This window comes from Adelges cooleyi, unplaced genomic scaffold, assembly GCF_023614345.1.
Source record: "Adelges cooleyi isolate 19-005CV unplaced genomic scaffold, UGA_ACOO_1.1 ACOO_flye_CR_arks_rails_tigmint_CR_PRNA_376, whole genome shotgun sequence".
NCBI classification, from domain to species: Eukaryota; Metazoa; Arthropoda; class Insecta; order Hemiptera; family Adelgidae; genus Adelges; species Adelges cooleyi.
The window spans coordinates 1,496,816-1,640,994 of record NW_026096053.1 but is presented as its reverse complement, the minus strand read 5'-3'; the positions used below and the strand labels follow the sequence as shown (position 1 = coordinate 1,640,994).

At 32.3% G+C, this 144,179-nt stretch overlaps 8 protein-coding genes across 13 annotated transcripts; 4 read left to right on the top strand and 4 right to left on the bottom strand.

Moving 5' to 3' along the window:
* Nucleotides 1-22,973: 22,973 nt before the first annotated feature.
* LOC126840357 (transmembrane emp24 domain-containing protein 3) lies at nucleotides 22,974-24,163 on the bottom strand. The gene is made up of 3 exons (XM_050576030.1): nucleotides 23,856-24,163; nucleotides 23,535-23,780; nucleotides 22,974-23,455 (listed from the first exon to the last, which is right to left on the bottom strand). Exons 1-3 carry the CDS (start codon nucleotides 24,015-24,017, stop codon nucleotides 23,213-23,215), a joined length of 651 nt encoding a protein of 216 aa, XP_050431987.1. The 5' UTR covers nucleotides 24,018-24,163; the 3' UTR covers nucleotides 22,974-23,212.
* A 229-nt stretch (nucleotides 24,164-24,392) lies between these two features.
* Nucleotides 24,393-27,157, top strand: LOC126840356 (charged multivesicular body protein 5). The gene is made up of 4 exons (XM_050576029.1): nucleotides 24,393-24,628; nucleotides 24,707-24,858; nucleotides 25,881-26,046; nucleotides 26,131-27,157. The coding sequence occupies exons 1-4, from the start codon at nucleotides 24,560-24,562 to the stop codon at nucleotides 26,398-26,400; spliced, it is 657 nt and encodes a 218-aa protein (XP_050431986.1). The 5' UTR covers nucleotides 24,393-24,559; the 3' UTR covers nucleotides 26,401-27,157.
* Nucleotides 27,158-28,260: 1,103 nt separating this feature from the next.
* On the bottom strand, nucleotides 28,261-30,965 carry LOC126840355 (3'-5' exonuclease). The gene is made up of 7 exons (XM_050576028.1): nucleotides 30,658-30,965; nucleotides 30,062-30,165; nucleotides 29,857-29,986; nucleotides 29,687-29,772; nucleotides 29,059-29,203; nucleotides 28,888-28,989; nucleotides 28,261-28,427 (listed from the first exon to the last, which is right to left on the bottom strand). The coding sequence occupies exons 1-7, from the start codon at nucleotides 30,772-30,774 to the stop codon at nucleotides 28,386-28,388; spliced, it is 726 nt and encodes a 241-aa protein (XP_050431985.1). The 5' UTR covers nucleotides 30,775-30,965; the 3' UTR covers nucleotides 28,261-28,385.
* Nucleotides 30,966-31,311: 346 nt separating this feature from the next.
* Nucleotides 31,312-47,373, top strand: LOC126840305 (adenomatous polyposis coli protein-like). 4 transcript variants are annotated; one of them, XM_050575959.1, is made up of 26 exons: nucleotides 31,312-31,573; nucleotides 35,082-35,233; nucleotides 35,337-35,419; nucleotides 37,621-37,695; nucleotides 37,766-38,072; nucleotides 38,150-38,437; nucleotides 38,507-38,736; nucleotides 38,825-39,007; nucleotides 39,068-39,216; nucleotides 39,291-39,553; nucleotides 39,621-39,738; nucleotides 39,828-40,185; nucleotides 40,257-40,365; nucleotides 40,446-40,563; nucleotides 40,925-41,010; nucleotides 41,776-41,888; nucleotides 42,087-42,151; nucleotides 42,291-42,363; nucleotides 42,616-42,677; nucleotides 42,759-42,861; nucleotides 43,009-43,149; nucleotides 43,222-43,325; nucleotides 43,401-43,471; nucleotides 43,534-44,445; nucleotides 44,515-44,944; nucleotides 45,572-47,372. In XM_050575959.1, the coding sequence occupies exons 2-26, from the start codon at nucleotides 35,113-35,115 to the stop codon at nucleotides 46,542-46,544; spliced, it is 5,535 nt and encodes a 1,844-aa protein (XP_050431916.1). In that variant the 5' UTR covers nucleotides 31,312-31,573; nucleotides 35,082-35,112; the 3' UTR covers nucleotides 46,545-47,372. The 4 variants fall into 4 exon arrangements, with proteins under 4 accessions (XP_050431916.1, XP_050431917.1, XP_050431915.1 ...); XM_050575960.1 differs by lacking the exon at nucleotides 31,312-31,573 and adding an exon at nucleotides 37,372-37,534 and having other exon boundaries at nucleotides 35,216-35,233; XM_050575958.1 differs by lacking the exons at nucleotides 31,312-31,573; nucleotides 35,082-35,233; nucleotides 35,337-35,419 and adding exons at nucleotides 36,815-37,245; nucleotides 37,372-37,534 and having other exon boundaries at nucleotides 42,291-42,354; nucleotides 45,572-47,373.
* A 24,652-nt stretch (nucleotides 47,374-72,025) lies between these two features.
* Nucleotides 72,026-114,003, top strand: LOC126840369 (uncharacterized). The gene is made up of 9 exons (XM_050576048.1): nucleotides 72,026-72,451; nucleotides 102,245-102,426; nucleotides 110,152-110,256; nucleotides 110,349-110,454; nucleotides 111,217-111,350; nucleotides 112,532-112,687; nucleotides 112,799-112,936; nucleotides 113,014-113,162; nucleotides 113,320-114,003. The coding sequence occupies exons 1-9, from the start codon at nucleotides 72,237-72,239 to the stop codon at nucleotides 113,443-113,445; spliced, it is 1,311 nt and encodes a 436-aa protein (XP_050432005.1). The 5' UTR covers nucleotides 72,026-72,236; the 3' UTR covers nucleotides 113,446-114,003.
* A 4,223-nt stretch (nucleotides 114,004-118,226) lies between these two features.
* On the bottom strand, nucleotides 118,227-121,950 carry LOC126840849 (elongation factor 1-alpha). Its single transcript, XM_050576824.1, has 5 exons — nucleotides 121,787-121,950; nucleotides 120,266-120,419; nucleotides 119,769-120,116; nucleotides 118,866-119,690; nucleotides 118,227-118,798 (listed from the first exon to the last, which is right to left on the bottom strand). The coding sequence occupies exons 2-5, from the start codon at nucleotides 120,407-120,409 to the stop codon at nucleotides 118,727-118,729; spliced, it is 1,389 nt and encodes a 462-aa protein (XP_050432781.1). The 5' UTR covers nucleotides 120,410-120,419; nucleotides 121,787-121,950; the 3' UTR covers nucleotides 118,227-118,726.
* A 3,493-nt stretch (nucleotides 121,951-125,443) lies between these two features.
* LOC126840304 (GRIP and coiled-coil domain-containing protein 2-like) lies at nucleotides 125,444-132,542 on the bottom strand. Of its 2 annotated transcripts, none has more exons than XM_050575956.1 (17): nucleotides 132,332-132,542; nucleotides 132,152-132,230; nucleotides 131,121-131,197; nucleotides 129,613-131,056; nucleotides 129,354-129,442; nucleotides 129,147-129,290; nucleotides 128,761-128,951; nucleotides 128,109-128,334; nucleotides 127,869-128,036; nucleotides 127,454-127,660; nucleotides 127,136-127,368; nucleotides 126,647-126,827; nucleotides 126,378-126,560; nucleotides 126,212-126,305; nucleotides 125,937-126,139; nucleotides 125,762-125,870; nucleotides 125,444-125,662 (listed from the first exon to the last, which is right to left on the bottom strand). In XM_050575956.1, the coding sequence occupies exons 1-17, from the start codon at nucleotides 132,362-132,364 to the stop codon at nucleotides 125,601-125,603; spliced, it is 3,723 nt and encodes a 1,240-aa protein (XP_050431913.1). In that variant the 5' UTR covers nucleotides 132,365-132,542; the 3' UTR covers nucleotides 125,444-125,600. The 2 variants fall into 2 exon arrangements, with proteins under 2 accessions (XP_050431913.1, XP_050431912.1); XM_050575955.1 differs by having other exon boundaries at nucleotides 125,445-125,662; nucleotides 126,209-126,305.
* A 113-nt stretch (nucleotides 132,543-132,655) lies between these two features.
* LOC126840552 (28S ribosomal protein S14, mitochondrial) lies at nucleotides 132,656-134,220 on the top strand. 2 transcript variants are annotated; one of them, XM_050576382.1, is made up of 4 exons: nucleotides 132,657-132,889; nucleotides 133,034-133,192; nucleotides 133,670-133,848; nucleotides 133,911-134,220. In XM_050576382.1, exons 1-4 carry the CDS (start codon nucleotides 132,815-132,817, stop codon nucleotides 133,912-133,914), a joined length of 417 nt encoding a protein of 138 aa, XP_050432339.1. In that variant the 5' UTR covers nucleotides 132,657-132,814; the 3' UTR covers nucleotides 133,915-134,220. The 2 variants fall into 2 exon arrangements, with proteins under 2 accessions (XP_050432340.1, XP_050432339.1); XM_050576383.1 differs by lacking the exon at nucleotides 133,911-134,220 and having other exon boundaries at nucleotides 132,656-132,889; nucleotides 133,670-133,852.
* The last annotated feature ends 9,959 nt before the right edge of the window (nucleotides 134,221-144,179 follow it).

Here is a 144,179-nt window from a genome sequence, read left to right as displayed (position 1 = left end):
TTTTTACTGTTCTACGGGCCAATACGTTGATTTTTAAGTTTGCTTTAATCAGTGAAAAACTAAGAATTATACATATCCCAGAAAAATATGCCGTCTGCCGATTCAATGCAAAATTTGTTTTCCCAAACGGCCCTAAGGAAACGAGAACGTAAAGTTCAGTCATGGGGTATTTTTAGTTATCCTGTATAAGCCGTGAACTTTGCACACTCATATTGTAAATAGAGGGGGGAGTCATTGTAAATTTGGAAACTATGAGTTTTTAGGAGCCCCTTATGGGGACAGCTATATTTGAGTAATAACAACATCGTACTTACTTGAATTGTGATTTTTACCATTTTAGTTAATTATTTATTTAAACACTATATACTTAATGTACTGTGTAGTAGGCTGTTGTCCTTGTGGCAACCCGTTAACTGGGTAGCACGCCGGTATTAATAAAGCTTGTATCTCCCTCTTTAAGAAATATAATAATATATTTTTTGTTTCAGTTTAACAAAATATGAATATATTGAATACAAATTATAATGAAAACCTATTTTAGATTTATTTTCATGTTTGTTTTAGAACAATCACAATTCACAAGTGTGAGAATGATGGCGCCAGTATGGTGATAGCACAATGTGTCATGTTGTTTATGTTGTATTACTATTATTACAACACGTACACGCTGACCAAACATAACAAAAAAACAATTAATAACAATTAAGGAAACGTGATGAAATATGAAAATGTTAAAGTTCGGCCGTAAGAAGTATGTAAATTCGACAAAATTAAAAAAAAAAGTTTTTTAGTCTCGCAACTAATTTGCTTTTCCCCGGTTCATAAATCCTAAATCTCAACTTGTCAATATTTATTTACACTAAAATAATCTAATAACCGGAATCCAGAAAAGAGTAGGTACAATAGAAAACCTGGCAACTCGATTCCCTAGGTTTTAGATCCCTTCTGATAAAGTATTGTAACGATCAAGTAGTAATAATATCGTAATAATAAAGAAATTTTTGAGATGGTACCTTACATATTATATCTTGTTGTCTGGGGACCGTTTACCGAAAAATCCTGCATTTTATTATTTCCTTAAGACAAACATTTTGTTTAGGACGTTAGGTAATTAGTTTTCGGTTTTGGATGCACATCGGTACCGCCAACCGGTGTTTTTGGAGTAGTAGCAATTTTAGTGACACGAAATAAAATAAAATACTTAATTTGTCCGTCGCGACTAGTATTATAATAATCAATGCCGGTACAGATTACTTATGTGTGACATTCATTCGGATACACGCTGTACATACGACAATAATAATTTATATTACCCATTATACTGTTAAGGCACGGCTTATACCGGAGCAACGAACGGTCTCAAAAACGAAATAATATAATAACTATTCGTTATGTTATTGTCGAAGTCTGAATCGTCCGTGTCGTCGACGAATATTATTATTATTATTATTGTTTCGTTTGTACGTTGATAATAATATATAGGTAGCACGACCGCGACGGTCGCCCCCGGTGGATAATTAGCTTAGCCGTCGCCGCCGCCACGCCGTTTCACCTGTTCTAGTGGCGCCACAATCATCCGGGGCCCTCTTTTGTTTTTATATAATCACACAACGAACGCGGCCGGTATACGGTAACATACGCGGAATAAATAATAATAATAATAATGATAATGATAATGATAATACTGAATACATGTGTATCATTAACGAAAACACAACGGCGACGGATGGAGGAGACGGCGCCGATTGCCACCGTGACGAACCGTCGTCGCGCCTGCACAACTGCAATTTCACCGCGTGCCCTAGAAATTCAAAAAAAATATACATACATACATTCATGAATATGAACATATTATATATATATATGTATGACATTGGCCACCGTCGCTGAATTTCATGACATCTCCCGGTGTACGGTTTAAAATTTAAACACAATTTCTGTGAAATGATGGCAGAAGCTGGTATGTCCATTTTTCCAACTTACGGTAAGGTACGAACACCAGAAATTACGCTATTGATTTAAGTACATACAAGTTTCAAATACATTTTCAGCAAAATCAATAAATTTAACAAAAATTTTTTAAATCATTAATTTAACTAATTGACTCGAACGGATTTGAAAAAAATAATTGTTACCTCTTCGTGTCACGCTTCAATGCAAAGTCTATTTTAAAATTATTTATTATATTATATTTCAGTATTGTAATTTATATTGTATTATATTGTAGTGTTATATTTTTTCTAGCAAGACTTGTAAATAAAGTGATGCCTATATAATATGGTTATCAAGTATTATAGTTAAAACAACATTGTATTTCGCAATTTGTTTTAATTGGTAGTTGCGCGATAAGAATAATATTCAGATGTATAACTCTCGCCATTATACGCATTGTTCTGCCGTAGACAAAATAACAGAATACAATTTGTATTATACAAACAAACCTACGTGAGTACCATAAAATTAATTATTACTAAACGGAAAAATGACGTCTAGGTCCTGGGAAAATCAAGTCCTTATGATATAAAAAGAAAATGTCCAGACATCCGTTGGTATATAAAGGAAATGCGTACAATAATTGATTTGTGTGTATGGTACAAGTGCCGAGGAGGTAAGCGAGAATTAATATTATTCTTACTGACTGACGACTCGAAAACGTCTCGAAAGTGTCAACGACCCCGTGCAATCTGATGTCTCCATTATTATAATTGACATTTAGTATAGAAAGTTACTCGAATTTATATTTATGTATATATATATATATATATACTTTTTTTTTTAAATCTCATTTTGGTGCAAAACTATTAAATCGCAATAGATAATCTGGAATTTGCTAACTACCATTTGACAGTTGTTTGATGTTATTCGACAAAAACCCTTTGTCAAGGGAAAGCTAGGAGATGCAATAAAATATAACATTACCAAAAACCGCTTCTCTAGATCTCTTTTCAGTAAACACATATCTAATCTTCTCCCTCCCCTCTCCCAAAAAAAACAAATAATTATAATAATAACATGTATACTTCTATATATTGCTGTCTGAGAATCTCAGACAGCATAGGCGACCGTATCTCAGATTTAGATATGGTCGCCCATGCTCTGTCCCCCTCGTAGCTAGTGGTTGTTATGTTCTTTTTTTCAAATTTCAAATGTATATAAATAAATTATAAAGATATTAAGCGGAAAACGGTTAATTGTACATATTTTAATAACGAACGTTCGTCTTCTGTGGACTGTGGCGGTATAGTAGGCGCACCGAAAGTAGAAAACTCAAGAGTTCTCTTCACAATTGCTTCTCAACCGCTCAGACGTTGACGACGTTGTACTGGATTTTCCGCTATAATCCAATTGATCTCGCCTCAAGTGAGACCTATTCTTGCGCTGTGCGGGCGCCCTTGGCCTGCGCTCATATAATTATTATTCAAGACGATTTTTTTTATTTAACGTTTATTATGTACGTTTTTTTAACGCCTCGTTATATCATAGTTATAACACACTGACGTGTCGACACCGAGCGTGATGTACAATTAATATGATTTTTATCGAATTCTGCAGATTGGACGAGTAGGCCGTCCGAGCCAGGTCTCATCGCATTTCTACAATTCTAGGACTTAACCCCCCCCCCCGCCATAATATACCGATTTTGGAAAATAGACGCTTTAACGATATAAGTATACGTTTAATGAATGAACATACGATTTCTAAACCGTCGACCGTGTCTATAATTACCCATCGTTTTAGACATTTTTTGAGTAGTTTATCAAAATATAGTCTTAGACTATTGCACCTGCGTCGATGGAACGTCACGGTCTCGTCGACTTAGTGATATTCGTCTAATACAATTTTAATAAATAAATTTTACATATTATATACAAATAACGGACATTAAATAGTTAATTATTTACTTTGCTAATGATATGCCCAATTTATGTAAACATAGTTAAGATTATAATTGGTTGTATAAAATATGTTTTCACCAAGTATGGTCAAACTTGTCTGTCCAATTTCTAATAGCGGTTTACAATTCAATTTGTTTACAGTTATTTCAGTAGCAAATCGACAAAAAACGACTTGAATGCACTTAATACATTACACAAACCGCTAATGTACGGTCGGTGACAGAAATTTATCTAAAGACCACCAAGGAAAATAGTGTGTGCTTATGTAATACTACTAATTTTCTATTTTCTATTTGTAGACGTTAACATTCGATTTTCGACCGCCATTGCAGGCATTGGACACAAAATATAGCCGCGAAACAGATTAAATCTGTATTCTAAAAAACATTATCTATTTTATCTATGGGGCCATAGTTGATAGTACACGCTTACGAGTGGCCAATCTGTACATGGGTCATGTTATTATTTAGTTGTATATAAACAGACGTGAGACGAGGGTCAACACGGTTCACGAATGCATTGTGTCGTCGTGTCACGGTTTTTAGATAAAACCTTTTTTTATTGCCCATAAAATGGTCTCGACAATAACCAAACACACTTACACAAATAACAGTATTAGTATAGTAACGCCGAAAAGTGATGCCGGTCGAATCGGATTCGGTAATTTTCGAATCTGAATGACAAGTGTCGTTCAGTTTTTGAGATGTTAATTAGAGTTTATGTTGAACACATACATTACTTCAAACATCCTATACTCTGTGTCTCCAACAATTACAACCTAGGTTGGCCCGGGAAGATTCACTTGTGTAGACCTTGAGCAGTTTTAGCGGAAAGTACATAGCTTTTCAATAGAAAAACTAACGTTAAAGTAAAGTTATTAGGCAATGTATTTTATACCTCAGTTTCCCACTATTTAACTATACAACCATGACAATCGAATGGTAAATAAATAAACAAACTGCTAGCGAGTGCGTTGGACACTGACCTTTCTTTTATCGGTCACTCGCTATAAAACTATATTTTTTTTTAGATGACTCGACAGCTCTTTTTAATGGTAATTATTAATTAAAATGTTCAAAATTTAACTTGTAGACCTATTGCCTCTTACCGGTTATTTGGATTGGGTGCCGACGCTTTCTGTTCAATTGATAAAATATATTAGAGCGTCTGTTTTGTTTTTTTCTATTCGGTTCTACTAGTCGTGGGTTAGAGAATAGAAACACCACACCGATTACCATAAAACATAATAACAAACAAAACGATCACTTCTGCAGCTGGTGCATTCTGTGCAGGCGCCAGGCGCCAGTCGCCTATAATATGAGAATTTTACTAGTATAGTGCCAACTATGAGCATTTTTATTTTTATATACGTTTGCAATAAACACGTGCAGACCTATTTTTCGCAATTTTATGAAAACTATCACGATGGTCGCTTGTAAACGTGATTAAAATCTCAATACCGCACAACCGTTTGCATGGTGCAGTATGCGCCGGTTGAATAATACATATTACATTTAAATAAGCTGTACCGACTACCGTTCAAAATTCCAATATAGTATAAACTCACGGTAGACACAACAACAGAGCCGTCAAATAATTTTAGTCTCTTCAAGCTGATCGGCCAAATTCAGTGACATTAATACAGTCAAAATTAAACAGATGTGGCAGTTTACATTTTTAGCGTTTACCACTCACCAATGCAATCTATTTTCGTGCCAGCGCTGCGTGCTAAAACTTAGGTACAAACTTAACTAGTTCTTTTGTTCTGAAGGTGAAATTAGGTAAACGGTATACCCACCGAGAGTACCCCCGCCGAAGTAAATAGAAGGCAACATAATATTATACTTTCCCCACCGCAAGTAGTCTGAAGAAAATGAATTATCAATTTTTTTCGGCCCGATAAAACAAAAACGTCTACTGTCGCCTACGACAGTGGCTTAAAGGCTACTCTTAAGAGAGTTGAATTTTTCTAACCGAATACATTTTTAAAAAATCGTACGATTTACAACATTGTATATATTACACGGACGTTACTAGAAGAAATACATTATTTTTTTCTTTCAACATTGGCAACTGTTTAAGGTAACCAGATACCGACAGAGAGAGACAGTAACAGTGGAGGAAAGCCGCGAAACGTGTTCGGCATTGCGGCCGGTGTGGCCACGGTCGTGGAATACTGAACGGGCCGACATATTATAATATTATACATAATATGTATAGTGATAATATTATTATTGTTGTACACAACGCATTATCATACTGGATTGTAAATTAGGGATTAATTCCTAGCACGGCGCCCGCCTTTAAAATTATATATATACATACATACACACTTGTGTTCATCCATACTCGTAAACACAACGGTTTTATTCATTATGTCATTACGGCTTTCCTCTGCTCGGTCGTCCGCGCCTGTATGTATATATGTATATATATATATATATATATATATAATAATATAATATAATATTAAATTATACACCCCGTCGTGTGTACGCGTTCGAGCTATCGCAATTTGTATTCTTATTAAAATATCATTGAGAGAGCGAGCGAGCGATAGAGATGGAGAGAGAATCCGCGATTATTATTCGTGCCTGTGTGTGTGTGTACTTGGGCGTTCGGCGTTGGCGCCAGGAATAATATTTTGTCGGCCGATTAGTAACTTTTTTATTTTATTTTATTTTAATCGCGCAACACAACAATAAAAAAAAAACGCTGCCAACAGGTAGGTACCTCACACACACACACACACACAAACCGTCCCCGGCTGCTCCCATGCAATATTTTATTTAAAAAAAAAACGCGTGTCGGTGTATAATATGTGCGTAACTCATTGATTCAATCGTATATCATTATAATAATATACTATATATATGTATTTAGTACCCGATAATCGCCAATCGACGCGACACTGTTTTAAATATTCGTTAACTGTTATTGGCAAAACGAACGTTTATAAATTAAATAACCGATAAACGAACCGTCGACAAAACGGTACAGCCCCAACAGGCTTTAATTCAGATTTCGAAGAATGACTAAAATTTCTTTTCCGTTTTCGGCTTTATATCAATTTACCATAATACAATACATAATATTTACAATTTCTTCAGAATTTCATGGCCCACCTAATTTTTTTGATGATATACTAAATTATGAAAAAAATAATCTATGTAAATCGTTTTGAGTTTTATCAAACAATCATCATTTTTTTTTTTTTTTTAGGAAGAGACCAGATTTTAGGTGAGGAGGTAACTTTTGAACTTATAATAACTTATATAAACTAATAACTTAAGTTATTAAAGTTTAAAATTTAGGACGGGAGGAAGCGTGGAGTGTAGTATTATTTTTATCTGCGTGCACTCCACCTCCCGTCCTAAATTTTAAGCTACTATAACTTAAAAGTAAAGACTCAAAACTGGTTATCGACCGATAAATATTTCCTGCAAATTATTCTTAACTAAAATAATTAAGAAATGTATACGTTACCATTTAAGTTTTAAAAGTTACCTTACCCCTAAATCTGGCTTCTGACTTAAAAATAAAATACAAAAACTTTGAATTATTAACGGTTGATAAAAATTATTTTTTTTAAATTTCAGTATACCATAAAACTATTATTTAATTTATCTTGACTCTATTACATGAAAATAGTTTACGAGAAAAGTTATTAATAGTATTAGAAAAATAATGTTACGGATCTATGACTAAAATAACAATAAAAAAGTTAGTTTATAGAAATCCTTTAATGCGTTAAAATATTACATGTTCATACTCTGGAAATGTTTTGATAAAATTGTTCATTTTTCTACGATGCGAAATTATTGTTTTATTTTTTTTTTTGTACACGATATGTACAATCGCCAAGAAATACGATATTATGTTTTGTTGCAATTAGCATTGAACGATTCTAGGAATCGCAAGTCATAATAATAAATAATATTATACAATTTTAACATATTAATAGCAGGAACAGACTAAGTAAAAAATTGACGGCGTAGACTATTTACTATTTAGTGCCAAATTAATCTTATGAATTGTCGATTTTATTTCACTTTCGACTAACGTTAAACGCAAGTCGTTTGTAAATAAAAATTATTCCTCGAAATTAAAAAAAAAAACAAAACGTCTAGAGGGCAAATAAGATAAAATCAAATATAACAATATAATCTAGCGACAATAATGCATATTATTTTGTTATTCCGATGGCGACAGTTGGTGTGTTAACAGTTTTACACAATATGATATCATTTATAATAATATATGTAATATTGTACGTTAATTATTGGGTAATGACTAAAATAAAAACTAACAACGCGCGATTAAAATCGATTTAGATGGCTTTAATTACCTGAAATGGAACGCAAACACCGGCATTGTTGGAACGACAAGTGTTGGTTTTTAAAAATATATTTTTTTACAATTCTATAACGATAGGTAAATATGTCGCTGAAACTCGCGGGCACCACGTTGTCGGTGTGCCGGTGCGGCCGACTTCAATGCCCCTTGGTTCCGGTCGGATCGGCAGCATCAAGCGCACTGGCGTGTGTTCGGGCAAAGCGTTCGCCCTCGGGGGGCGGTTTAAAGCGCGGCCGCCTTGGCGGACCCGCCCACGTGGGCCGTGGCCACTCTTCCGGTATCGTCACGAATTTCACGTCTATACTTAACGTCCAGTTTTGTTTTAATGTCAAATAGATAAAGTTTTGTGTACAGGTGTTTTGAACTGTGTTTGAGATGAAAATTAACAATTAATTTGTTATCGCAACCGATGATTGGCAATACTTGACCAAAATAGGGGGCGTTTTTTTTATGGCATGACTTATTTTACAGAATGACACGACAGTCGTTCAGCGTAAAAAAGTTCTATATACCTTCACAATAACATAATCGCAAACATTAGATAGAACTTTAAATAATCTATTTACTTTTAGGACAAAAACATTTTTATCTAAGTCAAAAAATATTTTATTATGAACAAAAAGTGTAGTTATCAATACCGCTTGTACAATAATTTCTCCTTATACTAGGAATCAGAAAATCCGGATTTTTTAAAAATACGCTATTTCAGTCACTTCATAATCGTATAAATATCATTACAATATAAATCTGTTTACCTTAGCTTAGGTACCTAAGTAAAATGTTTTGACGAAAATTAAAAAAATGAAACGCTTAACTTTGACAATAAAGTGCTTTCGTCGTTTTGCTTTACTTTTACACATTCAACACAAAATATTTTATTTAAGTTTTATAGTGTAATAATATTTAATACTTTTAGGATTTTTAAGTAGAGTTTTTTTATTAAATCTAGATTTTCGTATTCCTATCAGTAATAGAGAAAAAGCTCAGTAAAATGCTTAGCTTAAAAGATGAAAAGAACAATTCTTACAAAAACTTACATAGAACCTTTTGGATCCAAACCCACGTATTATTTATTAAAAGGTTCGACATGGGTGGTTTTTCGCTAAAACTTAATTTAAAATATATCTAAAACACAAGTCTATGCAATGTGTTTCTTTAGTTAAATAGATCATATAGGCACAGTGTAAATGTGTCAGTACCGTAACGAGGAGTCTCTTTATTGGCAACTAATTAGATGTTTCAACATATATTGTCTATCTTCGAATTTTGGTGACAATTAGAAAAAACTATTGTGCTACATATATCTTATTTTTTTTTATTCAAGTAATTAGCAAAAAAAAAAAATATGAAATTTATTAAGCGATAACTCCTGATGTACGGTTTACAACAATATGGTCTATGTATTTTTGAAATGTTACTACTTAACGAGTACAAACAAAATAAGAAGTCTTGAAAGTTGTGTCATACTTAATGACCAAGTATTAATCGGGTAAAGTTTTTTTTTATTTCTAATGACACACTATATGACGGAGGAGGGGGGAGGATTTTAAATTTATACATGTTGTATTGTTTTTACTATTTAATTAATTGTTTTATGCAAAATAATGAATATTTTAATGAATGGGCATTTAGATTGTAGTATAACGTAGAGGTTTTGTAATAAAAAAAACTATGATTTTGACCGTTATAGTTTTTTATACGATAACATTATTTGGAAAATACAAAATTCTGTTGCTTTCTCTCCGTAGGGTCATAAATTATGACACATAATGTTATCAATTTTAGCGCCTTTCAGTAGGCGCCACAGAACCAATTACTCGAGCCAACCCTGTTTATGTCGATGATTTAATGGAAGTTTCAACGTAGGACGGATACAATAAAAGTCAGTTGTGCTCCGTTACATTTGTTTGCCTTGGAGCACGGGAGAGGAAAACATGTGACTTTGTTGACTTTAGTGACTTAATGTACATGTATAATTTTTTGTTGAACCTCGTTTTTGCTGTTAAATCCTACCCGCAGTAAACCCGTCGGAAAGACTGTAATATATACAAACGAGATTATGGATCTCTCGTGACCCGTATGGTTGCCTAAGTACGCCTATCGTCGCATCTGTTTTCTTGTAAGACCAAAGCGACTAAAAATACATCCGATACGCGCACAGGTCGCGACGAGCACTAAACAATCTTAATTATTTTGTTTTATTACTTGATTCTGTAGTTTTTAAAAACTGTACAATACGGTGTATGGTACACAACCAAACGACTAGTAGGAATTTTGACTTTTTCAAATCCCATATAGCCTATACTGTCGTGACACGTGATTATATTTTATCCAGAGAACAACACCGGCGTCCTATTCAAGGACAGTAAGTGAAGACCGAAGACGCCTCGACGACCCTTCGGTCTGCCGACCGTCTCGGCTCGTCGTCCCCCTTTACACACATCAAACATTTGAACAACTCGGATAACCCTAACGTCTCGTAGTCAATTTCATTGTGTACACACACTATCTTATTTCATCCACCCCTACATGCACTCTTGGATCAACAATAACATTATATTATATCATATCGGTTTGCCAATACAAGTGTCGGGTTTTCCCGAAACGTTTTAAATTTTATTTGTAAAACGACCAATATTCCTGTATCTACTGAGACTTACATTCGACAGCATTAAAATCCTCAAAGACTAATAAATATAGGTACATAGTACATACATTGTACAGTCAAGGGTGAGCTGCTCTGGAACTGTCCATAATAAAAACACTGTGTTTTGGATGTTAAATCGAGCTAATTGATTTCTGTTACGCTTCCTATGGCAATAATCAATTGATCATTATTGGATGTATTTAACAAGGAAGGGGACAAGTTGATAATTGTAAAGGGATTGTATTTAAAAAAAACTGTAAAACCATTAAGCGATACCTCATCTGACTTACATAAAACAATACAATTACATCCAAAACCGGCCAAATATCAATAAAATACAATTTTAGTTTACATCATCCATATATGAGTATCAATTTATTTCAGGTATATTTTATTTTTTATATTAATATATTATAAAACGTAGATAGTAATTATTATTAGCGTTAAGTATTGCAAACTTTGAAAAGAAACACAATTTAAAGTATATTTTGATTAATTTTAAAATCAAAGGTATTCAATTTTGATGGTTTGATTGGTTTTGGTTGATTCCTATGTGCAATATAATTTAAAAATTAAATTGAATATAATTATAGCGCAAAAGTTATTGTTGATGAGCTAGCTAATTTGTATAAAAACATTTCCAGGGAAATTCTACGCGTCTGCCACGCTGGTCAATAGTTTTATCGAATATCAAGTACATGCTATACCTACTGATACTATTTACTAAATATATGAGTGGCGCCAAGTGTTTCAGTTGTTATATCTAATTACAGCTAGAGCTACCGGGGATAATTGTCAATGATTTGTTGTATTGCCTCAGCAAACATAGTATGTTTTTACAGTCGGTGCAGTTTGATAGTATCAATGAAATAATTTTAGCCAGAGCTCTCAGACTGAAAATTTGTAAAATTGAATGCTCTACAACTGAGTTTCTAATAATTTTATCAAAAATCACCCAAATCAAAATCTAGGTAAAGTCTATAATTTTGTTTGATTTGTTATGAATACTTTTTACGCTAAAACAATTATTATAAACTTAAATATATAAATGTTTCAAAGTTGATTTTACCACGGCAACAGCTGCTGGACACGTCGAGTTCCTCAACCGGCCACGGGCTTAATCTTTGAAAAATATCGTTACTTACAAGTAAATTATATTAAATGGACTCCGATACTAATTTATGTGACAAAACATTTTAGATTATAAAAGATAGTGTAAAAAACCAGTTGTCTTTGGCCTCTTGTCCGCGCATTATGTCGTTACACAGATGAAATTTACCGTCGGCCATGTTATTATTACCAATCACCATCATCATCCCTAGTTTGAAAAATCACAGGTACATCCGCGTGTGAGAGATGAAATCTAACCCATGGCTTATTTTATAATATACCTGAGTTCTTGAAATCTCTGCACACGTCTTGGTAATTGCCAGTCGGTTAGGTAAGTTGTGTAAATGATCACCGGGCAATTATAGGCAGACTGTCTAAATGTCCCGGTGCTGACAATACCGCATAGGTTCGGCGCCAATTTTTAGTGTGTTAAAAAATTACACAATAACGTTAAGTATTAGAACATGTATTATGGTGGAAAACTCCACATTCACATTTTATGTATTTCTACCAGAGAAATAATTTCTGACAAAACTAAAAACATATTTTTTTCGTTCGAATTATATTATTTTCATAGTAAGTGTTAATATCTATTCAAACGAACAAAATATGTTTTTATTAAAAAATGAGTTACATTTGTTAAATGTAAATTTACTTCCGGATGGTCGTGTTATAATTAATTTAACCGTTTGATATTTACATTTTGATATTTGCGTTTTAATAATAAAAGTAACAATCATCATTACCTAGACGTGCTTAGCAACACAGTATTTTTTTGTTTTTTAATGAAATTTCATGTCATAGATTTTCGTTTTAACGAAAAAACTGGACTTGTGGGTATTATTAATATTTACATTGGTACCATTTATGTTATTATAATTTTTTAAATGTTATATATTATATATTAAGTTGTTCATTGGACTTTCCGACTGTAAAACATTGTGACATGTTTTCGTTACAGGTTAAGTGCGCTGAGCACTTAATGCCGATGTTTAAATGTCGTTGACATCCATAGCACTATCTCAACGTAATCGTTGTTAGTAATATAACATGAATGCAGAACGGAAATAATATGAACATGTCTCATTTCCTTTTGTTGTACGACCCGGCACCACGACATTCCTGCGGAGTTCATTACCGTTCCGGTATAGCTAATTGGATTTGTTACCCATATTGGTGTGACATTAACACGAATAATGTGTTTTTAAGTATGCACCAAATATCATATTATACAGAGTTAACGTGAAACATTACAAAAACTATTATGCACGTACATTTTTTAATTTACTCTGCAGAATATTTTATTAAAAAACTAATATACGCTATGCGTATTTCCTTATTGTTAATTATACGATTTGGGTTTTAATTAAAAATAAACTAACGGTGTATCAGTCTGTAAATGGATAAACATAAAAATAATAATAACTTGAAACATTTGTATATGGTCGAAATAAACCCATTGAAATTAAACTGATATTAAATTCGTGTCACCCTTGGCCTTAAAATGTCACCGTGAAGTAAAATATGCCCAACGAAAATCTTTTTTTTGTTTTAAGCAATCCGTGTAAAATGTTTCCATTGTGTTTGGGACACTTTTGACATAATTAACTCAATCCGGATTTACTGTTGTTGCATAAAATTTAATCGCCGTGGATTAATTCGTAAAAAGACAATCACTATTGTCTTGCAAATGATTATATTATTAATGAAGGCGTTTTTCCATTGTTTTATTTTCACGTTAATTCCATGAAAAGTTGAACCGAATGTTTACAATGGACAGTTTAGGAATTCGCAATATACTTCGTATTGTCGTACTTGGAATTTGACCATTGTATACTACCGTTATCTAAAAATACTAATTTTATAATGACTTATATCGAGACACGCTTAGTCAGGGTTTAAAAAAAAAAAAAATGCAATAACCGACTCATTTGTCCGATTATGTCGTCACTAATTGCTTTAGGTAATGTACACCCAGACACAAGGTCGGTGTGTTTATATTTCCTCTGCCTTGACCAATCAAGCCCTTTGTACGATGTACAAGTTTGTACATCGTTTTCATATAGGTACAGCCGACAAGTTTGTTTTTATTTTAGACTAGACATTTAGTTTTGTGAAGGTTTATCGACAACAGCTACAACGAAGGCTTTAAATGTCTACTAAAATAATTAACTATCAGTATAGATATTCCTTGGTTGTACAATATAATAACGAATAATTATAAATAAGTTTATGCTAAAATAATGGTATGACGTTCCATCGAGAATCCTAATCGAAAAATTGTTCAGGTAATGTGCCGAGTCAACGCTTAATTTATGATTGCTAAGACCAAAAAAGCTTGTACAAATTAGAACTCTACTCTGGTAGCTGGTCAGTAAAAAGTGTGATGGGTTCCACTTCAAACCCAATACAAGTTAGATGTCTACTACCTAAAGTGCTACAAGTCGATAGGTTCCAAGTATTTCAGCGGTATACGGTTGAGCGGGGGGGTTAAGGCAGTGTTCAGGAAGTTTGAGACGTGTTTTAGATAGGTGGTCAATGACAAAACATCCCTATGGCAGGAACATATTTTATGCGTCTCACGGCTCACCTATGAACATAATCTTAAGTATTAGAATTGGCTAGGACGTTGCTTATAATTCACCTCATTTGTTTTTGTTGATTTTCCGTTTACGGTTGCCTTTGTTTTCATACAATTTTCTGCGGTTTTCAAGATCCGTTTTCAAATTCAATCGTGTTTACGGAAACGCCGTTCCGTTAGGTCTGTGTAAATCGGTATCGGGTGATAACATAAAAAAAAATTACACTTGTAGTTAGGACGAACGAGGTGGCGATAGAACTTTGATAATGGCCAATAACCCCAGTGGTGCTCGTTTACACTAGTACTATTGTTACACATAGTTTATATTTACATATAACCCGTTGTCGCCGCCGGTGTTTTTATGTGGGTTAAGATAAGGCGCCTCAGACGGTAGACGGTATAATATGTATGTATAACATACGAACGTACACTTTGATTATCCTGTTGTTTACCAAAACAACCGACTCGCTGGCGTCCTGTTTTTATTTTTTCGCCACTATTTTTAGTATGCTACAAACGGCAAACAGGCACCCGCATTATCCTTATTAACCAAATTTATCCGGGAAAAGGTTCCCATAATCGTTTAAAACAAATAAATATATAATATTATCCACAATCTTTACATTCTAAAGAACCACCTGGCCACAAACGCACGAGCTGAAGCAAAGAACCAGGACGGTTCCTGGAGGTAAGATGGTGTAAGACGGCTGTTCCCTCGACATCTGAATCATTATAGTGTACAATAATAGGAAGGTGCGCTGTCCGGTCCGAGGTGCTAAATTTTGGCTCTGTTTTTGGTACAAGGCGACCAAATTCGTTATGGACATTTAAGAAGTCAATGGGGGAAAAACGGGTTTTACATTGATGGCGCGTGGAAAAAAATGGGACGTCGTCCCAGCACAAACCGTGTCACAAACGATTCCGGTCGACGAGCGGCTGATTGTAAATATCTCTCATCCGGCGATAATATTAGTTTTTATTATCCGACCTAACCGTCGTCGGTGTCTACATTATACATAATATTATTATTTATTATTATTACTACATATTGTACCTCGTCCGAACGCCACAGCTACCGTCATTTGCCTTCCCCTCTTCGCTCTGATGTGTATATACATATAATAATAATAATAATAATATACACACACACATATAATGGAAATATTGGCGACAGAATGATGTTGGCGTCGCCCGCCGGTTGCCGCCGGTGCGGCTAGCCTGGACGTCTTCTCGTGCGGCCGGCGTACTGGCGCGCGCGGACTCCCGACGCCGTTGCCGCCAACAGTCGTCGCCGTCGGTCTCGGCGTGCGCGCCTGTGTGTTGTTCTATATGTATACATGTGTACGTGTATGTGTATAAACACGGGTGTGGAGCCTTTTTCAGCCTTGGCGTCCGACATCTTTTAAGTCTCTGCCGCTGCACATGGCACCGACCGACCGACCAACCGACGACACCGTCATCGTCATCATCATCATCAACAACATCCCCCGTGTAAACACACACACACACACGGACTGTCGGGGAGGAGGCCGTGGCGGCGGGTGTGTGTATAGAAAGACTCCGAGACAGCCACCGTCATTGCCGCCACCGACGCAGCCGTCGCCCCGTCGTGGCGGTGCGCCCGACGTCCACCGCCGGAGAGAACATTACATTACGAGTGTGTAGGATATAATAATATGTGTGAGTAAAAAAAAAAAAAAAGCAAAGAAACCAACAAGGGTGACGGCAGAAATCAGTCGACGCCACTTCGATTAAATTACACCGTCGTTGTTTTGCATGTGTGTGTGTGTGTGTGTGTGTGTGTGTGTGTGTGAGTAGAATTGCGCAATAATGTATCATTATCGTTATTGTTATTGTTGCCGAGCAGACGGCGGCCGTTATTGTAATTTTTTTCTTTCTGCTCTTTATTTTTGCGACCGGTGACAAACGAACCGGATATTAACGGAACGTCGGAGGGCGCCTGGTGTAATTATTATTATTATGTTGTTACACGATCCATCCGCCGGGCGCCTTCGGCACGACGACCGCAAACGACGTGTTTACAACGTCCACCGCGACGCCTCCATCACCGCCGGGTACGCGGACGTCCGGTGTCCAACACAACACCTTTTATGACCGTCCGCCCGCAATGGACACTACCGGCGGCGGCTTTACCATTGTTGTCTAACGTGTGTGTGTGTATGTGTGATGAACGCGCCAATGTGATAATTAATGTGTGGTTGGACACTGCCGACCGGAAACCGTACAAACGATTAACTTTGTATTTTCCGTTTGTCGACATTAGCGGGTAAACGTCAAAACCGTGTACTGTGTGTGTTCTTATAGTAATAATTGATTAATTACTACAAAAGGGCATTTAATACAACTTGTTTTTACTCTGGAGTTTTATCGTTGGCTCGATGAAATCTTTTTTTTGGTTTATTTAGAAGTCTGTCGGTCGCCGTCCAAATGTTATATCATATAACATATATGTAATAAATCATACAACAGTTAATAATATACCCGTCCGCCTGCAACGGACCACGTCCCTTGAGAAATGCAATCGTCGCGCCACCGGTTAGCTACTTGTTTGTCTATCTGTTCGGTGTTGGTACATTACCCCACTTAGTGCGCTCATCCTATGACAGTCAGTAACCTCTGCCACTTAAAATACACAGAAATCCGGGGATTTTTTATCGTGAAACCACCAGCTTACATGAACACTGGATTCACCATAAGTAGAACACAAAACCTAGTAGGAAATTAGTTCACCAACTTTGCCAAGAGAATTTGCTCGATGCCCGTATTCTTGTTGTACACAATCAGAACGGCTACGCGTACATATCTTTTGTGAAGGACTGTTCCAGTTGTCATCTCCCGTATTGTATTATTGTAATGTGATTATTGGTCCAATAAACGATCCCTACTGTGAGTGGGTAGGATAATACAATAGTGGTATTTCTCAGGATCCGAATTAGTGAATAAAGAGACAGAACAAGATAAACCGTCGATCGCTTGGCACGATTGGCCATCCAATAAAAATAATCGTCCGGTTCAGCTACTTTTGATATCAGCCGTTTCGGATGTTGAAAATTGAGATGTCAATCGTCTTGGCACTAGACAGTTCGACAGCTGGAGATTTACATATAATTAGAACCTTTGTAGCCCCAAATAGACACAATTCACAATGGAACCGTACTTATATTACCTATAATAACCAGTTTAAGGTAAACTGTAAACAACCGTCTTGGATAAAGTTCAAAAGTATATTGCACGTTTATAAGAATTTATCTAAGGAATAAGATGTACCAAAAAAAAAAACACTAATATAATTATAGCTTGACATTGTCTAAACACTAGTAATAGACCGAGCAGACAAAAGTCAAAAACGCGTTTGACATGGCTTTACAATTAATGATGTCGTTGTAACTGCGAGAGGAAACGGGCATTTGTGACCGACACACAACCGCGAAACACAGGAAATCCGGTAGGTCGTACAAGTGTCCGACCTTGATGCCCGTTACCGGACCCTGTCAACGTTGTACCATACCTATTTGTAAACAAAAGCGCTGACTCTACGTATTGTACCGCGGGTATGGCGGAGATGGTGGTTCCACTGTACTGTAGACGCCGGTATATTATAGCTTTTGTGATGGTAACATCCGGGTGTTACCGACAACGGCCTGCGAGAATCAACAAGTATACCTACGTCGCAGGTTTGTTATGACCCACGTGAGTTTTTTTCCCTGGTCGTTAATAGGGAGGGGGGGTTGGGAAGCCGAGGAAGGCTCTGTGCCGGAACGGGTAAAAAAAGATAAAGGCCGATCGTCAATAGACCATTAACCGTGTACTCGGTGCCGTCGCCGCCGTTGGCGTTGAACGCAATCAATTTTCTTCCGACGGCGGCCGTGGCGTTTAAACGCAGACGGCCGACGCCTCTGCGGACGCTCCGGCCAGGGCGCCCCCCAGAAGTCGCGACGGAAAAGCTTCTTGTTGCCGCGTTCCGGCGCGTCCAAAGTCCGACGACGCCGCAATATCTGACGCCACGTCGGCCGGCCGCCACCGCCGCCGCCGGGTCCCGCGTCCTCGAACGCACGCCCCCGACTCTTTTATCATAACACCGTTGACGTCCCAAGGATGTTTTTTACTCCCCTGCGGACCGCCGTCCCCACTCGCAGAGGACTGATCGTGTCGCAGTGCCGCCGGCGAACGGGTATACGGGACAGGGACAGGCAGACGCCGGCTGCGGCGTCGAGTTTTCGCTTTGATTGTTTCTCAGTTAGTCACTCATTGTTTGTCACGACGTCATCGTATCAAATTCAGATTTCCTTTTTATTGTCGGTGTCGTTGTTGTTTGGCTCGTCGGATAAATTACTTGCGTACCAGCGACCAGCGTACACGTCGTTAGCGCCGAGGCCGTGTCTAAACTCTTAAAAAATTGCATAAATTACCAATGACTTTGGCGATTTTAAATTGACCATTATTTTGATAGTAATACTATTAACATAAGCTTAACTAGATGAACTTGACGGAGACTTAGCCCTTTAAATTTATTGGTCTTTTCGTGGTAAATTACCTACATATTATTATTATTGTACAATTATCTACTTGATAAAAAATAGTTCATGTTATATTGTTATTACCAAACAGTTTTGGCTTTAGTTTTGTTTGTCTAGAAACAAAATTATCACGAGCTTCAAAAAATGCGCTTTAATTATGTGAATAAACTTATGAGAGAACGCCACATATATTACTTTATAGGCACTCGGTATAGGCAATTTATTGTAAAAACCTAATTTAGAGTTAAAATTGTTTATTTTATTTTCCTTTATTCAATATTATTATGGCTCAAAAAATAACATCAACAGTTTATAGAATTACGATAGTTTATGGAGTTTGAGTATGTATTTATTGGGATAGTATTGACTATAGAGGATACCTTATTGGTATAGTTAATTTAATTATCAGACGATGACAGCATGTCCTATGACTTCACTAATAATGTTTTTCCTAAATAAACAGCTTCTAGCTTTTCCAAAAACGGCATGTATAACATCCTCTTGAACACATTTTGATCAAAATTTAGACTTTATTCTGTTACAACTTTTCGAGTTAGCAAAAAACAAGACAGGAATTTGTTTGTACAAAAAGTAATAATCCTAAATGCTAAATTGACCTCAGATCTGAACTGTTCTAACTTCTATTAGCAATCTTACTAAATATGTGCTGTAAAGGGGACCTGATGTAACAGCTGTAAATTAGTTATATTTTTAGGTATATCTTCTGAATCTTACTGGCATTTTTATTGTATATTTATTGGTACTTCATGAAAAATAAAACTTTTTTTTTATGTATGAGCTAATGAATTTATATATGCATATACTAATATATGAACAAAAGTAATATATGCCGCCAAAATGTGTCTGCCGGCATGCAGCTTACAACCTACATGCCATACTTTCGATGGAAACTAAAAAACAACTTTTTCAAGTATCATAGCATATTTGAAGGGCACAAGGAAAAAACGAGCAGTCACTATTTTCTAATCTAAGAAAACCATGTTTAAGTAATGTTAAAAATTGTTAAATTTTTGTTTATAATCGTGCTAAAAAATAAAAAACAAATTAATTTTGTATCAAAACGAATTTTATAACAACAAAATTACCATTTTCAGAAAGTGACTTTCCTTGTTTTTTCCCTGTATCCTTCATTTATGGATGCACCTTAAAAAGAAAAAAAAAGAAATTAATGTGGTGAGGATATACACTTGAAAGGTTTCTCTTTGAAAGGTTCAAATGATAATAAAAGAACATTTAATTTTTCTTATACACTAAGCTCTACCGGTATATATTAGTATACTATTTATCAAGTGTCAACTACTTGGCAATTGTGAATATGGTACTCATTTTATGCTTTGTCCTGAGAAACCTCTGTATTCAAGTCGTGAATGACTTAGGTTATTGCATGGCCAATGTGACAGTGTTCTTAGATGACCTGTATTCAAATAATAAAAGGAGGACCGCCTGTAGGTATAAACTTGAGCTCTCCAATTTTGACCGACAATGTAATGTCTAGTACAAAGAATTTTAAGATGTTAAAATAGTTTTAAGTATAAATGTGCATTAAATAATTATTTCCTTTAGCAAGAAATGAGTTGTTTAGAAAATTGGGAATAGTATTATTACTTATCTAAATCTAGCTATCTCATATAAATTTATAATTTTTGCTTATCAGTTACCTACTTGATTTATCCCACTACATTATGAAAATAATGCATCATATACATAAAATGAAATTCAAATTGTGTGATCGATGCCTTGGGCAAGCGAACAATATAATATATATTATGTATTAAAATAATGAATGTTTATTCTAAAAACATTTTTTAAGATTTTTATCGGAGCAGACTCATGTTTGATTGTTGGAATTAAAACTACTTAAAAAAAAACCAAACGTAATTCGAGAGATTTCTTAATTACAAGACGTGCACCATTGAATGTTAAAAATAATTGCTGTTTACTAATTATATGCATATTGATAAAACCAAACTATATTTTAATCGAAACGTATATACCTAATTAAAATTAAATAACGCACCAACGGCCAACTGTTGATTTCTCTATTTTGACATTTGTGTACACACCGTACACATGTAATAAAATGTTTTATTGTTTTCTAAGTCATAGCCCATAGGTCTTACTCGGTTAGTCAACCAAGCTTTTACGATCGTACTTAACTGATGGGCTATAGTTTAAGCAGACGATGAAACAGCGAATATATATATATATTTATTTATGAATAATATCAAATATGTTATAATAGTACAATGATCAACTGCCATCCGACAGACTAGTAGCTTATACGTAGTGACAGTTTTATTATCTGCAGAACAATATTTGACGTTGAACCTAACCAAACCGATTAAGCAATTATCGGTAATTGGCGTTTTGATCGATTCCGTGTAATTTGATCATAGAAGACCAATTTTCTTCAAGTTGTTTTTGTCTTTTGATCGCGAAGATCCATCTCAACCATAAGGGTGAGGGTTCGTAGGCTACTCTTGGCGTTATTAAACAGTGTTAACAGAAATAGCAGCATTTGAACTATCAATTGATGCTCAGTTAGCTTGGAAATTTAATTTTTATAAAAATAGCAGTAAAAAAAACATCTCTACGCCTACCGCTGTAGTTTTGCACTTTATAGCCCCCGAAACCGCTTGTAGAGAGCAATTAGGTTTATTAAATTTAGAAGTTCAAATGGTACCTTATATCGCGACCAAAAATGGTATCAGTTAGTATCTACCTAACAACGAGCAATATCATTAAATACTTACAAATCAAATAAATAATCCAATATACAAATATTTTGCTCACATAGTATGTATTATAAGAAAAAAACCAAACTAAATACATTGTAATATTGAATATGTATATTTAATATTGTATAGTAAAAAAAACTATGTTTTTATACCATAAAAGTGACACGAGTTGATTGTTTTTTTTTTCAGTTTTCAACGGTACAAATAACAAACATGTTCTTTGCATTATTTTGAACTAAAACAATGTACCTGAAAACGGTATTCGGATAAATAATACAAACATAGTTATTTGTATTTGTCAATTTACAACTCAACTGAAAAGGTAAAAAATTGTAATGTTTATTCAGAATACACTTAGGTATAACGTAAATATGAAAATTAAATGTCTTTCGAATCTGCAACACAAATACTTTCTAATAGTATATTTAATATTACTACATTACTGCCTTCCTAAGCAAAAATGCCGTAAATCGAAAAAAAATGTTTTTGTAAAAACCCGATTAAACAAAGTAAAATGGTTTCTTACTTGATTTAATCGGTTAAAAAAAAAAAAAATTTTCGAGTTAATGCATTTTTGCTTAGGAGGGCAGATTACTAGTAATGAGATAAACAGTTTGCAATTTCCAAAACTGTGTAGTATTACTATTAGAAAAAATATAAAAATTATGCTTATCAAAAATCAAACTTGATACCATTAATTAATAAATATAATTACAAAACAACTAATTATACTTAAGAACATACATAGGTGTTACATACAATGTTCTTAATGTTACCTAAAAAACGCTTGTTAGAAATAAAATTTTGGGAAATTGCAACTATAAAAGTAATTGAAAATAAAATATTTATACTATTCAAAAGTATAAACAAGCGAGTTATATGCCATAATAATTTGTAAATATCCATTACAAAACTAATAAAATAAATAATTAGGAATATACATAGTATAAATAATGTATCTGTTATAAAATATATTTTGCAACCAATACATAACAAATATTTACAATAGAAACAATACATTTTTGAATGAAAAATTGAAAATTAATATATTTTTTTGTAAACGATGAATACTAGTTTGCACAAACAAAATCTTTTAATTTAATTGAACTGATAATTTATTAATCTAATATATACATTACAGATTAAATAGTCGAGATTAAAATTTTAAATTGAAAACAAAAAAAAAATTACATATAATTTAGTTTTTTTACTACACTTATTTGAACAGTGTACTTGAAAAACTCAGAAAATAAATATAATATTTTATTATTAAAAATGGTAAATAATGTACAATACAAATGAATGGTTCAACTTTTAATAATATACTAATACATTGATTTATACTGCATTTGCGATGGGGTTTTTTCTGTAAAGAACCGTTTAAGCATAAATACTTGCATGATAGCTACGAATAATATAGCAGCAGTTTCAGTAGCTGACCACAGTGTAACATGATGATTTAAATCTTCGGCCCGCTTACGACTCTGGGCTTCTTTTAGCCTGTGGTGGGTCTGGTAGTCGATTATTTTGTTTAGGGACTCATGAATCTCTTGAGACGTCGACTCCATCTATTTAAAATGGGATATCGTCATATTACATAATATATGTATTGGTAGTATAGGAATGAAAGCATTTTTAAATAAATACCTGAGTCATGACGGTAATGTGTTCGCTGATGCCCGGCAGTTGTTCTTCATCACCCACTTGCAAGTCCATGTAAACAAGTTTATGGGAAAATGTAGAAAATTCATTACTGAAGCATATGGCGTATGCACCACTGACAGACGCCACAAACGTGTGGCTGTCAAACTGAGACTTCACTTGCCGATATATGATTTCTTTCGTCGGCGATTCAATTATAACATCCACGTCGTACTGGCCACCAGTGACCACCTAGGAACGCAAACGTCATAACATACATACTTCCTAACCGGCTGGATTTGAAAACGTAACAAGTTTGGTATTTACCTGATATTCCAACGTGGATGACGTGTTCTTTTCGATGTTTTCATAATAACAGTCTTTTGCTTTGTCCTCTAGTTCGAACGTCAGCTCAATGGAGTTGACCAGAGAAATGTGATAAATACAGAACAAGAGGATGGTCAGGGATCTGGTTCGCGACGAGATCATTTTCAAATCGATGTTACGTGGTCGTGGTTGAAGACATTTATACTACCAGGGAACCTAAAGCTCGATTTGAAGAGCAACGCAAGCCGCAAATTTCTTGATCAAATTTCGAAACGCCGATGTGTATTGATAATAAATATTGGAACAGTCGCTGACGTCACTGCCCATTGGTGGTAGCTTACGTGTTTGTATATTGGTTACTGGTCAAAGATAAGAACGATACGGCTGTTACTTCCCATAGAAAATAAAATAATTCTTTCACTATCTATGTTACCTCCACACCACCAGACGTGTACTACTGTAACCGTGGTTTTTGACAACATGATAACTGCTAAAAACGCTGTTATCACCTTTTTTTATTATTAGAGTCACGAATAGTGATAACAATGAGAAATTGGTTAACTATTGTTATTTGTTATATACTTATCTATGATTATTAGCAAAACATATTATTAGTCATCCGGGCCATTAAAAAACCAACCTCAACATAAGAATTAATAAGTACCAATTTTAGTTTTGGAAGTGAATTTACATTTGCCAACAAAATGAACCGTTTGTTTGGAAAACCGAAAGACAAAGCTCTGCCGCCAGACATGACGGAAGTCATCAAAGGTGTAAGTAAACCGATATCAGTTTTGATCGTTTAAGTTTGTTGTAATGACTAATGTGAGCATTTTGTAATGTTATGAAAGGTGGACGGGCGAGCAGAATCGATAGAGCAAAAAATCAACAGGCTCGATGTGGAACTGAAAAAACTGAAAGATCAAATGTCTAAAATGAGAGAAGGTCCTGCAAAAAATTCGCTTAAACAAAAAGCTTTAAGAGTTTTAAAACAAAGAAAACAGTAAGTTACCTTGTGTACAACTGGGATCACACATTTCAACTCATGGGTATCATCTTTGATTTAATATTATACTACTAAACAGTAAACCATACTATTTATATGATTGAGCTCAAGTTTGCAAAAGTATGCGATTACTTTTATAGTTAACTCCACTCCATTCTACTCTCTAGATGTAAATTCTTATAATAAGTCCTTATTTATTTACATATTATACCTTTTAAATAGTTAGCAATTTTTTTTGTTAAGAGGATGTCACACCCGTTATTTTCTTCAAAAAACCCTGCCTTGCACGAATTAATTTTACAAAGGCTGTAATCAAAACTAAGAAGCCAAATTTTTACATAATTAGACAACAATTTTGTCTGTGCTCTACCATGACCCTTTTTTAATATTTCAACCAGTTAAAGAATAATTAATTAATTAAGAACGGCCTTTTTTTACTTTTTTAAAAATGATATAGCGTTGGTTGTATTAGTTATATCGAAAAAATACGGATGCTGGAGCATAGATAATTTTGTCATTATTAATATGTATGAATTTCTTTCCTTAACTATTTATGAAGCCTAAGAAAAATTAATCCGCGTAAAACTCAATTCAACAGAATTTTTTTTTTATATCGCTGTCAAGGATGCTGTGATAGTCCGAAAAATAATTTTACTACCAAAAAAGAGTCCTAACTACTGAACTAATAATTACACATCTCAGTTTAAACTTTAAGTTAAGATTTTGTAAAAAATTGCCTATACTTTATTGGACGTCTGTACTGACTGTTGATTGATAGATTATTTTTTTTTGTAAATTCTAATTACACAATTAAAGTCAAAATATGGATTATAATATATAACTGGTTTTTTTCTAGTGCCGTGAATAGAATATTCTTAACCACTGATAAAATGTTTTTAATATCCAAGATGGTGGTTTAACGGTTAATTGTCAATAATAAGCTTAAGTTTTTTATTCTATTGTTTTGCACTAAAATAAACTAACAAATTCAATTGAACATAATGATATTATGATATTAGGTATGAAAGTCAGGCTGAAAATTTAAGAAACCAGTCTTTCAATATGGAACAAGCAACTTATGCCGTTCAGACGTTGAAAGATACTCAGTCTACAGTAGTAGCAATGAAAACGGGCATGAAACAAATGAAAAAAGAATTTAAAAATATTAATATTGATGATATTGAAGTATGTTGGCTAATATTACAAATGTATATACGAGTATAATTAAATTGCATTGATAATTATAATTTTTGGTTTTGTTTAATTAAGGACCTACAAGACGAAATGACTGATATGTTAGATCAATCTAACGAAGTTCAGGAAGCATTAGGTAGAACTTATGGTGTACCAGACATAGATGAAGATGAATTAAATGCTGAACTTGAAGCACTTGGGGACGAATTAACCTTGGATGATGATACATCGTATTTGGATCATGTTAATATCCCGGATAAGGAACCCGAACATAAGGAGCCAAAAAAGCCCGGAGAAATTGATGTTGATGAATTTGGTCTTCCTAAAATACCAGCCCAAATTTAATGTCACTAATAAAATAATGATTCAATGTAATGTCGTGGAATCAAATAATAAAATAAAAAATTATTGTATATTTATTATGTATCTTTAAATTTGTAAACATTTTATAGCTTGTAAACGGCCTAATACCATAGTTTTTAAACCAAGTATACTATCACTTAAAATAATATAACTTGTACTTGTATATATTAAAATAAAATCTTAATTGTATTTAACATAATATATGAATATTTTAAAGCTTTCAAATTGTCTAGAAAAAACTGTTAAGCAAATTTATGGTTAAATGTATAGTAAAGATATAAAATCTACTTGAACCCTAAACCATAAAAATTATACACTTCTTGCGTACACGTGTACGCACGTGTAGCGCTAACAACAATAGTCTGTTGTTAGCGCTGAAGATGACAACATCGTTGTCGTAACACGTGTACGCAAGAAGTGTATAATTTTTATGGTTTAGGGTTCAAGTAGATTTTATATCTTTACTTTCAAATTATGTTTTTTAGAATGTGACGAAACAATGTTATTTCATTCATATTTATACTGTATATTTGTTATGGTTAGTTACATTTTTATACATAACAAATGAAGGGCTGAAAAAAATTATCATAGTCAATGTGCCCAAAGTTTTCAGTATTGCAGTTTTAAGTTTTATAACTCAAAAAAGACTTGGAGATTTAGTATAAGATAACGCACATAAAATAATATTGTTCTTTTATTATCTTTATTGATAAGTTTAAATACAAAATAATCAAATTTATTAGTCTAAATTTTTGAAGAAAAAAAATCGATTGAAAACAAATTGGCGAGTGATAATGATTGTTTTTCCCCACAGCCCTTCAAATAGTAATGATATTTATAGTGTTGATGTGGATAGTTACATTTTAGTTTTATTTTTTAAGTAAAATTGAATTTCATAATTTTTTTTATTCAACGGCTTTTAAATATTTGATGGTAATAATTTTGTACAAAATTATAATCTTTCTATGTGATAAAGTAAACAAAATGTTTTAATGTCAAGTGAAGTAGATGTAGAAATGTGCTATAAAATATAAATATTAAGATGATAACAAAGGTTTCAAGTTTCAATAACACTTTATACTCAATAGTCAACTAATGAAACATAATTTATAACAAATAAAAAATGTATACCCAACCTTAGTCCTTAACTACTATGAATTTAATAATGAATACAGTAATTTGTATTAAATAATAATTTATTAGCACTAACATTAACAAAACTACCTTATCAATACTATCTAAATTAATTAATTTTAACTACCCAATTATCATAATATACAACATTATATAACTTGATTTAAATTTGTATTTACAATATGACAATTAAATGATCGACTAAAGTGGTTTACAAAATGAGGCAAAACATCATGTACACTAACATTTTTTTCTAAAAGTAAACTAAGTGATGTAACTCCTTTTTCGGTCAATCCACACGGTACAATGTGCTTAAACCACGACATGTCAGTATTGCAATTCAAAGCCAGGCCATGTGTAGTGATATATCGACTACATCTAACTCCCATGGCACAAATTTTATTATTGCCTATCCAAACACCAGTATCAGGTGTAGTTGTTGCCTTGAGATGATATTCTTCATTGCAAAGGTTTATAATTGTCGATTCCAGTTGTTCGACATACCATCGAATACTGGGTTTAAAATGTTTAAGGTTTAATATTGGATATGCAATTAATTGTCCCGGACCATGAAAAGTTATTAGACCGCCACGGTTAGTACGTTTGAATTGGGCGCCCAGTTTAATCAAATTGTGTTCCAAATCAGAGTTGTAATCACGTTTTCGAATGCCAATCGTATACACTGGTTCGTGTTCAGTTATAACAAGAAAACCACTGTCATTTGTCGCAGTAGTTTTTAAATATTCTGAGAGTTGATTTTGTAGTTTAAGACATGGGTCATAGTGCATTCGACCCAACTTCAACAGTTTTATTTTTGAAATCATAATATTTTTTTATTCCAAGTTCTTGAGATGTTCGAAAAGTATTAATGAAATCTAAAATAAATATAATAATAACTATAAAAGCACTCAAAGCTATATTGGAAACAATAAATTCCATGTACTTTAACTACTAATTTTTCAAGCATAGTAGTAGATTTTATAATACTCATGGAAAATTCATAAATTGTATTCAAAATATTTCGCAATCTACGTAGCTATGTTTTGGAAAAATAAATATAAAAATGTTGATTATCTATGGTGCAATGGTTTAATAAAAAAATTAACTAGTAGAAAAGAATCTTATTTACAATATTAATAAATTTAAAATTGTTTCAAAAAATTGCCTATATAGCAAGTTGCCTATATCGGATTGTATGACGTCCTCTTTACAACCAAAATTATTATCTTTATAGAAAAACTAAATCGTTTTTTTTTATTTTCAAAATTTTCATAACTCGCAAATTTTGCTGTAAAAACATAAAAATTAAACACTGAAGTTGTCACAAATACTCACATATGCATCGGTTGCAGCATACATAAGTTGTTTTTCATTAAGATTTGTGTTATTCCAGTTTCCCATTCGGATTTGAACATCTTTATTGACATGTTTTTTCAGCTAAATCAAAATTTTAAAGTTTTTTAAATTTTATGATAATTATGCACAATTTATCACATAGTAGCTTACTAAATATTGAACTAAATCTGCCATGCTCCATCTCAAATTTGATTCAAAATTCAAAACTTGGTTAGTGTAAGTTGCCAAATCAATAATGTTACTTATTGCAACACTCAGATCAATATTGAAATCTCTCGATAGTTTTAAAAAGTCACTATAAAAAAATTATTATATTAGTTTATTTGAAGTACACATGTTTCGTAACTAATACATTTTATAGAAACAATTTTTTTTTTATGATTTTATTAATAAACACAACTTAGAAATTTTCCTTGTAGCACATGCAAAACATAGTATAAGCCAGTGATTTAGGAAATTGTAAACTAGCATAGAAACACACCACTAATTAAAAGGTTTATAATAATATATATTGTAACTTCGCAAAGTGTGTAAAAAAAGTAATTTTAATTGTTTTTTAACTTCCAAATTTAATTTAGATGTTCTACCTAAATCAAATTTTTTTTATAGTTACTTTTTCAAACCCAACTATGTTAACTGTATTGATTTTAATTGTTTTAACTATACGTTCTATATAAGCAATAGCATTTAAAAATTATTTTATTTAAATATTTATGATGAAAATTAATTTATTCTCTCTCGAGTAATAATGAATAAATTATTATAAATATAAATTTACTTTTTAATACAAACGCCTGACCAGCGTACATTTGGAGTATTTAATAAATTTTGAAAAACATTTGGCAGTTTTTGAAGTAAATAGACCTATATAAAAAAAATTAACTTATGTATAAATATACTTAACAAATTGTTATTTATAAAAAGAAAGTATTAAGTGAGAATACATACATGAAAAATATAACAAAGTGTATGATTGACACAAATTTGAATCAAGGCTGTTTTTAAACTTTTCCCATTCAGAACTGGCCATTCCATATCAAAACCAAAATAATGAATTTTCTTGTCATCAATTAAATCCCTACAGAAAATAATGTAATACATAATACCTGTATCCATTGTGAAGAGATAAAAAGTCAAATTTCAGATGACTTACATGATATCAACTGTGTATGCTGCTAAATAAGTTGCCTGGGTACAATAAACAACTTTACCGTGAAACTCGATATAACGGATAGAATGGTTATTTTGAGTTTTATTCTAAATATAAAAGAAATTATTTAAAACATAATTGTTAGCAGAGTTAATATTTTTCACGGAGTATGAAAATATGTTTCTTAGTTTTCTGGTTTAAGTGGTTATTTTTTAACTACATTAAACTATGATGGAGAGGTATCTTTAATGCTGCTTAATGTAGAGCACTTTAACAAAAATAAAATAATCAGCACACTGAAAATAACTGAATAGTGATATCAGAAAAAACCATCAAATATAATAACTTGAGTAAGTACACGAAAATTAGCGGCACAATAATTTTGTTTTGCATTTTGTAATGCACTGTTAGGATTTGTTAACTCAATTCAAATGATTAAAACCTCGAATCTACCATAATATTTTTTTGACTAATGAGTTGTGTAAATGATTATCAAGTTTTACAAGTATTCAATCCTTGTCTGTTGATCACAATATGATGACATTAAACACGAATCAGTTACTATACTTCATTAACGACCAAAAGGGTCTTTAACTCACAGATTCCATGTTTTGCATCCACGAAGGGACGAATCTAGTTTTGTTTTGAGTGTTTGAAGGTAAGTCTTGCATCCATGTAGGAACGAACCTAGAATCATCATTGGAGTTTGAAGCCATTTTGAAATTTACTACTGTGATAGAGTTATTTAAAGTGTTTGAAATAAAAACTCGTATAACAATGGTTACAATAATAATATAATAGGCAATAATAGCCAATAGGTGACTACAGCAAAACGAACCCAAAAAACATTCACAAATGAAAAAAGGAAAGATTTTTAAAAATCACATTAAGCTGATAACAACGACATTGAACATGTGATAGTGGTGAACCATGATACCCGACCGACAAAAATTGACTGATAAAAAAGAATGATACAGGCAGCACCAAGGACAAGCGTAAATATTATTAAAATTACAATTTAGTTTGCTGTAACATAATTCATTATTGAATAACTGACTCACGAAATGGAAATAAACCAAATAAGTAAATTTTAGAAAAGCATTTTTACGGTTTCATGTACTCCCATTTACTCTTAAAATAAGATTTGTATTATTTTCCTTAAAGATTTTGGTCTTAAAAAAAGTATATTGCAAGTAATTTTACTGCCAACTTAAACACTGTCAACACTACAGCACTTTGAAATTAGTTATTACTATTTACTATGTAGTTGTTAGTGCCTTGTCCGTCAAGCGTGTAGTGTTTTTCAGTACCTAATATCAGTCTGATGTCTAGTGTGTACATCATTACTCGTTGGGATTATGTTTTATGTTTACTAAGGTAATCGGACTTCAGTAATCACTATTCGTCTGACGATAATAATAATTATCAGTTCAACATTATCAAAATCGCTGGCTTTCACTGTTTATTGGCTGTCAGCCTTGACAGGTTAAGATTTTTACTACTTTTCTCGCACAGGTAAGATTCTACTAGTTACTACTATTTTAATGTTTTTTCCCCAAGAATTTGCTTATATTTTGGGTAACTACCAAACAGCGTTTAAACCGAGAGCTATGATTTATAGCATTTGTGTCTTAAATGAATTTGTATAAACATTTCGCTTAAATACAAGTTAATATTAATTTGGAAATTAAAATTTAATTGTTGATGGTTTTCTGTTAAAATTAAACATTTTTTTAGTTTATTCAGCTGTAACAGTTTCAGCTGTCTCTACATTTTAGTATTTTAATAAAGAATAGGTACCTCATAACATTCCTGGATATCACCAAAAACTCTTAAATATTACTGTATTTGATACTATGATTTTAAGTATATTGGCAATGTCAGTATTGTTGTTTTATAATAATGTAGATTAAAAAAAAAGGTGTATAATTGTACAGCAATATCTTTCTATGACGTATAACATATCTAAGATTGTATATTAGACTGGTAAATTGTCTACTAGTATTCTATTATATTGACTAATCACTTTTAACTTAGCCTAAGGTTTTGAAAATATGAGGTATACCTAACTATGCACTAAAAAAATTACATTTACGTCGGGTCCATTTTTACTACAGATTCTAGGAATACCAGGATCTGAGCCTTGACATTTTAGATGGGCTCTCATTTACGTTTTGAGTTTACCAGGTTTAGGCCTTACGGCCACAATTACTTTAATTAAGATCTATACCTAATAAGAATAGTATTGATATACACTATCAAAATTAAAATTTTACTTTTAGTTTATGATTAGTTGAGTTGTACATTATATTATGTTATTAATATTTATGTTGTTGTAATCAATTATGATTTTATTAAATTATAAATTTGAATGTATCTTTAGTTTTATTTTTTTCTAGCTTTTATATTTTCCTTTTGATTTTATTGTGCTTTAAATATTAGTTAAATCTAATATTCCTTAATAGAACTGTAAAATATGTTATATGGTACATAGGATTCACGGTTTAGTAACCAAGTTAAAAAGCCTCACAATGTAATTATACTTCACAAACACTGTTAATTGGCTCCAAGAAGTAAAAGCACTTGCCATAAAATATAAAACAAATATTTTAGCAAAATTAAATTAAATCTAATTTTAAATTTACTTTACAGATGGCCATAACTTGGAAAAATTAATTTTAAATCAATTAAGGAACTATTAGTAATACTTCATAGTAACCAAGTCATAAAGTGTCTATATGTTAAAATTTAAACTTAACAACTGAATAAAATTATTTATAATAAAAGAAAAACAATTTCCTAACTACAAAAAAACTCTTACTAAAATACAATTTTAGGTTTATTTAATTAATCAGTTAATTTTTTTAATGACCATTTAAATTAACACAATTGTAATAGTGTCATATTTTTAATGATTTTAATGACTGTCGTCAATTATTATGAGGTTAAACCCCATTTGTTTTGTTGTGTGAACGTGACATTGAAATAATGTTGTATTTGAAAACAAACTCGATGTTGGCATTTTAAAAGTGATCACTCGCCATATATACAATATAATAAAATACCATCGGCTACCCTCGTGTTGATGCGATGTGCACGTGGCCTAGAACATTAGTATTTAGTGATAACACCCAACATAAACACCCATGTCTTATTTACTATACCTATTCTGAATTTATTTGTACTGACTCACGCCCACCTTAGGTACATTGCTTGGCAGGTTATTTTGGCGCCACTGGAGGGTATAGTAGAAGAATAATATAGGTAATGATTTTCTTATTTTTCACATGTTCCTTGACAATGAACGTAGTTTAACCACAATAAGTCATTGCCCTTTTGTCCTGTACGACATATTATATTATGTTCTATAGATATTAAATATTAAAATGGCCTTCTGTATCTTTGAAATTTGATATATCCATTGTTACATACGCGCGAACAATTCACGGCGAACATAAACAAAATTAATTAAAATTATATTGTACATTGAATTATTTTGTTAATGTTGAATCATTCAAATGTATGTAGATGTATTTAGTTGTTTTATGTTATTTGGCTTAATAGCATGTTTTTAGCGGTTTAAAGTAAATCAAAGAAACTAAAAAAATAATATGTTGACATTTTAGTAATGTCTGTTTTATCTATTAAAAATTGTTTCCAAATAGGTGGGGATCGTTAAAAACGACTTTTAATTTGTTTTCTTGTTTAAAGATTAACTTGGCGAATGCGTCATAATTTTTTTACCGACTTTTTTATGGATAAGGTATTCTATGCTAAAACAGGTGCGTGTCAAACATTTGGTTAAAATTTCTGTGTTAAACGAGATATGACTGTAAACTGTAAAAAAAGGAAACGATTCGGGATTCCTGTTCGTTATAAAAGTAAAATGCATTACAATTTACTATATCTAAATATGATTCAATAACAGAAATCTACACCTTTGTAGTTCAATGTAGTTGTGCTAAAAATAATTACTGTTAACGAATAACTAGAATAAGTTGTTGCAGTAATTGAGTAGTTGAACTCAATTTTAATATTGGAAACACTCCAAGTATTTTTATGGCAAAGTAATAAGTTTGAACTTTGATCACACACAGTTGGTAGGTAATACGATACTGTATAGCAGATAAATGTATTAAGAATATTAATCTTAGAATACTTTTGCGAAAGGAAATTCTTGTCAAACTCGGATTCGTATTGTATGCGATCAAAAATTATTTTCATAGCAAATTTTTATCGAAAATGTTAAACAAGTGTTTTAGATGTTTGTTTTTAATTAGCTAATTGATATTACTAATGACATATTTAGAGGAGAATGAGATAAATGAGAGAGAATGTTGAGCATAATACGAGAGAGTAAAGAAATGTATTAGGTATTAATAATTAATGTAATGTAAAATTTTGATGTAAAAACATATTTAATTATAACTAATAATTTAAACCAGATAATAAAAATAGTAATATTTTTAAAATATCGTGAAAATATATTTTAAAAGTATTTTAAACTATATATTATAAATTTTAGTATTGTTTTTTCTGACCTGGACATTTTTCTATTATTTTACTAGGTATTATTAGTGTGTAATGAATTTGTTATTCCATATTGTGGGATGATTCAAGTATTGTTTCTATCAGGATACCTATATGGGTATTCGGCCGTTTGAATTATTACTAAATCGTGACATATTAAACCTTGCATGCCCTTTTTGAGAACATTTTTTTTAGGCACTAGCGAAGGCCAGTCATACTGGTATATTTTACATTACATAGATACAACATTATATAGGGACTTGTTAATGACATGTCTATGGCGAGTTTAAAACTGAATTAGGTCAAAAAATGATCACTTTTTATTTTTAATGTGTCTCAGACCGTGAAATCGTCTCGTCCTTGAAATCTTTCGAATTATCCTCTCTCTTTTTGTAATTATTATGATAATAATGACCGATTAACGACGAGGAACTGTATTGCTTATTATTCGATTTGATTATGTAAATAGTAAATTCGTTTTTGTTACTTCCAGCTTGGACTCTATCATTGTTTAGTTATGAGACATGACACTTCCAGTTTCCAGCTATGAAGAGCTGTTGGAAACGGTCCGTAGTCTCAACCAAGAAACCCGTCAACTCCAAAGGCAGTTGAACACACCCTTGCTAGCACAAGGTTCGTCTTCAGGTACGTGTAAATTCCATACAGCACAGACCATAACCGTATTTTTTTTGTTGTTCGTTTTATATACTTTTTTTTTTTTTTTTGAAAAATTTTTTTCGTATTTTAGTTGAATCAAACCGTGAAATGCCATCGAGAAACATGTCCAAAAAAATGACCTTACCTGTTGACAGGGAGACGAGTGCCGAACAAGTAAGTCATACGCATTAAGGTTATTGCTATCGCTATTGTTTTTGAGTAGTTTTAAAGTAATAATGCATTATGGGTACTAACCCATAATGCACACGGTATAGGAGAAACCGTGGTGGTATACGGAGGCCGGTGAATAGTGGAAGGTTGAAGTGTATGATTCACCGGCCGGACCAGTCTGTTGTAAGAATGTTTAGCGATTAGCCGTCGCCGTCGCCCTGCCTTTTTGATATTGTTTTATAATACTCCCTACCAATTCCGGTTTGTGCGGTTATCATGAGGGTTCGCCAGCAAAATTATTGTCGGCTCGAACTAACACATCATAATTTTATCTGCTATGTAAAAAAGCGACAAATAAAACCAACGGAGCGTTAAAACAAAACAAAAATACGTTTGTCTCGTGCAACGTCAACAACTCAATTAATTGTACTAATAATTACTTATTTTTCATTTAAAACATCGGTGTTCCAGTAACTTTTGGGCAGGTACTAGTGGTACTACAACTTGGCTCATTTCAGAAAAATATGTACCTAACTATTAATTAATATTTTTATTGCAAAAAAACTGGAGATCAGTAAAATTGTGTTGTAATTTTGGTTCTGTCCAATTAACAATCATTATTGTCCATTGGTACAGACCTTAATTTAAGTGTTTGGTTCCACGAACGCTCGTTTAAAGTTTATGTACTAATCCCTTGAACATCTAACTATAACGGTGATCCCAACTCGTGATTGGTCAATAAAAAATTTTACGAACCGATAAATAATTGTTCGTAGAAACTGGCATTAGTGTTTATAATTTGAGTCTGTCGATGACGCTTAAGGACAATCGTCTGCATTGCCTTACCACGTCTATGTAAACTATAAATGCGAGTTTACGTGACAGAAAAATATGTACATAAAAAATAAGAAATTTCTGTTGAAAATAATAATAATAATACGTTAGAACCAGAGAAGCACTTATTAGCTATTAAAATTATTAAACAACAAAAAAAAAATCGCTGACGTCGGCTTTGTTAAAGTTTCTCTCGGTTAAAAAAACCGTTAAGCCGGTGTTTATATTTTCGTTTTCGTCAAAGCGTTCTAAAAATAAAAATTAACCATTTGAAATTCCCTGGAAAACGTGCATAAAACAGTTTTCATTCGGGCCTTCTGGTCCCGCGCTTCGTGACGATGTGGCTCTTGGGCTAGCTGAAACTTTATTATAGTGGCTAGTTATGATGATTAGTGTATGTCTTGTTAACGAAACGCTGGAGTGTTAGCGATTTTCGCGTTTTGCCATGTAATATACTTTAAAAATAAACCGTAGTACGCTCGGGCGGCAAAGTTCGCCGGTCGACTGGCTTCTCCTCAGCTGTTAACCACCCCCCTTCGCGGTTCACCCCCGTTTCGATATTGATTAAACTACTCGAGTAACCTTTGTACAACATGAATTTTTTGGCCGTAAAATGTTAGTACACCAACAACTCTCGTCAGTTAGTTTTTGCACACAATCCTGCGCTGTTTGATCCGGGGCTTTTCTCTCGTTATTGTTGTTTTGTGCATTATAATGTACGCTAATAACAACAGACAGTCCAGACTGCCCGTGCGTTCCTCTTCGTCGTCGCGATCCCATCACGTCTCTCCATCCCCGATAGGCCATGGTCGTTCTCAATCCAACCCCGGCAGGCCCCGATGGAGCGTGGCCGTCAAAAACGATAACGACCACGTACACCGTAACAACAACAATAACCATCGCACGACGGAGAGCTTTAGCTTCGGTGGGATAGATATAAACGATGGGGAAAACAATAATAACAATAACTCCACGGGATTCGTTACACGTACCAAGTAAGTCTTTTGTTGTAGACGGTCGATTTTATAAAATATACTTTGCTGACAAAACAAAACAAATTTTTATTTATTAATTAAAAAAAAATTCAACGATTCTTAACGACGTGTTCCGTTTTATCCTAGAAACAACGTGTCTAACGTTCATTATCAGTATTCCTTACAAACACACGTTGAGGATAATCGAAAAATTAATAATTGGCCGGTCACGCAGTCATTGTATGACGACAAACACGGTGCTAAACATTCTTTCAACAACAGTAACACTCGCCTCAGAATGATAAATGAAGTGAGCGCGGTTGAAATGCATTGCATTTTTTAAGACCGTACCTAACTGTAGTTTTTTTTAATGTGCAATTTATTGAATGTGAACAGGGCCAACTAGTGGACAAAGAAAAAAGAGCAATGGCAGAAGACAAAGAAGAAGACGAAGCGAAAATGTCTCCCGATGTAAATTAATAAATTTTATTGAAAAATATGCACAATACTAATAATGATAAATTCGTTTTTGAATTTTTAGAACTGTTTGCCCACACCTCCAGGATTGTTGGCCGACAAAAAATTCAACATGTGGCACAGCGTTGGTCCGACGAATCTATCGTCGAATTCGTCAATGTTAAGGTCTCAAACGTCGTCTGTAGAAGCCGAAAATGTTCTATCCATGAGGTCAAACAGCCAACAACAGTTAGGAGCCAAAGTAGAAATAGTATACAATCTATTATCGCTATTGGAGAACAATAATTCAATACAATCTTCATATCAGTCTGTAACTGTACTTTTGGCGATGAGCAAATCGCCAGAGTGTTGTGCCGCGATGAGACAAACTGGTATATTTATTTAATTACTATTATTTTTTTAATTTTATATTATTAAACACATTTGTTTTTTAATTTTAACTTTACAGGATGTGTCCCATTACTTGTGCAAATTGTTCATGACATGAACGCCGATATAGTAGTTCGGCACAACGCTAGCCAAGCTTTAAAAAATATTGTTACGTTTAATCAGGATGAAAAACAAGGTCGTAGAGAATCTCGAGTGTATAAGCTGCTTGAGAGCATGAGAGAATACTGTGATACACCAGTTGTAGTTCTCAAACAGTTGGATGTCAGCAAACATCCAATCACTTCCATTGCTGCATTAATGAAACTCTCTTTCGACAGTCAACACAGATTTGCTATGTGTGTGTTAGGTAAGTTCATTCGTAATATCGTACAAAAGTGTTGACAATATCAATTAAATTTGTTGATTTATTTTAAAGGGGCTATTCACACTGTAACCAGATTAATTCAAGTAGACCACGAAGTCCATGGCAGTGCACCAAATTTAGAGCCGACCTCAGAGTGTGTTACATTAAGACGATATGCTGGCATGGCTCTGACTAACCTTACTTTTGGCGATGCTACTACAAAAACGCTGTTAAGTTCTTTCAAAAGCTTTCTTAGAGTTTTAATCTTACAACTTCGAATACAATGTGAAGATCTCAGACAGGTTATTAATATTAGTTTTGAAATATTACAACTATTTTAGGTTCTCACAGTGAAAATATTATTAACAATTATGTGATTGAACTTTATAGGTAACCGCTAGTGTTTTGCGTAACTTGTCGTGGAGAGCTGATCCTCAAAGTAAAGAGATTTTACGCGAAGTGGGAGCAGTCAAAGCATTAATGGAAGCTTCTATGAAAGCAAATAAAGAAATGACAATGAAATCATTTTTGTCGGCACTTTGGAATTTTTCTGCTCATTCACCTGACAACAAAGTATGACCAAAAAAATTGCAATAGTTATTTTGTGTAACACAATTTTTATAACTATTTTAGGAAGAAATTTGTAAAGTCGAAGGAGCTATTGAATTCTTGATATTTACCTTAAGTGGCAATAGTCCTTTTAAGTCTGTCACTATTATTGAAAATGCTGGAGGAATTTTAAGAAATATATCTTGCGTCATTGCATCTCATGAGGAATATAGGTATTCAACTAATAATAACACAGTCTTAATAAACAAAAATGATTAAAAAAAATATGTTTTCACCTGTCATATAGAAATATTCTAAGGCGCCATAAAGTGTTTGAAATGCTAATGCAGCAGCTACAATCTCCTAGTTTAACTATTGTGAGTAATGCGTGCGGAACAATTTGGAATTTGTCTGCACGCAATATTCGTGATCAAACGACTATGATTAACTTGGGTATTGTACCTATGCTACGATCATTGATCCATTCCAAACATAAAATGATTGCGACCGGATCGTCAGCTGCCCTCAACAACCTCATGAATGCTATGCCGGCATATAATTCAATGCAAAGTAAAAACATTGATTAATGAAAATAAAAATAAAAATATACTTATGTTTTATTTAATTGTTTTCACAGACGAAATTGAAGAGCAAGAACATTTGATAGAGACGTATGAAAATAGTAATGATAGTAATGTCAATACAAATGAAAATGTTGAAGAAAAAGCCAATGACAATGAATCAAATCATAATGTGTAAGCACTTGTTATGGTTTCTATTTTTAAAATAAATTAAAATAATAATACAATTTATTTTAAAATAATGTTTGTATATTTGTATATAGTAACTCGAATGCAACAAAAGACTCTCGGTTGTATCAAACAGATGAAATTATAGAAAAACACTCGATAAGTGATATTGTTAATGAATCAATCGAGTCTTCAAACATTTCCCACGATGAAGATCAACACACAGATGAAGACCCAAATTTCATTGAAAAAGATAAAAAACTGACAAACGGCTATGCGGAGACTTCATTAGACGAAGCAACAAATTATAGTTTGTTATGTGAAGATGATGATAATGGTGAAAAAGCCTTAACAGGCGATACAACACAAACATATTGTACTGAAGGTACGCCATACAATTTTTCCAATGCAGCGTCTTATACGGATTTAAGAAAATGCGGAGTTGAAGAAAAAGTAAAAGATTTTTTATTTTTATAGTGTTCAAAAGTTGATGAAGTTTAAAATATGTACATATTTTTCTTTAGAGCCGAAACGGATCTGGCAATGATGGATTATCAGGACAAAACACTAATGTTCAAAGCTCAGGAAGTCAAACTCCTGATAACGCTCAGCCCAAGGATGAACAAAAAGATGGTATAAAATCACACATTTTTGTTGTTTATATGTTTCTGCTGTAGGATTTTTCAATAAATTACTCATATCAAATTATTTAGGAAAAATGGTTACGTTTGAAACACCTTTAATGTTCTCACGAAGCAGTTCAATTGCATCACTTGGGAGTTGTGAACCACCGGAAGGATATGTAGGCAGTTCCGCTGTTAGCGAGTGCAGGTAAATACTAAACAAATGTTTAAAATACACTAGTTGTAATATCTAAACCAAACCTGGGCATTTTTTATTTTAATGACAAATAATAAATAATTATTTGAAAATAATGATTTATTTGAAATACATTTTTATTTCATAAATAATAAACTATTATTATAGTAATTTTTTTATTTGAATTAATTATTATTATAACTTTTATTTAAATAACATATTATTTTGTCAAAATTGAAATTCTATTTGTTTTATTTATTCTTTTTATTTGTTATTTAATTGTGGTCAAATAAAATAGTTTTTATTTACCCAATAATACCCAGGTTTTAATTCTTAACTATGATAACATACTATCACTTAATATTTTGCTTAGCCGAGTTACCAGTGGATTAGTGACACCGAGTGAAATTCCTGATTCTCCTACGCCAACAGTCCCTCCAAGTCCTCCGTGCTTTAAAAGTAAATATTTTTATAAATAATAATTTAAGTTTACTTGTGCTATAGGTTTATAATTATAAAAAAAATGTTTGCCTAATAATTATCCTTATTACTAAAACTGTATATATTTATTATAAATTCATTTTTAGCAGTAATCTGTGTTATGAATATTAATGGTACCAAACTAAATGCGACTATCTGTTACTTAATTTTTTACAACAGTTGAGAAATAATTAATTTTATCTTAACTTTGGAACATGGGCGGAGATTTGGGGGGGGGGGAGACTTGAGATTCTAAAAACTTTAAAACTTAAAATTAGTGCTAGATTTATTTTTATTTTAACAAATCTCTACTAAAAAATAAGTATAGATATAGAAAAGCACTAATTTTAAGTTTTTAGAATTCCAAGTCCCCCGTCTCCATGCTTTGGAACACTGACTACCATAAGTTATTAAAATAAATAACAAAAGTTTTTTACTGTAATTTGAACTGTTAAGTAATATTACTTATTAGTTATTACCATTATTATATGCTTCTTAACGGTTCATTGGTCATCCGTGATTATTGTGATATAAAATAGAAATTAAAATATATTACGTAATTGAAAATAAACAAATAATGGGGAAAAAATAATGTCAAAAGGAAATACACATATATATATATATATATATATATACACTTAATTTTGTAAACATAATGACTAATTTCATAGTTGGTTCTTAGCAATGATTTAAAAAAATAAATACTAGTTGTGAAATTTTTCTGTAATGTGTTTTTATTTAAAGATGAGAGTATTTTTGAAGACACTGTCACCGTTTTCAAAGAAGAAAAAATGCCTGGAAAAGGATCGGGGTGTACAAGCTTAAGCAGTTTGACTATTGATGATGATCTTCCAGGGGTGAGATTTGTTGGTTATAGTATTGATTGGACTGAATGGACCCCAAAAACGTATGGTTAAATATACCATCGGCACTCAGGACCAAAACAACACTACCAAACAACCATTCGGTGTGGTCAATCCATTTACGTTCAATCTATAATTATAGTATAATTGGAAACAGTTTTACATTATTAATGATTTCGTTATGATTTTTAGATCAAATTGCAATATCTACAAAATCATGCAAATTTGCCATCGTTAAATGAAGAAAATATATCTAAGTAAGTTGATAGTATTATTTACACATTTCATTTATATTGCTATTGAAATTCAGTTCCACCTTGAGCACACTAAATGCCATAAAGAAATAATAAAAAAAAAATCTTGGTATTGAATTTATAATATGATCTTTTTTTTTAGTAATGCTACGGAAACCAATATGTTTGGATCAGCATCATCAGATAAAGCTTCCAAATCTTTTACGGTAAACCAAGTGAGTTTCCTTGAAGGAAATAAAAAATTATATTTCACATAAAAGAGGGGGAGGGGAAATCCGTTGAAAAAGAGAATGATTGTCATCTGTGAATAACAATAACCGTGAATAATCGATTGTCGTTATAGTTAATATTAAGTGGTTTGCTTTCACTTCTGTTTGCTGGTTCATTTGTGATGAGCTGTGTTTACTTAACAGTACTATTACATCCGAGCGCAATAAAAAGTAAATAATCAATTAATTTTATTACAGTCGTCCTGTTCTGAATCTCCATACGTACAAAACAAAAACCCAGGATTTGTACCTCTTAATAGGTAATTATTACATGCATTTTGTAATGGTCACTTTGTTCATAATTTTTTAATTATTAAAAAATATATTATATTTAATTGAAGGACGAGACTTCCAGTCATGGTACAAAACAACAGCCAATTAACTGAAAGATACTCTGAAAATTCGTTTGCTTCCAAATCTTATAGCAAAATATCAGAAAACGAGGTAGGTTAATTCTCATTATAATTATTAATTTCTTTCCATCCTTTTTTTTTTTTGGTTTTATCGGTTCTTTTTAGAGCCATCACCACTTTCCCCAAGGGAAGGTAATTTTATGCTATTTCTTCCCCTAACTTTTAATAACATTTTTAGGCCGATGAAATGATTGGTTTTTGTACCGAAGGAACTCCTGCAAATATAAGCACAGCGACTTCACATTCAGATTTATCCATTATTACTCCTTCAGAGGATGGATCTGAAACAAACGTGATTCTAAGACAATCAATGAAAGTGGTAATAATTCATGAAATAATGTTTACATAATGGTGAAATTTTGGGTTAATTTAAAAAAAATGTATTTTTAAGGTGGGAAAAAGACGTTTATACCAAACACCTGGAAAATTCAATGGGAGCTTAAACATTCAATACAATCAAAGCTCTTCTATACCACTTTCGCTAAATAACTCCAGGTTTGTTATTCATATAATATTAAACTGAAAATATTAAAATTTTGTTGTACTCACCAGACAATATTGTCATTTCAGGCAAGTAGGTTTAGATTCTCCTTCAACAGAATCTCATGTGTCCAACTCGATAAATTCATCAGAACTAGAAGGTATTACTGTAATAATATAATTTTCTTGAACTCTTAAAAAAAAACTTTTCTCTTGATTTCAGATCCGGATACGGTTATCCATAAACGAATGTCAACCGATTCGATTGGCAGCGAGTTTTCAATGGACGACTCTGGTAAATGTGATAACCAAATGCCTAGATCGCATTCTTTACGAGATGAGCTTACTCTGAACAGTGAACCCATGTCAGAAGATGATGATGATGACGACGATGACAATAACGCTTTATTGGATCAATGCATCAATGCAGGAATAGAAAAAATCACTACAGTAAAAACAGTTGATGATGAGCTACCAGAGGACGAACAGCAAGAGCTGTTGAACCAGTGTATAGCTACAGGTATTAAGATATCGGCCAAGTCCAAATCGCAATTGCCTGTTAAGAAAAGATCCAAAAAACAAGATGTTGATCTCACTGACGAACAGCAACAGGAATTGCTGGAGTCGTGCATTGCTGCTGGTATAAGGAACAGCAAAAAATCATACAAGAACACAACCGACGACTTATCTGATGACGAACAATCCGCTTTGCTAAGCGAGTGTATTGAGGCCGGCATGAAAAACGTACAAAAAAACAAGTCGAAGGACCTAAATGACACTGTGGATTTACACGATGAAGAGACTTTATTGAATAATTGTATTAGCCAAGGCATAAAAAATATTGAAAGAGGATCGATTCCTAAAAAAAGAGAAATACCCGTGTTAAACAAGTACAGTCCAAAAAAGTCGTCCATACCAAAACCGGCAAACGGTGAAGAAGTTAGCGAATCCACCAATACTATCACGCCCGGCGATGATGTTGATGGAATTGACAGTAAAAAAGACGAAAGTGACGAAACGACTTGGAGAGACGATGAAACACTGACGTTCTCCACACTAACAAGCACTTATCAAAGCGCAATTAGTGACGAAAAATCAAAACCTAAATTGATCAAATTGGACAAAGGGGAAATAGGTAACACTCAATTTTTACTTCTATGTGTGGGTAATTTTTTTAATAATAAAATATAATTTTCAATTTCAGGAATCATATCGTCGCTGGAAGTTGACGACACTCACTTGGATTCCATTAAACCGCCTTCAGACATGGAGAGCCTTTTGTCCATGACTGCTAGCATGCATTCCAACTATGGTTTCGATAGGAAAGGCAAAACTTTTACTGACCGACACGACTCGTTGGGCAGTTGTGCAAACATCGAAAACATCAACCCTCCCTCTTACATGGATGAGGTGACAGACTTTGAAATGGAAAACAGCATTACCAGTATATCAAGTATACGATCTGAAATAGTCGACCAGTCAAACGGTGCATATTATTACACGGCCGTTGATGAATTGACGCTGGTCGATGATCTACCGTCATCAGAAATGTCTTCGGATCAGAATTACTCTAGTCCAGCTCAGATAAGACGTAGACTGACTCCAAAACAAAAGCGGAACATGAAAAAAGACAGGTAACTAGATCTTTTATTTTATAACGTTTAAACTTAACTCAGAATATCTTGTACTCGCTCGATGATGGATTTAGTGCAAAAACACCTATCCTGAAATCAAATGATAGTACATTATCGGAGAAAATATCATATCTACTTTTTTTAAATGTTCCCTAGAAAAAGTTATTTCCAAGAATAAAAAGTGCATATTTCAACATAAGCCAAATAATGAATATATTGAAAAAATATTATGACATTCTTTCCAAGTGTATAACACAATCTGCATAGCTTTGTTTTATTGAAAAATAATGAAAAACGTTAATTGTCTGATAAAAAAAATAACTATAAATAAAGATTCCTATCTACTGTTATAATCAATGTACATAATAATTTTGGCTTGAACTTAAGATTTGTTGAAAAATTACCTATACTATTGAAGTTCAGTTTCAAAAAGTTCTCTGGTGGTAGTTTTTATTTAATCTTTTTAATAACTTTTTTACACATCCTTGTTCGTAATATTATCTTATTTTAACTGTCATATACACGCCTAACACAATTTTCAATACCAAAGTACAACAATAATTACTTTTATTTTTTTTCCAATGAAACGAAACAAATCTTAAACTGTTAATTGTGTGTTATTTGTAGATACAACACGTATACAATCAATTCTGATGACAGCAGAGAAAACTCAACCGGTCCGGAAACCAGACCATCACCAGTCAACGAATCAGATTCGCAGTCATCCGAAGGGGCGGTGAAAAAAATGTCGCCCAAAGAGAAATTCCAAACAAAAAGGTTGTCTGAAAAAGACAGATTCCGAACGCGGACCTTGGCCGATCTTGATTTGACTCAAATTTTGCACAATCATCCGAAGGAAAATGACATAACCGTTACCGAAACATTGAAGTGTGGCGATTACACTTCTTCCGAAGGAACAGATGGGTATTCAAGCGACGACAATGGTTCCAATATACCAGTGGCCGCTGCTCGGGTGGTCAAGCCTACCGAAATAAAAGCGGTCAGAGGAAAAAAGAAAGCTAGGGGTAGTGGCATACCTAGGGGTAGCGGCATACCGATTGTGGCTCGTGGGGGGGGAACACCACCAACTCCACCGACCACAAAAAGCTCAGAAACTACCCCTGTGAAAAAGCCAGCTCCTCTAAGGAGACAGGGCACTTTTACTAAAGAAGAATCGAGGATACCCACACCAGGATCATCTGCCAGTAAAAAGCCCACCACTAGTGGGCCAAACCTAGTCAAAGCACCATCCAGCCGTAAGTCGACTGGCTCACTAGCCGGTAACGGTGTGCGGACATCCCTGAGCAATAACAGTTTGAAAAGCAGCGCTGGAAGTGTTGCTGGAAGTGACCACTGGGCCGGCAGCAACAATAGCTTGTCCAAGATTGGCAAGACGACCAAGACCAACAGCAATACCAGCCTCAATTCTAACGTTTCGGCCACAAGTTCGGGGTGTTCGATTAAAGCTGTTCCCAAAAAAACCAACCAAGAAGCCACCAGCAAGATAGCAAGTCTATGGAAGAAAGTTGAAGACAACAAAAAGAAATCCGTCAACGTTAAAGATAACCGCGTATGGATAAGTTCAAACAATCGAGCTTGAGTGACATTTTTTTTCTCACATATATATTTTTCTTCCATTTGATAATTTTTTTTCTTTTATTGTTAAAATATTAAACTTTGTTTCCTTTGAAATCCAGTAAAAAAACGTGTACTGGGCACTTATTGAGATTACCATAATTTTTTTTTAAACTGTTTATTAAGTAACAAACAGTATTTTTCTTTCTAGAGATTCATAATCGGAATTAATAATTTAATAAATACATTTCAATTAATTGAATATAATTTATTCTATTTGTCAAAAAAAAAAAATTGTATTCAATATAATATTAATATTTTATTAATCAGTAGTAAAATCACAAGTTATTTAAAATGTATTTCATTTATTAATATTGATTATGATTATCAAATGATTTTATATTATATCCATATTGTTTGATTAACGATTATTTTTATATTAGTTTAATTTGAGTGAGATTATTTATTTTATTGTTTTATTTTTCAATCATAGTTTAATCTATTATTATATTCTAATTAAAGAAATTATATCATTTAGTAATAATGTCATATATTTATAATATTATAATAAGACTATAGAAACGATCCTATCTACTTTTTGAAAAGTAAAATTATTTTTTTAGTTAGATTAAAGTTATAAAAGTTAATAACAGTAAGAATACGCGACAGATTGACAATTCCATCTATTTCAAAATAAAGACATTTTTGAGACTGACATGAGTTTACAGTGTTTAAATTTCATTTTTTTTTTATTATTTCTATTACTATTGTATTAATAGTTATAAATATTTTTGTATGATTGGAAATAATTTAATGTGTATACTATATGGGGATGTCCACTTTTAGATAGATTTCCGATTTAGTATAAAAAATATTTGATCAATAAAATATTATATGTTTAACCTTAAAAAATACCTTTTGTTGTAATTGTATATTTTTACTTGTCCTTTCAGTTGTATGTTTTCTTAGGTACCTACTTCGAAATTCGAACGAAGGCGTGATAACTTACAAGTATACACTCGAGTTAGTACATTTATGTTTGTCATTGCACAAATACAAATAAAAATTGAGTGTCATGCATTGCATTCTGCAATCGCACCTATCAAAATACGAAAGAACCGAAGACTGACAACTTCAATAGTTTATCTTTTCCAAATCTGAGCGCGTTACTGCGGTCTGTGCGTTTAACCAAAATTTGTAAGTTCTACATTAATTTGAATGTGTAACTTCGGAGTAGATTTTAAATATTCCGTCTTGGCAGTGTCCTTTTGTTTATGTTGATCCTGACTACATAATTAAAGATTCTCGGTAATAAAGTCTTAAACAATATTGCTGTCGAAGAGGCGTGGGCTTTGAAAACTAATGAATCTATACAGTGCACAATGTGTCATAATTTATTTATAATACGCTTACGATTATTAAATTGATACGTTGACGTGTCGAACCAGGAAAACAAAACAATTGGAGATTTTTAATTGGTTTATTATAAAAACAAAAAAAAATACCAGTAACGACTTGAAAGTTTTTCCATTTATTTTTATCGGTGTCCTGCAAAGTATATTTAAAAATAAAACAGTTCCGTAAGGTTTCAGTTAAATTTACTAAAAAAAGAACAACGATCGCCCTCCAAGACTTCTCTTGTTCCAAGGAAATATCTAATTTAAAACATAGAAAACGGAAGCCGTGAAAGTTTATTTATAAAATTACATTAAAACTTCTTGCGAGCTTACAATAATAAGAAGTAGTTAATAATGGTATACAATTACAAATGTTGTACTCGGTATAAGTTTTTTATTTTTAATACTATTTTTATTGCCCTTTATAATAACAGTATTCGAGCTTACCCCACTCAGTAGATTTAATTTAATTTAGTCCCTATATGAAAATTTAGCAGGTGTGACGAAAAGAAGTGTGTATTGAGTTAATGAGTAGTATTTTTCATTTATTGGTTTTCAATAGAATAAGTAAAATAAACTAGGTAATTCGTTTTTTTTATTAATTATATAATTAATAAAAGTAATGAGAATTGGTCATATTAAAGCCGGCGTTTAGAACATAATTGTTATATGATTATGACTTATCTCATTGTTAAACATAAGGCCGTGCGAATGAGGTTTAATTTTTGTTTTTTACTCAGACTATAGTCATAGTCTTAGACTATAGTTAAATCTATAGCTATAGATTTAGGCTATAGAAAATAGGGCATAGACATACTATAATTATTAACAAAGTAGATTGTAGTCCCAAACCATTTTTTTTACTTGAAAATAGTTACCAAAGTAAAATTTTACATAAATTAAATTAAAAAATAAAATAACTAAATCACTTTAGTTAATCTCTCTCTCTCTCTCTCTCTCTCCCTCGACTCTTGTGTAAGGCATAAGCCATAAGTCTTAATAACATTATGAACATTCAGCGGACTAAACGCTGAAGTTTAAAATATTTTATTTGTGATTGGACTACGGTCAGATAGCCAAATGTGTTATGACATGTAAATTAATTTAAGATGAAATGAGCTAAGTACGAAACAAAATAGGTACTTGCGTTAGTTATTAGTTACTGCGCTCATAATATGCTGTAATAACCATTATTATTATAGATCAATATTCAGCATCCAATTTTTTACGGTTAAATTTTTCAACGTAGTCTGTCGAAAACAGCTGTCAATTCTATTCTTTCAATTCGCAGAACCCGACTATTAGAAAATACTTGACTTCTCAAATGATCCATCCCCAACCAACCGTTGTTCAATCACTCTTTGTTCTTCGGAATTCAAATTCCATACAGCTACCTGTTGTAATTTCTTTAGTCGCAAGCATATGTTGTGTAACCTTTTAAATGTTAACCTTAAAATATCAAACAAGCAATTGAATAACGATCATTTGAAAAGGACTATTATCCTTCTAATAATATTGAAAAGGAAATTTTCCAATTGGTTAATGCCGAAATTCTCAACGTTACAAAACAGAATTAGAATTGACAGCATGACGCACACAAAAATAAGTAATTGCAATCGACTTGCGTTAGTGACGGCGATGGTAAAGCGATTCGCCCAAAGTACACTATAAATATATACAACAATTAACCTAAGTTAACCTAAGTCCTAACTCTATATACACTGTTACGAGCATAGGTATAGTAGGTACTTGGTGTTTTTTTTTTACAACCAACTGTGGCCTTTGGCGTTCATAAGCGTTAATAATAAATTCCTAAAATAAAACGAGTATCCATTACTTCTTGCATTTTAATAAGTTAATGTCTGTACATTTTTTAACGCATAGCTCGTGCCCCATAGAAAAAATTAGTTTATCGTTTAAACGTTCTACCCACTTTAACGCTACTCTCCAGACATTACACCTGAACACTTACTTTTATGTAGATTATTTATGGACAATGACTTCTATCAAAGGGAGGATTTTTAACCATTTAAAAACCGGACCATAAATAAATCCACTCAATTGCTTATTATTAATTATTTATATTAATATAATCAATTTATACTCGGTGTATATTATAAGTAAAACATGATACATTTACTCAACAAACTATCTAAATACTATTTAAAAATAAGATAAATATAAAATATTATGCTTAAACTATACGCCTTAAGAGAACCGAGGACATTATATCATATTTTTATTAAATTCAACTTTTTTTCAAAAAATTTACTAAAGAGAAATGTACTCAGCTAAAATTAACAATTTTTACAATTGTAAAAATCTTAAATAATTTGTTTTTAATTTTTTAGTTCATATTTTTTATCTTCTTGACAAGCTCTATTTAATGAGCTTAAAATAATCTATTATAGTTAAGAGAAAATAAGGCGTTTATAAGATGTAACCCAGACTTTTTTAATTCAAATTTTTAAAAATAAAGAAAGTAAAACATCTTCTTTCGATTTCATAATGGGTTTCCTCTTAACTATATTTATATTTAAAATGTTATATAACGTACATCCATAATGCATTTAGATATGGGCAAAGTGTATTGTGTGTATGGTAGAGGGATTCCCAAGGGGCACACCGAATGTGGGTCGCCGAATGTGATGTAAACTTTATGCGGTAAAGTTAGCTGGATGAGAAGGCTTGAAATTCGAGTAAACATAAGAGGGATAATGAAAGTAGCAACAGAAAGAGTGTATTGCGGACTTGAGTTCTAGAGTCACATACCAATAAGGGTGATCAATCAGAATCGATTGATTGAGATGAGTATTTAAAAAAAAAAAAAAAAAAGCGATTGATCGATTCGGTATACGTATATGCAGTGAACAGAGACGATAACATACATGTATAGGTAAATAATGTAAAAATATTCAATCCTATTTTGTAATTAAGTCAAGGGAGATGAGGGAATAATAAGACGGTTGTTATGGTTACGCGCATCTAGTTTCAATTGCTATCATAAATAGTCAGATAACTGTGCAAATACATTAGTGTTGTTGAATTTTATGAAATTGTAATTTGGAGGTGTACTTGTTCATAATGATTAAATCGCGTGTGATCGATATAAAACATAAGCACCACTGTCAAAATATGCGTAAGCGAATGAACATCGACAAACAGCAAGTAGACAAAAATTTGAGAATAACCACTATGGATGTTGGCAACGAAACTTGGATTCCGCTTCCACGGACCATCGAACTTGAAACGTTCATAAGAAAATTACTGGTTAATATCAACGAAAGGGTAAGCTGTTTTCTGTAAAATATTAACCAGAATAGGTATTCAATATAGATTATGTCTCGATTAAACATGGGGTGATCAATTGACCCTACTGGCGTTAAAAACCGATATTTATATTTAAAGGGAGGGGGGGGGGTATTTCAGTTTACATGTTTAGTGACCTAACTCGTGTTTTCCAAAAACGTGCATTGTCCTTGTAAATCCGAGGTACAGATATATTTTATGTAAATAAGTATGGATAAATTTTTTTTCCCAATGGGAAAAAATTATTTATTCCCAACGGTTATACGAGGAAAAGTATTTAAAGTTTATTTTGCTATGAATATATCAGCTTATTACCGGGGGTCTGTCGGAAATTGGCGTGACGCTTTTGTTGCAGAAAGGAAGGGATGTTTTAGTGGAAGGAGATGGGTGGGAAATTGTCGGAGGCCTGGGAGACGATGGGTTAATGTTGTTACACATTAATGACCCAAAGTCTTTCCTTCGACTTGGATAAATTTTAATGCCAGGTTCGGATTCGCCGAGAACAACTGCGTCAAATCAATGTATACCGACTTTCGGCGCTTGGTGCTACAAAAAAAAAAAATTAAAAGTCAAACACTGTTCTACATTTTTTTGTTATTTGTTTTCCACTTGTGCAGGCGCAACGGTTGAAGAACGACAAAATCGGTCCGCTGCATCTGAAATCTCTACAGGAAGCTTACAGAGACATGGACGCCGATCTCAGGACACAGGCAATGCATTTGCGTTCGAACCGATTGCCATACAGCACCATAAACGCCAACGTGGCCCGTGTCAATGAGTATTTTAAGTGCACCACGACAAAGCACGACGAGGTTAAAGAATATTTCCGCCAGCACGTGCCCGACGTTTCGCCGATTGTGATCGCCTTCTGCCCGTTCATCGGTTACTTTCATAGCAGGTTCAAACAATTGGATGCCATCGAGATCAGCCCGACCGAGTGTGGATCGTGCAACGCCAACCCGTGTGTGTGCAAACCAAAAGATGAAAAAGGATACCTGAGGTATTTTCTGTGTTGGAAAAGGTAGAGATAGGTATTATGTATAATATGCACTGCGAAGGTTTCAATTACACCATCGATTCCGTGTATTGATTTCGGTGTATCATTATGGCTGCTATTTCCAACAGTACTTGTATATACTATATAAATACTGTAAGCCTACATTTTAACAGAAAATATCTAATGTCTAATATACGTGTATTAAAAAAAAATTTCAAAATATAATAAATGGTTTTTAACGATACACGTTCGTAAAAAATTCCAGAATGTAAAGATGTCAAAAATGTAAAAGTTTTAAAAAAAAGTATGTCCTTGTGTACATAATTATGGTGGTATAAAAAAAATAACAAGATAAACTTACATCATAGATTAAATATAATATAAACAATGCCGGATTTGACGCTACTTTTTTTGATTTTATTATAGCTTTAACACAGTCAAATCTAAAAATACGGGTAAAATACCGTAGCCTATCTATGTAGTGTATTTAATCTATGCACTCATTAAATAATCTTCACTAGCGTGCTAATCAGCAAATACATATTTTACTATTTAAATTCTTCTAAAAAAATTGCCTACACGTAATCCCTTAAAATGTAGTCTGTCAGGGAGCTACACTTTTTTGTTAAGGAGTGAAGTATAGGCAATTTGTCGTTCAATTTTATATATGAAGCCGAAATTGTTATGGTATATGTATCCAATTTGTACAGCGCAGTTAGTTAGCCGTATACGTATACGTAAATACTACATGTATTTTAATATCATTAATTTTGTCGGTTCGAGTTTGTTGTATCCAATGTTTAAAATTTACATATTTTGATGCAGTGGCGTAACCCACCGGGTAGAAGAGTTCTCAATACGGCCAACATGGTTGTATAAGTATTACACTTAAGTCTTAAGCTTAATATTATAATAGAGCACTTCGAGAAATTGTCTTTGTTTTTTCAGTGAATTCAACGCTCGCCGGTTACTTTGCTTTCGCCGTCCCGAGGGGTAATACAATATTTCAACGAACCCGACTCTTGGAAATAAATCTTCGGTATATATGTATATATATATACATACTCGTACACGTTCATAAAGTATACATTACACAGCCGAACACCATAATATTTCGCGTGCACGGTGCGCTCTAATATCGTGGGTAAATCGACCCTTTGGCAAACAGCACAGGTGTAAGTCGATATACTGCCACATATAGCTGCTTTTACCGGGCGCAGGACGGGTAGTAATAATTTTCGAGAAATTACCGTCGTTTCCAACTTACAGCCGTGTGTCTCGTCGTCCCGTGCGCTGTTTTGTACAATAATTATATAAGTGTATAATATAATATAATATGTATAGTATTCCGAAAGTTCTAAAAGCACGCAAGCCGTCGCGTCGTCGTTGTTCTTCGCATATGTATGTGTATAATACACCGCGAATAACAATATGATATTACATATCCGAACGGATTAACAAATTCGAAGAACAACACAAAAAGCATCAAATATCGTGTAATGCGTACACGAATCCGGTCATGTGTGCTTGCGAATCAGCCAGACGTATCGAGTTACAAAGAATGGAGAAAAAAAGCACACACTTAACTGGAAATCATTATAATAAATAATAAATCGTTAGAATTCTTTATTATACACACATACACGTGTATAATACATATTATATATATATATATATATAGTTGTGTCTAGATACAACAGAATATTGTTACCTTCATAGTCGTTGTACGGGATAATATACAATAAAATAATATCGAGTCTTCGAGAACCGTAGAAGCCTTTGTCTGGCGAATAGGTACAGCCAAACAACGTATTACAGTAATATATTATTAAAGTTTTTCTGTTGGCAGAACGTCAAATGCAAAATAAAAAAAATCCACGTACTTACAACAGAACTTTATAGTTTTCGCGAGAAAAACATATAATAATATTGCATCGACTTTTCTCGGAGACACCTAACCATTCCGGTTGTTCCGAGTTATTTTCGGCTTTTTTTTCATTTCCCGCTTTCTCTACACTTATACTATACCTACTCATATAGGTTATTGTTATATAATAATAAGATTATCGCACAAGACTCGAAGGAATATTGCAAGTCTGTAATGTTTGTGTTTGAGAAAACGGGGACAAAAAGCCGCCCGAGTTCTCCGTATGCACGCGCGTCACTTTACGTTTTTTAAGTTTTAATCTTGATTTCGAAATGGACTTTCTTTGTATAGGCTGTACGTATATTATGCAAGTACAATATAGTAGTGGCAGATCGGTTTTGACATCAAACGAAATTTACGGTAGCGAGAATTTTCGGTTTTATTTTTTACATAAAAAAAAAAAATATGAAATATTTACCAGGATGTTGAAAAGAAGGTTATTTTATTTTTATACACGCGTCAACCACCTACTTACTTATGTTTTCGAGCTGCTTATAAACGCTACTAGAGGGGATACGGTCTGCCCTTAATGTGTTTTTTCTTTTTCCAAAAGCTTTTAAAAGTGTCAAATAAAGAACAGTTTTCCTCGGAAAATGTCGACATATTTTTAAACTAAAACATTCTTTATCGTCTCGTTTATTTCTTTACGATAGAACTCGATACATTTACTAATATTAATAATTATTATTGACTTTAAGAAGGTTTATGACTCTTAAAAACTTTAGGACTTTATGTTGGACATTTTCAAGCACATTTATCAGACATTTTTGACTAGGGTCTAGGGTTACAGATTTCGGAACCACACTCAAGAATAGAACAAACCAACGAGAAGTAGATTATCTTATAGCAGAACATATGTACATTAACCTGGGTACACCCGTTTAAGTTTAAAAAGGTATTTTTATTTCAAGTATCTTAATCAATAAGCTAATATCTTCGATTTCTTCTACGTTCAATGACTGGACACGCGTGGAGAAAAACAAACACTTTAATAAATATAGGATAAGAATGTACTTCATGAGAAAAAATATCTCTAAAATGTCTGCGTGGGAGGCGGGAAGAGTGTCGTTAGGTTAAGATTGCCAAAACAATAGTACGTATCTAAAAAAATTAATAAAAAATGTGTTATAGGTATAAATTTAATTATACAGAAAAAAAATGTGTGAAATATAATGTAAATACCTGTGCACAAAACCCAAAGAAAATTAACTTGTTAAACATTATATCTCTATATATACAGGTGATCCACTTATCGTGAACCACTCAATATCTCATAGGGTTTAATAAGATATTACATTTTTTTTTTTCATAATGTTTTTATACAATTTGATCTCAATTTTTTTTTTACCCCCCTCCCAACGTAACGTAGATATTTTATTAACTTTTTTAATTTAAAATAATGTACTAAAAATGTTGACTGGTCGATAACCAGTTTCAGATAACTATTTTTTAAGTTATAAGAGTTTTAAAATTAGGATGGGAGGGGAAGTGTGGTTGGGAAATGCGCGCAGATAAAAATAATACTACACCCACCTTTCCTCTTGCCCTAAACTTGATACTTCAATAACTTCAAAAATAGTTATCCGAAACTGGTTATCGACCAGTCAACATTTTTAATACATTATTTTCAATTTAAAAAGTTAATAAAATATATACGTTACCATTTAAGTTTCAAAAGTTGTTATCGAAAAATCTAAAATGGTAGGGGGGTAAAAACAAATTGTGAAAAATTGATATTTCACATTGTATAAAAACAATATGAAAAGAAAAATTGTAATTTGTTATTAAACTCTGTGAGATATTGAGTGGTTCACGATAAGTGGATCACCCTGTATTATGTTAAATATATATGTATTATCGATATTACCTCTCGTTATCATTTCACTTTCAAAAATATAATTATTAATATGATATAATAATAGTGTTGTAATATATTATTACTTTATAAATTACTTTTTGGAGAACCGTAGTACCTATTGTTTTGGCAATGTTTAACAATAGATATAGTTTTGAAGGCCGACGAAGAAGAAGTAAAAAAAGAACTCGATAAATAGGCCAAAACTATCTTCATAGAAATAAACACAATAAGAAAATAATAAGAGTTGACGCGTTCTTTTTAAGCGGATGGATATCGTTAATAAATAGATAGATTGAATATAATTAATATTTCCGGTTAAAAATTCAACTGTTATGCCGTCAACGAGAAACTATCGTCAAGCCAACCAGCCAAAATGTATTAACTTTTTTATGATTTTTGCCAAAGGAATTGATATAATATGAGACTAATTAAATACATTTAATAAAACTTACGGGGCCCAAGGCAGTGGCGGTTCTAGCGTACGGGCAGGGTGGGCAGCTGCCCGTACCAAAATGTTGTATGGATTATAAAAATATAGTTTATATTACCTATAATTTTTAATAACATTATATGTTTAACTACATTTTGTATAAAGAAATTGCCCGTACGAAATTTGAGTCCTAGAACCGCCCCTGGCCTAAGGTTACTTACTACTTACCTTTGAGCTGCAACATACAATTTAAGATTTAAGTACCATAGTCATGATTCTGAAGATATTTTAATATTTTATATTTACCAAAAAAAAACACGAGAATGTTTTTCATAATATATTGTTTACATTTTGGGTTTGCCTTTGAGATCAGCGAACGCTACTTAAAGGTTATATACTATTTCTAAAAATTTTTATTTTTTATAATAGCACAAAAGTTTAATCATTTATAACGATTTGCTAAGGTTTTTTTTTGTTTATTTTGTTGCCAAGTAGAAAATACTGTAATAATATGCTATTTTATAAATGTATTTTCTATGGATGAGACTGATCCGATTATCAGAATTATCCTGATATATAAATATAATTCGGATTATATATATGCGATATTATTTTATACAATACGTATTTTATAAATGTTATAAGGTGGTTAGGACAACTATATAAAGTATTAAATGTAGCCCTTGGCTTCTAAGCGCCTTAATTTTTAATTAATTTTTTACTCACGATTACTTTGGGTTTTCCGGCTCTGGCTGCCTGAAATAAGAGTTTTTCAATTAGAAAAACTAATTAAAATGTATACAATACACCATAATTTATATATAATAGTATATTTTTTAATTAAGTCTGTATTTTTTTATAGTTTAGTTTTACTAAGGTTTTCATTAAAACTCCACTTTGTAAGACTTCACTGGAAAACAGTTTTAGTTGATAAACATTTTGAGTGTTTGTATAATGAGATTTTATTTGTGTCTCGACTTTAGGTGTACGATTAATTTAAGTTCTGATTATTAATAATGTTTCTGCAAATAACAAAACAATCGAAAAGTTGGGTCGTTATGAAAAACAAAAAATAAAATATTATGAGAACTCGTTGAGAGTAGAATAAAGTATGACTCCAAAACATACAGCGGAATGACTGAAAATAGCGACATTTACATGTTATTCTGTGTGATAGTAAGTGTACTGTGTAATGTGTGATATTAAATGGATATGAGTGCTATAAGAGTACTCTATAGATAATGGTATAAGGAATGGATAAAATAATAATTAAAGTGGTCGCCTCGACATCGTTAAGATAAACCTTATTGTATTAGGTGTTGCCAGTGTATTATGCATTGATTAGAGTCACAATTTGGGGCTTTATGTTTTAAAAATTAGCACCTGCAATATTTTTGCGTTCTATAAGTTGAGGCCCCTTTGTAAGAGGAAGGAGGGTTTTATAATACTACAGGCACACCTGTCATTGAATGTTAAGACAAAATTCAACTAAGTCATTGCGTGCACCGCATAGGGTTAGGTAAAATACAAAAAAAGTTAAAATCTACTTATACATTTAAGGAACGAGAGGATTCGACTATTAACAGCGCGTTCCGAATCCGAGTGCACAAATAACCATTTGGTGCCACTTATAAACGTGCAATTAGTTATATTTTCAACTGCTTTTTTATATTTTAAATCACCGTCTTCGAGAAGTGTTTCTTTGTCAAAAAAAGACACCGTAAAGCGTAATGCATAAGTAATATACGTGTATAAAGGTTGAACTGATTGTGCGTAGCATAATATATTTGAATAGTTAAGTGCAAACGTCGGTACACTTTCGTAGAACTTTAATGGCAGAAGGGATTTGGGAAACGTGCAGAGATGCTTGTGTATGCGTGGTCCTACCTCTTTTGAAAGCTACTCGATGCTGGGATTAAATACATATTTGTTATGTAAAGGTACCGCAGTGGAATACATTTTTAAAGAACCTCTTTTCTAAAGCGAGGTATTACACACAAAGCCCGTTTTACAACAATACGTTCTCTCAGGAGGGTGTTTTAATCTTGCTCGTTCAGCCGTCACGCTGAAATAATATAATCCGCATATAAGGCGTATAATGTGGTACATAAGAATGTTACAACGTCTTGCACGACGAAGTCGATCGGTAAACGATGATGATGATGATGATGATAATAATTACAAACCCGCTGTTCCGGTCGTGCCAATGAAACTCACTTCCTAGTCGCCATCACAACCATACACTGCGCAAGTATCCGAGTATTCCAGGTATTATTATCGTTTCGATTCCACGACATCTAAACTCAATAACAAATTTTCATACGAAAACCGCACTGCGAATGTAACGATGATGATGCTGTTGACATAACGTCTTATTCCCATGGCCCGTGACTACTGTCCCAACAGCTACAGCTGTCGGTGGAACGCAGTAAAGTGTACAAATAACCGCTTTATTGATCGACTGGATATCCCACATGGAAACAAAACGAATAAAATAGATATAATTCGTGATCGTCGAGTCAAAGTTCCATCGAATCTAATAGTTGCGGTTCAACGACGTTTGAACCAATCGAATGTGAAAATGTGAACGGCTTACACAGAAAAACCGCTTGTATATTATATTAATATGACATTAGCTTATTATTATTATTATTATTATTATTACAAACGATAAACACACCCACGTACACACCCAGAAAGGTTGGCGGATGCTAAGTATATTGAACTACACAGAGTTTGCGGGTTCCGAGGACGGATCGACGGTGGTCGATTATGTCGTTGCAGCTAACTATATCTAAATGCTAATATTTCGCCAATCAAAATAGGTACGTTATAGCAGAGGTCAATGAACGGCTGTGCAAAATGTGTGCATAACATATTATATTTGCTTCGATTGGTCGCACAACCCGACTACGCACTCTTCAAATTCAAGTACGCGTCAACCGTAAAAGTCTCATTAACTTTGGGTTGTAGAACAAAAGTCGTTATTTTTGCGAACCTCCGAAGCCCGATAAATATTAAGAGAACGCTATAACCTTAAATATTAAGAGGTCTCGAGTATAAAAAAAATATGAGTTAAAAACTAAATCTTGAGAGTACAATTATTATCAATAGGTACAGAAATAAAAATTCATTATTATATCAAATTAACTCCTCGTGAACCACATTGTAAAGAAGAACTATTAAAGAAATATAATTATTTAAACATATACCTTATATAATATGTACATCACATTTTTTTGTATGGATATTATGGTTGTTTTCTTTCAATTATTACCAATAATTAAAAAAGATTTAACCAAAACATTCTAGTCTGGAAGTTATAGAAAATGTGAGCAGTCGGTAGGTGATTTGCCGCCTAAATGTGTGTTATGGAAAAGTACATTAAAAATTACTAACTGTAGTGTGTATTTTATCGCGACTAGTGCTTCAGAATACAACACCAAATTCATAGAAATATCCATTCAGTTGTAAGCTGTCGTTTCCAATTACAATTTGTGTCGTGTAAATGTTAAACAACGCTTCTATTTCATAGAATTCTTTTAATACATCAGTATAAAAGCTATACACAGCACTCATATATTGCACTGTAATTTGCTGTGGAATTGTTGTGAACGAAACACGTATAATTTTACCGAGTAAAATTAGTATTGGCATCATGTGATGTGCTTACATAATATAGTTATTATAAAAATAAATATTTGACGCCAAAAGAAAGACTTCATAACTCCCGTTAAGTTCCATTTCCATAACTATTACATGCGAACAAAAACTTGTTTATACCAGTATATATAAAATATGTTTTTCTGAATGGTTAAATCTGTGCTGACATTTTTAGTACAAATTAAAAAGATATTTTTTATACATCGCGGAAACTCTCAGTGACTGATTCCGAAATTCATGAATGTGCATTTAAGTCCTAATTCAATGGTCCATTAACTATCATATAGAGGTCCGTGGTTGGTGCATTAGGTTTTAAATTACATATTATTACATATATTTTACAAATTACATAGAGAAAACATTTCGTATCATAAATTATAAAGAAAAAAGAACCATTCAATTTTTTAGTAATTCATTTAATTTACCATGACAATATGATGTTCTAATTATAGCGTTAGGATAATCAAAAAATTCTTTTGTGTTAAGTAGACGTAAAACACTTGAGTGAAATCAAATGGAGAAATACACCACACACGGTGCTCAAAAAAGCTAGTATGTTTTAAAATAAAAAATATTCGCTTGAATATTTTTAAATAAAACATTCTAAAAAATCATGTTTTCATTTCAAAATAAAATAATATCTATTAGTGAAATACCTCAATATTTTTAATTATTCAATTATAGTTAACCCACTAATATTTTATGAAATATTATGGATGCACAAACATTTAATTTATAAAGTAATTGTTTGTAAAAATCCGGGACTAATGTTATCAGTGCTTAAAACCTTTTAAAAGTATTTCTGACACTTAATGGTCTGAGTAGTTGAACCTTAAAATATTTAAGAATGTTAAGACACCAATCAAATACTTGTCTGAAGTATTTCAAGTATTTAACAACAAATGAACTTATACATATTTAATCAGTGTTGCATTAAACCTTACACATGTGACTACTGACTGCATATATATATATATATATATAATAGTCCTATAACGGGTCTACAGTGCACAGGATAGGGATAATATACAGGTCGTGCATACACTGTACCTAACAATACGACATTAAACCGATCGGACAATATATATAAATTGTAATAAGATTAGCATAAAGTTTTGATTTTTGTAAAAGTCAACCGAGTAGTGCTAACGAGAACACTGTGGAAAATTAGGTGGTTTGAATTCGCGCGTTAGTTGAAGTAACGCCACATATATATTTATTATTTACTCTCTCCCTCTCGGACACTGTGCCGTGGGCAACTAAAAGCAATAAATAATTAAACCATTGTTTCGTGGAACTCGGTGTACCGTTTCCGTAAAATATACTATACAAACCCAATACATAAACGTCGGATCCACCGGCTCCCAGGCCGGAGATATATCTGTCCGTTCCGGAAATTAAAAGCGGCTATCTCCTCGTGCGGCTGTTCGGGCGTAATTTACGGGTTGATAATGTATAAATTATATATTATTATGTATACGGCGTACACCAAAGGCCAGCTACAGTCACTAGGCGCGTACCGTCTTGTGTGTAATCCCGGGGTAAGCAAACAAAAAGCCAATACACGTTCAAATTGCATATATTTTGATCCAATATACGATAATATATTAAGTACATTATGTCAACTCCAAGAGAACGGCATGCATAGCCAAATTTAGCGACGTTTGCCGTTTAATAACGTCCTTTGACTTTTGAACACAATATATTGGTGAAAGCTCAAAACGTAAACAAAATAACACTATCTAGATTTTGACGAAAACATTTGTAATACACATGATTTTATTATTATCAGTTGTGAAAAGTTGTTGATTTATCTGTTTTATATAATACAGGCAAAAACTAAACGAATATAGAAACGTTGGAAAACTCGGGGGTACCTACCAAAAAAGTTGGTGCGATTTTTTAAAAACTAAAAACCAAAAGTAAGAAAACGAAATAAATTGTTGTTTGGGGTAGCTTTTTTTAGTAAAAACCTAAAATTTATCGTCGTGTTTATTTGGTAAAAAATTAATAACCACAAATAAAAACAAAATATGAACTACTGTTTTAGCCTAAAAATGCTTGTTTTGTAAAAATGTCCTCTGCGTAACGACATTAAAAACTAATTTCTGTTTTAAACACACGACTAGCTGTATTGTACTGTAATTGGTAAACTGCACAATTATCTATTAAGTTATTAACGATTAAATTGTAAATTATCATAGTAATTATATAATGCCTATTGCTTAGTACCATGTAATAAAGAAAATTGTTTTAGTTTAATTTATATTTTATACTGAGGATTGTGGTCGCTGTTCGGACGAAACTTTGATATGTGTTTCTAATTGTAAACATTCACAGAAAAAAATACATAGTTGGACCAACTATTTATTTAGTTATTCCAACTAGAAATGTATTGTGTTAACCATAATTTTAGTTGGACCAACTATTTTTTTTCCCCCGAGTGTATAAAAACTAATTTCTTCCGCAAGTTCCACTTTAGTTTAATAGAACTTATAAATGTTATTTAAGAAATATATTTGTTTCGAATTTCTAGTGTTATTTTACTTGTATTTATTTTGTGAATTAATGTCACGTTGAGGATTAACTACTATATATATATTTATTTAACCCGTATTGGTTTTTGTTTTTTAAATTTTCTTTTCAGTATAGTTAAGGGCACAGTCGATACATTGATTATGCCGTAAGCCGAACAGCAAACTGTACTTATGGGCCCTCGAGTTGTTACTTGCCACCGACGCGACGCTGAAGAGTACTTCTCCGCCAGATTTTTATTACTGTCAGGTGTATATTATTATGTACGTTTTGAAAAAGGCTGCTATTAAAATCAACAAAAAAATACATAAATATAAGACAAGACTATATTGTATTGTGTTACTCGAGCGTACGCGATTTGGTTTCAACGAAAAATAATTAACGCGCTTTGGTACGATACGGAATAATAATAATTGTACTCGGAAACCGTCGTGTACTTCTTTTAGTTGGAGCCTAAGGAGTTTTTGACCTCGTGCATTATTCATAATGAATTAAAAATAACGCACAATGCAGTTCTCTGTAATGTATATTATATTATAATGTATAAAAGTAAACCTGATCTTGTATCCCGCCCGTCCACGCTCATCTCCAATCAACAAAAATTATAAGTTACCCGCATTTCTGGGTAACTCGAGTAGAGCCAATAATTTATGAACATTGTTTTCTCCTTATTGTTTTCTGGCTTTAATATTACCTTACGTAATCGCCGTCGCTAAAATACGTGCATCTCTCCATTTTTCCAAAACATTGTATACCTCTTCTAAGTATTTCACTAGGTACTCGGTACTTCGGTTAAATTACATTTTGTTACACGATATCCGCCCATTTAGTTTTAGATTAACAGCGTGGTCTTCTCATTCTACCCGTTCATAGCCGGAAAACACCATATAGCTAATGAAAACGCTTGGACAATTAAAATGTACACTGCTAGTCGATTTTTGAGAATACCAAAAATTATTTTTTTTTAATAACATTGAACATTATTATACATTTAAAACTATGTACTCCAAATGACACACTGACATTATTTATTTGTCAAGTATCGAAGCAATAAACAGAAATTTTAGATTGGGAGGATATTACGGCTGTTAAATTTTTAGTATAGCACAGTGGTATAAAAAGTGTGTGAAAAGAGTTTATGGTTGTAAAATATAATTATGTTTTATGACGCTTTATAAATGTAATCAGCAATAATAATATATATTATTCCGGTGTACTCAAGGACCATTAAGGGTTCAATCTGGACTTTTTCTGGTTCCTCAAACATTAAATATTCGACCCCAACAAAAAACTAACAGTGAAAAAAGGCTAAGTTCAAGACCCCCTCCCAAAAATGTCAGCCTATCAAAGTAGTGATATCTACATTGTGGCCAAGTCTGCTATTTCTTTAGTTCATAACCTCACTTTACTCCAATTTTATGAGCAACACTGCTCTTTTATTTGTATTGTTTAACACTTGTTAACACCAGTTTCTGAATGAGGCATAAAACAGACTTAGCCGCAATGTAGATACCACTAGGTACTTTGATTGGTTGACTTTTTCACGAGAAGATCTGAACCTTTTACTTTTTTTCTGAGTTCTCTTCTTCCCGTCACCCACATAACTCCCAAGTGAGTACATTTCATAATGATGTTTCATGCTTAATTCAGAAACTGTACAAGTGTTAAGTAATACAATTAGCAAATCAATTTTATCCATTTTAAAATACTCTCCATTTATTATAATCCACTCGGCCCATTTCCGTTTCCATTGCTCAAAACATCCCTGACAAGTCGGGGTTTTCTGCTGCCACATCGACTCAGCACGACCTCATCTGTGCTTGTACTGTAACAATAAACCACATATTGAAAATATAAGACAGATCAATGTACAATATTATAGTAGGGAACAAAATATAGGGTAGACCATTGCAGTAGTAGTACCTGTTGAATGCTGGCCGTCCGACTTGAATTCATGCATATTTAATTGTTTTTTTTAAAATCGTATTACAATTGTTGAAATAGTTCTGCAAGTTGTAAAAAGGAATTTTTTAATCTTGCACAGGACGCTCGCAAAGTTGAAAGGGACAAAATACATTTTCCGAGCGAGAGAGCTGAATTATTTGTTATATACCGCTTTGCTCGTGCTACACCCGTCTTTCCGGATCACCGATTACATAAATATTCTGCCCCAGTTCCAAAAAAACGATTTCGCTGCAAAATTACAAATACCAAGTTTAAGTAGAATTCGCGAAGATGTAATTAAGGACTATTGTATAATTGAATTTCGAGCAGTTCCCGGTAACCGTCTTCTAAAAAGAACCAACTATAAAAAATACATAATAAAAGGTTAACTGGAATAAAAAAAATATAATAAGAACAATAATAATCGAATAACAAAACACGTCCTTGACTCTCGGGACCGCGAACGTAAAATAGAAAATCAACGTTAGTGCCCCGGGGACCTTAAATCGCATACTATTTATTTATGTTATTATATCCAGCTGATAACATATTATGTTTTGTGCATTTGACCCAAAAGTCAAAACTAACCGGACCGTCGAAGTAGTAGTAATACCACGTTAAAATGTTCCCAACAATTACTTGGCCTGCGCAAAATACATAATCATTTCCCTAGTATTAAATTTGATCCTATTATTTATTTAAATTAAAAAAAACATTGAATATTTTCTCTGTTGTATAATAGATTATCTAAACTTTAGATGATTTCCTTTGGGTCCTAAAGGAATATAGCTGTAACCGATGATCATTGGCACAGCTAGAGGGTGTGCTAAGAAAGTTCAAATCCTTTAAAACTCGTCCAGGGTCTAAAAAAATGTTAGCAACCAAACAGACACAGCACCTAAGTAAGGTTTATAATTTTGACTAAAATTCTGAGGGAGCTTATAGAGTTTTTAAAAGGTCTAGTTGCGCCAACGCCAATGGTTTAAAATTAACTTGATAATACATTCATTTTTCGAACTGCTCTATATGAAAATATCAAATGAAAAAAATTTTAAGTATTAATTTCTCTTTCAAATGCCTTATTCGTTTCGTTTTTGTTTTTATTCGTTATATTCGATTGTATTTGTTTACTCTACGTGTACATGCTATACAAAATTAAACTAAGAAGCGTTATTTTACCGAAGAGAACCGAAATCCATACAGATTATGTTCCACTATTTTTGTTAGCAGCTCTTTACTACTACCAAAGTTTAGTATGTAATTCTAAACATTTATTAATGTTTTAATTTAACATATTTGAGAACAAAACAGAAGTGTCAAAGTCTACCCACAGCTGCCACCCCCTTCACTCCCCCTCAAGTGGCGCCGCCCTTGATTTAATTATAGATCTATCGTCTATGGCTCTTGCGCACGACATTAGTAAAACCTTGGCTAAAAGGGCTATACATTATAATCCCGGCTTGTGTGTCTTCAATTATAATACTCGGAACTCTAACCCTTTGGCGGCTGTCTTGGAAAAAAAAATTAAACACCATAAAATACTGTTTTCCAACGTGTGACTGACTTGTAAAATTAAACGCCACCGCAACAGAATTTTTCCTACCCATGACAGTTTTAATCCCAAACTGTCTCCGAGGGTCATGATGAATTATCCAGATTGATTTTATAAGTAAAATAATATATTTACGAAAATTTTTTCAACTATTTTTATAAACGTTTCACATTTATGAATTGTAACAACTAACAATAAAAGAGTTATTTGTATTAAGTTGCACTATTTTAACGGCAACTACGCATGAACGATTATAGTTGAGATTATATTGTTTAATCTCACAATATTCAATCACTATTTCCACCAGCCGATTTTTCTGACTATAAGGGTTGGCCGTCATAAGTGCCTCCCAAATGAATGTCAGCCACCCATGATATTTTTCTAAGTACTTAAAAATTTAGTTTCAACTTTCATTGGCATTATTTTATAAAATTTGTATTTAAACGCAATACAATTCATTAACTATATGTTGCAATATCCCTTTAAAGTAACAACGTAACGATGCTTGTACCAATACAATTCCATTGTTTGCTAATCTAATTTATATTGGCTAACAATTATTATGATTGTACTCAATTAGCACTCTGTAGACTCTGTATATAATGGTATAAACACGTTTTTGATTTGATTAAAAAAAAGTTACTGTTTTTTGATGACTGTTCTGCTGAATTAAAATAGCAAACTATAATTTTAGCAGGACCTTATTTTCCGAACTTTAATTTAGTTGTTCTAAAATGGTTACTGTTTTATATTAGATACTGGCCGAGCAGAATTTTGTACAGGTAAAATGCTAGCATTAACTAACAATTTCTTACGACATCTTTAATATCCAAAATCACAGACCACTAAATAAGTGTATTGATTTATTTTACCTTGAATGGTTCGCTTTACTCCGTTATATATCTTTTATAGTGTTAATACCAGTACGCGTAATTCACCGGCTTTTAGGCTATGTAAATAGTTAATCGCCAAATGTTAATAATAATATTTTAATCCCGTCTACCGTAGATACTGTTGCTATAACCTATGTAATTAATATTTAACCGTACTTAACGGGGTATTCGGGTATTGAATGTTTGAGTGGATAACGCGGATGTACTATAGCTTTAGGCTTATATTGTCAGCGACATCTAGAGAGGGGGTTCTAAAACGTATACTCGGGTTTGTAGTTGAACAACTGTAAAGTGGTAACTAGAAATAAAAGCACAAAGCCACACGAAAAAAGACGTCATCTAATATTATTATTGTTATTTTTAACGGTAACCGAAGCTGAAGGGAATAAAAGGAAAAAATTGTTATGGGTTATAAAATAATATAATTCAATTAGAGCGAAAACTCGGACGGATTTTCACGGAATACGTTTCGTTTCCAGTCGCTACTTTAATCTTCAATAAAAAATATATAATTTTTTAGATAACATTTCAATGAGGATATTTTATGTCTTAACTGAAAAGAAACAAGGGTTTTCGAATTAAGTCATAATTAACAAAAAATTATACTAAAAAGAGCATTGAAATATTATAACAAAACAAGTAGCGGTTAAAGAATACCATTAAGGAAAGGGGAAATTTATAAAAAAACTAAAATTTGATTCTTAACAAGGTGCAATAATTCCGTTATTAAATTAATTAATTTACGATTTAAAAAAATCTTGGACAACAAAAACAGCCCCTGTCTTCCTCAAAACCTTTACAGCACAACAAATTGAAAAAATAAAAATGCATGAGTATAGAGAAGCGGATGTTAAAACATATTATATAACTTATAAGTTAGGCTTTTTGAATGCGGCACACGAGAACTGAGAGATAATAAATTGGCTCTTACAGCTGGACAAAATACGTTTGAGAATAAAACCTACATGGTATACTAATAACGTGGCAAAAAATTAAACTTGTAAATTAAAACACCATATACATAATGGACCAAAATTACACTTTCAGGACAAAAATTGAAAAACCCTTTATGTCAAAAGTTCAAAAAAAATTAAAAAGTGGGATTGGTCTTTTCCGGCGCAAGTCACAATTCGCAAATATATAGTGATTTACATATTTGTAATCGCTTATACCGTCGTACATATTAAAGTAGTAAAACGATATCTTCACTCTAGGTACAATTTTTTAATACTGGTTTTTTTGTTTGTATTTTGTTTCTTTTGTTATATCTAGCAAAGAATACTCGAGAAAGTAATTTATTCCAGCTTGTACCGGGAAAGTTTTTTAATAAAAGGTTCGGATAGGCATATAACTTTCTTCTGCGTCTATTGTTATTTTTTCCTTTGACCATTTCTAATGAAAAAAGTTCTTTGTATTTTTATTAAAAAAAAACTCTTTTTACTTTTTTTCGACATTTTTAAAAATGATCACTGTTAATTTAAAAAAAACAGAAGTCGTTCAATGTTAAAACTTATGCTGCGTTTAAAGGGTTTACGCAGTACGTTTGGTTCTAAGTTCTAATGCCGTAAATTTTAAATTACATACATTTTTTTTTTACCTTTTAGTGGTCAATTTCCCCGATTGAAGCAATTATCTGGCTATTGTTTATTGTACTAATACCTGGTTGAAACCCGTTTCACTTTATTATCATCTATTCTTTAAAGGGTTGTGCAATTTTTCGGTTAGTCGTACTTCATTATTTTATTAACTTTGCAATGTCCAATGACCGGTTTGATGGTTTTGTTACCAACTATTTTTCGAAATTTCCGTAACTCGATTTAATCATTTATCTATTTGAATAATTTACATACATTACGTTCAAATCGTTCATCATAGGTACACATTGGTCGACGAAATAATAGTTTTGTACTGTTGTTATGAATATTATAGACAACTTGTCATTAATCACGTAGTTGTAACTCGGTTGATGTATATCTGTTATAAATTGCGTCGAATGAAACAAAACGCTTTTCGGATCGTTTTCATGCAGTATGTTATGTATGATATATAGTAATGACCGATAACCGAATATAGTAATGATAATATTACACCGCTAAACGCTTTTATGTTATTTAATATTGATTATTATCATATTATATGTGTAGAACCTAATTTTTGGTAACTCACGCTCAGGCCCGTACTGGCTATCTCTAGGGGGCAAACAATTAGTTTAGGACGCCAAATAAAAAAAAAATCTGCATAACCTGTGGACTGGCAGGGGAGGGGGTTCTGTATTTTGATCGCCTAGGAGAATGAGATTTTTTATTTTTATTAAAAAAGTACCGTCATATTTCATTTGTAAGTATCTTATCAAAAATGGGATCTGCGCTACTTGTATAGATATTTTATTTATTTGAGAGGCCATCGCTTTACTTTATTTCAAGACGGTTAAGTACATTTTGTCGGCCAATATTTATTATTAAATTTTTACATTAGAAATTACATTTTTTTTTTTAATTCAGTTTGTTCATACATATATTGTTTTTTTCTTTCGTTACTTTTGTTTTGTTTCATTTACTTTGATTTTGTTTACTAAATTATGAAATAGTAGAAACCATTTTTTTTGTTTTTCATATCATGCTTTTTTTGTATTAATTTTTTATGTTTCATGTTTATACATTTTTGGTAATTAATTGCCGAAATTTATTATTTATCCGTTTTTAATATTTATAAATTTACTGTTGTATTGTGATCTTTAAAAAAAAATTTTTTAAAAATTTATAATTTTGTTGTAATTGTAACATTCATATTTTTCTTATCCTAATTATACGCGTGTACATACGGTTTCTGTCTGCGATAATCAACAGTATATTATAATTTATACAATTTCAAGGTATAATAAAATGTTTAATAAAGAATAATATAACATATTTAGACACAACAATTGACATCTTAAATCAGTCAGTTTTTGCATAGTTGACAAATACATGGCGTTAGTTGGTCTGTTATCAAATATAAAAATCACATTAAAACATATTAAGACTTCTCTGACGACCGGTTTTAAATGACATGCATGTCCACAGTACTATGAGTATTGTTTATTTTAATTAAACTGTTTATTTTAATTTAACTGTGCATCTGGGTGTGTTAGGTTTTTTTGTTTACATTGGAAATGACCCTTCTGCTTTTATCTATTCTGTTGACTGTTCTTACTTCAAATGTACGCGTCGAAGGGTGACAGACCGGAACGCGTCAAGTTTACACATTGTTCAAAACGATTTTCGTAAGATAACTATAATATACACCCTAAATTTACCAAACTTGATTTATGCGCGTAAACAGTACGTATTGATTGCGCGGAGATAGTCGACCGACCTAGCCGAACTATAGTATAATATTGTAAAATTGATTTATGGCCGAGCCAGACGGTAATTTTGTCTACCGTAGTTTGTTTATCTATACTACGAAAGTTTTCCGGATATGACCTCGCCGCGGGTCGTACGATTCTCCAGGGGACCAAGATCCGTAGGCAACTATACTATCAATAAGTATGATGTAGATCAAGTATCTATCTACTACCCGCGGTATCGAAAAACGCGACGCCGCAAGTCGAGTTACTTTATTTCGTTGTTTTTTTTTTATTATCCGTCGACCGAAATGCGATGTACGGTGTCTTTTTATGGCACGTAGGTAATAAAATCTTACTGCCCGAAGCATGTTGTCGGTATTAAAGGATCGAGAGGATCTCAGTTTTCCGCGTACTCCCCCGTGGGAAATTCACTGTGTATTAAATTTTTTTTCCCTCCAAGACATTACACGCTGTGCGATAATATCGGTTTTGTGATATTATACTATAACGCTATGATATTATTATCCAGCGTTGACATTTTGTTCTAGTTTGGCGTCGCGACGGTGCCGAAGAAGTTTTGGTTTTACAATGATGTGTGTTAAACACTATGGCTTTTTTTCATCCAGACCGATTTACTCGAATAGCATGTCTATCGATCGGTCTGCGTTTACGTTACTTGGGCGGGTAAAAAGTTGAAAAAGTCAATTCATTCACCCCCCGAAACCGGGAAAATTCGGAAAAAAAATTCAAATCCAAATTTCGATCACCCATTTATTGCCGTGGTCTAATCGGTACCTATTGGGTTTGATTTTCACATGAATAAGCGCAGATTTTTTACAAGTTATATTAGGTAGATCTCTAAATATAGCCTGTTGGACAAATTTTGTTATGAAGTAGCACATCTCTCTATAGGATCAGCCCACTTCTTTGCCGGGTCTACCTCTAAACCACTCTACATTAATCACTCTGACAGTTTTACTATTTGTATTGCCTCCGTTTTCTTTCCACATACCCAACCATATTTTCCCAGTACCACTCAGTATTCTATGATGCATTCCAAACCCTTGATGTATGTACTCGTTCCTAATTCTCTCTAACCTTGTAACTCCACACATCTATTTCGACATTCGCATTTCTGTTATTTTTTTCAATACACTCATTTTAATACTGCAGCTGTCTTCGGTGTTATAATCGTACAATCGACATTTTATAGGAAACGCCCAATTAACGTGTTTTGTGAAATCAACATTTTTTTCTGTCACATACTGCAACCGTTTTCTTGCCGGTTTTATTGTGACGATATATCATATAATTTATCACGTAACTTTGTCCAATACGGACAACGGATGTACAATAACAATTAAATTGATAATCAATTAGAGGATGTCGGTTTTAGGTCATCATATTTGACTGGATAAATAAAATATTGGCATATTTTGGCATGGCAATGACAAGAGCGCCTGGTATTACCGTACACATTCTCACCGGGCCAAGTGGTAGCACTGTTGAAACAAACAACGCCGGCTAGCCGATGTCTAGACGGCCGCATGTCATATTATATCCGCTGGTTCACGAGGGAATCCGCCGTCTTCGTTGGCCGTCGCTAACGCCGCCGCCGCATCAGCTGAGGGCCGCGCCACCTTCTCTCGGCATTCGACCGCGTGTCGGCGCGGCAGTTACCACTTACCACTCACAGCCGGTAAGTTTTAGTGATCTGTAATCACGAATCAGTATTGTCGCGCGCGTTCCTCATAGCGGTCCGGTGTGCGTTGCCTACGCTGTCGTAGTATGACATTCGCGTTCACTTGCCGCTGGGTCGATCTCGTTTTCGCGGATATTTCGACGTGAACAGAACACGACCCGAGTCATTCTCATTTCTCAACCATGCATCTTCCGTCGTCCGTCGTCGTGGCCGTGTCGTTCCTGGTGGCGTCCGGCTCCATCAGCGGCGTGCAGTGCGCGTACTGCGACGACCACAAGTTTAAGGAACTGCGGCCCGGCGTGCAGTTCACCAAGGAACTCAGTTCGTCCGAATACGGTGCCATCAGTTCGTTCAAGACTCTCCACTGTTGCGGCAAGAAGTACCTGAGTCTCGAATGGTGAGTCTTAAAACGGATTATAATTAATAACGGTGACAAAGTGCAGCTGTGTGTAACACTAAAATATTATCCGCCCCTCAATTATTAAGGCTCCCACTTAAGTAGCACAGAAAATCGAAAATATGTTGGGTTGAACTAATGTTGAGACATTATCGGGCGACACTTAATGTCAGGTATAATTTATACTTAATACGGTGAAGTTACCATATTTTGTACTTCAAGAGTGTAAAAAAAACATTGATAGCAATGGTAATTTTGTGTTTATTACTAATTACGTTAATTGATCAATTATTTTATTACTCATAAATTTCCTAATTTTTCACTCGAGTTTTCTCAGTGCGAACCGACTACTTAGTGTTTCGTTATAGAATGTAGGTTACATTAGATAAATGAAAATAAAATTATAATATTATGTACTTCTGTCGTTTATAAACATAGCTACTTTGTTACTTATAAAGTTAAGTATAAAATATTTGTTTGTGCGCTTAAAGTAAATGTATGTGTCGTTATAGGTTGGGATAGTGTTTGCATAAATTGTCTAAATATTTGAGTTAGCTCTTCGTCTTACACGAGCGGGATCGTTCATTCTTATCCTCGTGTTCCGCTCTTCCTTGATGGCTTCCGCCCACTTCTTTGGCAAACCCATTCGCCAGCTTCCTCTCGAGTCAACCGGGTGTGATATTTCAAATTTTCGAGTACATCCGCAGCCGAGTCTCCGACGAACGGCCGGAACTTGTTTTAAAAATTCCAGGTGGTCAAAATAAATGTCCTGTCAAATGCATTCTATAAATGATAAAACACTGTGATGTGATAAGATCCGCTCTTATAAGTGATAATTGACCTTCACTAAAATCTTGTGCCGTTTACTAAAGTTTTACTACCGAGTGTAGGTTTAGTTGCAGCGATGACCGCTGCTTGAACTAACCTAAACTATGTGAGTGGATGTATACTGCTGCGAAAAGATTGTAGCTGTAACGTGGATGAACAAACTGTTAATAGGGCGGGCAAGTCTCATCGATAACAACTTTGAGGAAACTACACCGACAAAACACTTGCTTTTAAGTCGCCTGTAAAATGTACAACAACGCTAAAACTAGTTTTCATCATAATTGAATTACAGCAATACAATTTTGTGCGAGAATTTACCAACAGACTGTTTGCTTGCGCCACCGTTACAACAAAACAAAATCATTTCTGTATAATATTGCATAATAATATTATTGTAAGTCAGCCGATAATAGGTTTAAAGAAAAGTAAATGAAAAACGTGCACGGTTTAAGAGTAAGATCGGTCGCTTTCATCGTGTACGTTGTCGTCCGTTCTAGTTTTCTACTACACTCCCTTTTGACCACAATCCCGTCGCCATTTATTGATCCTTTTGTATTGCTGAAAGCATTATTTATTTCCATTGCATAAGACCATTTGTACTAGTAAAAAAACAACGATGGCTCCAAAAGTAAAATTAGTAAAATGTGAATTTTGGATTTCACACTACTACATGAAAATCAAAAAACGCCTTTTAAATGACTTTTTTTTTTTGACAAATATTTCTACCAGAAGAATTACGGTCATCACAACACTAAGTATAATGATAATCATTGTCACAGCATTGAGCTCAGCTTCGGTTGAAAGTACAAAGCGAAATCGGCTGGATGTTTGATCCTAGGGCCACGTACTACTTTGAATTTGACCAAATTACCCTTTTTCGCATTTACATAGAATTGGGTTGGAAACTAATTTAAACAACATGACCTCCCCCCACGGCGAGTCTACCTCGAATGTTATTAATTTAATTTAAAACTGAACTGACGGGTTTTCCGAACGGTCCTTCGAAATGTACAGTAAAGTAATATCGTAATATCATAGTTTAAACCGAATTTTCTCGCTCGTTGTAATATAATTATGTATTGTAAAAAAAATCCTTCTAAAAAAATATAGTATTTTATTTTAAAAACATGTAATTTTTTTTGTTATTAGGCACAATATTTTAAAGTAAAAAAAAAAACTTTTTTTTTAAGTATTAATAGCATTACATTATCGTTGATGTAGTTTTAGAAATTTCAGTTTGATAACCTTTGGTGAGATATGAACTGTATTTACAGTTTTATTTAGCAGCATGTGTACATTTTTTTTTTTTACTTTACTTACTATCGTATTAAAATAAGTAACCCCGCTTCATGCCGAACGCTTCTTTAAGTCCCTGATTCATACAAGTGTTGTTAACTCTTACAGCAATTAGTAAATCTATGTAAATTAATAGATTAAGTGGTTTAATAATAGTTGACAAAACAACAAAATATGGTTAAGTTAACTAGAAAAAAAATATGTTGGTTGTTATTTTTTGTAATTTAAATAACGCCAAAAGAACTCGAAAATATTATTTTAATATTTTATTGTTTGCTTTACTTGAATAGAAGAGTATATTGTATATTTATCATTACTAGAGTGATAATATACATTTTACGGTAGGTACGTCTTTACATGTATTTGTACCTATTTGTGTTAATGGACTTTAACAATCACCAATGAGTTATGACCTACTTGACAGACTACTTGTATCAGTGTGCCGATCTTGGGCAGGTGTTCAGGATACATTACTACAGCAATTAGATAAATTGCTGTAGTATTTTCTATTTGAAAAGGTGTTGTGCGAGTTATAATTAATATAATTGCTCGAAGTTTACAACATAGGTACAATACTTACAATAATTATTTAACATTTGTTAGATATTTTTTTACCAAATTACAATTGTCGTAGGGCGTCAGCCGTCATCGGAACCGCCCCGTAATTGACCATAACGTTTGATTATTATTACTAATGACAGACGACTCCCATAATATAACGTGAACAGACATATAATATTATAATAATGTTTGACTCGTACACTGTAACACGATGGGTTCATTTAATTTCTAGCCGCACAAACGTTTATTAGGAGTTAAACGAATCGTTAAATATTTAACGATCCCTCGAACAACATCAAATCAAAGAGACCTGTTGATTTGATAAATTATTCATAATTAACAATCTGGGCATTAAACAGGTATATCGAACCCTTTTTTTTTTGTAAACATTTATTCGAGACGAGATCCACAAAACCCCTTACATTTTTTAGTTTTTAACGATATCGCATTGTGCACGAAATGTGCATCTTCCAAATCAACGGTGGATATAATTGGTGGGATTTGTTTACATAATGTTATATTACAATTTACACGTGTACACTAGGGGGGTGTATTTGAATAATAACATTTTCTAACGCTTACAATGCTGGTTAATAGCCAATAATAGCCAATTTCGGTTTTTGCGTCGTGACAAAATATATAAAAAACCGACAAGTTATTATTTGCACAGAAACATCGACGATTAAAAAAAAAACATATACATTATTATTATAAACGTCAAAAATATATCGGGTGGGTGAACGATGCCACGCATTAGGTTGACAACCTCGTTAAATACCGTTCAATAAAAAAATATGTATTAGCCCAACGGAAATTTCAATCCGACCGTCGCCCGTTATAATTTATTTCATTATTTAGTTATTCGTGTTTCGCGGAAATATTATTTAGTGGGTAATTGTATAAAATATTATAATGTAATGCCGCGACGGTGTGTGTATTTAAATATCAAATAATAATAATAATTTTTTCATCTTGTATGCGGCCGTCGGTCGACGGCGTTCAAAAAATGTCATGGATGTAGTACGCATTGCAATCGTGTGTGTACGAACATTGTTTTTAAATATTATTATTATTATAAAAAACGTGTTTATTGCGTGTTGATGTTATACATTTTGCGGAATACGCCGTGCAGAAGCGACGACGGAGAAGAATAAGACAAAAAATTAATAATAATAAGAAGAAGACATTAAAGATAAATCCTCGGAATCGCGTAATACGGAGGAGGTTGCATTCTCGGAATCGTGCCGCCGCGCCACAGTCATTCACCGTTCGGCCGGCATACTATCTCCCCCCCCCCCAAAAATTTTATTTTATTTTACACACACTTGGGTCCCACGCCGTCGGCGTACCTACCTCGTCTTCAATCGCATTTCCAACGCGTTCCGAATGCGTGTCTTGGTCACTTAAAGGGCGACCGTGTTGGAAAAATTGATTTTCTACCCTATCTGGTCGGTGTGTTTGTGTGTATTCCAGACACGCACGCGGACCTGGAAGGCTTCTTGTCAAATTGCGCGTTTGGTGTTACGCCATAATAATATTATAGTAATAGGTCCACAGAAGAAAAATAAATGTCGAACCAACACCGAATCTAAAATATCGTATATATTATTACAAATCAGTTCGGGACCGATAGACATATTATGAGGGAGTTAAAAAAACCCTAGCGGTGTAAGTCGCGTTTCCATCAAATAGTCGAGTCATGTTTGAAAAGTAAATTTATCTAAAAGCAAAGTAAACCTAGTAATAACTACCTTACCTCTACCACCAAATGTGAGTTTTTATTAAACCTTTTTTTGTCTCTCTAATTAAGATTTTAATGTGACTTATACCACTGTGGTTTTAACCCCCTCGATGATTGTAATAACACCCCGTCGAGTATACTGTATACTGTATAGCAATAATTTCAATACGCGCTCGAGGGCTACACCACAAAATAATGAACTCTCTCCCGCATTTACCACCAACGCGAAAAATATATAATAATATACTAATACCTAACAACCCCAAACTGATCGTTTCGCCGGCGTCGCGTCCTTCGGTTCGGATTTATAGTATTATTATATTATCAAAACGCATGTATGTACGTATAGTGTAGGTATTTTGTTATTATTTATATTTTATAATATACTTAACATAATGCGTCTTGTGTTGTCGGGTTTTTAGTTACACACACTCGGACACAAGGGGCCGCCTCAGCGGCGATCACCGTCGGTGTGTCGCGTCTCTATTGTGTTTGTGTGTGTGGTTTTTTTTTTTACAGACAAGCGCGTGTGTGCTCTGGTTCTGGGAAAAAAGGTGAACTGCCTGTGGCATTTATTTTTTTTCGCCTACACCCGCCGCCGAAAAGATCATAATAATAATATGACGAGAGAAATTCCATTTATCCGGCCTACGACACTGCTAATGCGATTATTATTATATTGTCGCAATAATGCTTTCGGTGTTGTACTTTTGAACAGTGTATTAGTTTCGATATACCATTTTTGGTCCGTCGAAATACGTGTCTGGAGTTTGGAGCGTTCACGAGGCTACTAAAACTGCCGCGCTGAGTATGTTGTTTGCACACTGTAACTTAATACTAAGATTTACCGTCAACCTCGTGCGTACATGAAAAACGAAAACTCGCACGTTAAACGACACTATCAATTTTGGTTAATATGTGAACACAATACATTTCTAGATGGAATAACTAAATAAATACTTAGACCAACTAAACATTTAGTTAGCCGAACAGCGAACTAAACGTATAGCTGCTTTAAAAATGTAGTTAGCCCAATTATTTATTATGTTGGACCAACTATGTATTTTTACCCGTATATAGGTAACTACTTACTACACCAATGAAGTAACTAAATATTATGTAAATCGGCTTGATGAATATCCAAAACTAGTGAAAAAAAATTATTGCAGTTATACGGCTTGACGCTTTGATTACTATGTAAAAAAAAAACTTATTAATATTTAAGTGTGGTGCAGAGACCTTCTCACTATCAATTAATTAAAAAAAGAAGCTAATACGAGTGTCGTCAGTGGACGGCTTCTCTTTTCATACTTTCAATGTTTATAATTTACCTGTGTCATCATATATACTTTTGTACAAAAATTGTATAGATCGTATATGTAAAATAAAGGAAAAAAAAATTTAAGTGTTCATAATTTATTATAATTTCTATTAAGTCGAACAAATTTCATATATTACCCACAATGACAATATCTCTTCTTCTTCGAGGCTTTTACAGGCTATTTAGGCGCATTGCCGCAACAAACCACTTGCCTCCATCGGTCCCTGTCTCTCGCCAGTTCTTTCCCATTCTCTATTCCAAGTTCTTGACCACTCTATCCTTCCATCTTTGTCTAGAATATCCCCTAGGTCTCTTCGTGTCTGGTCTCCATTTCGTCACCTGCCGATTGGACCCTCCGATCTCCACACGTGTCCGGCCCAGCTCAATCTACTACTTTATAGAACTCCAATGATATTTGCTTCTCCGTATAGGTCTTGAATTTCCTGGTTTGTCCTTATTTCATATTCTCCTTCATTGTTAATTTTTGGACCATATATTCTTCTTAATACCTTCCGTTCAAAGGTCGCCAGTTTACATTCATCCGACATTGTTGTGGCCCACGCCCTACACGCATACAAGGCTACTGGTCTCACTAGTACTTTGTAAAGAGTTTTTTTTGTCTTCCGAGATAAAATCTTTGATTTTAATAGAGGAACCAATCTAAAATAACATCTGTTTGCCGCTGCTAATCTAAGTTTTATTCCCTCGTGGCTATTTGCGTCCTTGTTGATGTCCACTCCTAGGTATTTAAAATTATCTACTCTTTCGAATTTGTAGTTACCAATATCCAAGTGTCCTATTCTATGGTTATTCCTAGTTACGACCATGTATTTTGTCTTATCCTCGTTTATTGTTAACCCAATTATTCTCTTCCCATATTCCAGCTAAGTTCTTGTAGTATTCTTTAGCCTCGCTTCATTTTCTGCTATTATAACTAAATCATCTGCATATGCCGCCACTACTAATTGTTTTGACAATATCACGACGTGGAAAAATAAAAAGTTGCAAAAAAATGTCATTGGCCTTAACCTATCACATAAAACATTAGTATTTCTTCAATTCCAAACAAGTAATACATTTAGTATTAAAACGTAATGAATCGAATCAACTGTAAAAAAAACGAATTTATACCCGTAAAATGTTTTAAAAATTGATTTAACCGCGTGACGTTCAGTCACGAAATGTTTTTACACTTAATTTATCTTCTACGAGAACACGTTATTGATTTTATGTCGTTCAATTTTAATTTTAATCATACCACTTGCCAACAACACTATAGTGTGTTCACATTTATTTCTTAAATTTGTTCTTTTTATGTATATTTATATAGTTCTTGGCTATAACTTATAACTGGTGCTCTTCGTCTGCGTATGGTTTTTAAAAGGATTTTATACGGTTTTTATTTCCAGACGTCTAGAGCCGGCCGTCTATGAAAGTTTTACTCGTGGCAATAATAATAACAATAAAACACAATTATATACAATAATAAATCGGAACGTGCAAATTGGCAATTTGAGGAAAACGCATATAATTATTAGTTCTTATGATAAAATAACCAGGGGATATTCTCATTTCCTTCGGCACGTCAATATAGTTAGAATTTCCATAATTTCCGGTTTACTGGTTCACAATAAGCCATTGGAATACATTGACTAATACAGAAACCATTGTTAAAATCAACCAACTTGATTTGAATGATATGGAATGAAATTTCTGCTGCAAAACAAAGATTATACTACTCTCACTCTAACATAATATATTCATTTCCTTATTTGGCGAAAGGATTAGACATATTTTAATACATCCGAAATAATTTATTAATCATGTATAATATGTATCCTTGATTCTCGCGTTGTATTCATTTAACCATATTATACAGATATACTGTACCTATATCAGAAATACACTTCTTGTACTGAATAGGAAACTCGAGTGCGGCGCGACTATTGAATTGGTTAAATTACTAATACTGTGTTTTTGATGAGAGTGGATGAAAATGGACTTAAACCGTCATATTATAATATTAAGTTTCACCGCTGCCGAATGTCAGTTGACATTGGTTTTTATTTATCTTGTATTTTTCATCATGCCCAAACTGTACAAAAACATTTTCTGATAAAAATGTGTTGCTAAACATGTTAGTTGATATTACCACAGATAAATGTAATATTGATAATCATGCATTAGGGTGTAGGATTTATTGATTTTTTTTTTTCATTATAGTTTAAACTCTGTAAATTTCAGAAATTTGAATAAAATAGTATTGGCGATAGTTACATAAGCCTTGCCTGTTTATTAAATCAATAGTATTACGTACAAAAAAGGCGTTGGGACTTGGACATGGACGAGACGATCTAATCTAAACAAAAAGGACCATACGCCTTTGCTGCAAAGAATGGTCTCAGTTGCTATAGTCATCGCTACTGTTCCCCTGGGAGACCGTCGTCATCGATTTATTCAAGACCATCGCACTATTCTTAAAGCCATTTTATCGCCCACAAAAAGTATCAGCGAAAGCATGTACTTCCATATTTTTTTTCTAATGTTTTATCGTTTGAATTGATGGCTGCTCCGTTATCTTTTATTAACAGCTGAACGACTTAGCACACGCCGTCTTCGGTCGTTTAAAAAGAAAATAACTTACATATTGTACATTATTGAAGAGTACACAGGGAGAAAAAATTATAAATTTCCATTGAATATTCTTTTACTTATAAAAATTATATTTCAATACATTAAAACGGAGGCGGTCTTTTAATTGTACGAATTATAACGATTCGTAAAACAAATTTGTATTACAAAATATTAATAAGAGTTTTCAGACTTCAAATGGGCTTCCCGAAAAGTTTGAAAACAAAAGTGACTAATAGCCTTTTCCCTTATTTCCCTCCGTACTCGTGTTACTTTGACAATAATTGTTACTAATGAATTGGGATTTCTGACAATGTGCGATTACAGTTGTTGTTGTAGAAAGTTATATGTTGTCCTCGATCAGCATAAACGCTGTAGAAAAAAAATGGCCGACTAGATTTCTTCGGAATTATTTACATTTTTCCTTTTTTTTATTATACGAATGCGTGTTTGAATTTTGTTGTAAACACAAAAATAACGATGTGCAATTGTTGTTTTTGTACTACTTCCAGTGTGCATTATATATGCGACAGCAGATTTCTGTTATTAACAAATTGTATCAACAAACATTCGTTATAAACGGACGAAGTAATTTCACAATAATTGGAGGAAGCTATTATTTAAAGGCTTATATTTAAGTAAGATGAGATGAATAGACATTTAATAATGTACGAATTTCAACTAACTACTAGTTGTAAGCTTATAGAATTGTTCGGTTTCCAAGTTTGAAATATGACACAGAACTTGATACTCTGTCAAGTTTTAGCTCAAAACTTTTACAATTGTTACAGAAGATATCGTTTAATATTTTTAACAAGAATTTCACAGAAATGCCCCCTGGATGTGGCCATAATAAATTATCTCACCCCTCCGCATGCAAAATTAATAAACTTAAATATTTAAGTATCACTGGCGGTTACTTAAAGTTTATAAAGTACCTCCTGGGGTGCATAAAAAGACCATCGAAATAATAGTTTAAAAAAAAAAACTTAATAATAACGTTAAAATGAGACCCGTTTTTTAAATTATTTTTTATTTTACTTTTAAACATTTAATAGATATGTTTAACGATAGAAACTATTTAGGTAAGCGTTGCAATATTAACAAAACGTAAAATATATTTCTTACATTATTAATACTATAATCGGTCAACAAATCGCACATTCTGTCTACCCTTTATAAAAAAATCATCAATAAAATTCTTTATTATCATTTATTTACGATTAAAAAGCGTTTATTTTATACAAAATGTCGAACCAAAAATTATGGGTAGATGATAGTTATAGAAATATCAAAATAATTAATACTAACTAAATAGTTTGATAGCTACTATTATATAATAAGTCGAAACAAGTAAGAACAAAGTAGAAAACTATGTGATGGTACCGTTTACTTAATTTAATTGTGCTGTTATTTGTTGCAATTTACTTCGTTTTATGTACAATCAATACAATTTCAATTGTTGTCTTTCTATTATGTCAAAATAATTTTTATAGAATAAAAATATGTTTAAAGATGTGTACAGAATGCTAACTAATACTTGTTTTTTAACTAAAAACCGCATGTATGGCGTTTTAAGTTAACACTTTTCGATTAAGTCAAGTTTTTTTTAATATACAATGGTGTAAGTATACTTTTATGTTAACATCCATTAGAGGTAATATCTACCTCTGTAAATAATATTTTCTTCGTACTACAGAAAAGTTTACTGCGAAATACGTTGATAATAAAAATTGCTTTCTTTTTGCCATTTAATAAAAAAGAAACACATCTGTACCAGTGAGCACGCCACTTAACTTAATAACAACTTTTTGACAGCGAATTAATACTTGTTTTGCGATGAAATTAAATTCGGTAAAGTTTAAAAAGTAGCATGAACATAAATTCTCATAAATATCCCTTGTATGATGTTTACCAACTTTTTTTAAACATGTAAACAATAATAAATTTAATTAGTGTAGTACTTTGAAACTGGGAGGTATAAAAGTTATAACTTCATTTTCACGGAAAGTAAAGAACATGACAAGAATAATCGTTCTAATAAAAATATGTCTGAACTTAAATTTAGTATTTTACTGAAGTCTGAACCGAAAATGAGAATTATGATTCTAAAAAATTTCAGATTTTTTATTCTTCTGCATTATTGTTGTGTTTCCGTACAATCCATTTATTTGTTATTTATTTAAAAGTTACTTGAAAGTATTAACCTTCTTTCTTTCAGTTGCATTTGCATAGGAAACGAATTTACATTCAGTAGCCGGAGTTTTGATGTACTACACCGCTCGCCTACTTAATAAAACGATGTCTGCATTCAAATATGCATGCTGTATTTATTGAATAATTCAAATTTAAAATGCATAGTGTGGATTAAACCAGAAACCCCAACGCGCAGAAGTTAGATGAAAATTACTATATTGTTGTCTAGACATAATTGTGTATTAACATAATGAACATCGAAACTTATCTGATAAGCAACAAAGCATCATACCGTGTTTTGAGTATAATAATATTGTGTAAGTCCCGTGTTCATACTTCATTTTACTTGACGTCGGTGGAGTGTAAACTTAACATGTTGCTAAGAAGAGAAATTGTTGGATGTTTTTAATCATTTTATGCTTCAGACGTACAATAAGATAGCTTTTTGAATGGATGGCGCAATAAAAATAGAGATAAAATATGTCGAGGTCAATGCATGGCGGTGGAAAACTATAATTTTCTCCCTTAAGTTTGCCGACGAAATAATGTCTTAATGTTTATGAGGAAATCGTCGCACCCGTACGGAATGTCAAATTTATTTATTCGTTAACAGTGCAATAAATTTATTACTATACATTGTGGTCGCCACATTGTCACCGTTTTGCATTACCTAGTTATATGTACTTTTATTAGCCAAGAATAATAACAATATTTATTATGTACATTTAACTGTCATTAACGATAAAGCCTAAGTATTTTATAACACTATTTGGTCGCGAGGCTTTTCATTTAATGAAATCTGCGGAGAAAACCGTTAAATAAAGTTTTTTTTTTTTTAAATGTTTACCTGTCGAGTCCTTTTTTTTATGACATATTCGAAGATATAATAATATAAATGACGCGTTCGCACAGCGCCTTGGTTATCTGGAATTAGCCACCGCTCAAAATGACATTTGATACCCAAAGAAAAACGTGTGAAATGTCGTGAAATTTCCCATCACTCCTACGGTATATCAACCTTCTTGTCTGAATGTAATTCCTATTATTTTTACTATTATTATTATTTTTTTATACCATTACTAAGCAGCACACTGCTCGAGTGTACTATTATACACTGCAGGTAAAACGAAGATTGTTGTGTTTTCCACGAAGGAAAAAAAAATTCTAAATAATACAAAACCAATGACTGTAACGAAATAACAGGAACTCTATTATATATTTTTAGAAGTGTTTTCTCGGAACACAACACCCGTTTTGCACATCCACGTACAGTACAAAGACGTTTTTTCGGTCATGATATTCTGAATGGAGAGCAGCGGCACCGGCGCTGTGTACAACAATATATCTATATATTATCATTATTATTATTATTATTATTATATTATTGTATACTGCTCGTGTCGTCGCGACCATCGTTGATTTAATTTGTACAAATCAAAAACTGCAAACAAGTCGCCAAATAAACAAAAAAACACCCGACTGATTGGCGGTTACCCGTTACGCGCGATACATAATTATTATTAGTGTTATTCAATGTATTTATACATAATGAGTTATTATACAACGGCGGTGGCCGGTACAGAAAAAATTAAAATAAAATCCGTAGAAATTTATTATGCGAAAGGCGCGCGCCAGGAGTCACGATCCCGTTTTCCTCGGGGAAATCAATTCTGTATATTTGCGGGTAAAGCGCGGCGGTCACGTTGATGATTTATTTACGGCGAATCTTATTTGTTTGGGTGTTTTTTGATTGTCAGCCATTGTGTTTTGTAATTTATTATTCACCGACATCCCAGTAAACACGCCGAGCTGAAACCTAGTGCCTGTGCGAAATCGAAATCATCAATGCAGTACAATGGCGGCGACGATGCGACCAAGTTTGTAAGTTCCAAATTGGATTTAACACTGTGTGTGTGTGTGTTTGGCGTACTAACCGTAGAAATCACTCGCAATACGTGTGTGTCCCGGTGAGATACATATTTTTTGAATTTATCGGAACGAGGGAAATAATAAAATATTTATATATCTTCTCAGCTCCGCATCTAAGCTAAAAAGCGATTGTCGGTTTGTCGAGAGAGAAAAAACTAGTACCTTGATGTTTTGAATTCGACGAACCGCGTGACGACGGTATATATGTAATGTTTATATGTATGTACTAGGCGTTATCCTTCCAAAGTACATCGAAGATGAAAAAAAAAGGAAAACAAACCATACGTTATAGGTATATACATAATATATTGCACTCGGCCGAGTGATGTGGAAAACGTGTACATATATATATATTTCGTTGTTTAAATAATGCGAGACGATGTACCGTCAGAAAACACATTTGATTTTTTTTTTTATTGATTTCCGAAGATTTAGACGTCAAAACGATCACGACCAGAGAAGAACTATACAATAATAATATATTAGGTACGGTTTATGTTTTGAAAAATAACGACCGTGCACCATAAAGGGTTTACACATCACACGTCTCGATGGACTTGTACAGACTATATTGATTGTTGCGAGTTGTCGTTTGTGTTTTATGTTTCACGGTCGGCATATGGCAAACGGCCAAATAGGGATGAAAGTACATATTTAGGTAATGTAAAACAATACAAAATGGAAAATGGACATTATTATATATTGCAAGTAGATAGGTATATTATTTTCATAGATGCGGCAAAAAAAATCGCTATAGTAAAATAATTAGTAATCATCGCTTGCACCTCACTTAAATCTTCTTTATAGGTTATTTTAATGTGTTTTTTCAGAATGGACGATTACTTATTTTGTATACTATATATACATATTTAGTACTGATTTTTAGATACTACGCGATCACCCATCCGCTAAAAATTTTGGTCAACATGGCACAACAGTTTAGATTTTTCCATCGTTATCCCGAAAAAAATGTGATCTTCAACAACTCAACAAAACGTAAATTGTTAATTAATCTTGTTTTTTTTTTTTAATTATAAAACTGCGTGTAACAAACATGTTTAACGAGATGTTTGGACTTAAATTTCATTGCAGATATTTTAACTTTTAAAAAACCCGTAGCCTTCATAAATTGTAGTTTAACAGAATTTCCCCAAGGTTAGGTTAGGTATAGTATTACACTAGCCAAATCGGTTTGTTATGTTTTCCACTCGGGATCTGGCGTTGTTTTACTCCCTTAAGGACCTTGTTAAAATTTTGCTCTGCGCGAAAATAATAACCATTACTTTTTATTTGTAGGGGTCCGGTGCCCAACCGCCGTGTTAACAGCTGCAAATTGCATAGTGCTAAAACATAAACATAACAAGTCATTTCTTAACGACTAGACAATGTTTTGGTTTAGTTCTAGTGGCAGGTGTGGATGATGGAAATGCTCTATTCAATTTTCATTATTTTTATAGGTGTTTTTACTATGATAAGTGGTTGTTTTTTTTCTAGCACCAGTCGTTGTTACTAATGACTAATAAGTAATGACACACTGTTGGTAAATTGCACGCGTTTAGGGATTTTTTTTTGGCCAATTGCGTCAGTTACTTCTTTTTATTTTTTTACCTATACTATATAATGCCGGTAACGAAGCGACATATCCAATGTAGATATACTGTATTATTATAATGTATTATACTTACCGTCACGTGGTGGCATGGGTAAAAACCGGTCAACCCTCATTCCACGTGCAAAATGTAAAAAAAAAAAAGTCGGCAAAGAATGAGCGAAATTAAGACCACCCAGGGACCAAGATACAGCATACTTATATTATTCCTGTGCACGCACGTAATAGGAGTCTGGGAAAAGTATGACAAGCCACGTATTATATAAATATATACCTTTAAAGGATAGAACATCAGCAAATGCGTCACTACTCTCGCTGTACTATATGGTTAATACCAATAACCATTTAACCGTAATTACAATGGTATTTAGTTACTGGAATTTAATAAATTTAACCTTTGAAAAAATATTATCTAAATAAAATATTGTCTGATAGTTTTATTATCAGTTTAAGCAAATCAAATATGTACAATTTTGTTAATGGATATGGTTTTCATTTTATGTACTTACATGTTTTGTTAGCACGATAAATGATAGATCTAAAGAAAAACTTAAAATTTTTAGAGTAAAACACAATTTGCTAATTGCATATTAAATTTAAAAAAATTCTGATTGGTATACAGCAAATGATAATTTATGAAATTATTGTTTCTTATAAGAACAAGACGTAACGTCCAAATAGTTTATAAATGACTCTACCAATCGTTAAGTAACTAAAATTTAGTCGATAATACTGAATCATTCAACTGAGTCTACTGCAAAATTGTGTTGTTACTTTTTTTCTGTGCATTACTCAAAAGCATAATATGTTTAACCGATTTACCAGACAACTGACAAGTATGAAGAATTATCGGCAGAGCAGACGATGAATAAAATAAAACGACCACTTTGTAACGACATCAATCGGCCGGCGACGTATTTAGTTACTAATGGAATAACGTATATATGAGGAATTGGAAAAAAGTTGTTCCATATAGTGTTTAATACTTTAATGTCTGTTCCCACCGAACTCTGCGGGTAGAAAAACACTTGCTTTGCGCAATAATATTACATGGGATCGTCAAACGTTTTAATATATAATTGTACTGATGTAACAGGCCGCATACCTTTGTTCTTCGATCAGACGTAGATAAAAAAAGAAAAAAGGTAATTACCTACTCTCATCAATGTAGTATATAGTAATAATATAGGCTTTACCGTTTACAATACACAGCAGTCAACACGCGCTGCTCTCCACGGGCTTGGCTATGACAAATGTCAGTCACAGCTGTGCGCGAAAAAGGTCGTTCAGTTTAATATAATATTATACAACGAGTTACAGGAAGTGTACACTGCGACTGGATTGAAATATTTAATAATATATTATTATGTGGAAAACGTCACGGTACGGTGACAGAAGTTTTAAAATTGAAAAATTCACTTGGACGTTGTTGCACTTTTAATAATATAAATGCCACGGTATGGTGACTGTCGCAGCATGGTCGTGACAGTATTTTCACACTTAACGATTACCAAAGCTATACTTTACACCGCACGCTTTGTTTTAATCGATTTTACTTGAACAAAACGAATTGCCAGGCTAATTTCACAGATGACGGATCCCGCCCCGTCACACACCGTGAACGTAATTCATTTGAATGCAAAACCGACAATGATAACATATTACACTAGTAGTCTTTTTACCGAATTGTATTATAGTATATTACAATTTATTAAATTCCGGTGGAAATATTAAGCCCACCAGGCATGGACAAAGTTAAAGAAGAATTTCTCAGAGTATTCGAAGCCGGTTAAATTTTAACGAAACGTACAACATGACAAATTCGATCTAACTGACAAAGTATTGAAATAATATGTCATAAGCTCAATATCGCAGATCAAATAACAATGTCACGCGGATTAGTTTTTTCAGCGAATACATTGGTGTTTTGTAAGTTACTAAAAAAAGGAAAAAGTTTGATATTAATTTTGATAGGCGCACACTAGTTGCCACCCATCCTCAGGTAGTCGTCAAAATTATATAATATTTTTTTTTTTTACAGTTGCCTCCCAAGGATATCTGAATTCCCTCCCTCCAGTGACCTTTATTTCTTATCGTAATATTTTGGGTCATAAACTACTAGTTGCCTTCCGTGCCAGGTATTCAATATTTTTCATCCGAACCAACGATCACTTTTAAACCAGGTACACAGTACAACGAAACTGTACTTATTTTTAATAATTTCACATAAATACTTGCAATCTGCATACTACCAAATTGTATACTATTTTAGAATAATCAATTATAGTGTTTATTTTACTTTGCATGTGCAATAGGTAACCGATAGTAGTAATTCTGTATGTAACAGTTTTTTGTGGAAAATACATTTAAAATCATTTAAAATTGTTAGTGTTTTACCTTTTTCGCTTGTCATTTCTTTAGTTACTTCCATTTTACACAAATTAAATTTAAATTTAAATTAAAAACTACGCAATTACCGTTTTTTAGACACTACATACTACTTTAATCTATAATAACATTGATATCGGGATACCTACATATAACAACTATATCGATAGCCGTCAAACGTTGACGATTTAAAAATGATTACAGCATAAAATACTATTATTGTATAATAATATGATATAATTGATACAATTTTTTTTGAAATCAGATATTTTTGGGAGGAAATTCGGATAAAAATATTAAATACCTGGCACGGAAGGCAACTAGTACTTTTTGACCCAAGAAGTTACGATAAGAATAAAAGGTCACCGGTACCGGAGGGAATTCGGATATCTTTGGGAGGCAACTCAGATAAAAAATATTAAGTACCTGACAAGGGAGACAACTAGTAGTTTTTAACCCTAAAAGTTACGATAAGCAAGGGACAACAATTCGTTGTTTTTGGGAGGCAACTGGTGTGCGCCCGTTTTTGGTAGCTTATAAGACGGCTCCGTCGCGTAGCGTTTTAACCTGAACCGGGCGATCAAGCACATCGTACATTGGATCTTAGGGAATCATCGGTATTGTGTGGATAGACACGGGCCTTATGTATTCGTGTAGCGTGGAGTTAATATGCTCTTTGCGCTGTGCCGCTTGTAATTCAGTCGCTTCAAAAGCCGACATATTACACGGTCCGTCGATAAATACTTGATGGCAAAATCAAGAAAATCCAGTCTGGTCGGCGGCTTATTTGCTCGGATCGTTTTGTAGAAAATAGCGGTTGCCTCTAGACGTCTAAAGGGAAAAAAACAAAACGTCCGATTGTTACACACAGCCGGAGGGAAGTAGCAAGTTTTGTAGGGTTTTTTTTTTCTCTCGACCAGACTATTTCATTTTACACATAAAAATAATAGTATTTAGTACTTAAAATTGTATTGTACTATTACAATTACCGTGTTGGCTATTGTAAACGGTGTAGTAGGTAGTAACCGTCGGCGATCACAAGACGGCTGTTACAACCTGGTCGACAATAATATCATTTTTCATCTAGCCTTTCACGCGCGGTCCTTACTCCTATCGTTGCCGCCGCTTTTGCCGGTTTCCCAGTATACAACAGACAACCACAACATCTTACAACCGTATGTACCACAACGGCGGCGGTAATTAGAGGAACGTACGTCTCACCGCAGGTATACAGCTGCTCGTGTGTTATACCTATATTATATTATATACTGGCATAAGAACACGGCGAGTACGACGTTGCGGCCGCCGCTTTTTCCCCGTATTGTGACCCGAGTGCGGGCCACAACTCGCGGTCAACGCCAGCACAATGAAGGTAATTAACCCGGCTTGTCTGTGCAATAAGAAAATTCTATATTATGCCCATTGCTATACACAATCTACGACGGCAGCCGTCACCTTTCCCGTTAGTCGAGGTCATTATAGATTTTTGTACACCCCAATACCCAAAAGTATATACCTACAATTTATTATATAATATCATGCTATTATATTCGACCACGCTATGGCATGTTCCAGTCACGATTCCCGGGAAGACGTTTCCGAAAGTATATATTATTTTGCTACCCTTACAAAAAAATGTATTACAGTTTAAATCGAATGTTGGCGTGTGTCCTTTTTACCGTAATGGCTTTATAGACTATTTTAATATTATTATTGGTTTTCTTCGGATGGGTTCGTAGAAAAAAGGTCGCACGATTCCAACGATGTTGCTGTAGATTTTGACACGACTATTATGAAATTTGATTTTTCGTTTTCCGCAAGGTTTCTTCGACCGGATGAAATATTCGGAAACCATTTCGTTGTCCATACAAAAACGTCGCATTAGTTCCGCGTAAAAGTTTACATAAATATAATAATATAAAGTTATTGAATGTGCCGTACTTATTTAGCATGTGTTTGATGACACGACTTGAAAATACAATCCATAGACCTATTACCAAATAGTATTATCATCTGCTTATCATATCAACATGATTCTGACACCCAGTAAACTGTTAATTAAACATTAATTATAAACTTTAAATAAGACTTTCAATATAATACATAATGAAAATCAATTGACTTTAGATCGAACATAACGTTAGTCGTTAGCACTTCTTGGTCAAAACAATCGATATATTGTTTTAGAGCATGTTTGAAAACTAAAAAGTTATTTTAAATTCCAAGTAAAAGGTTTTGACAACGTTGAATGCTTTTACCATCTTTACTAGTTATTGCGTGTCAGGATATCTTCATTAACGGATTATTAAATTGTATTATGCAACTAATATTTTGAACTACTGGTTTAATATGGCGGTGGGAGGGGCTGGAATGCTATTAGTCTAATACTATACATTATAATTTTTCTTTTACTGCTTTCATAATACAAGAAAACTTGTTACTGAGCACGTATTTCCTTAAGATCAACCACCGAGTTTGACCCTTTTCTAATTGATTACTAATGTGGATTTTATAAATACACTTCCTCTAATGTTTTTTTTTTGTATCGACTTAGAGCATTTTAAAAAATCCTATACAATCCAATCACACCCAAACTTTTATTCGACTCGGTGCCATCAGCTACCCGGGAATACGGCCATGTCAAAACTTATTACAGCTGTTCTTCGAATTGTGTCCGTAACGGTACTGATTATTATGTGTCAGCTGTGACCGTTGTCCGAATTCACTTGACATCCACGACAATCGTTATTTTTCTCCGGCAGAAATATGTATTGTAAACTATAAAGGCTACTGATTTAATAAGGAGCTATAGCTATCGGGCGTAAAAAAGAAAAACAATTTTAAAAACCACTTTCTAATATTAGTTTAATTCAGCGGGTGTTCGCAATATATACATCAAACATACACCTTAAATTCATGTTTGGATCAGGATGATCAATCAATCTACATTCTACAGTAATAATTGTACGCCTCCTCCAGAGTTCAAGTATGTTATTAATCTTACATTATATCGGCGTCAATCATAATACTCGAAGTTCTTTGGAGACGCATTTCCAAACAAACATGTTCTACACCATCGGCTGTGCACTACGTTAGGTTTTAATATGCGTTATACATGCGCCTTTTATTATTTGAATTTTTTTTTTCGTCTAAACATTTTAACACGGGCTCTGAGTGTATATATTATATATTGAATGTAAATTATACATTGTGTTTGATGATATCACGGACCCATGACGTGCACAATTAATAGCGGTTATTAGATTGTTCTATGAAGATTTTATAAATACAACCTTTGACGGAGGCCGAAATCGTCTTAGTGCGGGACTTGGGCGCAGCGGTGTCAGGTCGTCGTGTAACACTATAGAATACCGCGAAGCATGTATATCGCGCGTTGATCGAAAATAGAGATTATATATATTATATTTTGAATGCGAGCCCGTCGTCTCACTACCTCTTTCCCGGTTCAATCTTCGGCATTATTAAAGCGACACACAAGTTGTGGAGAAAAAAAAACCCACTGACATTGATTGACGAGAAACTTAATATATAATATACGTGTGTGTATAAAAATATGGGGGGAGGGGGGGGCACCTGATGCGGATGAATAGACACTGTTGTCGATAGTAATGTGCGCTGGGAGAGATAGAAAGACTATTCGTAATGCGACCAGAGTTGTATGCTGGCGTGTGTATGTCTTATTATGTATATATATTATACTTTTATGTATGTCTATATGTATATAAAACCATGTGGGCCCGTGTCTCGTGTTTAACGTCATCGCTGTTGCCGTCCGACTGTATAGTAGTGATTTTCTTTCTGGTCTCTTTGTATTTTCCGTCTAACCGGAAACAAGATATCTAGCGGGAGATTGAAAAAAACGAAAAAAATTATATAGAATAACGCGGACAATGCGTTCCGGAAATTTGTCTTCGTGACCTCTTGAAGCCTACGGAAAACTCTTCAACTGCGACGTCAAAATATAACGATTGCACTGATTGTTCGACTGTACCTAATTGTTTTTTTTATATATAGGCCTTAAATTATGCCCGGCGTGTTTTTTTACCGTTAAAAATACGGATTGGCTACCTAAAAAAAAAGATAATTCTGATTTTTGACGTCAGTCGTCACACCAAAAGAAAACCTGATTCAAACTTCCGGTTAACATTTTTTTTATGTTTTTTTGGGAAAGTTAAAACTGTGAATGATTTAAAGTATATGGTTTTTGTATTACTTTATACACTTCTAATGGTTTACGGAGCGTTGACACTTGAGAGGAATATCAAACTTTTAAAGTTATAAATGGGAAGTCCACTTTTTTGTTTTAATTTATGGACGTTATTTTATTTATTTAAAAATTTGGATTTTAAATTGTTATTTTAAAAGGTGGATTTTAATTTTAGTTAAATTAATTAATTTGACTAAAAGGATTGAAAGTAGATAATTGTTTAGATGCTTACGCGGATTCTACGAGCCAGATCTGAATCATAATTTTTTATCGTTATTTTTATTATAGCATCATCCTGCCGGCTTGTTTTTTAAACTAAGCTGCGTTTTAAGTTGTTCAATTGCTCATTATTTACCTATCGATTATAATTTTTTTCCCTTCCTTTTTTAATCAAGTGCGATCCAGTAGGTCTAGTTGGTTGTAACTTGTGCATTGGTACTATTACGACAGTGGCTATAACAATGTTGAATATTCAAAGAAATATAGAACACACCTGTTGTGTAATAAATGATAAAAAAATACAAATTATAGGTTTTGATTTTGTTTCGCGGTAATAATGTATTGTTTTTTATTTTTTGTTTGTACTACCTGCTATAATTATTATTTGAGTTCCGAAAATCGTACATTTTTATTAGTCCATTTTGAAAATTACAAAAAAGGTTTTCAAATGTACACTCCCAAACAGTTTTCCCGGAACACTGGATATGTAAATACCGACCAGGCGTTCTGAGAAAAACTAGCATGTTGAAAAAAAAAACCACACTACATTGTAATTATTTATAGTAAATGCTAGCAATTGCGTGTATTATGTATGTGTTGTACGTTGAATGTCGTGTACATAGTATAATATTACGTGCCGCACGACAATGTTAGGGTAAATACGGTAAATATGGGGTGGGTTATGCGGGAACGCTATATACAGGGATCCGGTATGTACAAGTATGAGTAGTGGAATTGTAATATTTCTTATTTGTGACATTTAAAATCGATAAACAATTGGTAAAGTTCGTAGAAATTTAGTTTTCAAATCCAAACAATTTTTAGTATTCTCTTACAAGCTCATCAAGAGTTCATACGGAGTTTTTAAAAGAATATATTGTAGTATAAATGTGTACATCATAGTGTATTTGACACACACTCGCAAAATAGTTGCTAATATTTTATACAACTCAATTTGTTTGAACCAAAGGGCCTGTTACTGTCACTAAAATAACGTAGCCAGTCGCAAGAGTAGTAACAACCTCATTGTATATATATATTTTTTTTTTTAGGAGACTATTTACATAAAATAACACTACACTTCTCGTACCCTGGAGGCAAACAATATTCTGCCGTTTTAACGAAAACTGCTCCCGTTCTGATATTCACGGCTTGATTTTTGTTTGAAAAACAAAATAAATAAAATCTGATGTTAGGAGTAAGAGTAAGATAGCATTTTTATATTTTTACTTTAGTGCTTTTTATAATTATGTTATTATTATAAGAGGTGATAGAATTTTTCATTTTAACGTGTCAATAAAAAAATAAAAACTGCGTTTTATACGTCTTATAAATTAATCATAAAAAATTATATTATAAAAGGCTCTAATTGAAAATCCACTTCCACATTTTTAATATAATCAATAGGCGGTTCAACAGTTTTTCCTTTTCCAACAGTTTATTAATTAAGTTCTAGAATGAAATATATATTACCATAGGGGTTTATAATTTATTACATTTTCACTTACGGATAGCGCATTTTTTTAAAATTAGATTTGCAATAACGTCTGAACATTTTCTTTTACTACTTTTTTTTTATTAATGAAACCGTGTCAACTCTGACCGTCGGTCTTTGACAAGCTTTTACAGTTTACGTATTAATTAACTGTTATGTACTTTTTCGCATAGCAGCTGTAGGTAGGCGACAAGTTTATACAAACACAGTCGTAACGGTCACCTGTTATCAACCCTATCATAAACCTTGGAAAAAGCAGTTTATTTACCTATTACAGGCGTAGCGAACCTTTTTAGAGTCAAGTGTCAACATTTTTCAACCAAGGTTTTTAAATATGTTCGCGTGCCCAAAAAAAAAATGTCTTTACAAAAGATAAAAAAACAAATACGAATATATTATTCATACATTTTATTAAATACATAATTTTTTATGGCATTTCATACTGAAAATTAGAAATATTAAAATGTTGTTTTATTTATTTCAATCTGATTTTTATTCATAACTCGAATAACTTCAAGTTAAGTATTTTTGCCTTATAGTTTATGATGATGCAATCGGGTACTTCACAGATTCGGTTGGCCTATTAAACGTTGTATCACACTATATGAAATTATTTACTTCGTGAGTTGAACGCCAATCACGACACTGTGTTATTCTATTTTCGGAGAGATAGTTTCGTAGACTTAATTGTTATCAGTATCTGATTTATTGTTTCGACTGTCGCCCACCGGTCGAGGCCTCAGACTAACGGACGCGGCGTGTTGTTTTAATTGACAACGTCTGTTATGTATGCATGTGATATTATTTACAATGGACGCTTTAGTTAATTAGTTTTCATGACAAACATTATATAGCGTGACGACGGTATTGAAACGTCCGTTTTCGGGAAAACACTTAACCTAACCTAACCGCAATAGAGAGCCGGCGGCTGCGGTATACACGAAATTCAATGGTATTGATATTAGCATATTGACTAATGAATTTTTCAGGTGACCGGTACAAGTTACTCGGAACCGCATAATATATATGTGTATGTTCCATGTTCGTTATTACTCTCTTGGCCTCTCCTATTTGGTTTTAATTTGCACTCCTACAAACGCTATTTATAATATTGCCACGCGATTGCACATTGGATTTTTTACTTTGTATACAGGGTGATTTTTTTTATCGTGGGCCATCTCACTAGGTTTAATTACTAATTTAATTTTTTTTCATATAGTGTTTTTATATAATGTGGTCTCAATTTTCCACAAATTGTTATGTTCCTACCCTCCTCCCAAACTAATTATTTTGATAGTAACTTTTGAAACTTAAACGGTAACACTAACGTATACATTTCATTAACTTTTTTAATTGAGAATAATGTACTAAAAATTTTGACTGGTCGATAACCAGTTTTGGATAACTTTTTTTGAAATTATTGAAGTTTCAAGTTTAGGACAGGTGGAAAGGTTATTATTTTTATATGCGCGCACTTCCCAACTGCACTTTCCCTCCCGTCCTAACTTTTAAACTCTTACAACTTTCAAAATAGTGGTTCAAAACTGATTATCAACCAGTCAACATTTTAAGTAATTAAAATTTTAAGCAAAAATATATACTCTACCGTTTAAATTTCAAAAGTTGTTATCGAAAAAACGAATTTAGGAGGTCGGTAGAAACATACAAATTTGTGGAAAATTGAGATCACATTATATATAAATTAAAAACACTTTGAAAAAAAAATCAATTACTAATTAATCCCAGTGAGATATTGAGTGGTCCGTGATAAAAAAATCACCTTGTATATCATACAATAAAATGTGCGTGTGTACACTGTACAGACTGTAAAAACGGACACACCAAGGCTGCTATAATCTCGCCGGTCGGTCGATACATATAAGATAGCTCGATAGATACATAGATCCATCGAATCAATGACCCGATGAGCGTTTGTGTGAGGTTTTTCGCGTGAGTAGTTCTTTTTATGAGTAAACAACAAGGCGACGGTTTCTGCGAATTCTCCGGTGATCATTCTATAGAGATACTGTGGTCGCGAACGGCCAGCAGCGGTGATGAATTAAAAATTAAATTTTTATACTAAAGCCGGGTCACGCAAAAAAAAAAAAGTATTAACTACCAAGATCCGTAAAAATGTAATGAACGCACGAGTCATCGTTTGATGTTCGAGGGATGGGATGCAAAATGCAAACATTGGCCGGAACTCGAGGGGTTTAAATTTCTAGAGGTTTTTTAACACACATCCGTGAAAATGGTTTTGCGGCGGACAAGTATATGAGGACAGTGATCGTAAAAAATGTATACTATGGATAATGAAGGCACTTATCTATGCCTTAGCGTTTAACTTAAACACAATCAAAATTATTCATTCGTAAAGATTTCCTTTTTTCATTTGCTTATAAAAATATAGATTTAAAAAAAAATAAAAACGTTACAGCTTATGCTTCTATATACATTGTGAAAATATGGTTAATCTACTGTATTTAATACTGTTTTTACTGAAACATGCTTAACGGGAAATGGAATAGCGTCTCGTAGAGTAATCGAATTCTGATATAAATATTATTTTTTAGCTTCGATGCAAAGCTGAGTAAATCATTTTTTGTTATCGAACATTTTTTAGTGTTTTTATAAGATTTTAACTTTCAAAATTAAATTTCTATGCTTTATAATAAAAGTTTTAAAAATTTTCATCAATTCAATATTTTAGTCGCCTTTGATAATATCACCTAATGATTCAATCTATATAATTAAGAGTAGAAGTCAGATGCGGTCAAAGTATATCCAAAAACGTCGACGTGATCAAAATTGATAGAAAAAAGTTCTTTGTCAAATATTGTCTATATTGATAAATAATCAGTATCGGAACGCTTATGTGCCAAGAACGCCAAAAAACTGTAAAAAACGGCATAAGTATAGGGAAAAGTAAAATAGGATTATTTTTAGTAGTTGAAGGTTGTTTTTTTTATCTCCACATGAAATCGAATGCTCATAAACTTACTTAAAGGTAAAAAAATCTTTTTTTTTAAACTATGGTGATTTTTAATAGCAAATTTCTATGGTACTAGTACGTGCGTATTATTCACAAGGCCGCTAATTTCGGAAGAATGCACCGTGTCTTCGTAATGTTTCTAATGGAAAATATTGGCTAGGCTCGTATATTTACTTGCCAGCGGAACTCGTTAATCTACAATGATAGTTTAATGTGCGTTTCTTAAGAATCCTATGCTTCGCTAGAATTTAATAAAGACAAATTGTTAAGAACCGTGCACTTCGAAGTACATCAGTAATTGTAATATTACCTACCAATATTATATTATTATTTTTTTTACTTGAACAATAACTGTTCCTGATTCCCAACAATTACACCTAGAGAAATCTTACTAACAATAAACCAAATATTCGATAACAAGTACCGTATTCTACCCCGTTGGTTCTCATCAGTAAAATTGTCTTAAACTTATCACCTACCTCATGACGAAAATCCTAACGAATAGTTTATCAAATTTCTGCATAGGTATGGTAATAATACATATAGTATTACTGTAATACTTTTATAAACTGTTTAGTATAATATGTTTACACGTACCCGGATTTGTCCTATATCCGCCATTGGGTTTCTTACAGGCAAACATAGTCATCTTCACATCAGTGTATTTATGTGTGTATTCGTTATATTTGAACGTCTCACATCACAATATTATTTATTTGAAGCAAAACCAGTTATTGCCGGTCTGACTCAGCATTCATCTACCCACCCGTATTGCCCCTCTGTCCTGCTGTAATATTACACTTTGCACCATAGACAAAAATGCAAAGCGAGTTCATAGGGCCTCTTTTGTAGCTAAACAACAACTATACAAGCTGTGTTTTAATGTCCAATAACTGATTTTAGTTAAATTGGTTGTAAAACTGATTATAATATTCTTAAAATGAATTTATTTTCCACATCGACAGAATCATTTTTAAAATAGAAATAAAAATCAAAAAATACCTCTGAATTGTTAAATTTTTTTGAAACCATGGTGAATGATCCATCATTAGGACCTGAAAATATTTGAGTAAAAAGTATCTCTAATTCCAAATTTATTTGTTTAATATTGATTTTATTTTAATCGTCACAAAAACCGTAATAATCAAGGTCAAAAATCATTAAAATCGTATTATATGAAAAAACAAAAACAGTTTACCGGCACCCCTTAATATTGAGATAGAGCGTTAGAACTTTCAGGATTTTCTTTTTTTGATGCTAACTTTATATTTTTCAAGTGGGAGCAAACTTTTTATTTTTAACGGCCATTTATATATATATATATATATATATATTATACCTTTAAAAACCATAATTTGTCTTATGTAAGAAGATGTGATAGTGTTTCAAAATGTTCTCATAAACAATTCCGTTGGACGTAAACGTTTGACTAAAAAGCACGTGGAACTCGTTTCATCCGTTTGGATGGATTTTTAACTTATAAAAAACTGTTTATTAAACTTAAACAGATTCTCGTGGGCGGAATGTAGTTTGAATCTGTTGCCGTTGAATATTAATTACTAAACTTAGTATGGTAGGTACCGTAGATAATTAACATCAAGACTTGACTTATTCCTGGAAGACGCCAACAACACGCTATTATCTTTATTCATATTAAATTTTAATACCCGTTTAAGTTACGTTGGGTGTAGTATGTCATTTGTCCCACACCATGTGTCTTGACTTTCATCGCGTTCAGTTTCTCAAGAAAACACAGTATATTTATGTTTTCTAGATTTACTGTAATATTACCGCTTGAAATATGATTATCACCGTCACGTAGTTAGTGTACTCGTACATTTCCTGCCACTGCGAGATTTATATAATTTAAGTAGGTACTAACTACTATATTGATGGTAAATTATCATAATATACTTGTTTAATGATCATTGATACTTAAATTTAAATCTCTCTAGCTTATATAGTCAATTTGTATAATATTATTCATTCCATAGTAGATTTATTACAAAATTTCAACGATAATGACAGTGCAAACATGAAAATCTAATTTATGTCAATGTCATTTGAACATTTTTCAAAAAATATTTTTGAACACTGTGGCCTGTTCGCGTTTTCAGGATTTACATATTACGTGTGAATTTTAAATGATACTTCAACGATAATTTTTTTACCCTCCCAACTTTCTTGGAAATTCGACGTCGAAAGTATTTCGGTATAATTATTCCGAACATCTGGTTTTCTCTACTTCTAGTGTTGCATATTTATTGCAGCATTGGAACTTATAATTATATGCGTCCAGACAGTACAAAAAAAAATGTATTTGCTGAAAAACACACCACACTGAGAAATAAAAAGCCAGCAGTTGTGGTGTTTATCGTTATCTCTCACTAGGTAATTAGTTATACAAAATTTGACGGAAATCATGACAGTAACATCTATTACCATGTAAATGAGGTTCAGTAAAACAGTAAAAACTTTAAAAAAATAATTATGGTTTCACTACAGAACTCTCGTTCATTAAAGCACGTTGTTGCCATCCCAAAACGACTAAAAATATCCACAAGAGTTGTGGTATTCTTTCGTTATTGTTTCTATTGTATGTATTAAAACATAATTTGATCTTTATACAGCTTGAGCCTCGAGTGCTATGTGAACAATTCAAAGGTTTTTTTATTTTATATAATTTGCAATCCGCCACTAGTTTTTACTTTTAGTTTTTTAAGAAAATACAAATACTACGTTTACTTTCGCTGTTACGGCATACATTTTAATTCCTTATTCCATTATCATATCCTGAGAATAAATTTTATTTCGCACTTTTTTCTTTGTCTTAAAATAGTTTTTTTTTCATCGAAAAAAAATTACATAATACATACATTTAACAACGAATTATAATTTTCGAAACAATAAATAAAAACGCGAGAAAGCCGATCTTATAAGTAAACACAGCGAAAGTTTTAAATAATTTTACAAAAGTTGTATTAACATTTTTAAATCTATTTTTTACGGGTTATGGCAACATCAGTTTCTCAGAAATGTGCATCTACCGCGATATGCTTTTGTATAAAAAAAATAGCATTAAAAAACATTGTTGTAATATGATTCGAAAAAAATTATTTACTGGCAAAATCGATTTCTCTTCGTTATGCTCAATACATAAATATATAAAAAATGTTAGCACTGTGTACGGTTTTATTTAGTAAATTGCTTGTATAAACAAACTTTATTTCGTAATTGACTTAACCACTTAGTTAGTGTGGCTTTTACGAGGCTTTGAAGCCTCCACAAAGACCATAACTCTGTTAAAATTAATTTAACCCTTTCTCCCAAAATGATGTTGACGTTGTGTTTGTAATGCTTTAATCAATATGCCTAAAGGGGAGTTCTCAGAATAGCGTTAAAACTTCACGCGTATAGCCGGAAGAGGGCCTTCGCTAAAATGCGCATTATCAAAATTGTAGTTAAATATATTATAACAGGTACCTATCTGATGTAGGGTGCGGTGGTCGTAACCTAGCCCGTTTGCCTGTTGTGTTCGTTTGATATACATGTAAAGCACATGCTTAAAATATAAGAGCAGGGCACAATAGTAGCTCATTTTGCGGTGACATGCCATCCGTGCAAAGTAATTTTTTACCCTCTGGTTGCAAACTGCTGCTTTGAACCTTCTGGGATTTAGTCAAAATTAAACGACCATACATGTGACGAACTATTTTGAAAACTTGGTTTAAATAAAATATTTTGCACGGTAATAATTTATACGTTTTCGAGTATTGCTTCTATTTTATTTTCCTCGTCCAACCACACTTTTATTTTTGTTTACTTGGGTTATTATAATTGTATTTAAATTATGTATTTTTTTTCCAACTGTAAACAAAGTATTCCATCCGACTATAATACCCTGTCCCAACATATTACGGTGTTACCGTGGAACTGTGGAAAGGAAAAGGTCTCTCGAACTAAATATATTATTATAGTCCGCTGGCGTTGTATATTCAAGCTGCAGGTACTCGCAGTAATGCACGTATAATATAATATAGAGTAAGCGGCAACAGTCGTTTAATAATTGTGGACCCCAACGACGTTTAGTAGAATGGAGTGTTAGAGAATAATAAATAACAACGTGCTGCCCTTTCAACCTAAGCCTTGTTGTTCCAAGAAACCGTGTCTCCAACAGGTGTAATGCAATTCTTTAGTGTAACTAAATCGATGGCGGTGGCAAGGAAAGCGAAAAAACTAATAATCGCAGCCCTTTAACGAATAGTGCGCGCACCAATAATAAATTATTGTTTATTTTTACGCCCAAAAGTCAAAACGTTTTGATGTCATTAACGAGGTTTTTTTCTTGTGTTTTTTAAGGTTCAAAGACGGTCGTCCTTATCCTTGGCCCAGCGACGTGTCCAGTTTCATACTGAACCCGGAGAGCGCCAACCAGACAATTTACACACAGAGCTTAACGCAGTCCGACCGAGGCGTTTACACTTGTCAACTGGCTAACCACACGACTACCATTAATCACTCTGTGAACCTCGGCACCACTGGTTAGTATAATAATATTTATCATAGCATTGTGTGTGATATGTGTAGCGGTAATCTGTTGAATGGTATTTCTTGTATCTCAATCGGTGTACCTTAATGAACATTCATAAATCAATAATAATAAAGTTAGAAAATAGAACTCGGTTCGACAATTTAAAGCAATCTGTTTATTCGGTATCTGAATTATGACGAAATGTGTTTAGATACCTAGCTTAAAAGTAAATACAAATCCCATGCTAATTATTGATTCACCGGCCATGCACCAGCTTGACGTCTCCTAAGATCCAGTCGTCTTGTATAAACACTAAAACCATCATAATATTCTCACCAATTTTTTTATAACCTCCAATTGTCATTCGGGCTTATGTAATAAATGTTTTCATAGCCAAAAGATTGATCTTCTGGAAACAACTACTGCTCAATAACTAGTTTTGAAGAAATATTCTTCGAAACGTATAAGCATTTAAGAAGAATTGTTCATTTTCCGGAAGTTGTGATTAGGCTGTATTTTAATCACACGTCAATAAGCTAACCCCATTAGAGCACGTGACTCATTACGAGGAATAAAGGACCAGCTCCCCCGGCACGTGTACGCACAAGTCAAATGGGGTTTTCACTGAATTTTACCGCTATAAGGACTTTCCATATAAATACACTTGAAAAAGTAGTTTTAAAGAAAAATCAAAACGCTTATATTTTATGTAATTATTAGTTATCCTCTTATAGCACTTATTGCCCAAACTTTTGAACTACGTATAAGTTGCAACTAATAGTATTTATACAAAACTTGAGATGTCTGTGTTGTTTATAGCTGTAGGTACACAATAGACGTAGTTAGAAGCCAGAAAGAGGTCTTCAAGTGTTCAGAGGCTACATAATCGGAGAGTGGCCAATCAATCTTAACAAAACTTCATGGGTTCATATTTGTTCTAGTTGAATAGGGCTAACGACGAGAAAAAAATGTATAAAAATCAAACGAAAATGGCGACTCATGTAACATTCAAAGTATACGCCGGCCAGTTAGAGTGCATTAGTGGGTTGACCGCTCTCCTAGCATAGGAGCCTTCTGGTTCAGTGTAATTGGTTGAAATATAATACATGTTATGTTTTGGCTATCATCCGTTTCTTTTACTTACAAAATAATAAAACACATGACCTTATTAGAAAAGATGGTTTGGCTCTTGAGTTGAACACATGTAGGATTAATGACTAATTCCTATTAGCCAAAGACTGAAATCGATGAATCATTATCAAGTGAAATTATCCTATCTCTGTCTCTTTAGCTACAGATTTTGTTATTTTCTGTACAATAATATATCTGAACTTTTCAACAAAAACCTTTTTAAATGATGATCGTTACGTTTATCTGTGATAGGTCGTTCAACTGTTGATTGGTCCCGGGTTTAAACTATTTTAGAATAAAGAGTATTCTAAAATAAATAGGTTAAACACAACAAGAACCAAACTTTTATCTCAGAAGCCAGCTACTGCACACTTTGAAATTATTTCTAAGAGTTGTTATAGTGGCTTTTGGTCTTAATCTCCCAATAACACCTCGACCTTAAAACGTATTTGTACAATTTACTTTTACGAGTAAACAAAAAAACGCATTAAGTGAACACTAAATGTGAGTATTTTTTAAATGAATGTAAATAAATGGACAACCTTCCCAGTTTCCCTGGGACGATCATAAAAAGAAAATCTATAAACTTACCATGTTCCAGAGATAAATATTATTATAAACAAATTATATTGTATAAAAGAGAATGTATATTTTTCTATTTCATTGCTTCTTGGAATTGCAAACTCGGCATGAGCAATAACATCTAAAACTCTTAATATATTCATATTTATTGAATATGTATAATCTACAACATAATATACAATACATAAACTTGGCGTTTTTTATATTCTACATAGTGAGGAAAAATAAAGGAAGTAAATTTATTACATCTGAATGCAACGTAGGTATAGTTGAAAGTTTTCATTAAACCCAGCCAATCATTGGTATTTGGTATTGAAAAAATTATTGGTATTGGGTTTATGTATTCACAAAATAACCTAACTAGATTGGACTTTTAAAAAACCTGGAATTCAGCCAACTTTGAATGTAGTAACACTCTAGTGTAGGTAATATATTATTATGTGCTATAAATCTGAATATTTAATTATTACAATTCATTATTTGACGATCAAATGAAATATGTAGCGCACGTTAATAGCAAACTAAGCAATACAATTCCTAAACTTAAGGTTATATTCTCGGAAACCGTTTTAACTAATACATTTTTTTATTACGTTAAAATATAAATATAAAAATTTACTCATTTATTTATATTACGAATAACTCTTTAATTGTTATTAATTTTCAATAAAACAATTTTCGGAACGGTTATTATGTAAGTAATGTTTTTTCACGTTAATTTACTATTAACTACACAACGTACTTCATTAGGACTTAACAACCCCAGTGGACTTGTAGAAATTCCACGTAGTCGGGGCTCGTCGTTCTAAAGTTTTTTAGGTTTCGTACAAACTTTCTTTATGTTTCATAATATAAATAATACTTGGAATACAACTTATTTAATAAGAACAATTGTAGTTTACTTAAAAAAAATCCTTAAAAAAGAAGTTTGGAACAAAATACATCAATGTAAAATCAATACCATTACAGCTAAAAAATGGGCATAGAAGAGTTAATATATTATACGTGCACGTGCGACTATAAACGATGGTCGAATAGTGTTCCTGGAATTTGGGTGTACTAAAACTAAAAAACTTCCACTTGGTTGTTTCCGAAATATTATTTTCAACGGTAAATCTGTTTTATTATATTTTTGTTTTTTGTCTCGTAGGAGTAATAGTCTCGTGAACCCCACTAGTGAGAAGTTGTAGTTGGGTCTCAGTAGTGGATCGGCCTCTGGCCAGAGTCGAAGGGTATGTCCCTTGCTGTCAAGTAGATTAACTATACCGTAATCCGGTATGTAATTTGGAATGTCGTCCGATTATTGACTCATTTTTCTTGTGGCCGCTTCATTGTGGTAATTCGAGTAGTCTGGTGTATTTTAATTTTTTTATTTTATTTACTAGCGTATTGTATGGAGTTTAATAACTTTACAAATCTAGAAAAAACTAAGCAAATTACGGTTATATATATAGTAAAAAAATGAATATTTAAAAAATTTTAATTTTAAACCAAATGAATATTTGAATGGCGGTCTTGCAACATTCAAAGCCACATTCAGAAATCATAAGAGAGAAAAAATTGTTGAACAAAAAACTACACCCCAAAACACCCCTAAATTATTGGGGGAATTCACTATAGCAACGGTTTTTACATACCAAGATACCATTTATGAACAATAGAAAACTGATGGTATGACAATGGGATCAAGACTAGCACCAGTATTTGCGAAGATTACGATTTAGAAAATAATTGCTTGAAATAAAAAATGTGGCTGTGAATGATACATTCGTACAATGACAATATGGCAGAAAATATTCTCAAAACATTTAAACAGTTTATAAAAGAATATTGAATTAAAAATGGAGATCGAGTAATATCTATTATCTACATCTTCCGTTTTTGGCCGTGTTAGTCAGCAAGACAACCCAGAATGAAACTTCGGTACAGGAATATTCAGGATGAAGACCTACACTGACAGGTATTTAAACATAATTTCCCCACACAAAAAAATGGGTCTACTATATATAATGGCCACGAGAGCGGTAATGATAGCCGACAGCGAATACTTTAAAGGAAGAAAACAATGTACTTACGGGAAGCACTTCAAAATAACAGATGTAATGTACGCTAGCAGACATCAACATAGTAAGCGGGAAAATACACAAAAACCAGTAAATCCCAACGTAGAAAATGAAGATAACATCAAAGGAATATTGTCATCGCCGTACATATATGGGTCATAAATCGCATCTCCAGAATAAAAAACAAATTTAAAATGAAAACCGTATTTAAACCCAATCGTATATAATAAAAACCTAAGCGTCCATCGCAGTACACTATATTATAATATAATATAATAATAACAATATAATATTCAGTTCGACAAGATAAAAGGACTAAACAAAGAAGCCAACTTCGGTAAAAAGACGTTATAAAGAAGCAATAGAAAATTAGCGATACGTAGAAACCAATTATTCAACAGGAAAAAATAGAGAAATAAATGAAACCAACCGATCAATGTAAAATTGTCGAAATAAATGAAAAATGCAGAAAAAGAAGAGCAATGTGTAAAGAATGCCAAAACAAAATCACAACATTCTAAGAAAACCACGTGACACGTGACGACACGTGACGGCACGTCACGACATGTACCCCTCCCCCTGGTCAAGATAACACGGTGCTTTCTAAACTGCCGGACGCATAAATTGCGGTAGGAAATAAGCGGCCAGTCATGGCTAAAATATTCAAAGTTGCATATCCCCACTCTGTTATATTATTAACTCACAAAATGTCAGCGTAAGGATACATCATGATTTTTTTGATAAGTATATACATAATACCTTTATAAAATAAATGAATTTAACAATCGCTCCGAAATGGACTGTAGTAAGTCAGCATAAAACTGAAGACGTGTGTATACATTCGGAAATTATCCGAATTATTCATATTAAACATTTACCTTTTTTTGGTGTTTTCCAGAGCGCTATCAACTTTTGAAACTTGAACGAAAACGTATGCATAATATATATATATATATATATATATATATGTATAATTGATGAATTGACAATGTATATCCGTAGAAAGTAATCCGCAGACATTTACTGTCTGCGGATAGTATTTACTACTTGGCAAGTTTGTAATGAGCCCGAATAGTCATTTTAAAACTAAAGACATCTGACAAGGATACATATTGAAACAATCCGGGTTTTTTTATAAGCTTTTTTGTTAGATAAATATTGTGATATGCATTCAAACTTATAAGAGGATTTCTCTGTACAAGTGACGGGACCGTGTTCAATCGTTAACTAGACTATTCAGCACAAATAACCGTACGTTAGGATATAGAAAGAAAAAAATCTGAAAACCGTCTATGTAAATATACTAACGTAGTTGAGATTTATTAATTTAACATACCGATTCTCAGTATAGTCGTCTGCGTCGTCCGCGTATTTTGTCAGTAGTTTTTTAGACACAATAAAAATATAATGTTGCGTGTTTTTTAATGTTTATGTAAAATAGTATTATGGTGATGGGCTGGAAGGTTGAAAAGGCGAACGTTATGTATACATTTTGCACAATAAAACATTTTTTTTTCTCTTCTTAAGCCGTTGTATTTTGTAATTATTAATCCATGCGCAATAGTTAAATATCATACACTGGATGTTTCCCTTTCGATGAATTTATTGTTTGTTTCATATATTTCGAGCTTAAATCCCACACAGTTAATCTGCAAAAAGGCTGGAACAACACACACACACACACACAGATATATATTTTTAAGCTTTAGGTAGACGTGTACACGCATTAAACTCTAATATTATAGCACAATATGTTATTGTAATTAACTTGCCAAAAACAAAATATTGATATTATCATGTATATTTATAAATATATTTTTTTTTAACTTGAAAAACAATATTTGTTTTAACAATTACATTTTAAATTACAATGTCAACATCAGCGATGAAAAGTGTAATAAATTATTATTATAAAACAACACAAAGCCATTAAATGTGAAAAGGTGGACAAAAAGGAAATTATTTAATAAGGGTGAAATTATCAAGTAACAAAAGTTTTGTTAAAAATTATTTTAAAACTGTAGCTTAAACATACCTATCTACTATTCGACGAAAACCTCCAATGTTATTGTACGATTTTCTATTTATTTAGCATTTCAAAATCGATTTTAATACATTTAACACTTTATTATTAAACTTGAACGACAATTGTATGATAAGCTAAAAAAAATAATGGTGTGTGTTATTAGACAAATTTTGTAAAATATTGTACTTACTCGCTCTACGATGGTTACAAGTTCAGCTTCCAATTTTTCTATCCGACCGGCTGCTTTAGCTAAGTGGTGTTTGGATAAAGCCTGAACGGTTCTAACCACGTGAGACTTTGGCTCTCAAGTTGGCTTTAAGCTCCGCGATCTCCTCTTCTTTGGCGATATCTAAACAAAAACAAAAAAAAAACACTAATAATAAAATACGGTTTATTTTCCAAATCCTCCCTGATAAACCTTGTTAAATATATTGTGCTTACCGTCCCTGACCAAGTTCGCAATATCGCGTTGAAGTTTAAGTGCAAGTACACTGTGTTCGGTCATGATTGATTGGCATTGTGTAGTTTTTGCAACGATGCCAGTTAAATGGCCCTTGACCACATGGAGTTCTTTGTTCAGCCTTGCGTTTTCTTTCTGGACTATTGCATTTTTGGTGCGCAGTCTTTTCACTTTTAGCTGGCCTCGTACTTGAAGCAGAAAAAAAAATTTCTCAAAATTACATTTTGAACAAGTAAAAAATATAATGTTTTAAGCAAATTTTGGAAATCTGTTAGCTGAGCTTAACAAGAAACATTTACATAACTAATATTTTTTCCAAATTGCATAGACACCAGAAAAAAAAACTCATTATATTGCATATTAGTAGTTGTTGCATATTTCCAGGACTGCTTTACGAATCTTACAATGGTGATAACTATACCATATTTCACCTTGTGTCACTTTTGAAACACATGTGGGATATTATTTCTTTCGTATTTTCCACTTAAGATTTTATGAACTTTTGAAGAAGAACTGACTGTCGTGTAATTAAAAAAAAAACATAATATTAATGGCCTTGATTATTGTATTTTTCCACTTATCCAACAAACTTTTCGCTTGAAGTACTTACACACTGCTTAGTGTTCCTTGGATCCTGTTAAGCGCTGTTATATTATGTAACCGTATAACGGTGTATTGTACACAATACTTTAAAGCGTTATGCAACCGAATCTATATACTTAAGGTTTGTTCTGCTGCCTGCAGTTCAATTGATGACGATTGTTATATAGGTATAATTATAATAATATATATGTTTGTGAGTTTTTAATTTTACGAAGAATACTGGTCTGGCAGCTTTTAAGGTGTTCATACCTTTTTTATGTGAAAATTGAAGCTTTTCATTTTTTTGTGTTGGTGTTTACGACAAAGGTAGTCTTTTTAACCCATTTTTGCCTAACCTAACCAACCCGAGGACATTCAAAATTCTATTTACAATCCATAGGTGCTGCTTTAAGTTCGTTTATCCTTCCAATTCAATGGGAATCACGTATTTTTACCTACGCAAAGTAGGATTATTATTTATATGTTTATTTAACATGTTTTGTAATCCATCGATATGTTTTCATACCGAATCCCATTGTGTTCCAAAGCTGTTGGCAAAACTAAAGTTTTTTTTAAAAGTGAAACCCGTGGTTTTGGTTTAGTAATATACATTTGTTTACGTTTAAACAGATAAATCTGCAGGGATTTTTTGTGCCAATTTCGGCGGTGTGTTAACTAATTTTAAAACTAAAAAAAACAAAAGTTCTGTCCTTCCCTTGCAACAATCTGCTGCGATACATAACGTCTATTTTATATACAAACGAGAGCCCTACGTGTCGTGTACTTCATATAATATGACTTTTTATGTCTAATAATTACTGACTTCCAAATACTAACTCGTTGTTCGCGTAAATCAGGAGTCTCTTAAAAAATGTTTTCTCATTGTTTCAGACGATGCTGGTTACTGGGGAGATCCGCTCCCGACTTATAAAATGCCCCGTGTCCACTATGCCGAACACGGCGATTTCATCCGGTTGTACTGCGAAGGGTTCGTAGGTAAGACCGGTCGTTACTGTTTATTTATATTATATTGTATAAAAAAATTAAATTTTTTGCATAATTGGTACCTAATATTTTTTTTCTTACAGGCAAAGTCAAACTCCCCGACGCCACCAACACGATAACGTGGAAAAAAATAGGATCGAACCGAACGGTCGAATCCAACGACAAATACGAGATTCAAGAAGTCATTAGGTTAGTGAAGGAATATAAGATACATAAGTTTGAACATTTGTATCTAAATGACAATAGTAATAATTTATATACTGTGGTTGGTAATTATCTGGCTTTAAAAGGCAATAAAGGCATTTATGTAGCTCATACCAGTTTTGTTGAAAATTGAGCAAGTAGTTACCCAGAATGCAGTGGTGACTTAAACTTGCCCAAAGTTCTGTGGTGTAATGATACCCCTTTGGTGTACTTAATCGTTCTTGACTTAGTATTTACTAGACATGACATTTACTGTAACTAATGCACTTTATCAGGCTCTAGTCAAAATGAATGCGTCTCGTCCGGCCTTAGAAATTACTTCAATTGTCCTGTAGATTAAATTCCTGTTGAAAAATACGTTTTTTACCATCATCGTTATTCCGCTGCTGGTCCAACAACCACGTTGTTCAACCGTTTTTCCAAAGTCATGGAAATCAAGTTTTGTCAAACTAATTTAGAAGTCGATGATTGTTCGCCAAAGTGGAAAACTATCGCCCCTATATCGAAACTTTATTTTCTTCGTTAACTATTTGAGTCTCTGATTGCACCTCAATTACAATTACACTTTATTAATCACTTGAAAAACTTTATCTGAATGACCGATCACATATTGTTAGCGAATATAAATATAAATCTGAAACCTTACATGCTACTTTGGGAGTTCCGCGAGGTGGTTGTACTTGTCTACTCTGCGTTATGATTTTTAACATAATTTGTGCACAGTAAATATGTGTGTATTGTATACAGGGAGAACGAACAAGTGCTGGGAGCTTTTCTCTACATAAACAATATACAGGAAACGGATTACGGACAATATTCGTGTTCCATCAGCAACACGGACGATCAAATTGTGCAACAGTTCACCAGCGTTTCGAAATTCGGTAAGTAGACGATTTTCGACCACTAACGAGGCTTAACCGTTGCTAATGCTTTAAAAAAAAAAAAAAGAATAGTTATCAACGAACCCGGAGGAAGGGTTAGCGGGTTATAAAAGTCTTCTCGAAATTAAACTATTAAAAGCAAGATGGTTTTTTTTTATACCCAAAATACTTCCCTCTCGTCGGTCGTTGCTTATATTATCTCCATTAACTGCGCGCATTTACAAAAGGATTGTTTAAGGTGGAGCGCCTCGTTAGGCGACAGCTGTTCCCTATGCCGCTCTCATCTTTTGTTACAATATGGTCGATCAAAAGTACTAAGAAGTCTGCTTGCGTCACAATATTGCGTTGAACGTGTTAAACAATAAAATTTACTGTCATCACTTCCAGTCGCAATTGCTTTATTATTTAAAATTATAATATCTATTTGTCATCATTTGTATTTCCAACGAAGAAATTCTTACTTTCTTTTCGTTAAATTATTGTTGCTATTCTTTACTTAAAATATATTACTCGAAATTGTAGATTAAAAAATTTAATAAGTCGAATAAAATTTAAATTATGTATTTTTAGCTTCGATGCAGACCCGAGATAGAATTGTCAAACGTCGGTTTTTTATTTTATTAGGTATATTATCTATACACTTGTGTCAAGACTAAAAGTATCGTCGGTCCTCGACTTATTAAATTTTAATTTCCAGAATTTCGAGTAAGATATTTTAAGTAAATACTAACAACAATAATTTAATGTGACCCTTAGACAAATTCTTCATGTAGCACGTGTTTGAAGATCAGAAATCTGACCTTATAGGGCAAAAAATGTTAAAAACTACATTATTATAAAATCTAAATCTTTTTAGTATCTCGTCCAAGACCAAAAATTTATCCATACTCTTTCAAAATCGATAAAAAAACGTCCTAAAAGTAATATTCACAAAAAATTATATATATATAAAATTATAATAAACAAAAAATCCTGTTTTAAATTTTTTGTTTATTATAATTTTATCGTCAAAACGGACCTATATTAATATATAATAGTTTTATTTATAATTTACACTCGTTTATTGTTTACCATTTGACGTTATTATTTTAATAAGCGTTTTGAATTCAACTTTTTTTTATAATAATACTTAAAACAAATAACTTCATTAACGTTTCCATATTTTCGTTTTTTTTTTCTAGTCGCCAAAGAACAGTCGGAAAAAAAATTGTTCAAGGAACTCATTTTCATAATTTGTCTTATGGTGTTGTTGATATTGACCCTGTGGAAACGTCGATGGGTGGTCGCGGCTTACCGGAGATTAAGGAAAAACATAGCAAAAGACAAATACATATTGCGTAAGTGATTTTTATATGCATTATTTTCTTGTATTATTGTATACTAAATACGTATCATTTGCAATGGCCGAAACGGAATTAATAGATATTGACGTACACGTTTCGTTACAGCCAAAAAGACAACGTGGAACTTGATAATTTTTTACGACCAAGAGAACAAAGAGAGGGCGCATTATTTGAAAGAGAAAATCGAACAACAACAAGAAGACAATTACATCATTAAAAGCTATCTCATCGATTTTGACGAAGGTATGTCCGACACACACAAACACATACACCTAACCGTTGAAATATATACAAATTGAATTAAAACATTGTATTCGCAGACTCCATTAAAACTCACGTCGACCTAGCCAAAGACTACGACTTTGCCGTTTACCTGCTTTCCTCGGACGATACACAGACATCATCGTTGACGAAATCATCGTTAAAATCGTTCATCGAAGACAACGCATCACTAAAGAACTATTTAATCGTGAGTATATCTAATAGCCAGTTTGCTGTATTTATAATAATGTTACTATTTGCTTATTACGCCTTGTAGCATAGACTGTAAATATTCTTTAAATAAAAAGAAATATATAAAAAAAAATGGCATCGTTTACAATGTTCGTTTTGTCGTTTTCAAATAGAATTACTGCGATTCGCCAACGACACCGACGAAAAAGTGGTGCGACAAAATCGTGTTGGACTTGAACGATGGACTGGCCAAACGAAATCAAAATAAATTATCTAACAGCTTGCTCGGAGTTGTCTAAATAGTGTGTAGTGTCGACATTTTATTATTTATCGAAACTTAGTATTCCTATATACATACCAAATGGGTTGAATCCATTTTTATTAAAAAATAATAAAAACATACTAGTAGAAAGAAATATTTTATGTTTATTACTTACTATTGGTATAAGAGTTCCCTGTATTGTGTGTGTTTCCAGATTTGACGACTTTTTTTTTTTGCTTCTTGCCATCTTTATACGCAATAACTCATTGTTTCAACCTTTTTATTATTATTATTATTATTATTATTAATTAATATATGTTATTGTATGTATTGGATTTTGTTTATTGACTTTTTTTTTTAATTTTATATATACACAATTTGTATACCAACATATTATTTTATGACGATAATATTAATGGCTGTTTTGTACATTTTTTTTTAAAACATTCCTCACAATTGTTGTTTTTTTATTTTTGACTGGATTTGATTGTCCTTGTATTATTTATTATTGTATACCGGACATAAATTTTAAATCCTTGTGTTTCTCGTTATAATATATAATATTATTCATATATATATATATATGTGTAGATTGGCTTATATAAAATTGTAGTGAAAGAAATTGTGATTTGTCATTAAAAAAAAAACCTAATAAAATAATATAATGCTTGAATAGAACTGATTATAAATGTGTTATTCATCAACCCATTAAAATTTTTTCAGTTGAGAGTCGGTTTAACCAATTGGATACAAATTTTATTTTTGTTATCTATGTTACAATTTTAACCAAGTATTTATAAAATATGTATATTATATTATGTACAGTGATAAGACAATGATCACGATCTCTTTACCGATTTACATTTACAGTTAGCCGTTAGGTAATAGGTACCTATATACCTATATAATACAAAAAGGTAAGTCTGAAAAAACGCAGCGTTTCTCAACTTTATTCGAAAACTTTGTACTTATTGGATAAAATAACAAAACCAATTTAATTACATAATTAAAAATATACTACATAGTTGTTTGTCTTCCGGAATCGATGACGGCGACAAAGAACTCCGAGAAAAACCTTTGGCGTATCTTTTTTCCCGAAAGACAAAGAATAATAAAAACGCAACGCAAATAAATTTAAATTAGCACCTTTCATTTTTTTCACGTTGTCGTTACCGCCAAAGAAACCCGACAAAGTTGACACTCGTAATACAATTTCTACTCGTTGAGTTATTTATTTGTATGTATACAATTATATAATATCGTGTATTATGTATATTTTTCTTTTGACGTTTCCATAGCGAGAAAAGATAAATTAACAGTCGGCGCAATTCGATTTGTGCGAAAGCGACAACGATAGCCGTTTGTTTTTATAGCTCATATTTTGTCGATAAGTATTGTATACATTTTTTATTGTCCCCCCCCCCAGTCATACTCGTTAAAATTTGGTTCTCGGATAGGTCAGGTTAGGTTGAACATGTTAAATTCCAAATGGCCACAAATTATTCGTGCATGCGACTGTGACGGTTTTAAAATAGTATTATACCTACAGTCGAGTGTGTCAGTATAATGACATGCTGACCGACTGTGTTGGCCCTTGTAAAAATGTTTTCATTTTTGAATTCACTTTGTTTTGGCTCGCGTTAAGGGGTAAAGAATAGGCAATATAGTTTTACACTACAAAAAAAAACTGATCACGTAGGCTTGTTTTCAGATTAATTTGTACCTATCGGCCTTGTGATGAGTATAATATTTATAAAATCGAGATCTTGCTTAAATTTTGATAAAGATATTAGGCACCTAGTACCAGACAGTAGGAACAGTAACAGACTTTAACTTCGTTTACATATATTTATATATTTTTATCGATAACGTTAATTTATTGTACGAAGCCATTTTATGCCAAAATTACTCATTTTCAGTTGTTTTGAAATAGAGTTACAGTTCAATTTTTAATAGGAAAGTTCGTGAATTTCATTTTTTATGTGGTTTAGCCCAAATAGTCTGAAAACGGATCAATATCGCTGGGCCATGATGCTCGCATCCCCCCATTAATCCAGCATGGTCGAGTGAGTTGACCTTATTGTCGTGTGTACCAGTACGACACACACACACACACTCAGTCTGTACTATGAAAATACATTGGAAAAACAAAAAGTCAATAACAACTTACGACAAAACCGTAGTGTGCACATAATATTTAATTATGGCCATTTCCCACAAAAACAACTATCGTTAACAATAACTGTAATAATAATTTCGAGTTTTAACAATATAAAACTAAGTATGATGATTTTTGTTTTGAGAAATAACCACAAGTAAATAAATATTGTTTTATTAAGGGAAACGGAAAGCGTTATCTATTAAGGGGTAATGGATAAGCAATATTTGACAAACATTAATCTAGTAACGATTTCAAGTATGCCGACTAGTTTTAATGTAAACAAATATTAAGTTTTCTAGTTATAAAACTATAAAAGATTTTTTTGTTCCGAATTATGGCGAAAGTTTGGTAAAAAATGACTTTCGTAGAAGTCATTTTCCGGCGTATCCATTGGACGTTGTTCAATTTGAATTTTGTTTTGTGTGAAGCTTACCATTTTTTCTGTGGGGGCTAAAAAGCCGATTTTTGATTTAGCTCTCAGAAAATTAGTTGAATTTATTAGAAAATACAATACAAATATAAACGCTTATAATATTTTGAAAACAAAAATAAAAAATCAGCCTTTTAGCCCCCATAGACAAGATGTTAACTTTATGAAAAAAACATTTTGTTTGAAATTGGTTCGGTAGACACTTTAGAAACTAGAAAGTGGCTTCTGGTTTTAGTCTTTATTATTTATATAAAATTCGGTGCATGTAAGGCGTTTTATATAGGCAATATTTAAAAAAAAACACATGTCAATAATTGATGATAAGCTTCAAGGTATATTTTTAATTTATATCATTTTTTCTATGAGTATAAACCATTTTAGTTTATTTTAGATCTATTATCAGATTTGAATTTTGAAAAAAGATTCGAGTTCGTCGACTACTTTACTAGGTTATATAAGAAGCCGATCTTCATTTTAAAAAATCAGTTTCTCGTAAATCGTAATTAAAAAAATCAAATTTTTAACTTTTAAATAACAATTTTTTTACATAAAAAATCGGTTTGTGACGTAACTTCGAGAAGTAGCCAAACAATTTGTATCTCTCTACAGAATTGAAATCGAATCATCCTTAGTAGTCGAGGTTTTGTCAGATTTTTTGGTCGAAAAAGCCGAAAAACAAACCGCTTTCATCTCCTAATACTTCGTATTCAAGGTCGAAATCAAATTACAATCCTATTACACTTAGTCAATAATACTGGCGAAAATTGAATGGGCTAACCTTTCTCGATAGAGTACCCATGTTGCAAACAAATATTATTGTTTTTGAAATGTAAATTAATATTTAAAAATCCCATTTTGTCAGGAAATAAAATCTTAACTTTTTGTTTTATAATGTTAAAATATACTAGGTATATCATTGGAAATATTTTCATATTTGAAGAATATTTTTAGAAACATTTTATCTTCTGCCTCTACATTAAGATTTATCAACTCTCATCATTAAATAGCAAATTTTTTACTAAAGCTCAACAATCTTAAATTTGTACTAGAATATTAACACAAGACAGGTATTTATTTTGATATTTCATTTTTTTTTTCAACTTATAAAACGCACAGGTCCTTTTTACATACAAAAACATATATTGAGCTACTTCTAGCATTAAGTTTCTAAAAATACTCAAATTTGAGTTTCAGAAAAGTTTTTAATTGCTCATAACATTTCCAAGGTATTAACCGTGGTGCATTTTAATTTAGTGATTTTTACAATATGAATAAATTAAAAATGTCCTTCGATCAATACAAGCGTGTATTAAAATCTGTATCCGTTTAATATTTTCAAAACTATTGCCAGATAACACGTTTCAGAGTGGTAAAAATTATTAAGTCGGAAAACCAAATATTTAATATTACCTACATAACTTTAGTTATTAAAAAATCCTTCATAAAGAATATGACGTACCCTATAAAAATAATCGTTATAACATGTATATGGAAGTGTGTAGGTCAAAGCAGAATGGTCATAGAAAACAAATTTCGACAAAAGAGAATAAACTACTTTAACAAGGTTCTTGTCAGCTTTTTAAAAAAACTTCAATTTTACCTTATACAAGCACTTTAAAATAGTCGCAATAAAAACATAAATAGTAAATGTTTAGTTAATATTAAAATAACCTAAATAATGTCCTCATTATTATAAGTATGTAAAAATAAGTTGTTTACGATTATTAGTCGTTAGATAATGGAGAATATGCATAGCTCTGCAGATTTTTTTTTAAAACAATGTCAAAGACGTCTTTGATAGTCCGAAAAAGAAATCGACAACCAAAAAAGTCCCAATTCAGAAATTGGGACTGAACTTATAATTACACATCAGTTTAACCTTCAAATCAAGAATTTGCAGAAGTTACCTGTATTTTAGGATTTACTTAAAATATCAATAGTACTCATAAGATAAAAAAAAAAAAATTTGGAATAATTAATTTATAAACATAAAAAACATCAAATTCTACTAAACAATTACGAAATAGTATTGAGCTTAGCGTCTTAGTTATGCCAAAATGATATCACTATTAGAAAAAAACTATTTCATATGTCACAATACTCAAGACAAGTTTTAGAGCTTTGGTACCCATTTGTGCAAATTTATGACCAAACACAAATTAAAATATTATTCAAACATAATAGAAAGGTGCAAATAAAAACTACCCAATGTAGATGGAAAAAAAAATAGTTAATAAGTGTGTTTTATTTGCCGATGTTATTAGTACAAACGTAACACAATATATAGGCGGCGGTTTTAATGCCTTCTTTCAGTTGGGCCAAATGGGTTTTGTAGTCATAGATGCAGTAAATAATGTTAAAAAAAAAATTAAGATATAAGATTATAAAATTATAGCTTTTATAGAAAGATTTCAAAAGAAAATTATTTTCAAAATGAATGCAATACATAAACGCATTTTTTTTAAAATTATGTCCATCCTTGTAAATCTTTTAACATAAACAAAATTTTAAAAAATTGTTGCAATTAAATAAAAAATAAAAACAAAATGTTATTATGATACGATTATGAGTAGCACAACACGATTTTTTCCTGCGAAATTCTTTACGGTGAAAACAAGGTTGCAACAACCATTTGGATAGTATTAGAAGTTGGGATGGCGTCTGACACCTATGCCAACTTCCGTTTGACCTAACTGAAGGACGTGTGTGCGCTACTGCTACGCCTATTCATTTCTTCTTGGATGCCTTTTCTGCAGCCTTTGTTACTTTACCCGCAGACAAGTCTTTGAAGTTGACGCTCTAAAAACAAAAAACATAAAGTTAGGACACTTACAAAAAAGGGTAAAAAAAGTTTTCAGATTTTTACCTTGATGACACCGACAGCGACTGTTTGCCTCATATCACGTACGGCGAAACGTCCCAAGGGAGGGAACTCTGAGAATGCTTCAACACATAAAGGTTTGGACGGCACCAAAGTGATGATGGCAGCGTCTCCAGACTTGATAGCTTTTGGGTTAGCCTCTGTGGTTTTACCAGTACGACGGTCACACTTTTCTTTGATTTCGGCGAACTTGCAAGCAATGTGGGCTGTGTGACAATCCAACACTGGGGTGTATCCGTTTGAGATTTGACCAGGGTGGTTCAACACAATAACCTGAGCAGTGAAGTCAGCAGCGGCCTTGGGTGGGTTGGATTTGGTATCTCCAGCTACGAAACCACGACGCAATTCCTTAACAGACACGTTCTTTACGTTGAAACCGACATTGTCTCCGGGAACAGCTTCGACCAGAGCTTCGTGGTGCATCTCCACAGATTTGACTTCAGTGGTGATGTTGGCAGGTGCGAATACGACAACCATACCAGGTTTCAACACACCAGTCTCCACACGACCGACTGGGACTGTTCCGATACCTCCTATCTTGTACACGTCTTGAAGAGGCAGACGGAGAGCCTTGTCGGTTGGGCGACTGGGTGGCAGGATAGCATCCAACGCTTCAATCAAACATTTACCGTCAGCCTTTCCTTCCTTACGTTCAACAGCCCATCCTTTGAACCATGGCATTTTTTCAGAAACTTCTAACATGTTGTCTCCGTTCCATCCAGAGATGGGGACGAAAGGAACAGCAGCTGGGTTGTAACCGATCTTCTTGATGTAACTGCTTACTTCTTTCTTGATTTCTTCGAAACGAGACTGTAAGAAAAAAATTAAATTTAGACTTAAAAACTATAAAGATTGAACAATATTCATTAAAAAAAAAAAGTTACTTACTTCGCTGTATGGCGGTTCAGTGGAGTCCATCTTGTTCACACCAACGATCAACTGTTTTACACCGAGGGTGAAAGCCAAGAGAGCGTGTTCACGGGTCTGTCCATTCTTGGAAATACCAGCTTCAAATTCACCAGTACCAGCAGCAACAATAAGTACAGCACAATCGGCTTGGGATGTACCAGTAATCATGTTCTTGATGAAATCTCTGTGTCCAGGTGCGTCAATGATGGTGACGTAGTATCTGGCAGTTTCGAATTTCCACAAAGCGATATCGATAGTGATACCACGTTCACGTTCAGCCTTCAATTTGTCCAATACCCACGCGTATTTGAAGGAACCTTTTCCCATCTAATAGATAATTTCAAAAAATTAGTAAAACTACACTTACTAAGATTTATGTTTGATAACTATTATCAGGTCAAAGAGAGAGAGAGCCAATACAATTATAAATATTTGAAAATGATTAAGGGTGAACAATAGTTTATATATATAATTACTTCTTGGGCTTCCTTCTCGAACTTTTCAATGGTACGTTTGTCAATACCACCACATTTGTAGATCAAGTGACCAGTGGTTGTGGATTTACCGGAGTCGACGTGTCCAATGACGACAATGTTAATATGTACCTTTTCTTTACCCATGGTGAATTTTCTAAAATAAAAAATAACAACTATTAGCAATGTAAAAATTTAATATTTTTGAAATAAAATGTATTAAAATAATATAAATACCAACTCAAATTAAAATACTCTTAATTTGGGAATAATAACATGGTAATCTTATCAAGGAAATGCATGAATAATTAATATTCATGACCTTAGACCTATGCAGCTAAATAAGATTATGAACACAAACCTATCAAATAAACTTATGTTCGTAAACACGTAAATAATTGCACTTAAAGTCATAACAAATCAGTTTGTTAAAAGCCATACAACAAACCTTTAAGTTGTCTAATTTTAGCTTTGACAGATTGTCAAAGGGTTATCAATAAGAACGACTACACTAATTAACAAGAGAAAAAGACTAGGATGTAAAGTCAAGTCAACGTGTAAAAAATATGAATTACGCAATTGAGAAATATATCATATTATTGAAATGCCGAGATTTAAAATCTAAAAAACAGAAATGCGATAAAAACACCTGTATGCACATTGCAACACTGAAAACGATGCAATGTGCCTTAACCTTAAAAAAAATGTAGATCAAAAATAAGCTACAGAAAGGGGTCAATGAATTAAATTAATTTCTGGTGCAGCGAATTTGAATAGAATAGAGGAAAAAGTGCATGCACTTATTCCGGTTATGGTGTAACCGTGAATTTTGGTCAACCAAGCACATGTGTCATTGGCATTGGTGCCAACTCACAGCCGGGAGAAGGAAACGGACATTAACCGGCCGACCGTTGACACCCAAAAGGGAAATTCTTCGGCTGAACATTTATAATAAGAAAACCGGCAATGAGATCTCGTGTTAAAAATAAAAACGTTATTGCGTTAATGCACGACCCGGCCACGTAGATAGGTTATGCAGCAGAAACCGTTACAATGCATTCACAGTAATTACGCAATTTTGCCACATACACAGGAACGACGGCCACTCGTCGCAAGTCGAAATACCCTAAAGAGTGGAATTTTCGGTTAGAAGAAACCGTAACAAATCTAGCGTACATACATATCACGGTATGCCATAAACCTACATAAAGGAAGTGAATAGTTAGACACGTACTCCGGGCCAAGTCGTTCGCCGACATATTGTACGCCAACGTGATCGAACGGTAACAATGAATAATTTTAACCCAAGGTAAAGCGGTTGGTAATGTTGATTGGAAAACGGTGAACTTATAAAGGTAATCAAGAAACGGACTAAAAGAGTTGGGCTAGGGGTTTCGGCAGCCAAAGAAACTTGTGAGAATCACGGTTAGGAAACGTGAATAAAATTCCGGCCGGCTTTGCAGCCGGGGGCGGCGGAATATGGAAAATCGCGCTAAAGATAATAAACTAGACAATTTTACTTACCGTTTGACGACGAAAAACTATTACACTAACAGATCGAAACGGATAAAAATATTCAAACACTGTTGAACCGTCACGGGCGGTGAGAAAAATGTATTGTTAAAGTGCGGCACACACGAACGATAGCACGGCAGCGAGCAGACACGGAAAGAGACCGACGAGTCGGGATACACCGGCCAGAGGTGGTGGTCAAATGAAAAACATGGCGGCCGGTTCGCTGGCGCCGACGTTTCGTATACCAATTCTGCCGTTCCGTGGCAGTTTAAAACCAAAATAAAATCATTTTATTTTACAAAACGATTTTTAAATTGCGAATATTTAGTTTTGTTTCGCCTCTTCGAAGGTTTTTTGCTTTTTTTCGCATTTTATGACCATCGCGACAATGGGTTCGAGATTAAGCGACTGTCACGCGATCATGTTGCCTGCACTGAAACCGTTACCAACCCACAAGACGCCGGACACCCGACACGTCGGCCGTCGCGACGACCGCATATCCACGAGAATGCCGCGATCGACTCCGTGGATTTTATTCCGTGTTACTCGTTATAGTTACACTGACAAGTCATTGTTATTTGTTAATTGTTATGCTTAGAAGGCTACGGCATGTGGACAACGAGGCATATTGTTTAATGTCACACTAGCCCGTCCAATAAATTAATTCATTTGGCCTAAATTATTAAGCCAAAAATAATGATCACGATTTAACGGCACCGGTTGTGACACTTGTATAGTTTTTGATACTAACACTCCGATTTTACCCACCGCATTTTAAATAATTTTATTGAGTTGACGAATTGTTTTTTAACTACTTTAGTTAATGTACTTATAATATTATTTGTTCATTTTACAACTATACACTTCTGCCACCTGGTATCACTTTTGAATACTGAATCACAATAACCGCAAAAAAAAAAACAATTTTTGATAATGCAGTTATTAATGTAGGTTGAAATTATCCATAACCGCATATTGTAAAAAATTGAGATGGATTTTTGTAATTTTAATATAAAAATAAGATATATACATATTACATACATAAATAAGATAAAAACATACTAATTAGTAATTATTACTACAACCTTATCATTTAAGTAGTATTGTAACTGCATTTTTACATAAAAACATTTACATGTAGAATAATATTAAAAGAAAATGCATTATTATATTTTTAAAAGAGCAATATTTTTTTGTGCATTAAATAAAGTGCATAGTATGCATTTAGGACGCATCTTTTTTTGCGAAAATTTACTATCTATTATTCTCTTAAATAAAACATTTAAACATTTTTATGTCACTTAAATATGTTGTCTATAAAAAAATAATTTTTTTAGTTGTTATATAATTTATACCTTTACCTATACTATACGTAAACTGATTAGGTAGTAAAATATTAGATATATTTTTTTTACTATTATTCTATAAGTATAGGAAATTTATTTTACTACTATGAAAACATTAATATTGACAATATATTTAGTATACATGTATAATTTTTTTTTTATGTTTGTGCATTTATAATAACTAGATAACTTATAAAAGTCTAATGATGTAAAACTCAGTGGTAATTGAAATTCTTGAATTCTGTTTCTAGGTAGGAATAAGTAGAGTACCTTAGTAACAATATACTTGTATACAATTTGACGTTTGTGGAATTAGGGACGTGCACGTTGTATTTCAAGGAATTTACTATTTTTAAGAAGCCTAAGTCTAAGTAATATCCTCTTTTTGTACCATAATGTAAAAAGTATTTGTCCTAATCCAATTCTAAATATTACATTATAGCTTAGCTAGACTTTGTCTCAAAATAATTCGTCAATCTAATTACATAAATTTTAATTTTAACATACACATAACTAAGATTACATTTTAGTTTACAATTTTAAAGGCACTTAATTTACCTAAATAATATCAACCCATAATATTATGTACATCTGAACACAGAATGCCTACCCTTCTATATGAAAGCAAAACAGCATTTGTGGCGTCTTTTTAAATTATAGTTATTAAAATTGTACTTATGTGTTACAGTCTATGAGTAAAAATGTACTTGGGTTTGAAAGAAAATAACAAATAACTTTTTGTGAACAATAAATGAATAAAACAGTAATAATATAGTTCGTATTAATAATAATTCTATTATATTTTATAACAATATGAAGATTGGTAATTTTGCAATTTTTAAATACTTCCTGATAAATTATAACAACATTAATATAATATGAGATCCCCATCAGATAGGCGATAGGTTATTCATCGTACATTATCAATCATGAAAATATAAAAACAGTCTGGAAAGCGGAAGTGCTCGACATGCTTTCACGAATGCGTTGCTTATATTAAAGCCTAAAGGTCTATTCGTAAGTGAAGTAATTTCTACTCAATCCAATTTCATGATTTTATTCATTCACATTTAAAAAAAAAAATTCAACCACAAACCGTGTAAGCATCTTGTATTTCAAATATAAATACCTATGTACTTTACAATTAGGTACAGTTTGTTCATTACCATTACCTACTTTATTATTTTTTATTATACATTTGCGAATGCATGTGATTGTCAAGATGTATATGAAGATTGATTAATTTATAATTGAAAAATTAACATCGTTTTTCTTAGGTACATATTTATTGTTTTCCAATTTCCATACAAGTAAAATATATACTTTATATTATAGTGTACGATTATTACTTATTATATATAAACAGCCACATATTATTACTAAAAAAACTAGATATAGTGGACGGCGGGCGTTGATATACATATAATATGACGTCATAATATTATGATGAGTAAGCAAAGTTTCATTAATGCCACATTGCCACGCTTAGGTTATAAGCATAACATTCGCCACCGGCCACGTGACCCATATTCATATAATAAGTATTCACTTGGTAGCTCAAGTCTTAATCGTAAACTTATATTTTGACGATTGTATACTTAAAAAATGATAATAATATTCATTTAAAATAAATCTAAATTATATTAGAAGTATCTATGAATATTGTCAGATAAGATGATTTTTTTTCCTATACATAAGTAATAATAATAAGTATATAAATATATATATATATATATATATACATACGGGGGGAAGGGGTATATATATAAATGAATAGGAATAGCTAGGCATAGGAATTGCCTTATTATTAGTCGACATGAAAATTAGTTGTGTAGAGAAATCAGTCATACTGGTGAATGTGATGGGTCTTATTGTTTTAGAATACACCTACTTTTAATTTTGAAATCAAAACTTAATTCAAATTGAAATAAATTTTAGTCACAATTAATTATAAATGGAATATTTGATACCTTTTATTGTGTTTGGGGGGGGGGGGGGCAATGGACAATTCGGTTAACTTATAAGCCCAACCAATATGAATTAACCTGAAATCTAGTTAACAAGATTGATATAAAATTAATTATTTTCTATATTTTGTCTATAATTTTTATAGCCAAGAATTTAGACTGTAAACATCTTCACACTTCCATCAAGAGGTGATTGCATCCAGTAAAACTATTAATGTACATTATGAATTATAATATTTTAGTTGAGAAAAATAATGACTAAGTAGTAGCTGTTAAAAAAAATATTGCATAAATAAAAAATTCAATAAAAACAAAAAAAGATATTTATTGCTAACATATAAATCATAATATACGTATAAACATTTAATGATATCACATGATTAGGGTAGATAAAAATAATGAACCGTCTAAATAAAATATAATACTTATACACGTAAGCAGCAGGGCAGTAGTACCAGTAATACCAAAAATAGTATAAAGCGTATTTATTATTTAAATACTTTTATTAGTTTACGATCCTTGTGTCCATGTAAACAAATTTGACCAACTTGAATTTTGATCTGTTATAGCACCTGCAAACAAAAGAATGATATAAAAAATGATATATTACACAATATTTTATGATAAATTTAATAGTGCTGTCGGATAATAATGGATGTTAAATTGTTAACCTTTAGCAATGGATTCAATTTGTTTTTGTTCTTCGGGACTGAGTTTGAGCAACTTGTTGATTACTGGAACTAAATGACATTTTTCTACTCCATTTGACAATGTTATAAACTGAAAATATCAAATCGAAAGCTAAAATTTAAACGGGAATTTACAAACATCCTATCAACCAAGTACCTTAAATATAATATTTTTTAAGTACTCCATATTTTTTATTTCTTCATTTCTGTCTACACTACGCTGCAACCTTCTTATATCTTCTTTAAGGAACTTATTTTGTTGTTCGTAACGAGAACAGTTCTTTTCAGTTTCATTTAACATGACTGTTAATTGCTTTAACTGTTTACGTGTAGTGTTCAACTCATTTATAGCATCACTTACTATGGAAATGAAAAATATTAAGTATCATAATTGTACATACATTTTTAAACAATATTATGTTAATGCACCACTGTTATTGTCGAATGTTAACAAATCTTCTAAAGGCATAAGTCCTCCTTTGCTCAGTTTTCTCATAGATTCATTTGAACTTTCAAACTCCGAATACTAATAAGTAAAAATGCATAATTTAAAATCAGATATCATATGTAAATTAATATTTATTTCTGTTCATCATACTATTTCGTCATCGTCTTGAATATGGGACGCAGATAATGATTTCTTAAGTTTAAACTCTGACGCCTCAGGTAGGGCAGTACTTGGTTCAGGATTTAAGACACGTGCTTCTTCTTCCTTAAGAACTATTTGTTCCAACCTGTCTATTTCTGATTCATACAGCATTTGATTGTTTAAAATTTTTTCCTGAAACAATAGGTATGATGTATTTATTACAAACACATATTGTAAATTTACATAAATATTTGTCTATTACAAAAATCGAAACATACATTTAGAACTCTGATTTCATCTTCTAATTTAGATTTAATTTTTTCAATTTCAACATTTAATTGGTAAATTTCTTTGTCTTTTATTGATAGTGTTTTTGTCATGTTACTTAGTCGTTTTTCATACTTTTCTACTTCGTTTTGTAATAAACCAACCTCAGTTTCTTTTCCAGTCAATTCGGATCTACAATATAAAACACATGAATAAATTGTAATGCTTATCATAAGTACAACACAAATAATGCATATTTTTGCATATTTAAAAATTTGGTAAAGCAGAGATAAGCCCATTTCACACCCTATGTGTATAGTATGTGCGGTTTTTCATTCGCAAAATCTGGACCAGTGGAAAAATGGCATATCAGACGCCTAGGTGTGAAATGTTAAATTTAAGTAATGTATTTTCAAGTATTGTAGTATTTAAGTAATGTAAAAAATGTGCATATTATAACTACGGGTGTGAAACAGGAATAATATTAACTGAATACTCACGATACAGATTGAATGTTAGTTTTACACTGATTTAAAGCATCGGTGACTTCATGAAGTTGATCAGTAAGCTCGGCAACTTTAACATTATAGGCAGTGTCTTGTTTGTGTTTTTGAAAGACACTATGTGCTCGTAATTTGTATGCTTCAAACTCTTCTAACAGGCTTTGGTTTTCTTGGGTGTATTTAGCGATGGATATATTTGCTGATTTCAATTCTGTTTGTAATCTACGAATCTATAACGAAACATTACAAATTCGAAACTGAAAATCTTATAAATATAATACGCTATAGTTGTTTACTATTTTTCAATGTTTCTACCTTGTCATTCAGTAATGCATGCTGTGATTGATAATATTCTTTTTCGGTGTCGTATTGTGACTGTATTTGATTATATTTATCAGTGAGATTTTTATTTAATGCTTTTTCTTGGTCTAAATCAGCTTGACATATTAGTAAAGAGTTTTCTCTTTCATTTAATAATGATTCAGCATTATTCAAACCAGTTCTACACAATTCCATTTGATGCTAATAAAATATTTATAAAACAATATTGTTGTAGTATTAACTTTTTATTATTATTTATAAATATTAATTTACTAATGTTTACTATTAAATAAAATGAATATTCTAATCAAGCTGTGTGACCCTGAGGTTCATAGCTTCAAACTAGAAATTATTGACATAAGGGGTTTGATTATCATCCCACCGTAAAATAAAAATAAATAATGCTCACTGAAATTTGTTTATTCCTATTTTGTTCAGTAGAAATAGTATTTGCTAAATGTTTTATTTGTTCATGTAATGAATCAATAACACTGTTTGCATTATTGAGCTCTTGTTCCAGGTTTTGGCTAAGTGATTTTTCTTCTTTAATTTTCTGAGAAAGTTCATCCAGAGTTTTCTAAAATTTAAAACAATTTTAATTAATGAAGTGTAAGTTATAATTAGTCTTAAAATGTATTTAAAATAATACTTCATAGGAATTGAGTTCGAGGTCGCGAATGTTTATCTTCTTTTTTTCTGCCTTTAGCGTACTTATTTCAGATTCTAAATGTTTTATTTTGTCTTTGGTTGTTTTCAAAGCGCTTGTGAGTTCTTTAACATGTTCTTCTTTATCCATCCTCATAATATCACTAGCAGCTTTTTCTTGCTTTAGTGCTTCGAGTTTAGATGAAAATGTTTTTTCAAGATCTTTTAGGCTAATAATAAAAAAATATTTTTACTAAATAAAATGGTAAATATTATTTTCCAACTACACAACTTATTATAACTATAAATTAGACTTCTCGTTTTTCGATTTATCACATTAATTGGTGTATTTCTTTATATGGAAGTCAAAAATATTTTTTTTTTAAATGAGTTATTGTGGAAGTGAGTATACGTGTAGTTTGGGAACTATATTACGTTTCAAAAGACAATAACCAGCGCAGAAACTAATGCTTATACATTTTTAGTAATTGTTTTTGGATTTTACGCTAGTTATTCTCTTTTGGAACAGAGTATACACAAACTATTTAAAAATTTGTACTTCTGAAATAAAAAGCTTTATTTAAAATTTAAAATATTAAACTATCAACAATTTTTGACACAATAAGGCACATTTTTCTAAAACTAAAATAAATTACCTTTTTATTGTTTTATTAGCACTGACTAAATCATTTTTTAACTCATCAATTTTTGATTTTAAAGATGTGCATAAATTAGTTTGTTCCAATAATTGATTTTCTCCGTCTTTTAATTTTGTTAACATGCCTTTAACTTCTGTACATTTTTCATCATATTCGTCACATTTAATATCGTACTGCTGTTGTAAACACTAAAAAGAAAATATTATTTAAATTAAATAAAAAAAAATTTCAATTCATAATAATATGTTTTTTCAGCTCATAAAAAAAACATAGCTTATAAGTTAGTTTTCAAACTAAAAATTTAGCTTTTCCATACTTCAAGAAAGTTCATCATTGTAGTTATTACAAAAATACTATTGTCTTTTATATATTGATTAACTTACTTGAACAAGTTTTCCTTGATTAACCGAAGCTGTAAGTTTTGCAAGAAGTTCATTTTTTTCTAGATTATGTTTTTTTATTTCTTTTTCTAATGATTGTTTTAAATCAGCTATTACTTTTTTCTGTTTAATTGCAATTGTTTTTAACTAAAAAGTAATGAAAAACATATAAAAAAACTTTCAACCATTAAGTTTTCAAATAGTAATAACTTTTTGTAACCGCTCATCTTGGCTATCTTCTATTTCTCGCATTCTATGCATTTCATCTGCTCTAGAAATTGATGTTGTGCTTGAACAATCTAACAAATGTAAAATATGCCATGTGATGAAATATATATATTAAAAGGTGTGTGGTATTAAAATGTGTCACATATGACATAACAGATAGTTCATATCTGCTATGTCAGTTTTATCTGTTTTGTGTTTATATAGTAATTTTGATTTCTATTCAATTAATAAGTGTACTCACCAAAATTATCCCTATAACTTAGTAACTCGGTTTCCAATTCATGGCAAATTAAATTTTTTTCTTCTAATTTATTATTTAATACTGACAACTCATCTTTACGTACTTTAATCACATCATCTTTTTGATCTATTTCACTTTTCATTTGGTTAATTGTCTTGTATAAACTACCTATACACTGAATTTTTGTATTATATATATCTTCCAGGTCTTTAATTTTGTCCAAAACAAACATATTACATTCGGCTACAAGTTGTTTTTGCTTTGGTATTAAATCAGTCTTGATTTCACTGACATATGATAAGTTTTGATTAAGTTCCTCAAAAATATTAGTAACCAAAACATTTGAGTTTTGCAAAGCTGATGTATCTGTATGAACAGCTGTTGTATTAACCATTAAATTGGAATCAGTAGCCTGTATTTCTCTGTTGCGTACATCTTTTGTTTCTTTTCTTAATATAGTAATATATTCTTCTTTGTTATTAAGTTCATCTTTCAATGCCAAAATAGAGTCTTGATAGTTATGTTTGTGTATTTTAAATTCTAACAGGGTTTTTTCCAAAAGATCAAGAGTGTTGTTTAAATATGATTTCAAGATAGATACTAAGCCAGAACACTCCTTTTTTTTTTCTTCATTTGTGTTAATTTTAATATGACTATCAAAAACTTCATCGAAAAATTGTAAACAGCTTGAAAAATTAGTTTGTAAATTATTTATTTGGGTTCTTAAATTTGAGTTAGTATAACTCAGAGTTGAATTATTCTCAATAGTTTTATTTAGACACTCGTTTTTTTGATTTAGTTCACTTTTTAACGTCCTTACAATATTCTGAAGTTCAAATTCTTGACTTTGGGTTTTCTGTAAATTTTGTACATACATATCACGTTCATTCTCAAGCGTTTGAATACACCTTGATATATGTTCAATTTGATTTAACAACTTAATTTTTTCTTCTTTTAGGTCGTTGCAATAGTTTAAATTTTCTTTAAGGTCAGTAAGATTATCTTCAAGTTCACTAATATACTTTGCTTGCTCATCGAAAGCCTGTTCTTTTTTATCACAATGTTCTTCCAGTAATATAATTTTTTCAACCAACTCATTACATTGTTTACTGACTTTGTTTTTTGATATTTCTAATGATTGCTTTTCTTTAATTAATATTGCATTGTCGCGTTCTAAAGAATTTTGTTTTTCTGTTTGATAATTTATTTGAGCTTTAAGGGATTTTACTTCTTCTTCGGCACAGATACGAAAAGCCTTTTCGTTGTCTAGACTTTTTTTGATAGCATCTAATGCAAGTTTGTTACTTTGAAGTTTTTTTTTTAATGCATCTACTTCATCAGAGTTCTCAACTATTTTTTGATTCTTTAATTTATTGATGGTTTCTTGTTGCTGATTTATCTTTAATTCTGCATCTTGTAATTGTTTGGTTTTTTCAAGTAGTTCCTTAAAAACATACTAGTATAAATATTATTTATATATTTTATTCTTTAGTCAATAAATTAAATACCTGTCTTTCTGACTGCTCATAAATATGCTGTTGATCAAGACATTTTTGTTCCCACATTTTTTCTCGTTCATGTAAATCTAAATTATATTACATACAGTAAACGAGTGATTTAAAATAAAATAAATAAGTGTGTTTTTAAAATATTATACTATAATTATGAACTGCATTATTGTAATGTTGTTTATTTTTAAATATACTGTCAAGCAATGCCATGCACAATAACATTGACTGTTTTTATGCCAATAATAACTGCTGCATTGATTTTAAAATATACAAATAAGCAGTGTTAATAAAAAAAAAAAAACGGAAACCAATTTGCACTGATAGTAGAGGTACCATCTTCATAATTTACAGACAAGTAGATTGTAAACTGCGCTCTTGCCACCAGGAATCACGCATAAAAATGTTACTATTTATAAGCTATGATGGGGCAGCCCTCCATTTCCAGTATGAATTCCGCATAAAATAAATAGTCGACAATTCGATCCATAGCACTGCTAATTTGTATATATATATATATTTTTTTTATTAAATTGAATATTTACATCTATACAGTATAGCAAAACAGTAAATTAGTTAACATTTACAAGTGAAATAATATAACATGAATATAACGTGAAGTAGGGGGGCACCCAATGAAGCTACCTACTTTGATTTATTTTGTATATTTAAAAATATTTTTCTAGAGATCTTTATCGAATAATAGTTGTTGCTTTTATGTCACTTTAATTTATAAAATTAAATAAGTAATGGTGTTTTATTGGCTAGCTTGTTTCCTGTGATACTTTGCTACCCAGCTCGATTAGTTATTGTGAATACTGTAGCTTAATCTGCAGCCAGCAGCAGGACACCAAAAAGTACATGATTAATGCACATTAACATTAAAAATCTGTGGGGGCATGGCAGAGGTTGACTTTAAATTTTTACTAAAAATATTATTTTTTTGACAATTAACATTAAATTAGCTGTAACACCACAGAAATATTCTCTGACCCACACTAATATAAATATACATACAAAATGCTAATTACCCTCATTTTGTTTTTTCAAAGAATGGATTTCGTCTTGGTATTTGCTCCAAATTTCTTCTTTTGTTAATCTTTCGAAGTTCTAGAAATATTTAATACGTAGTTCATAAATAAAATTATAATGAAAAACGCACAAATATCAATATATGGCAGTATAGGTATTTTTAAGAAGATTTTACATACATCATCCTTATCCTCCGAGTTTCGGATTTCCATTGTAAAGAAATGTAAATTCAACTTTTATACTAAAATGTGTAACTTAACAAACAGGACATCTTAAAATTAAAAAATACAACAACCCACAATATTATTACATGAAAATGAAACGATGACAAATCAATGATTTATTACAAAAATTTTAATTTTATAGTTGAATTTGTTCTAAATTTTCTTATCGCTGTTCACAGATTATGGCTTTTATCACTAAACAGTTCGTGATAATAATGTTAATCTGATAACGATGTTATCTATATTATAATAATTTGCATTGATAATAATTCTCATGTCCGACTCTGATAATTGATAAAATGTTTAATGCCCATGCTTATGTTACATATTATTAAAGCTATTTATTAACTTCAACTCTAAAAATATATCTTGTTATATGTTTTAAAAATTTAGGTTTATACATTATAAATACTTGTATTTGGTTTATGCAATAACGCTATGGCGTTCATAATCAATGCACTCCAAAGATGTAAAGTTGCAATTAAATATCAATCACCAATAAATGAAGCTTGTGTAAGTACATTTGGTAATTTTTAAACATATAAGCCCATTTTATAAATACCATTAACATTACAGTGGTAACTGGTCACAAGTTATATATGAATAATAATAAAGTTACATATTCCTTTTACTGTACCAAATTTAAATTTATTTTAGATGGGTGTAATGCCCCAAAACCAGCAAGTACGTAATAAGTGGCCTGATCACAGAATGAAAAAAGATGCTCGCAAAAGAAACACGTTAAAAGAGTATGGCATTTATAAGTTGCGATACAACGCAATTCGTAAAAATGATATAATTCCCCAAGAAGTTCAGGTAATTTTTTGATTTTATGCCTATATATACTCTATTCAGAATAAGAACAGGCTTTGGCGGCCGACTTGTGCACATGGGCGTGGCTTCACTACGAGCAACGGACCTCAAACACTGCCGCCAGTGGGGCTACTGACAAAATGTAAAATAGGTGGTGCCTGACCGCCGCCCGACGAAAATTGGTCGGCCGCCGAAGCCTGTTCTTATTCTGAATAGAGTATAGTCATTAACTTTGTATTAATATATTTAAATTATACTTATATTTAAAAATATTAAATATCATATTATATTTAAAGTTTTTTCCCACAGTCTAAGGATATTTTAATTTTTTTATTTTATTTCAAAAAGTTATTTTCTTGTCAGTCATGGTAATGTAAGTATCTGGTATAATTGTATGAGTTTACTAAAGATACACTAGTATTTATGTTTTTGTACATATTGTTAATTTAAATAAAAGATTATTGTATATTTTAATTTTAGGAAATAGCTGACAAAGAAATTTATCATTGCCCAAGAGATGCTAGCATAACCAGAATTGTTCAGCGATGTCAGATCACATCTCGTCCCAGAGGAAATGTGAAACGTTGGCGACTAAGTAGAATTATCTTCAGACATTTAGCAGATTATAATAAATTAGCAGGCGTACAAAGAGCAATGTGGTAAGTATCTGTTAAATAAATATTTTATAATATTTTTTAAAATGTAATTTTTTTTTTTTCAGGTAAACCAAGTAAAAACCCTGTCCGTGGACTACTTATATAATAATATGTTTTATTATACAAAATTAGACCTTATCTAAATATTAGAAAACAAAACATCCACTTGTGTATAGCCTGTAAATGTTATAGTAACTTGGTAAATACATTATTATATTTGAAAGCAACAAGTTAGAAACATCGTAATTTTTTCAACTCCTCAACATCTTAATATTTCTAACATAGTTTTTAATTTCATATAGTTAATTTAATTATATGACATGAGTTTTGTAACAATAGTGTTTTTTCAACCAATATAATACGTTTTAATATGTTGTATAATGTGTATAATAATTATAAAAATTGTATTTATGAAGTATCTAAAAATATGTATTGTATTTAGTCTATAAAAATTATGTCGTTTATAGAACTTGTTAGGTTTGTAGGTATTAAGAGGACGCCGTACATGCATTTTTACGTTATAAAAACATAAGTTTGCTTTTTTGATACAGGTCTTCCAAAAATTGTCCTAGACAATCTAATTTAATAACGCAATTAATTTTTTATTTAAATTAAGAAAACAAAAAAAATGTCTTAAGCACTCATTTTAGTTTTAATAATTTAGTTATTATAAAAATCTCGTCGAGGCGAGACAGATAAAATTCTTAACTTTCAGATGAAATAAGTAACTCCTGTCAGACAATTTTTAAAAATCTGTATCAAAAAAGTGAGACAGCTTTTTCTCAAAATTGTTTTTTAAATCTCTGTCAAGGATGCTGCGATGGTCCAAAATATAATTTAACTACTAAAAATGAGTCTTATTACTAAACTAACAATTACACATCACAGTTTTAATTTTAACGAAGATTGTAACTGATTGTACTAAGATAAAAAATTGCCTATACCCAACTCCTTAATAAATGGGTGGTGTGGCATCCTTTTAATATTTATTAAACGGGTATAAGTATAACTCACACTAAAATATTACCTAGTGAACTTTGAAAAGATTAAATTCTTATTTGAAAATACTAAGAACAACAATAATAGTATCTTACTACTTTTTGTCTCTCACATAAGTCAAAAACTTATTCATTTCAAAATTTGAAGTATAGTTTTAGACCTGTAAAAAACGTACATAAAATATTTAATGACACATAAAATCGTAAAGAAAAATTAAATAAAAATACTTCACATTATGATATTTCATAAAGAATTATTTTAACGGAGTTGGACAACTTTATTAACCTTGAATATAAGATTAAATTAGGTCCAGGTCAGTCATGGAAAGTTGCGTATAAAATTAATCTTTTTTTTTAAATGTGCTATTTTAATGGTTTTTTTTTGTGGCCATCAAAAACAGACAGTGTCCCATATCGTTGGAGAATTCCCAAAAAGAAGTTACACCGGTAAAGTGGAGGACTTTGCAGGGCATCAGCAGGAGCCGTGGAGTGGCTGTCTGGCCTGGACATTCAATTATAAACATAACGTTACCTATATATTTTTACTTATGTCAAATTACGTTTTCTCTTGTTCTTTATTTTCTGTTAGGACCTCGGTCCCCATTATAAATGCCATACGAATAAATAAATAAATGGTTTTTTTTAAATATTTAATAACTTAGTACCTTAAACGGTTATTAGGATTGAAACTTTTGAATTTTTAAGACGCTTAGCTACAACGTGATAACTTCTAAACTTTTAAGTTCGAAAACGTTATGTATTTTTATTTAAATTTATCCCCAGCTGCAAAATCATTTAACATTACTCAAATATAATAGATCCTTAAGATAATAATAAAAGTCAGTAAAAACCCATTAAACCCCGATTGGGTTTTTTTTTTAAATGCCCGTGAATTTTTTGAACCCTGAATTATACTGTATAATAAATACTGTTATTAACTCTGCAAAAAGTTTTTGGTTTTTTTTATACTTAACATTTTAATACATAAACACAACAAATCTTAGAGGGCGTCCATTTTAAATTCGAGGGTGCTACCCCTCTAACTGCGCATAATATGCGCTTCATTATTTCAGAATATTATGATGAAATTGAATTTCTAGATAAAAATAAAAATCACTAATTATACGGACGTTTACATTTTACGATATAAACCTTAACAAGTTTCGATAATGAAAAAAAAAATTGTATTTTCGCTAATTACTATTATTATTATTATTGTTATATTTTTAAGTAGTACGTCGAGATAATTATTTTCGTCGGGCAACGCAACAGGGATGTTCATTGTCATAATATTTTGAACGTGTTGCGGATTTCATTCAAATGGTGTATACACTTTCGGTATAATTTACGACTTACAAATAGAACGAATGTATGTGTGTGTGTGAGAAAGAGAGAGAGGGAGAGAGATTCTCAAGAGCAGTGTACGTCTTACTTGCTGCTCACGACTGTGGCGGCAGAGCGCGTTGACCTAGAAAGTAGAAATGGCAGCAGCACACACGACTACCACGACGGTGCGTGCAGTCGGTGCGATGATGGGAAAGACGCGGAGGGCCGAGTTGTTGCCCTGGTTGGTCGCCGGCCTTGGCAGTGCGAGTCGCGATCATTATCGAGGTCAATTAACAAGGCCAAACGCGGTGGAAGGGAGAAATAATAAAAAAAAAAAAAAGTACACACACATATATGATATATAAGTGTATACATATATATATATAGGCCAAAATATCCATTTCGCCGAGAAATAAAAACCGCCGTTTATTATTGTTAAGCCCAGACGTACATTTTTTTTTACTCGATGTAAAAAAAAAAAACAACGTGGAAAAGTTCCAAAATTTTACTATATTTTTAATAAAACGTTCGCTTTTCTTCTGTACATGTGCTTTCGTTAAAATCTCCGAGATGGCAATTTTATTGTAAATAATAATAATACTAGCATTGGCAATATTGTATTTTCGTAATCATGTTATTCCATCACGGCCAATATATGTATAATATACAATATAATACCTTCAGTATTCTCGGTTTTGCAATGATGCTAAATTCTAAAAGTATACAGTTCCATTTTCATAAATATTATAAATAGCAACAATATAGTAATGTAGTCGATTTTCCAAGTAGCCCCCAATCTTTGAATGGTAAACGACAGCATGAGGAACAGGATATTTCTGAAATAAAACGTTCCAATTAATTGCCATAGCCAATTATTAAAATATCCGAGTTAAAACTGATTTGTGGACATACATTGGTGTGCACTTACATGTTGAATACCTAACAATCGTACTGATTTTTTTTTTTATGGGTATTTATGAAGACCTACAAATTAATTAATCGAGATCATTAACATCTACATAAAATTATTTTATATTATTTAAATTTTAAACATACATTAATTGGAATTTAGAACAAACCACAATGACTGTTTCTTCTTTACTGCTTTTAGTATCCACTATTCACGAGTACTAAAAAAAAATGCACACTTATTAACAACCTTGGTCCTTGGTAACCAGCATATATACAGGCATACAGAATCACTCGAAACGCAAATCCGGTTTATACATAAACTCTTATTAATGGAATTGTACCCGTATTGGATGTTCTATATTATTATGGTCTCTAATATAGTTTTCTACGAATTCGGGTACCTATACTCTTGTGCTTTGATTTTTTTTAGAAGTCGGGTACGATGGTAAATTTGTTAGGATAGGACGGAATGAACAGGTACACTCCACTCCGTTATAATATTCTGTTTAGGGTTTTGTATTTTTACAAAAATTGGTATATTAACATTTTGTAGGTTTCGGCAGCTAATAGTCTATGAAAATTAAAAACATGTATAGTCGAGTCGAGTTTTTTCAGGCGTCGCTTGGGTTTTGTTGTTTTTGCTTTCGTTTTCGGTTTGTCGGTCTTCCCGCAATTTTTAATGGTCTATCGAGCCGGTTATCCGACTTGTATTTCTTCGGTTAACACACTTTGACGTTGTAACGTATAGACTGCAATATATATGCCTATATAATATGTATCGATTCGTTCACGGTGGATTAAAATTAAGTTTTATGTAGGTATGTATTATTCGTACGAATCGTGAAACGAACACTAGTCCAAAAACAAGCGGGCACTTAAAATATTATTTTGCATACACATTTATTTGGCGATCGAAATCGATATTAAAACCAATTATAATTGTTGGTAAACACCTACATTTGATTAGCGCTGGAGATATGCCAAATTAAAAATTTGAAATATCTAGTTTTATATTGAAGTTTATAACCGGGTATTTCATTAATACTAAAATCGCCAAACAGTACAAAAACAACTTAATACCTACCTACCACTTGTAAGTCATGAAGACACGGTCTATGGATCATATTGGAGAAAACATTTCCACATAAATTTGAAATTTAGGTAGATTGCAGAGTATATTACTTTAAGTTGAGCGAATGGAATTTTGTGTGAAAAATAAGAACAGCTGTGTTCACGATAAATAATTATTTTTATTTAAAACTTTTTTTTTAAATAATGGCTTTATTTGTACATTTTTTTTTACAATTTATACAAAAAAATGTACAATAAGTAAATTAATTGGAAATAAAAATTATCAGTGAAAGACATGATTGGAAATCTCACAAGAGAAACACCAAAAATAACATGATTAATGATATAATAAATCCACATCTTAGGTCTAGGCATAATTTTCTTTTAAGGTGTCTGGGCTGGTTTCCAGAAAGATTAACTGAAGCTAACTGTGTGATGAGTCGATTGGAGTTTGAGATTAGTTTTAAGAAGAATATAATATGTTAGAATACATTCCAGTGGTTTCATTTACAGATTGGATTAAGGTCACATTTGTTACAAATCAAGGTGAATTTATTATCATAACTTAATAATATAATATTAGTTAGTTGATTATAAATTAATTTTGTGTTATTTATTAAGCTATTAAATCACAAATGGCCGTTTGCACCAACTGTACTTAATATTTAAGAGTAGTTTAGCAATGCTGAATTATTGAAACTATAAGTTGAAGCCAATGAACAACATTTGTTGGGGCAAACAAAAAAATTACTACATTTTTTTTTAATTCTTCAATACTTAAATTATATAAGGTTTTATATTACATTCATTTGTTGAAATACACAAATTAAATTAATATATTTTACATTTTATATTTGAGCATTTTGCTTAAAGGCTCCGACAACAATTTATTTATTGTGTTGATGGGTTTGAAAAATACTTGTAATAGGTGTTATCTGGTTGGATAAAAGTGCAAACAGAGTTGTTTTCTTTAGTTTTTTAAAAAAAGTGACGTTGGCCCAATTCACAGAAGTGGTATTATTAATCAGTATAGTATTATAACGAGTTTCGTCTGCGTATAAAATATGTTGATTGTAGACTGAAAAAAATTAATTTTAATTTTATTGGACTACTTTCTCCGATTTACGGCGGCGATAAACAAATTACAAATCCGACACCGCCGATAGTTTTATTTCCTAAAATTAAACGAGCAAAGACATTTGTGTATAATTGTAATTGAAGACAATATAAACTTAATGACCCTGATACATCGCGGTGTCCTACTTTAACGGTTGGATAATTACTAATTATTCAACGTGTCGGGTTATTTTAATAACGTCATGATCTTAATAACTCCCGTCTCGACTCTTTTTCTGCATATACTATTAATTTTTTACATTATACGTTCCATTAATTCGAAAACGAATCGTCGGGGTTTCATCAACAGAGTATTTTATGTCCCCCAGTTAATGTTTTTTCCGTCAACGTGACCTTTATTTTATAATAAAAATAAAAAGTCGCGCATCGCGTTGCTTGTCATTCGCCAGTACAATAATATTATTATGGTACCTAAGAAAAATAATTTTTTGCGTCGCAAACATACTCGACCGGTGGCAATTACGATAAAAAAAATTTCTTTTTTAGCGGATAATAATAATAATAATAATAGTTTTTCCTCTCTTCTGTCGTTGCTCCGACAGTGGCTTGAAGAAGACACTATAGGCCGATGACTTCTTGAGCCGGCCGGTGTCGTGTATGCACGCAAACAACTCTCACCGACATTGCGGCGGCTACTTCTCTTTCGCTTGTAATAGTAATAATAATAATAAAAATAAAAAGTAATTCAACCGACAAATTAAAAAAAAAATTACTTCTGTTCTCGTTTCCCGAGAAATGGTCGTCGGCCGGCAATACCTACACATACTAAGTACAGGAAGGCACCCCGCTGATACTTAAGCGATTACTTTCCGGCAGGAAGTATAGAACGCTCCGGAAAGTATTTTTAGTACTCTACGATTTGATTAATTTGATTCGGACAGCCAAAAGAAAATCACATTTACAGATTTACTTTCAGCTTTTATAGTAGGTAGTTTCCATATAGGGAAAAATTCAAATCAGATTTACAACAATAGAATTAACTTTTTATCAAAGCTGTTATTGTTCTAAAAAAATTGAAAAACCCTGTTTTGTTAAAATAATTTTAACTTTACCATAATTCAGTTACCTATATTCTGTTCCTTGGGTCCAAAGCTCCGGTATCAAATTTAGTAAATTTTGGAAAATAATCGTTGAAGTTTTCCTATTCCATTAGAGTGCATGCATTTATTCCAAATTCAGTAAGTTGTAAGTGTACATTTATATGATTGGCTACTAAGACACACCTACTCGCCAACAAAAATAAAAAAACTTTCTATTTTGATTAAGCAAATAATTTATTATTGTAAAGGTATTTCGTAGGCATTAGCGCAACTAGAGATGAGAGGGCGGCTAGAAGAATGTAGGATCTTTAAAAACTCTTAAAGCTCCTTCAGAATTTTAGTAAAAATAAAAAACTTTACTTGAGACTATGACTGATTGATTGATGTCATTTTCCATGAGACTTAGGAAGGTAAGAAGTATTTGAACTTTCCTAGTCGCCCTTCTACTCTCTATTTGTGTAAATGTGCGTAGGTCTATGGGTACTAGAAGAGTATACCACTTATCTTTCTTCTTCGCCAAACGCTACAGATTGTCTTATATAGTAATTGTTTAGGTTCGGTGCGAATAATAATAATAATTAATAATGCTTCGATGACTTTTTTATATTTTTTTTAATCCTTTTTTTTTTTGTTTATTTAGTTATCACAGGAGACAGACTTTCTTTTTTCCGTGCGTTATTATCTCATTATATATACAAAAATATATTGTTCACGTAGGCTTTTAACACAATATAATAAGTTTTATAACTCGTTAAGAGGCAGTGTTTACACGTTCAGGCTTCAACAGCATAATACACTAATCTAGATACTATATTTATTTTTTTTTATTTTTTTTTATTTTACATCAGAAATATACAATCTGTACAATGAGCACAATAAGCATATATGATAAAAGTAGAGATAAATTACATGAATACATTTTGATGGAAGAAACCACTCATTAGTGACACTTCCAATGATTTTTTTTAATTTTTAAACTTATATTTACATTGATCTAATTATGTATTAATATTAATTGATATTATTAGATAGAAGATCACGGCACCACTTACGTTTTAAACGTCTGGGTGGTTCTCCAGGTTGGGAGGTTTTTTATAAGGGGATTAGAGTGGGATTGTAGTTTAATGTGGAATCTTTTATAGTAGGAGATAGCTTCTTCATGGACTGTTTTTAAGTTAAGGTCGTTATGGAGTGTATAATTAGAGATATAAGGAGGTGCATTGATTAATTTTCTTAAGACAATATTTTGAAAGCATTGAATTTTATTGGTATTGGATTTTTTTAGCATTGCCCCATAGCTGAAGGCCGTAAGTCCATATGGGTTTTAAAAGGGTTTTATAAATAAGAAGTTTTGTATTAATATCTGTAAATTTATTGTTTACGATTAATGATTTGAGTAACCGCAGACGGCTATTTAGAGACAAACGTTTAATTTTAATGTGCTGAGCCCATGTGAGTCGTTTAGATACTATATTTATGTACAACTTTTTTCATTGGCCCTTATTATTATTAAAATTATTATAAATCATAAAATCGAACGGTTGAATTATGTTAAAATATTATACACACACAAATATAATATAATGTATGTAATGTTTATAAATACTTTCGTGCTATGTAAAGGAATGTAAAGCGTTTATACATTTATATATATATATATATATATGTGTGTATCTTAGGATATAGTAGGTTTAAAATGTAAATACACATGCTGATATTTCAAGAAAGAAAAAAAAATGCAAATACACAAACACACACACATATAATATATATATATATATATATATATATATAACGCGTTAATAGAAAATGAATTTGCTTTAAGAACGGACGTCCGAAAATTAGAACATTGCGTATATTAATATACATTATAGTAGCTTGTCTGTATGTATATGTGTGTGTTATAAGAGAAAGTGAAGATGGAAGTGTTTTTCTCCAGTCGTGCAAGTATTGACACGGATTTCACGTGCCTTAAAAGTGAACGTTTGGCACACGTATGTGCTGGGAAATTTGGTTTTGGCCTTATTCTACATTTGGCACTGTGTATATACAAGAAAATCTCGGTCCGCTCGAGTAATGCCCACAATAATAAAATGGCCGCATTATTGTTTGGGGAGGGAGCGAGACAGAAACCGGCTGTAGTTTCAAGACCACATCTGAAATATTATTATATTTTTGTTTAGTTAAATTCCGTGAATGGAGGAGATTAAGGGCTATGCCCAGGAAACTGCTATGAACGATACTAAGAGTTTTCACTATAGTTGTTATAAGCAAGAATTCCGATCGAAGGCCATGTTTTTCTACTAACTCGAATTTTCTTCACAATTTTTATATTCTGACTTGATAACTATTATAATACACCTTGTAGTTCGGTTGCGTTTATTCGGGGGCTGTATTCTACCTTAGCAATTATTCCCATAACTAGTCTTCTAGAAATTGTTATATTCAATCAGGCAAATAATCATCATGAAGGAGCCACACCTCAGTTATTTTACTCACTACATACTTTAATCATTACTTACCACCTCCCACAGCCCACTCCTTTAGTACCTACAAAATTCGGCCTTTAAAACTATGGTCTTCATGTCACTGACGATTAGCTTTAAAACTCCAATAGTTCTTTGTACAACGTTATTAATATTTTGCCAGTTCTGTCATTCGTCTAGGCAATGCCGTTATCATTAATGATTCAAAAAGTCGTCAAGTACAAATCGATGGCTAATGCACTGCAAACGGGTGTCATACTCGAGTGAATTTTTTTATTTTTATAGTTTTACAGCAACGACTTTTGAAGATGTACCATTCAATGTATTTAATGAACTTGACATTGCCTTAAACGCACAAATCTCGAGTATCACACCCGTGCACTGCGCACAAAATTATACTCTTCCGTTTATTATTAATTATCCGATTACAAATTACACAAGCCAACCGATTCGTTGTCTGTATTTCTATTGTTTTTGTGTGTATAAACCGTGTACGATACAAACGGCCTCAGTATTAATATTGTTGACTTGTTTTTCTTGTCGAGGAGGCAATGACCAGGTTCCACGTGGTGACGATGACGGTGGCGGCGGTGTACAGGTTTTTTTCTCTCTATCGTGTGCTTTGGGCAAAAGAGAAATGTATTCGACACAGTGTGACGCTATATATGTGTGTGTGTGTATTAAATGATAATATATAAATAAAAGTACTTTCTCTCGAGCGTCGGCCACGGCCGCGCGGAGAAGAAGCGTGGTCGTTTTCACTACACACGAAGGTGCATTGCCATGGTTGTTAGAGCTAGTATAATAATATATATTGAGGTCATCGGCATGGCGGCCGCCGCTGCCGTCGTACCACCACGGGCACCGGCGCATAGTCTTCGGGAAAAAAAAAAAATTGTACGCCATTTGTTTAACGTACACGTTTGTTATACTACTCCTTCCGCCGGGTTCCTCTCACTCTTTCTCCTCGATAAAAGTAATCCGCGAAGAAAGTGAAACGATCATCGTATTCGTCACACTTTTTCGCCATTAAAAGCGTTCGCCATCAACCCGCTGACCGATTTTCAGTTGTCTGTGTCCGATTCGCGTTAATTACCTACCTACCCGCCACCCGGTCTCCGTCTGCCCAACAGATATACAATGTATAAAAATCATTATATATGTGTGTGTGTTGTATACTTCATCTTGTGTGGATTATGCGCGACGATCTAGAGCCACAGCTCAGCGTTCTACATTCGGTGCGATAAAGTACACGGTCGGTTCCGGAAAAACGACTTACGAGTATTATTATTGCTACAACCCATGTCCACAGGTGCAATTCGGGAGCAGCTTGGGTGTGCTTAGTAGCGCCCCTGGTTTTTGAA

What these genes read in the sequence shown, in the direction of transcription:
- LOC126840552 (XM_050576382.1), top strand. Translation starts at nt 132,815, where the DNA reads ATGGCGTTCATAATCAATGCACTCCAAAGATGTAAAGTTGCAATTAAA. An exon ending in CACCAATAAATGAAGCTTGT is followed by an intron (nt 132,890 to 133,033) that starts GTAAGTACATTT and finishes AATTTATTTTAG; the next exon opens with ATGGGTGTAATGCCCCAAAA. An exon ending in TAATTCCCCAAGAAGTTCAG is followed by an intron (nt 133,193 to 133,669) that starts GTAATTTTTTGA and finishes TTTTAATTTTAG; the next exon opens with GAAATAGCTGACAAAGAAAT.
- LOC126840369 (XM_050576048.1), top strand. Translation starts at nt 72,237, where the DNA reads ATGCATCTTCCGTCGTCCGTCGTCGTGGCCGTGTCGTTCCTGGTGGCG. An exon ending in GTACTGCGAAGGGTTCGTAG is followed by an intron (nt 110,257 to 110,348) that starts GTAAGACCGGTC and finishes TTTTTCTTACAG; the next exon opens with GCAAAGTCAAACTCCCCGAC. An exon ending in GAGATTCAAGAAGTCATTAG is followed by an intron (nt 110,455 to 111,216) that starts GTTAGTGAAGGA and finishes TATTGTATACAG; the next exon opens with GGAGAACGAACAAGTGCTGG.
- LOC126840304 (XM_050575955.1), bottom strand. Translation starts at nt 132,364, where the DNA reads ATGGAAATCCGAAACTCGGAGGATAAGGATGAT. An exon ending in AAGATGAGCGGTTACAAAAA is followed by an intron (nt 129,291 to 129,353) that starts GTTATTACTATT and finishes ATTACTTTTTAG; the next exon opens with TTAAAAACAATTGCAATTAA. An exon ending in TTCAAGACGATGACGAAATA is followed by an intron (nt 126,306 to 126,377) that starts GTATGATGAACA and finishes TTTACTTATTAG; the next exon opens with TATTCGGAGTTTGAAAGTTC.
- LOC126840357 (XM_050576030.1), bottom strand. Translation starts at nt 24,017, where the DNA reads ATGATCTCGTCGCGAACCAGATCCCTGACCATCCTCTTGTTCTGTATT. An exon ending in CATCCACGTTGGAATATCAG is followed by an intron (nt 23,781 to 23,855) that starts GTAAATACCAAA and finishes TTGCGTTCCTAG; the next exon opens with GTGGTCACTGGTGGCCAGTA. An exon ending in ACATTACCGTCATGACTCAG is followed by an intron (nt 23,456 to 23,534) that starts GTATTTATTTAA and finishes CATTTTAAATAG; the next exon opens with ATGGAGTCGACGTCTCAAGA.
- LOC126840305 (XM_050575957.1), top strand. Translation starts at nt 36,965, where the DNA reads ATGTACGCTAATAACAACAGACAGTCCAGACTGCCCGTGCGTTCCTCT. An exon ending in GGATTTGTACCTCTTAATAG is followed by an intron (nt 42,678 to 42,758) that starts GTAATTATTACA and finishes ATTTAATTGAAG; the next exon opens with GACGAGACTTCCAGTCATGG. An exon ending in GCAAAATATCAGAAAACGAG is followed by an intron (nt 42,862 to 43,008) that starts GTAGGTTAATTC and finishes TAACATTTTTAG; the next exon opens with GCCGATGAAATGATTGGTTT.
- LOC126840355 (XM_050576028.1), bottom strand. Translation starts at nt 30,774, where the DNA reads ATGGCTTCAAACTCCAATGATGATTCTAGGTTCGTTCCTACATGGATG. An exon ending in GGATGCAAAACATGGAATCT is followed by an intron (nt 30,166 to 30,657) that starts GTGAGTTAAAGA and finishes TTTTATATTTAG; the next exon opens with AATAAAACTCAAAATAACCA. An exon ending in ATGCTGCAACCGATGCATAT is followed by an intron (nt 28,428 to 28,887) that starts GTGAGTATTTGT and finishes TATTTATTTTAG; the next exon opens with ATTTCATTAATACTTTTCGA.
- LOC126840849 (XM_050576824.1), bottom strand. Translation starts at nt 120,409, where the DNA reads ATGGGTAAAGAAAAGGTACATATTAACATTGTCGTCATTGGACACGTC. An exon ending in CTGAACCGCCATACAGCGAA is followed by an intron (nt 119,691 to 119,768) that starts GTAAGTAACTTT and finishes TTTTTCTTACAG; the next exon opens with TCTCGTTTCGAAGAAATCAA. An exon ending in TCGCTGTCGGTGTCATCAAG is followed by an intron (nt 118,799 to 118,865) that starts GTAAAAATCTGA and finishes TTTTGTTTTTAG; the next exon opens with AGCGTCAACTTCAAAGACTT.
- LOC126840356 (XM_050576029.1), top strand. Translation starts at nt 24,560, where the DNA reads ATGAACCGTTTGTTTGGAAAACCGAAAGACAAAGCTCTGCCGCCAGAC. An exon ending in TGACGGAAGTCATCAAAGGT is followed by an intron (nt 24,629 to 24,706) that starts GTAAGTAAACCG and finishes ATGTTATGAAAG; the next exon opens with GTGGACGGGCGAGCAGAATC. An exon ending in TTAATATTGATGATATTGAA is followed by an intron (nt 26,047 to 26,130) that starts GTATGTTGGCTA and finishes TGTTTAATTAAG; the next exon opens with GACCTACAAGACGAAATGAC.